Source organism: Corvus hawaiiensis, unplaced genomic scaffold, assembly GCF_020740725.1.
Source record: "Corvus hawaiiensis isolate bCorHaw1 unplaced genomic scaffold, bCorHaw1.pri.cur scaffold_32_ctg1, whole genome shotgun sequence".
Classification (NCBI taxonomy): domain Eukaryota; kingdom Metazoa; phylum Chordata; class Aves; order Passeriformes; family Corvidae; genus Corvus; species Corvus hawaiiensis.
In genome coordinates, this window is record NW_025963366.1 from 3,639,023 (window position 1) to 3,777,290 (window position 138,268).

Below are 138,268 nucleotides of genomic sequence, written 5' to 3' on the forward strand. Positions count from 1 at the left end.
TTGGTTTGATGTTTGCTGGTGGTTGCACCCACTGACAGACACACCAGCCACTCTTTGCCGCCCAACCACAGTAGGAAGATGAAAGCACAGACCCCCAGGAAGTACCTTTCCGAAAGTACATTTCCTTAGGGGTAGCCCTGACCTTGATACGCTACTTGAAAAGCCCCTCTGGAAATGTGCTGAGGTGATCTGGACCTCTCAGCCTCTCCCCAGCAGTGCTGTGGGGATCTCCCTGGGGAAGCTGAGAGCTGCCCCTGGCATGCAGCAGAGTTTCTGCCCTGGCACACAGAGCTTTGGAGCACAGGGACCCTGCTTTGCAGGACAGCCCTGGGCACCCCTGGCTGCACTTCCACCTTCACACTCCACAGCTGTCCCTGGGAGAAGGAGCCACCCTGTCCTGCCCTGTCCCTCTGACAGTGCAACAGAGAAGCCCTGCTCTGGAGCATGTCCTTCTCCACAGTCAGGAGACCCTGTGAGCCTTCCTGCCACATCCTGGCCTTTGCAGCAGGGTGTGCCAGGACACCTGAAGGGGAAATTCTGGTTATAACTGCTCAGCTGTGGTAGTTTAGGACCAAGGAATAACCTGGAATGGAGAAGGCCCAGCTGAGGAAAGGCTTAAACAGGCTATAACTATAAATGCCAGAGACTTGTGCGGAGAAGCCACACTGTGAAAAGCCAGTGTCCACAAAGGAGACAGAGGAGTCCTGCAACTTTGCTCGAATAAAGGGAGAGAGTCCACTGGGGCACACGCCCGTGGGGTCTCTCTCGAGGTTTTGGAGGACGCAGCCTCCTTTTATCCTAAACTCCCGGCCGCATGTTACTCTCTTCCTTTCCCCATCAGCTGAGGTACCAGGAAGGCACAGCCTTCCCGAACCACTGACCCCATATCCCCCCTTGAACATGTGTTGCCGTTTTCCCCAATGTTTGGAAGTCCAGGCTGTCTGGGCTCTGCACAAGATTTTGTGCAGACCCGTTTGTCCTATTACCCTAAAGGTCAGGAGCTCAAACTGTCTGGCTCAAACTGTTTGGGTTCTTTAACAAACTTGTGCAGCTTGATGTTCCTAGAGAAATTAAGACCCGTTTTGAAGACATTAACACCCATTCTGAACCAGAGGGAGGAGGGGGAAGCAGAGGTTAAATGATTTGTTAAGAAGCTGTTTGTTAAAAACAATGCCTACAGCTTGCTCAACACTTATTGTGCCTACCAAAGCAGAATGAGAAGATATGAGACTATTGATAAAGGGAAGGAATCTTGATCTTCTTGACCAAAGATCCTGTTTTCGAACCTAAAACTAACTTAAACCAGCCTTGAAGTTTGGACTTGGGCCAGGGACATAAAGAGCATGCGCAGGGAGGAAAGGTGAAAAGTCCAGCGTGAGGAGACCCTTCACTTCATCCCAGAGCCCCCTGCCCACGACCACCAGACAACACTGCGCAAGCGACACTGCGCAAGCGCAAGCGGATGTAAATGACTTTTGGGCTCATTGTAATACGAAGTGAGGCTAGGCAGGGCTAGGCGATGAATATGTATAGGTGTATTGGGAAACTTAATGACTATGGAGCTTGTAACCCGATAAATACCAAGCTGAATGCAGCTGTCGGCACGCATGGCTTTGGAGGAATTATCCCCCATGCGTCCCAGCGCTGTAACAAACATACCTACTTTACTGCTTATTCCAGTAGTGGAGTCTTTTCCATATATCCATTCCTCCTAAAGACCCTCACCACAGAGTAATTTGTAAGGGTGCCCATCTTTCCTATCAGACTGGAGGACTGTAAGGGAGTGAAGATCCCCTTGGTGATAAGGAACAGCCACAGCACTGTCTGTCCCCTGGATGGGGAGTGCCATCTCAGGTGGCAGAGCTGGGCTGGGGGCTGGGCCCAAGGCTGGGCTCAGCTGCCTTGAGCTGGTGCAGCTGTCTGTGAGAGGTCAGCTCTGGTCACATCTGTGCAGAGTCCTTGGAGAATGGCTTACGGTGGTAGGATACTGCCCAAAGCTCTGTGGGAGACCTTTTTTGGGTTTATATTTAAGCAAAAACATGTGTTCAATTCACCTGAAGCGGTACACTAAAAATTCCCCACAGTTCTGGTCTTTGCTCTATGTTCATACTTCATTAAGAAATGCTTTAATCAGAAGCTCTGGATAATACATATTCTGTAGGCAGAAAAACTAGAAAAATGCTTTCTTGTAATTTAATTTCACAGTTTTTCACTCTGACAGCACTTGTGAAACTGCTCCAATTAACTGCATAAGAACTGGGGAACTGAGGAAATCCCACCTGGAGCTGAGGCTTGTTCAGGCACTTGGCGTGTTCCTGCACCCTGTGGTGCCAAATCCCTGAACTGCACGTTTGGGAAGCTGAAACTCCTGAGAAGTCAAAGTCAGCAACAACCCCCAAGACTCTGAGGGTTTGACTGGCCCCACTCAGGGTCATCACTGAAGAGCCCAATGAGGCCATGACCAGGAAAGGAGACCATCCCTGGGTTCTGGTAAAAGCAGGAGTCAGAGGTACTTGTTACAGCTGGAAAATGTGGGGGTGCCCAGCCCCACCAAGGCCCTTGGTTGTCTCTGCCAAAGACTGTCCTACACTGCCCTATGCTTGTGCTGTTTCTCTGCACACTTTAACCATCTGCTGCTTCCCAAATCTCTCTGACCACAAGTTGTGCCAAGATTTACTGACGTCTCCCTGCCCTGACTGGTTGCTGCTTCAAACCCCAGTCTGTGGTTACCTTACAGTTTGCTGATGCCTCGAAGTTTCCCACAGCCTGGCCTGTTCTCTCAAAGCCCAATTCCTGCTCCTCTATCACCCCACATATCCCAACCTCAAACTCAAATCCCCCCTCCCCATCCCAGCACTGGAATGCACATTCTATTTTCTCTCCCTTGTCCAAGTGAGGAGGGGAGTGACAGAGCGATTTTGGGAGCACCTGGCGTCTGGCTGGGGTCACCCCCCACAAGCCCCCAACCCCCCTCACACCCCTCAGCATGACCCCCAGTCATTCCCAGCTCAACCGCCAGCGTGACCCCCAACTCAATCCCAACACCCGATACAACCCCTGGCATAACCCAACCCAACCCCCCCTACAGCAACAGCCCTTGCTGACCCCCCCAGTGGTGACAGGTAAGTCCTGGCAGCCTGGGGACCCCCAGTTCTGGGTCTCAGATGCCTGCCCCCCCCATTTCTGTCTCCCCCCCGTTTCTGTCTCCCATCCTGTCCCCCCCCGAGCTCTGTCTGCCTGGGGCCCTGGGTTCTGTGTGGGATGTTTTTCACCCATTTGTCACAGGAAATCCGGGGCGTGCAGTGACACCAGAGTGGTGACAGCATGGCGGCTCTGGGGCACATCGTTGGCATCATCATCGGGGCTCTGGTGGCCGGTATGGGGGGACTTGGGGCCCTGACCCCTGGAGGGGGGGAAAGGGGGTTCCTGTCCCACAGCAGGTGGGAGATGAAGGTCCCTGACCAACTGCGGGTGGGGGAGGAGCACTTGCATGCCCAGATCCTTCCCACGCTCGGGGGAGGAAGTAGGGCCCCATATTGGCGCCATGAGAAGCGGATGCTGGGTTCCCCTCACCTTGTGGGGCTCAGAGACCTGGGACCCTTAATTTATGGGTCCCAGACTTGGGTCCCCCCACTCGTGGGTCCTGGACACCTAGGTCCCCTCGCTGTGTCAGTCTGGGGGAACTGTGTGGGGCAAGGGGCTGTCTCTCACCCATCCCCCTCTCTGCCCTATAGAGCTGCCCCACATCGGAGCCTTCAGCATCCACCCGGCCCCACATCAGGTCCTGACCACTGGTGGGAGCCGGAGCTTTGGGCACCAAGTGCTGCCGCTGGACGGGGCCCGGTAGGAGATGGGGACCCTGGACATCTGAGTCACCCCAATTGTGGGGCCCCTCCCAGGGCCCCGGGATATTTCAGCACCTGGGGATCCCGGGGGGCTGAAATAACCCTCTCTCTCCAGGGTGCTGGTGGGGGCCCCATCAGAGGTCAGAGATGGGGGGCGGCTGTTCCAGTGTGTGGTGCAGAGTGGAGAGTGCCGGGAGGTGGAGCTGGAAGGTGGGAATGGCGGGATTAGGAGGGACTGGGGTGGAAGTAGGGGTGGGCATAGGGTGGAATTAGAAGTAGGGATGCAGTAGGATTAGAAGTAGGATTGAAGTGGAATTAGGGTGGATTTGATTGAGATTAGGGTAGGGGTGGGTGGGGGTGCAGGTGTATTTTAAGGGTGGGATTAGGGCAGGATTGGGATGGGATTGGGGTGAAGTGGGAGTGGGGTGGGATTAGGGTGGGATTGGGATGGAATTAGGGTTGGGGTGGAAAGTATTTGGGGATGGGATTAGAATGGAGGTGGGATTAGGGTGAGATGGTGGTAGGGGTGGGTGTGGGTGGAGGGTAGGGTGGTTTTAGGGGTGGGATTAGAGTGAGAGCAGGATTAGAGTGGGAGCAAGATTAGTGTGAGATTAGGGCAGGGTTAGAATGGGTGCTGGAGCTAGGATTGCACGGGGTGTGATTTAAAATGGAGAGGGGTGGGATTAGGGCAGGATCAAGGCAGGGTTAGGGTGCGGTTGGGGTGGGATTAGGATTAAGAGCTGTCCCCAGGGAATAGCACCCGGACACACATCGGAATGGCCTTGGCCCGGGATGGCGACGGCACCATCGTGAGTCCAACAGTCCCCCCGCCCCTTCCCCTCTCAGCCCCACCCTCTGTCCCACCCCACCCCTTCCCCTCTCAGCCCCACCCTCTGTCCCACCCCGCCCCTTCCCCTCTCAGCCCCACCCTCAGCCCCTCCCCGCCCCTTCCCCTCTCAGCCCCACCCTCTGCTCCTTTCTCGCCGCTCCCCAGGCGTGTGGCCCGGGCTTCACCCACGTCTGCGACCGCAACATGTACGTGAGCGGGGTCTGCCTCCTGCTCGACCCTCAGCTGAGACTGCGGCAGGAGCTGATGCCCGGACGTCAAGGTGAGGGGCCACCCCAGAGATGGCCCCCAACCCATGGAGAGTGTGGTGAACCCATGGCTGACCCATGGTGGCCATGATGATTGACCTTGGGGCTTGACCCATGGCTGACCCAGGATTGACACATAGAGACCATGGTTGACCCATGGAGGCCATCATGGACACAGGATGGCCCTGGCTGACTGCTGGGGCCACTGAGCCATTCCCCGTGGCCCTCCCCCCCCCCCCAGTGGTGACGCCCCCAGTGACCCCCCCATGACCCCAGGCTGCCAGCGGGCCCCGGTGGACCTGGTGTTCCTGTTCGACGGCTCCAGCAGCATGAGCCCCTCCCAGTTTGGGGCCATCCGGGACTTCATGGTGGACGTGATGGAGAAGCTAGAGAACACCTCCATCCATGTACGCCCGGGAGGGCTGTGGGGGGTGCAGGGGGGTGGGAGTTCTGGGGGTGTTACAGAGGGGGAAGTGGGGGGAGTACAGGGGCTGTAGGGGCACTATGGGAGATGAGGGCTATAGGGAACACCGTGGGGGATGGGGGCCATGGGGGCACTATAGGGGGCTAGGGGCTATAGGGAACATTATGGGGGAATGGGGACCGTGGGGGGCTATAGGAAACACTATAGGGGTTCAGGGGCAGTAGGAGGCTATCGGGGGCTCTGGGCCCACGGCCCCGGCAGGGTGGGCGCTGACAGTGCTCCACGTGGGCAGTTCGGGGCAGTGCAGTTCTCGGATGGGGTGCAGCCTGTGTTCACGTTGGAGGAATTTGTGGCCAAGCCGCGGCCTCGGGAGCTGCTGCGGGGGCTGAGACAGCGTGGGGGCCTCACTGACACCTTTGCTGCCATCGGCTTCGTTGTGTGAGACACGGCCTGCCCCACTGCACCCCATAGCTGCCCCTCAGCTGCCCCACAGCCACCCCTTATGCCCCACTGCTGCCCCACACCATCCTCTGCTCCTGCTCACCACCCTCCAGCACCCCAGCTGCCCCACTGAATCCCCTGCCACCCTACTGCCACCCTAGTGCCCTCCTAATGCCACCCCTGTGCCCCACTGCCACCCCACAGCAGGGCACCACACTCATAGCACCCCACTCTGTCCCCCGGAACCACCCTTGTGCCCCCTGCACCCCACTGCCACCCTCCAGCACCCACATGTGCCCCACTGTTGACCCTGAGCTGCTCCCCACCAGCACCCAGCACCCCACTGTTCCTCTGCTGCACCCTCTTCACCCCCGCTACCCCCCGGGCTCCCAGAATGACCCCCTGCGCCCGCCGGTGGCCCCCCAGCCCCACGTGCAGCACCCACGGCGCTCTGTGCAGGCAGACGCTGTTCTCAGAGCGGCGGGGGGCGCGGCCGGCGGCGCGGCGGGTGCTGGTGCTGATCACGGACGGCGACGCCACCGACAGCGACACGGAGAGCAGCGTGCGCGCGGCCGAGGAGCGCGGCATCCACCGCTACGTCATCGGGGTGGGCGTGGCCGGGGTGGGCGTGGCCATGAGGGTGTGGTCGTGGCGGACCAGGCAGGGCAGAGCGGGCATGGCGGGCGCGGTCATGGTGGGGCTGGTGGTGGTGCGGGCGTGGCCGTCGTGCGGAGGTGGTCACGGGTGGGCATTACCGTGAGTAGGTGTGGGGGGGGCGGGCTTGGTCACGGGGTGGTCACGGGGTGGTCACGGGGAGCACGACCAGTGGTGGGAGTGGCAATGGGTTGTAACGGTGGGTGTAGGCGGGTGTGGGTTATGGGCGTGGCCATTTGAGGGTTTGGGTGTGGCAGAATGGCTCTTGGGTGGGTGTCATCATGGTGGGCACGGCCCTGGGTGGGCGCGGCCGTGGCTGCTCATCCTGAGGGCGTGGCAGATGGAGGGAATGTGCAATGGCCCCCCTGTCCCAGTAACACCCGGTGTCTCCCCCGGCCAGGTGGGGAATAACTTCAACAGCCCCAACACGCAGCTGTACCTGCAGCAATTTGCCTCCGGGCCTGGCTTCGTGCAGGTGCTCAAGAGCTTCGAGCAGCTCCAGAGCCTCTTCCAGGAGCTGCAGGCGCGGCTCTATGACATCGAGGGTACCCCAACACCACCCCTCCCCCACCCCAACCAGCCAACATTCAGGGTACCTGACACCCCACCCTGCTTCCGCCCCAAATTAATGCCTCCCCCCCCCCCCCCCCCCAGTAACACAGCTGTGACATGGAGGGGACCCAAAACCAGTTGGGGCATGCACCCCACCCCAATTAACCCCTCCCTCACCCTAATTAATACCTCCCCCACATCTATCTCCAACACTCCCAGTCCTCTCTCGCCTCTCCCCCCCAGGTACCACCCAGCTGCACAGCTTTCACCTGGAGATGTGCTCCAGCGGGATCAGTGTTGATGTCATCCAGGTGGGAAGGGGGCGAGGAGGTTGAGTGTCAGGTTGAGGGTGGGGGTGGGGGTTCCTCGTGCTCATGTGGTCCTCCCTCCCCCCAGGGCCGGCGGGTGACGGGGGCGGTGGGGGCCGATAACGGAGCGGGGGGGCTGCTGGAGCTGCAAGAGAATGAGACCTTCGTGCCCAACCCCCACCTGAACAAGAGCGGTTCTGAGGGATACCTAGGTGAGAAGTGTTAATTAGGGGGGAGGGGTTATATGGATGGAGGAGGGATAATAGATGAGGGGCAGAGGAGTTAGTGGGGGGGTAGATCCTGGGGGAGGGGCAGTGTGGGTGGAATCATGGTGGTGGGTCAGGACCCAACCACGGACCAGGTTGACTATGGTGGCATCTCAGGGCTGTGGGGAGACTCAGGTGACCCCAGCTTGAGAACCAGGTCATCATGGTGACCCCAACCCAGGGTGACCATGGTGACTCCATCCCAAAGCACAGAGTGACCAGGTCAGCACACCTTGGTGACCACCTTGACCCTGGTGACCCCAATCCAGGGACATGGGGTGGCCAAGGTGTCCCCCACCTTGGGAACCAGGTTGACCCTGGTGACCCTGGTAACCCCCCCTCCCCCAGGCTACTCGGTGATTGGGCTGCACATCCCTGCCCGGGTACTGGTGGCTGCAGGGGCACCCCGTCACCTCCACGTGGGGGGGATGGTCCTCTTCGAGGTGTCCAGAGCTACTGGGGACTGGCAAGTGCTGCAGACCCTCGTTGGGGAGCAGGTATGGTGGGGACAGGGTTCCTTGAGTGTCCCCACTTCCCCCAGGTGACACAGATGTCCTCGCACAGGTGAGGTCCTAATTCAGGGCAACCCTCTGTGCTGTGGGGGAGGGGTCCCATGGGTGTCCCCACCCTCTCCCAGGCAACACATGTCACCCTGCAGGTGGGGTCCTACTTTGGGGAGGTCCCCATGGATGTGCCTACCCAGTGACACAGATGTCTCCCCACAGGTGGGGTCCTATTTTGGGGCCACCCTCTGCACGCTGGACCAGGGTGGGGTGACAGTGGCATTGCTAGTGGGGGCCCCCAGCCACTATGATGGGCAGCGGGGAGGACGGGTGCACGTGTACACGTGGAAGGAGGTAAGGGGGGCACTGCCCCTGGGGCCACCACCAACCCTGGGAACACTTGGGGGGGGGCACGTTGCTATAGGGGGACGCCAACCCAGGGATATTGGGTGACCATGGTGGCCTCAAGCCAAGGACCATGGGATGGGGCTGACCAGGGTGACACCCTGGTCACCCCAGTCTTAGGGACATGGGACTGGAGTGACCAGTGGTGACACCAACCCAGAGTTACCAGGGTCATGAGGTGGCCAGGGTGACCCCAAACCAAAAGCATGGGGTCAACATGGTGCCACCAGCTTGGGGACAATGGGGTGACCAGAATGACCGAAACTCAAGGTCATAGGGTGACTATGGTGACCCTGACCCAAGGTCCGTGGAACAGGGGTGATGCAGGGTAACCTAAAGGTGGGGGCCAGGTCCAATCTGAGGTCCATGGGACTGGGGTTGACTCCCACAATGTCCTTGTTCCCCCAGGATGCCCTGCATCCCTCTGGGGAGCTTTGGGGTGCCTCAGGTCACCCCTTGGGCCGTTTTGGGGCATCCTTGGCCACTCTGGGAGACCTGGATGGTGACAACCTGCCCGAGGTGGCTGTGGGAGCCCCCCTGGAGGACGAGGAATGTGGGGCTGTCTACATCTTTTCGGGGTGCCCTGGGGGAGTGAAGCCCTTCCCCCGACAGGTAGGAGCTGGGGAATGAGGGGGAGCAGACCTGCCCCCTGCAGGGGAGGGGACATCAGGTGGCTAAGAGTGTCCCCTCCCCCCCAGAGGTTGCAGGGGAAAGTGGTGGCCCTGGGGCGTTTTTTCGGGCAGGCGGTTGCTGGTGGCCTGGACCTCACAGGGGATGGACTGGTAGATATGGCAGTGGGGATGGAGGGACACGTCGTGGTAATGAGGTGACATGGGGGGTCATGGGGGACACAGGGGTGAGGGTGAGGAAATGGGGATATGTGGGTAGGGACAGGGATGGTGATGGGGACATGAGGTTGAAGTTGTGGGAAGAGTGATGGGGGCCCAGGCTTGGGGACAAGAACATGGGAATGGAAAGGGGGACATGGGTGGGGACACAAAGACAGTGATGAGGATGTGAGTATGGAGAAGGAGTCGGGAAGGGACATTGTGGGTGGGGACACAGGTGGTGATGGTTTTATGGAGATGGGAATATGGGGGTGGAGACAAGGGATGGAGTCATGGGGACATGGATGGTGATGATGGGATGGGGACACAGTCAAGGATGAGAACATTGGGGTGGAAACAGGGAAGGTGATGGGAACAGGAACATGGGGATGGGTACATTAGGGGTGGAGATGGGGACATGGAGATGGGGTGGGAACAGGGACATGGGTAGATGGGGCAGAGATGGGGACATGGGAGTGGGGATGAGAACTTGGGGGTGGGTCCAGAGGGAGGGACACCGGGGGACATGGGGGGAGAGGGAGGTGGTGACACAACCAGTGCCACCCCTGATGTATCCCCTCCCTCACGTCTTTTCCCTTGCAGGTCCCGCCCAGTGCTGAGGGTCACCCCCCACCTGACCTTTGAACCCCCTGTGATCCCGACCCGCTGGGTCGACTGTTCCAATGTCACCGCCAGCACTGTGACCTTCCGCCTCTGCCTGCGCCCCCCAGGTCCGGGGAGGGGTGCACGCGAGGGCCTCCAGGAAGTGCTGCGGCAACCGCTGACCTTTTGCCTCGCTCTTGATCTCTAGGTGACCTGGTGACCCCGGTGACGTTCCAGGCGGACGTTGACCCCCAGCGGGCACAAGGTCGGGGGCATTTTGGGGAGGGGCAGCAGAGCTGGGCCGGGGAGATGCAGCCAGGGCAGAGTTGCCAGCAGGAGGCGCTGAGGGTGCTGGTAGGGACCCACATGGGGCAGGACCCACACTTGGGGGGTGGGATCCAATTTTGTGGTGGGGGTAGGACCGACACTTAGGGGGTGGGATCCACCTTTGAGAAGGGGCCAGAACCCACACTTGGGGGGCAGAGGGGAACCAGCACTTGGGGGGTGGGACATACCCTTGGGGGTGGGGGACTGACACTTCTGGGGTGTGGCTGGGGGTGCTGTCCCCCACTTCTGGGGTGCCCTCCAACCTTCTGTCGCTTGTGCTCCAGCCCTGCCTTGAGGACTTCGTCACCCCAATCCGTGTCACTGTCACCATCACCTTGCCCCATAGGGACCCACCAGGGCACATCCTGCACCCCAGCAGTGCCCCCCCCACCTGGGCTGAGGTAACACCACAGTGGGGCTGGGATGTGGGATGCAATGGGAGGGTGGTGGGGTCCCCCAAAATTAACATGTCCCCTTTCTTCCCTGCCCCATAGATCCCTTTTGAGCAGAACTGTGGGGCTGACGAGGTGTGCGAAGCCGACTTGGGGGTCAAGGTGGTGCCAAGGGGTGCAGCTGTTTTGGGGGTCCCTAGTGCCGAACTGGGGGTTCTGTTGATTGTGAAGAACAGGGGGGAAGATGCCTATGGGGTGGCCCTACAAGTGAACCACCTCCTGGGGGTCTCTTTCCGGCGGGCCCGAGCCAGCCAGGTATGTGGGACCCCAAAATATGGGATGGGGAAGGACACAGGTGTTCAGGCCCCTCAGATCCCAGCCCCATATCTCCCCCAGGCCTCGACTCTGGTGCCGATGCCCATCCACTGCTGGGACTCCCAGGGCTTCGAGGGGCAGCCGTGGGGCCTCACTTGCAACCTCAGCTGCCCCGTCCTCCGCTCTGGCTGGCAGGTAAGAGCTGGGGGGCAGCGCTGGGGGGCAGGGGTCGCTATGGGACAGCCCCCCGAGACACCCCAACTCTGCTCCGTGTCAGGTGCTGGTGGAGGTGACCTTTGACCTTCAGCAAAATGCCTCATGGGGACAATCCCTGGGGCTGACCGCAACTGTGAGCAGGTGGGGTCCATGGGGTGGGGAGGGGTCTGTGGGGCACTGTTGGGCAGGGAGGTGATGTCTGTGGATCTCACCTGCCCCACAGCAATAACGAGCCCAACATCACCCTCGGGGACAACACGGACTCCTGGGACATCCCTGTCCACTTTGCCCTTGACCTTGTGGCCTCCTGGTAAGCCCCACACATTCCTGCTCCATGGATTCAGGGGGGACCCAGGCAGCCGGGCCCCACTGATCCCCCCCGCCCCACACACAGGCAAGAAGATTCCACCCACCACTTAAACTTCACCCCTCCCCAGCCCCACAACAAGACGGTGCAGCACCACTATCAGGTGAACCCCCTAAGTGACTCCCCCCCATCCTGCTGCCCCCACAGCCCTGACCCCCAGTTCTGCCCCACAGGTGGAACTTCTCTGGCCACCCCCCCAGGGCAGCCCCAAACCACAGGTGACACCCTTTGTCCTCCTGCCCCATGTGCTGCCCCACGGCGTGGCCATGGCTGCCTCCCAAGTGCGAGTGGTGAGTGGGGACCTCTGCCCAATAGCACTCCCCAGAGTCCTTCCCCCAAATACAGGGGGCAAAACTCCCTTCTGATCCCCACTCTCCCCCCTGCCCCCTGTGACCCCCCCACCCCCTAAATGACCTCCTGCCCCAAAAATACCTCCTGCCCTCAAATGACCCCCTATCCCCTCACTCCCCCCCTGTCCCTAGTGATCCCCTATCCCCAAACTCACCCACTGCCCCATAGGAACCAGGGAGCCCCTGTGTGGCTGTGGAGCTGGAGCTGGGAGACTCTGTGGGTCAGGAGCTGAACAGGAGCATCGCCCAGGTGAGGGGGGAGGCTGGGGACTCTGATCGCAGGGTGCGGGGGGATGCTCAGGGGCAGGGGGATCTAGTGGAGGTGCTCTGGCGGCCCGGCACTTGTGGGGCACTGGCTGGGCTCTGACTCAGGGCCCCACCCCTCCCTCCCCTAGGCCTGCTCCACGCCCCACCTGCAGCTGTTCCGCTGCCCCCCGACCCTCTTGACCCCGGCGAACCCCGCAAGGATCACGGTCAGCGCTGTCCTGCAGCCCCTCCCCCACAGCCAGGTACCCCTCCCCACCCGTCCGTCCTCCTGTAGCCCTTCCCCCACTCCCAGAGCCCCACCCCTCTGACCCCTCCCCCACCGCAGGGACCCGCCCACTCCCAGTTTTGCTCCGCCCTCTGGCTCACGCTGCCCCTGCCCCTTCTGGCGGCCGCGCCCCAACTCCTCCGAGCGCAGGTAATGGGGCGGGGGGCGGGCTCTGGGATGGGCAGGGGGAAGGGGGCCGTGTGGGGAGGCCACGCCCCCCCTCTGGCGTGTGCCGGTAATGGGTGGGGAGCGGCTGCCCTGGAAGTTGGGACAGCCCCTCCCCCAAGCCCGCTCGTTTTAGGGAGTGACCAAGGTGGAGCTGCTGTGGGAAGTCGATCCCCTCCCCGTCTACATGGGAGGAGGGGTGGGGGGGCTCCTCCTCCTCCTCCTCATCTCCCTCGGCCTCGCCAAGGTGGGGGGGGAGTTTTGCGATGGGGGGAGGGGTGAACCCCACTCTTGGGGTCCCTCCCCCATTCTTACCCACCCCTCTTCCACAGTGCGGCTTCTTCAGGAGGAACTACCGGGAGCGGATGGAGCAGGAGGGGGAGCGGGAGGGAGAAGAGGAGGAGGAAGGGGGAGGGCAGTGGGAGGGAGAGGGGAGCCCCCCAAGTGGGGAAACCCCCGAAGGGGGAGACCCACCCTCCTGACCTGCCCCTTCCCTCTCCCAGCCTGGAAAGCGTTCTGGTTCTGGGCCCCTTCCCTCTCCTCCGAAGGGGTTTCAAACCCATCCCCCACCCCAATAAAACGTTCTAAAGCCCCTCCCCCACCATAACGACTCTGCCTGTTTTTCTTCGCTGCTTTTACTGGAAAGCCCTGAGAAAAGCGTGGGGGAGGGGGCAGATCGACCACCCTGACCCTCCGCCTCTCCAAAAGGGACCTGGACGTGGGAGAGGAGCCTCCTGCCCTCTCTTGTGGGCCTCTGGGGGGGAAGGGGTCAGCAGTGGGGGAGGGGCCCAGGGTGTACAGGTAGCAGTGCAGGCCCCACCCCCTCCCAGTAGGGACACGATTAACTCCCCTGGGACAAATTATACCCTACTGGGCTAATTAACGTCCCCAGCTCATTAACCCCCCCAGGGCTAATTAACCCCAACAAGGTGGGGTTACCCCCCTCGGAAGCTGGTTAACCCCTCCAGGGTTAATGAATTGGGGAGGCCCTGCACCGAGGGCTCTTTAAGCACCCGTCCTTCACTTCTGTCTAATTAACCTCTCTACCGAAAAAGACATGGAGGGGCTGGAGTGAGGGATAAGCACTGCCCCACAGCCAGCCCTGGACCCCAATCGACCCCCCAGAGTGACCAGATGACCAGAAGCCCCACCGGGGGGGAGAGGTGGCCACAGGAGGCCAGAGCAGATAAAACCCCTTGCCCCAGAAACCTGTGGTATGTCCCTGTTGTCCTTGAATTTTACAGCAGCTGAGCCCATGCTGGATCCAAGGCAGTAGCTGTATCTTGGTTTTCTCTTTTCCTTTTTCTCTCTTCTTCTCCTTTTCTACTCCCTATTTCCTCTTCTTGAAGCATGGATAATTGAGGTTGGATGGGTAGAGTTTGCCCAGTCAGTGCTCTGTGAAATGCATTATTTGGATTGAATGTGGTTTTAAATGTTGCCAAATTCCTGATCTTCTAAAGTTTGCTAGTAAAGTTGGTTTTTTAAACTCCTGGGAATTTTTGTTGAGTTCTTTGTGCCACCTCAGCAAAAAATAGTACCTTAAATATAAAGTACCTTTAAAATAAACTTGCTGAGCAGGGATCAAGGCTTTCCATGTGCCCAGAACTGGGAATGGAGCTGGGAAGGGTCTGGAGCCCCAGGAGCGGCTGAGGGAGCTGGAAAGGGGCTCAGGCTGGAGCAAAGGAGGCTCAGGGGGGACCTTGTGGCTCTGCACAAGTCCCTGACAGGAGGGGGGCAGCCGGGGGGGGGGGGGGGGGGGGGTCGGGGTCTGCTCGCAGGGAACAGGGACAGGAGGAGAGGAAACAGCCCCAAGCTGTGCCAGGGGAAGTTCAGGCTGGACATCAGGAGGAATTTTTCCATGAAAAGTGTTGTCAGACATTGGAAGGGGCTGCCCAGGAAGGTGTCCCCATCCCTTGGAGGTGTTCAAGGAACAACTTGATGTGGCACTTGGTGGCAAGGGAGGGGTGGGTATCTGGTTGAACTTGGTGGTCCTGGAGGGATTTTCCAGTCTCAGCGATTCCATGATTCTGTGAAATGGGGAGCAAGTGGTAGCTCAGTGGGAGGGCTGGGGAGTAACTGGAAGATGTGGGAGGACAACTGAGATGTTTAGTGTTGAGAATTTTCCTATCATGCCCCCAATCCCCACACCCTTCCCAACTCAGTTTGGGAGGTCCCACTCCCCCTCCTGCTCTGTTAGGGGTCTCAGCTTCCTCTTTTCCCCCTTCTCCCAGCCCTTTCCCATCGTTCCCCCAATCCACAGCCCACTTCCCCCTCTCAATTTGGGGTCCCATCTCACTGGAGAGCTCCTCACCCGCAGTCGGGGAGGCTCCCAGGTCCCCGCAGCACCCCCATCTCCAGCGCCGGGCAGGTGCTGGCACCCCAGGAGCAGCCGGGGGGGGTCCCCGCGGCCCCGCCCAGCAGCGCTCAGCCAATCAGAGCGCGCCACGGGAGGAGTCATCAGTTACCGGGTGGGCTCGCGGGCCCGAGTACCCCAGGGCCCTCAGAGACCCCCCCGGCAGCCCTCAGCCAATCAGAGCGCGTCTCGGCTATGACTCATCAGTTGCCGGGCAGATCCGCATCTCCCAGTGCGGCTCGCCTGAGCCGCCCCGCCCCCAGCGCCCCCCGGAGCGGAATTTGGGGAGGGGGAGGCGGGGGCGGCCAGGCCGGGCCCCCCCACACTGTGCCGGCGGGGGCCGAATGCGGGCGGGAGCCCCGCGGGGCCCGGCCCTGCCCGGGCACGGCTGATGCCGCCCGCCCGCGCTCCGCACTGGTCCGGACTGGTGCTCCCAGTGCCGTGCGGGGCGGCGCCGCTTTGGGGACCTTCCCGCGTCACAGCGCCGCTGCTTTTGGGGTGTCAACACCTGCCCTGGCGTTGGGGCCGTATTGGTGGTGCTGGGAGCCCTTCCGGCTGCGGGTGAGGAGCTCTCGGGTGAGCGGGGAGGGTGGGGGGAGAACTGTTGGAAACTCCTCTCCCGGTGCGGGGTCACCTTCCCCTGCCAGGTGGAGCACGTCAGCCTGGAGCACCCTCTGAGCCGGCACGGTGCCGGGGAGAGAGAGAGGGAGGATCCCTGACCTTCCCGTACTGACTTTCCCCCCGGGATGGAGGGTGCTTGGGGTGGTCCTGGGAAAGCTGTGACACTCAGTGGGGGATTTGAGGGGTGCTGATAGAGGCTGTGAGAGGGTGTGGGGGAAGCTGGGAGGGAGTTTGGCAGGTCCTGGATTGGGCTGTTAGTCTATGAGGAGGGTCCTGAGATGATCTTGGAGGAGCTGGGATGAGGTTTAGGGCTATTCTGGGTGACATATGTGGGGCTTTGGAGAGTCCTTTGGGAGGACTGTGGAATGGTTTGGGGGGTTTTAGGGGGAGGCTGAGAGAATGTTTGGAGGGTCTTGGGGGTAACTGGGAGAGAGTTTAGGGGTCTTACAGGCTTTTATGAGGCTGTGAGGTGGTTTTAAGGGTCCTGGGGTGGGCTGAGAGGTGGTTTGGGGGATCCTGGAGGGTTTGTGAGGGGGACTGTGGAGGTGCTGAACCCCCATCCTGACCCCCTTGCATCCCAGAGATACCTCTGGACATTGCAAGATGCTGGCAGGGGTTGGGGATTTCTTCCTGGCGCTGGGGCTTAGCTTCTACCTGCGGGAGAAGGTGAGGGGGGATTTGGAGTGGGGGTCCTCACGGGGCTCTCTGTTTGAGGGCACCATGTTCACCAGGCTGCAGGTGATGGCCGTGGCCCCTCTGCCCTGTGCGAGGTGAGGTCCCCCCACTGCTGCCAGAGGGGCCACGGCCATGTTGGATGTGCGCCCTCCCCGGGGATGGGACCCCCGCATCCCACTGTCACCCCCTTTTTTCTCCCCATAGGGCTCCTGTGCTCCTGCTGCAACCTCAGCCCCTCACTCTCTGCTCTGGGCCAGACCAGAGCGCCCCATCCCCACTCCCGCTGCGTCCCAGTGACCCCCACCCCAGCCCCGCTGCACCCCATCAGTGCCCTCTGAACCTCCCGCACACCCCCAGCCCAGGGATCTGGCTCCCCGAATTTTGGGGGCGCTTTGGAGCAGCAGTAAAGGAGTTGTAGAGGTCCTGGCACCCCCAACTCTGTGTCATCGGTTCCTCTGCACCCCTGGTGGCACGGGCGGGGCAGAATAGGGTGACTGGGAGGTTTTGAGGGGGTTGGGGTGATCCTGGGCGGGCTGTGAGGGTGTTGGAGGGGGCTGTGGAGGGGGTTGAAATCTTTCTGTTATCTGAGTCTTGATGGGTCTGAGCAGGTCCACCCCCGCCGTGCCCCCAGACCCAGCAGCCCACGATCCACCCAGGACGCCCCGTACCCGCGGCTACAGCCCCCGACAGGCATCAGCCGATCAGGGCGCGCGTCCCTGAAGCCCAGCAACCAGGCGGGCCTGAAATAACCCCCAAAAATCCTCAGTCAACCAGGGCACGCTGACTCATCAGTTGCCAGGAGAACCCTCAGCTCCCTCAGTGCCCACCTGATCCCACCTGCGCCCCCCTCGCCCCCGGCGGCCCCCGGGAGGGGAGCGTGGGCAGGGGGGAGGTGGGGGGCGCCCAGGCCGGGCTCTGCCGCGCTGTCCCGGCCGTGGCGGCTGCGGCGGGGGCCGAGTGCGGGCACGTCCCGGGCTTGTTCCAAACTCCGCCCCACCTGGCCCGGAGCAGCTCCAAGGATGGCGCAGCCACAACCTCTCCAGGCGACTTGTTCCCACCTGTCCTGTTGGGATCAGGGACAAGCCTCGAGATACTTCATGGTGTTGCTGTGTCAGAGACTGAAACATTGTGCTTAATGGCTTAAACTTTGCTCTGAAGGAGTTTTTGCCCATTATGGCAAAACTCTATGAAGATGCTGCGACCACCGAAGCCCACCCCTCCCTGAGGATGCCTCCTCAGGGGAACTTCGGACTGTGAGTTACACCGCCTAAGGGAACCTGAGATAACAGAAAGGTGACACTCTTGTTCAATTATCTCAGGCCTAGAGAGAAGTAAACAAGGCTGAGGGAGAAGAAAGCATCCCCCAGAAAGCCAAACCCAGCAACTGTCCTGAAAATCAGCTCTGGTTGCATTTGGGGTGGGGCAGCCATAGCTCACAGGCTCATCTACTGAGGCCAGGCTTGTACACACCCCCCCAGCCAAGAGGGGAGGTGGAGAATTTTGGGGGTGCGATGTAACCTCTGGTCAGAGGCAGTGAACACCCATCCTCTGTTACACAAAACGGCTCAGTTGTAAAACCCCTCACTCTGAGAAAGCCACACACACAGGACAGTTTTTAAGGCCTTGTACAAGAGCACTGCAATTTTCATAAAATCAGAAATCTTTTATACACTCTGAGTGTGTGTAGAGTTCTCCTCAACGCGGAGATGTCAGTATCGAGTTACTTCCCCTGGGGATTGAGAGGAAAGAGACTTCTGCACCCCACTATCATTTGTTGGTAAGTGACATTGGCTCCTAATCTATACTATTTCTTCACTAGCTATAACATAGGTACCTTTATTATCATGCACTGTCTTATAAACCTACCAGTAGTGTTTCTTTTGTTTATCCTGTGTAGTAAGTAAGCCTGTCAAAGTCTCATGTCTGGTTTTTTCCTTTTGTCTATTCAATAAATAATTCAAGTTGTAATAGGCCTGATCGGTCATTTTTAAGAACTTGTGAGCGAGAGTGGGTTCTGTGGTGCTGGCTGCCTCAATAAAGCTGGTGCCTACTGCCAGAAACCTGGGCAAAGGCAGAGACTTGTCTAAGCTCTCCTGTCTCATTTGTAACAGGCCCAATGGGATGCTATTGGGATCCACAGAGTGGTGATATTTTTTTCTGTCACTCTCTTTCTTTCCACCCACCTCTTTTTCTATTTCTTTCTCTTTCTCCTTCTCTCTCATTTTCTGTTAAATAAAATCCATACTATTAGCTTTGGCACATGGTCTTCTTTGGACCTTAATTCAGAGAGAGGCATCTCTCTAAAACTTTTAATAATGGGATCACAACACAATGTCGAGATCCTTGCAGACCAACTCCAGCCAATGTTCATCTGCTGGAACACATGGCACCAACCCTTGGCATCTGCTCCACCCGCATCAGGGACCAGCCATGGGCTTGTGTTGTGGTGCCTCAGCAGTGGAAATCAACAGAGATGTCAATCAGTTGACTGACATGAGATCTTGAGATTACTGTGACCAAGAGATGACCATGATATGTCCATAACTGTGACCATGAGGTGACCATGAGATGAGCACAACTGACACGATCGTGACCTGCGCTGTCGGTGGGAAGGAGGGAGGGGCTGGGGGGGAAAAGGTGTTTTTAAGGGCGTATTTTATTTGTCATTATCCTCCTCTGAAGGATATTTCTGTTAGCAATAAATTCACTTTGTAACTTTTAAGTTAAGACTGTTTTGCCCTTGAAGTGTTTTCTCCCGGTGCTTATCTCAACTCATGAAGCCTTTGTTCTCTTTTTTTCCGTCTCTCCTCTGCCCAGCTGTGGCAGGGGAGGGTGAGCGAGTGGCTCTTGTGGGTGCCTGGCGTCGGGCCAGTGTCAAACCCCAAGTGGACACCTAGAATTGGGGACACTAGGATGCAAGACCACCGCAAGCAGGGGGACACCAGGAATGAGGGACATTGGTAACAGGGCTCACCAGGAATGGGGAACACCGAGAATGGGGAACTCTGGGAATGGAGAACGCTGGGAAAGAGAGACATCAGGAATGGGGAATAGCAGTATGGGAGACACTGAGAAAGGGGGCACTGGAAATGCAAGGCACAAGGACTGTGGTACACTGTAACTGGGGGTCATGGGAAGAGGCCCAGGAAGATCCAGGGGGGTCCCATGCATTCCCCAGGAGTTTCCCAGGGGGATCCAGGTAAATCCCCAGGGATTCCCTGTGGTGGTGCATTTGCCCCCTGCCTTTTCCAGGCTGCACCATGATCTGAGAAATGCTTGTTAGGCCTCAGCCTTGATGAACCTCACCCGGGCCAAGCTCCTCTTGAACTTCCAGGCAGTGCCGCTGTGTAGGGAGCTCCTGATTGCTTCATGAACACCCTTGGTAACTATTTTTCTTGCCTTAATTAGACAACATCCTTGTTCTCACACTTTGAATGAAAGCTGCCGATCGCAAGTGGGGCCAGGATGAAACCTTGTTGTGACTAAAGGCCACCCCAGGGTGCCAAAGGAACCCCCTGGAGCTGTGCTGGGCCGCAGCAGCGGTGAGCAGCAAAGTCCCTGTGAGTGGGGCCCCTGTGAGCCAGGAACTCTCCCGTTGGCTGCACTCGGGGGATCCCTGAAGGACGACGGCTCCTGGGCTGCCGACGCCCCCACTCCTGGAGGCCTCAGCCTTTTCCCTTTGGTGAGAAGATGCCAAGGCATCTGCAGGGAGTATTTCAGTGCCTTGGAGGGGAATTTTTCACAGGTACCTTGCACTGACTCTTTGTATCTGTGTGCTTTCTTGTGTGCACATGCCATAGCAAATCTGGGAGAAATTATGCTGTCTTAGGTGTTAAAGTACCTTAGATATCTAACTAAGTTAGGCCTGTATGTAAGTTTATTTTAAGTTATATGTTAACAATTTAATAAAGGAATACAACTTGACATCAAATTGTTAAGGTATAAGTACTGTTCAATTTGAGAGCTGTCAAGCTTTTAGGCCATATTCCTTTTTATCCTTGCCCTTTCTATCCTTTGTCACACGCACCTAAACACACACACACACACACACACACATACGGACAGTTAATTTCTGTTTTGATTGACTGGATTTTGTTGTTGTTGTTTTCTTTCTTTTCCCCTCGGTCTCCCTTAACTATCTGTAGCAGTACAGCGAACCTTGCCAACGAGCCTTGTCATCTTGTCGCTTACATTAAATCTGCTTTTCAGCGATGCTCTGGCCGGTGATTTTTTGGCGACCCGCAGCCCTCGCCCCGCCGCGCTCCCGGTGCCGCTCACGCCCCGCCCGAGCCGCCGTGACGTCACTGCAGGCGCGGCCTTCCATTGGCCAGCAGGGCTGTCAATCGCGGCCCGAGGCGCCCTGGGGGCGGGGCCGGGGCGGCAGCGCTGGGTCTGGGGGCGCTCCTGGGGGGGGTGGCGGGGGGTGAGTGGGACCCCCGGTATAGGGACCCCCTGAGCTGCCATTCCCGGGCACTGGGACCCCCCTGAGCTCGCTTTCCCGGTACCCGGACCCCTCTGGCCACTCCTCAACACCGGAAGACGCCTGCACCCCCTTATTTTGTACCAGTAACACCCTGCATCCCCTTTCCCGGCCACCCCGCCGCTCACAGACCCCATATTCCCCTTTTTCCTTCACCTTGGGAGCCCCTCGACCCCCATTCCTGCCTTTCTCATCCCCCATACCCCCTCTTTCCTCAATACCAGGGACCCTCTGGACCTACCTTCCAGTTATCCCTGCTCTCCCCATTTCCTTGACACTGGGAGCCCCTGCGCCCACCTTTCCTTGACCCTGGGATCCCCACATCCCCTTCCTGGCTTTCCCAGCTTTCCCTAATACTGAAATCTGCTGGAAAATAAACTTTCTAACACAATCTGAAGCATTAGAGAGCAGGCATTGTCTGTGCAGGACACATGGAGGATATCTCCTTATTCAGTGTTTGAGGTGAGACTTTAGAACCAGATATTTATGCATCATAATCATACGTATTCATTACAATGTATCTCCTAGCTAATACAGAAACATCACTTTCCTAGAACTCATTTGCATGCATCTGCCTCCTACTGGAAGTTGTTTTATGGTCCTGGAGGGTCATCTAAAGGAGTCTCTGGTGGTCATATTCACTAAATGCTTTGATATTAAAGGTGACCTTTCCTGGAACTTTTTCCTTGGGCATGCATTGTTGCTTCTTGTTATGTAACTTGCCAAAAACCCCACTGTAGTCTTTTATCTGTTTCTTCACTGGTTCCAGACACATTTATCATCCTGTGGTGCACACCTTTACATCCTTTTATCTTTTTTGCCAGTTAGTCTTGAAGTTCTATCCAGCAACTTCAGGGGAACTGAGAATTTCTATTCTCTGTTATTTATTACACCGTTTCCCTTTCCTTGATCCATGAGGCCCCCTGGGACCCCCCAACCTTTGTGTCCCCCCAGTTCTCCACACCCTGTGATTCCTGTCCAGTGTCAGAGCCCAGCCTGGGGTTTCCCCATACGTGGCCATGGGGTACATGGACAGGAACCCTTTTGAGTGAGCAGGGCATGGATGGAGCCAAAGGTGCCGTGGATGATGGAATATTGGGACACCCAGACCTGGATTGCCAAGGGGAACCAGTGTGTGGCTGCTGGCAACCTGGAGATGCTGTGGGCCTGAGATAACCACAGTGGGGGTGAGAGGGTGGAGCAAGGGTCTGGCGGAATCTGTGAGGCTGGGATGCGATCTGTGGGTCTCCATCAGACTCTGGAGCTCCATAGGGCTGGGATGGGGCTCCCTGGGGTTGGGATGCAACTCCGTGGGTCTCCATGGGTCTGATCCACCCCTCCAGGTCTCCACACAGTGCAGTGCAATTGCAGCAGGTTTGCAGCTGCAACCTCCTGTTCAATGGGAACATCCATGGAATCCGTGGAGAAGGCCATGATGGGTGGGTTTTCATCTTCAAGCTGGGATCCAGGAGTTTGGTGGTGGCTGACGGTGCTGCCTGGATCACCTGGGGGTGCTGGGAATCTGAAGGGGTTGTGGCTGACAACAGCATGAATTAGCTAGAGCACATCTATGTGGAATGACTTTAGAAATACATTGGATATTGGTACTGTACAGTACATTAGTACTGGGGTGCAAATGTGGGGGTGGAATTCCCAGGGGAATGTAGAATTTGGGAGGGCAGAATTCAGGAACACGGGAATTCCATGGGAATCCCATGGATGGATCTCACACTCATCCCATTCCTATGGGAATTCTGTGAATGGATTTCACCTCCATCCCATTCCCATTGAAATTCCATAGGTGGATCTCACCATTGTCCCATTCCCATCAGAATTTGATGGATGGATTTCTCCATTATCCCATTCCCAGGACCCCCGACATCCATGTGTACAGAAAAGTGGAACATGGGATCCTGGTGTTGTCCTGCCACATGTACGGATTCTGCCCCAGGACCATCAGGATCAGCTGGATGAAGAGGAAAGGAAATCCAGGATCAGGAGAATGAGGGGGGTGGAATCATTCCCAACAGCAATGGCACCTTCCACACCTGGGCCAGGAGGGAGGCACTGCCAAGGGAGCGGGAGCAGTACCAGTGCCAGGTGGAGCATCCCAGAATGCTGGAGCCTGGGATGTTCATCTGGGGTAAGGCCGGGAATGCAGAATCTGTTAATTGAGAATTTGGGAATGAGGAATTTGGGAATGCAAAGCAGCAGGGTGGGGGTTCCCCTTCCCCTTCTCACCATCTTGCGCTTCCCAGAGCTGGAATCATGCTGGAATCTCATCTCGGTGATGGTCGCTGTGTCCGTCATTGCTGTGTCATGATCCTCATTGGATTCAGCATCTGGAAGGTCCAATTTGGTAACATGTGGGATGTTGGTTGGGGATGAGCACCGATCCGCCCAACAGCATTCTGGGGATCCTGTGCTGTGCCTGCTGATCACGCCTTAATTCCATAGGGAAAAGGGAGAGGAATGGCTACAATGCAGTGGCCAGTGAGTACCAGTGGCAGATCCAACTCTGGATCCCCTCCATGCAGATGAATCCCAGTGTGTGATCCATGCTGGAATCTCATGGATCTTCTCATTCTGCAGAAACAGGCAGAGAAACCAATTGCTTGCTTGACTGCAGGTACACAGCAGCATCTGTGTGGGATTCCAGAAGGAATATAGGGTGGGATTCCAGACCAGGGCATGATTCCAGATTGGGATCAAGCAGAATTCTAGAGTGTATCTGGGCTGGATTCAAGAGGAGGATCAGTTGGGATGGATGGGGCGGCATCGAAGTGGGATTCCAGAACAGGATCGGGGGGATTCCAAAGCAGATTGGGTGGTATTGATGGAGCACAATTGGGGCGGAATGGATACAGTAGGATCTGGTGGGATTCCAGAGTAGTTCCTGCTCTCTATGGGCTCTTCCGCCAGATCCAGCCTGCAGGATGGAGACAGGGACAGGGTGACACCAACCCTCACTCTCATGCCGGCAGGAATCACCACTTGAATGATCCATGCTGCCAGATCCAACCCCTTTCCTCTTGCTGCAGAAAGCCACAAATTGCTGGCAGAGCTCATCCTGCTGCTCCCACCTGTTGGGGTCTCCTCTCCCCGCCGTGTAGCCCTGGGAGAGGGGCCCTGAGGGCACAGACACGAGGTTTCCCTGTCCCTGCTCAGCCTCGTTCCCATTGGTTGGTTTGTGTTCCCTGCGCGGGCAGAAGGACCCTTGGTCCCGTGACTGGAACAGTTCCTCGGCAGAGCCCCGGCCATGCGGCTGGAGAAATAAACATCTCTGAAACAGCTATCAAGAATCTGTCTGTCCATATATATTTCCTTTCCACGGGACTCCTGGTTTGATATATGCGTGTTGCAGTATCCCCACTGCAACATAATGGTGGAGAATTGTGAGCAGAACGATCCCCGATCCCTAAGCGACTGATTTGTGTGAGTAAACCCTGGAAACTTTGGATTCCTCTTCTTGGTTTTGTTTTGCTATTCCATATCTAAACTATGGAGGAACCGTGGGAAGACTCTTGGCTCTCAGAGCCGCATATGAACATTTATCTTAAACTTAAAAAGATTCTTGAACAACAGTTTGTAAATTTTAGCTTGATTCAAGTTCAAAAAGAACTGAAACACTTCCTGGCATGGTTGTTTAAGAACTTTTTCTATGTTTCTTGGGATTTAATTCTTACCAAGGGCTTTTGGAAAACCGTTTGGACACAGTTAATATTGGAGTCAAAATATATGCCGATGGAAGAATATTTTCGTGAATATTATTTAGTTACCGAGACTGTTGAGCAATGTCAGCTGTGTCTTGGCGAAGGGAAGCTTGGCGCAGGGACCGTGCGGCCCAGGCCACGTGCGCCGAGCGCTCTGCGAGCAGCAGCGAGGCAGTTCCCGCGTGCAGGCGGAGCCACGCGAGCCGCAGTGTCGGTGGCGGAGCGAGGCGCGGCGGGAGCGGCGGGAGCCGGCGGTGCCCGCCCGGCCACGCGCAGCGCGTGGTGGAGCGAGCCCCGGGAACGCCCGACTGAGAGGGGTGGCGCGCGGGCGGCGGCTGGCGGCGGTGGCGGTGGAACGGAGCCGTGCCCAGCCGAGACGCGCGCTGGAGCAGGGCGCGGGGGAGTCATCGCTCGGGGGCCCGGCCGAGACGTGGGTGCAGCGCCTGGCAGCGGCAGCGAACTTGTGACCAGAGGCCCGCGCAGCCCCGAACGCGACCCTGGGAAGAGCGCGCAGGCACCAGCAGCCCCAACAATTCCAACACGGGAGCGACCGAAAGAGAGAGCAAAGACGCAGCGAGACAGAAAACAGCAGCTACTCGGAAAAACGAAAAGATCATAGTAACTAAGACCTTAGGGATAGTAAAATGGTATAATGTTAAGCAAAATTATGGTTTTATAACAAGGTGTGACAACCAGCAAGACATATTCGTGCATAGAACTGCTATTAAAAAGAATAACCCTGAAAAATGCATCCCAAGCTTAGGAGATGGAGAGGTGGTGCAATTCAAAATTACACAAGGGAGAAAAGGGTTACAAGCATCGCAGGTCACTGGGCCTGATGGTGTTTCTGTGAAAGGCAGTATATATGCAAAAAATCGTAGTCATGTTAGACAATATCTCCCTTGTAAACCCCCCCTACAGTCTCCCTTTCCTAATCCCACCTTTCCCTTTTACCCTATGTCCTATTACCCCCAGTGTATTCCCAATCCATTTTTTCAACCATGGTTTCCCTCAAAAAACCATGCTTTTGCCAATTGTTTCCCCAAAAATCCCTTTCCAATGCTGAGTGGGGGATGAAAAGGGGAAGGGAAGAAGTTAAACCCTCTCCTGCCTCAGTTTCCCCACAAAGCATGCTCAGAGAGTCCTGTCTCCCTTCTGTCAGCCCTAAGATGTTCCACAGAATCTGTTTGGACATTTAAAGACTCAGGAGGGTGGTTTGTTTTGTTTTGAAACTGTTCTTGTTATGTTTATCCAGTTGTTTTCATTCTCCTTTTATTAAAGTAAAACGGGTGAGGTGTTGGGGTCCCTCCCCCGCCGTGTAGCCCTGGGAGAGGGGCCCTGAGGGCACAGACACGGGGTTTCCTGCCCCTGCTCAGCCTCGTTCCCATTGGTTGGTTTGTGTTCCCTGCGCGGGCAGAAGGACCCTTGGTCCCGTGACTGGAACAGTTCCTCGGCAGAGCTCCGGCCATGCGGCTGGAGAAATAAACATCTCTGAAACAGCTAGCAAGAATCTGTCTGTCCATATATGTTTCCTTTCCACGGGACTCCTGGTGTGATATATGCATGTTGCAGTATCCCCACTGCAACACCCACCCACCACGCAGCAGCTCTTCCCAACAGCTTGACTTCCTGTTTTCCCATGTTTTAAACACAAGAATCACAATTATTCCAAATGTTTTAATTCTGGTGTGAAAATACCCTCGTTTGGGGCAATAAATCCCGGTTCCCTCCTGCAGTGCCCAGCAGTTCCTTTCTGAGAACCAGGAACAGAAAAGGGGACATGGGGGACTGGGATGAAGATGCTGGGGATAGGGAGGGGGACACTGGGAGAGGACTGGGGACACCAGGAACTCGGAGTGGGGACAGCAGGAGTGGGATGAAGATATGACACTGTCAGAAACTGAAATATAGTTTATGGCTTAAACATTTTAATGAAGACTTTCAAAACTGTATTACAAAAGCTGCAGAGAAGAGACTACCACACCCTGAATAAGGCTCTGAGAGGCCCTACACACTGCTCACTGATGAAGGTAAGATAAAATCGACTCAGGTCTGGGCTGGGGAAGAAGAATAAATGCAGAGAGATCAAGCTTAGCACCTTTGGGGTGGAGGCCACAGTCCCAGGGCTATCAACTGCCCGGCTCGCACAGACCCTTGCACCAAAGGGTGGCAGGGAGAGAGGCTCTGGATGTGTGTTGGAAAAGGCTCTGGTCAGAGGCGCAGTGACTGCCCATCCTCCACTGTGCAAAGGAACCCAGCTGAGGGGTCCTCACCCAGGGAGAAGCTGCATCCACATGAAGGACAGAGGGGGTGATATGGCCCATCAAAGGCCCCCCCCAGACCCTGCACCAGAGATGATGCAACACACCCTCAGTGTTGCAAGGGACAGTGTGTCAAGCTAGCCCCTGCAAGGGAGGCACGTGGGCGTTCCCACCTGCCCAAAGTGTGTATTAGTCCACGGGATTCTGCACTCTTTGGTGTGCGGTGGCGTGGCATGGACCCTCACCACCAGCAGACCAGATGGAGGGGAGCAACGAGACAAAGCTGGGACCCTTGGATGGGTGATATGCTTCTACCTAACCCCTGTCACTCTCTCCCTGTCCCCCTAGTGCCCATGCACACTTCTATTTCTTTCAATTTTTTTCTTTTTCTTTTTTCTTTCTTTTTGTCTTTCTTTCTTACTTTCAGTTTGCCTCTTTTACTACTAAATAAAACATACCAATTTTTTGGCACCAACATCTAATCCCGTTTGGTTTTAATCTCATTTTTGGGTATATTTTGAACCTTCAAAGTTTTTTCTGCTTTATACATGGAGACTTAATTTTCTTTGCTCTTCTGGGTTTAAACTGGATCATAACAGACACACACACCCAGACCCATCCTTTGGGATTTATTTCCCACTCGGTGTCCCGTGTCCAGGAGCAGACATGGGGGACATGGGGACCAAGGATCACGGGGACATGGTGGGGCTTGGATAGAGGTAATCTGCACGTGTGGGATACAGGGATGGATACAGGGGACATGAGGAATGGAGATCCAGGAGACACAGAGATCCAGGGAATGTGGGGACCTAGGGGACATGGTGGGGACACAGGGACCAAGGCGACACAGGGAGTTGGGATCCAGAGGACATGGGGATAAGGGATTCACAGGACATTGTGACTGGGGGCACCAGGAGCTGGATGGGGACACAAACACCAGGAATGGGGACACTGGGGCCGATTCCCCTTTATTACCGGCCGGACGCAGCCCCCTTCTCACTGCCCATCCTGGGGGCCTCCGCCAAGGAGGAGGCGGCTGTAGGCCCCACAGCATTCCTGCAGCTCTGCTGGCGTTCCTGTCTCCACCACGGCTCCGCGCTCCAGCACCACGAGGCGATCGGCCGCATCCAGCACTCGTGGCCGGTGGGACACGACCAGCACGGTCTGGGCCAGCCCAGTGCGCAGCCAGTGCTGTGCCTGGGGCTGAAGAACTCTCATCCCATCCCATCCAACTCAGTCCTACCCAGTCCCACCTGGTCCCACCCAATCCCAACCATCCAATCCCACCCCACTGTCCCATTCCTCTCAGTCCCACCCTACCCCCATCATCCTATCTCCCACCTCCCATGCCCATTGTGCCATCCTGTCCACACTATCCCCATCCTGACTGTTCCATCCCACCCCACTCCCACCACCCCAACCCTTCCCATTGCATTCCATGTCTCTGTCCTCATCCCAGCATTCCCATCCCCTCCATTCCTACTCCATCCCATCCCACCCTATCACATCTCTTTGTTTTCATCCCTTCATTCTACTTTCCTGCCATCCTACACCCCTGGTCTCCATCCCATCCTCACCATTCCCATCCTACCATCCTGTCCCATTTCCCCACCTTGTTGACCCATGCCACCCAATCCAATACCTGTCTTCATCACATCATTCCCATTCCACCCCATTATCCCTTATTCGCACCATCCCGTCTCTCCAGTCCCCATCCCACCATCCCATTCCAGCCATCCCACCTCTCCACAGCCATACCATCACACCCCATTTTCACCAATTGCACCCCTATCCCGACCAACCCCCTCCATCCCACCCCACTCACCGCCCCCTCATCTCCATCATCCAGTGCCTCGTCGAGGATGAGGACGGCCGGCCGCCGGAGCAGAGCCCGGGCCAGGGCTACGCGGCGCCGCTCCCCTGCCGCCAGCTGCCCCCCATGCTCCCCCACCTCTGCGGGAGCAATCCCTTGGGATCAGTGGGATCCAGCCCCGGGGTTCCCCCTCTTCTCCTCACCCCCTGTGCTCCTCCACCTCTGGGGGGGATCCTGGGATCAGTGGGATCCCAGCCTGAGAGGGGTCCCCCCATTTTCACGTACCCCCCACACTCCCTCACCACTGTGGGAGCAATCCCATGGCATCAGTGGGATCTGACCTCAGGGATCCCCCCACACCCCACCATCTGCCACCCACCATGCTCTCCCATCTTTGCCAGAGGATCCTGGGATCCCCCTGGCTCTCACCGGTGTCCCAGCCCCGCTCCAGCCCCTGGATGAAGTCCATGGCTCCGGCAGCAGTGGCAGCCTCCCGCAGCTCTGACTCTTCACAGTGCTCCAGCCCCAGCACGACGTTCTCACGGATCGTTCCGGAAAACAGGACGGGATCCTGCTCCACCAGCACCACCTGCCCCAGCCCTGAGCTCTGTGATGCCGTCTTGGCTCCTGGTGTCCCCATCCCTTCCACAGCCCCATCCTACCTTGGTGTCCCCATAGTCTCCATCCCTGATCCCATTGTCCCTATCTGTGTCCCCAGTGTCCCCATCCCTGACTTCCCATTTTCCCCATCCCCATCTCTGTCATCCCCACCCCGCTTCCCAGTGTCCCCATCCCATTTCCTGTTGTGCCCATCCTACTTCAGTGTCCCCATCCCTCTTCCCAGTGTCCCCATTCCTGCTCCTGATGGCCCCACCCATACTTCCCAGGTCCCAATTCCACTTCAGTGTCCCCATCCCTGTCCCCATTCCATTCCCAGTGTTCTCAGTGTCTCTGCTGTCCCTACCTTCCGGTGCAGGTACTGGTGTTCATATTCTGGCAGCGGGATCCCATCCAGCAGCACCCTCCCACTCCCAGGATCCCACAGCCGCTCCAGCAGTGCCACAGCCGTGCTCTTCCCGCTTCCATTGGGCCCCGCCAGCGCTGTCACCTCCCCGGAACGCACCTCAAAGGTTACATCCTGTGGGATGGGGACAGGTGATGCCAGAATTTCCACCCCCTGGAATCCCACCCTCCCTGGGATGTGCTCAAAGTACACATCCTGTGGGATGGACAGGATGATGCTGGAATTCCCACTCTTGGGAATGCCCAATCTTCCACTGGATCTGCCTCAAAGAATGTGTCCTGTGGAATGACATCAGAATTCCCACCCCTGGGAAACCTCACCTCCCCCCAGACCCACCTTCAGCACAGGGTGCTCTGGATTCCCAGGATATGCAAAGGAAACCTTCTGAAAAGTGACGTGGCCCTGAAGCTCAGGGGGCTCCCTCGTCCCCCCGACATCCCCTGTGGGTTTCCGATCCAGGTATTCCCAGATCTTCTGTCCGGCAGCCGCTTTGTTCAGGAATTCATTGAAGCCGTAGAGCAGCACCTAGGGACAATGAAGGGAGTGGCACCAGAATGGACAAAAGCATGGATGGATGGACAGATGTGGATTCCATGGGATCACCTTGATATGGCTGCCAACTGTGTCCTGGTACAGCAAGAAGGTGACGAGGACCCCAGGAGTGATGTATCCGTCACGGAGCTGCTGGTGGCTCCGCAAGAGCACCAGGACCCGGATGGCCAGCTGGAGCATCTGTGGGTGGGAACAGGGATACTGGTGTCCCCATCCCACTCCTGGTGTCCCCATTCCGCTCCTGGTGTCTTTATTCCTCTTCCTGGTGTCCCCATCCCAATCTTGATGTCCCCATTCCTGATTCCAATGTTCCCAACCTTTGTCCCAGTGTCCCCATCCTGCTTCTAATGTCACCATTCCCATTCCTGGCATGCCCATTCCTGATCCCAGTGTCCCTGTTCTGGTGTCCCCATGCCTGGTGTCCCCATTCTGCTCTCAGTGCCCCCATCTCAGCTGCTGGTTTCCCATTCCTGGTCCCAGTGTCACCATTCCTAGTATCCCCATTCCCAGTGTCCTCATCCCTGATCCTGGTGTCCCCATTCCCTGGTGTCCTCATTCCCATTCCCGGTCCCCCCATACCCTCTCGACAAGGGTGAAGAGTGCCAGCTCCAGCTTCATCTGCTCCTTCAGCCTCAGCTCCTTGGCCAGGTTCCATCTGTGCTGCTCCTCCTCTTCCTCTTCCGCCGAAAACATACGGATTGTCTCGATGGTGGCAACAGATTCCTGCACCCCCGAGGCTGTCCGGGCGGATGCTTCCAGCATGGATCGCTGAAGTGCCTGTGGCAGCATTGGGGCATCTCCAACTTTCCCAGGTCACCTTCCTGGCCCACCATCCACATCCCGTCCCGAGCATTCCCATCCCACCACACCCACTGAATCCCCACTATTGCATTCCCACCATCCTACGCCCCTCTCTCCCATCCCCACCATTCCCATCCATCCTTTCAGTCCTAATCCCACCATTCCCATCCCCACTCATTCCCATCCCCACCATTCTCATTCTCAGTATTCCATTCCTCTGGTCCTCATCCCCACTCCCATCTCCCTGGTCCCCATCCAACCACCCCATCCCAACCCCTGTCCTTGTTTTATCACACCATCCCATCCCATCCCATCCTGTCTCTTCCCCACCATCTCGCCTTATCCCATCCTTCTCTTCCCATCCACACCATTCCAATCTCCACCATTCCATTCTATCCCCATGCCAGCATTCCCACCATCCCATTCCCCTGGCCTCCATCCCAACTCCAGCATTCCCACCCACTTATCCCATCTCTGTGTCTCCTTCCCACTGTTTCCCTCCTGTATTCCTGACCTGTTCCCGGGCACTCTGGATGCGGTGGGTGGCGATTTCAAGGGGCAGCTGCAGCAGCGCCAGCAGCGCCAGCCCCGGTGCCAGCCCCACCATGAATGACCCCACCACCAGTGCCATTCCCAGGCTTCGGAACAGCAGGTTGGCTCCACTCGGTGCTGCCATGCACACCCGTGGCACTTCCATGGAAAACTGAGCCACGAGCTCAGCTGCAGGGCAGGAAAAGAGACTGGGACCATGGTGGATGGGGACAGGATGGGAATGATGTGATGGGGACCAGGGGGATGGGATGATGGCAATGGGTATGGGGATGGTCAGGGTAAAGTGGGATGGGACAGTGGAGATGGGATGGTGGGAATGGAGATGGTGGGATGGGATGACGGCGATGGTGAGATGCAGGTGGGAAGATGCAATGGGAGAGAGGCATCGGAATGAAAATAATGGGGATGGGACAGTGGATAGAATGGGAAAGTGGGATTGGGACAGGATGGGACATTGGGGTAGAACGAAGCCAGGAAGATGGGATGGGATGGGATGGGATGGGGATGGGGATGGGGATGGGGATGGGGATGGCATAACAGACAGATGGGATAAGATGGGATGGGGGTAGGATGGTCGGGACAGGATGGAATGCTGGGATGGGGACTGGGGTGACAGGATAGTTGGCATGGGATGGGACAGGTGGGCTGGGCTGGGCCGTGCCCCACTACCTGCCGGGGTTCCCTGGAAGAAGTCCAGGTCTTGGCGCACCAAGTGAGAGAAGAGCCGGAGGCTCAGGCTCTGATGGAGACGCGCTTTCAACAGCATGAAGAGCCCCCCACGGCACCCGGAAAACAGCACACTGGGGGGACATGGAGACATGGTGACATCAGGGATGCTGGGGACATGGGGACAGGCCCCGGGAATGCTGTGACCCACCTGGCAGCTCCGGCAGCCACCACCATCCCGACAGCTCCAGCGGTGAGTCCATCCCCACTCCCGATGGCATCCAGCACCTTCCCAGTGACATATGGTCCCAACGTCTCCCCTGGGTGCCACCAAGGCCATGTCACCATAGGTGTGACCACTGACACAGAGGGACCCTGATTTGGGAGTGGCAGGACCCAATCTGAGGAATCAGGATCTAATTTTGGGGAGGCAAGACACAATTTGGGCAGGAAAAAATTTAGAGAGATCAGGACCCAATTTTGGGGTTTTAGTGCCAAATTTAGGGGTTTGAGACCCAGTTTAGGCGGTCAGTACCAATTTTTGGGGGTTCAGCACACAATTTTAGGGGTCAGAACCTAAGAATGGGAAATCAGGGCCCAATGTCTTGGGGGTCAACATCCATTTTTGGGCATCAGATCCTATGTTTGAGGGTGAGCACCCAATTTTGGGGGATCAATAGTCGCGTTTGCAAGGTCAGAACCCAATTTGGAGGGTCAGCACCCAACTGAAGGGGTCAACTCCCAATTTAGGGGGTCACCAGTCAATTTTAGGGTGGTCATCACCTATTTAGGGGCTCAGCACGAAATTTTTAGGGGCCAGCACCCAATCTGGGGGGAGTTCCCAAATTGGGGGGGGTTCTCAATTTGGGGCTGCAGAACCTAAATTTGGGGTGTTAGCACCTCTCACCACACGTCACCCACCAATGGCTGCCAGCACGAGGCAGAGGAAGGCAGCTCCAAGGACGTTCTGCTCCTCCCAGGTCAATTGCAGAACGCGCCAGACGGTGCCACGAGCCTTGGGAACGTCGCCGAGGGTCTCAGGGACACCGCCGGGGGCCGGGGGCGTGGCCCAGGCCAGCAGCGCCACTGCGGCGGCCGCGTGGGTGACCCCGAGCCAGGCGGGCGCGGCGGCCGCCAACAGCCCCGGGCCAGCCCCGGGCGGCCCCAGGAGGTGCCGGAATGTTCCGAAGGCCGCGGGGGTGGCGGCGACGGTGACGGCGGCCGCGGTGGCTCCGCAGGGACGGCGCGGGGGCAGCAGCCGCGTGGCCGCGGCCAGGACGGGCAGGCGCAGGGCGGCCTCGAGCCACGCGCCCGCCACGCCCAGCGGCGCCAGCAGCGGCACCAGCGGCACCAGCGGCACCAGCGCCACGGCGTCGGCCACCAGCAGAAGGCCGGGCAGGAGAGCTGCGGACGGCAGCGCCATGGCGGGACCAGTGCAGACCAGTGCTCCCTGGGTGGCCCTCGGGGAAGGATCAGCAGCCTGTGAACTCACCAGTTAAAACCAGTTAGGACTGGGGTGCTCCCCTGTCCACGCCAGTGGTCCCAGCCTAGACTACGGTGCTACCAGTCTAGCCCCCTGAGCTCAGCAGTCTACACCAGTGCTCCCAGTCCAGACGGGGCGCTCCCCAGTCCAGACGGGGCGCTTGCCAGTCCACCCCAGTGCTCCCAGTGGAGACTGGGTTGCTCCCCAGTCCACACCAGTGCTCCCAGTCCATCCCTCTCAGCTCCCCAGCCCACATCAGTGTTTCCAGTCCAGCTTGGGCACTCACCAGACCACACCACTGCTCCCAGCTCAGCCCCCCAGTAGCTCCCAGAAAGGTCCGTTGAGGTTTCGCTTTCGAGCCCCGCCCGTTCCGCTCTGGCCCCGCCTCCTCCACCTTCTCCCCGCCCAGACCCCGCCCAGACCCCGCCCAGACCCCGCCCAGACCCCGCCCAGACCCCGCCCCCTCCCGGCACCGCCTCCTCCTGCTCACAACCTGCTCCGGCTCCCTCTGCCCGGCAACCGATGATGTCACCTCCACGCTGACCAATCAGAGACGCCGATCCAAGCGTGGGCGGGTCAAGGCTGGGATTCCAGGGGATTCCCGCCGGCCCCGCCCCGCCCCCTTTTGGCTTTCCGGGAAATCGCGGCGGCTGCCGGGAAGAGACCGGGCCGGAGCGGGGCGGCATCAGTCATAGCAGCACCCTCCGGGACCCAAAAGGACCAGACTGGGACACGCTGGAAGCAGGACTGGGACCTACACGGACCGTCTGGGACCCACTGGAACCAACTGGGATCCCACCAGAACCCAGTGGGAGCAGAACCAGGACCCAGTAGGACCCACTGGTCCCCTACACCCGATGTTGTCTCCCCCCACACGCCGGCTCCTGGCCCTGCTGGGCCCCGAGCGCGGGCGCTGGATGCTGGTGGGGGGGCTGATGTCGGCCTCGGCGCTCGGTACGGGGGGACCCCGACCTGGTGGGGGGCAGGACCCCTTTGAGGGGCTTCGGGATCCGATTGGGTGAAGGGTGGGGACATGACTGGCGGGAGGGGGGGGCAGGACCCGATGGGGGGTTGTAAGGCCAATATGAGGGGTCAGGACCCAATCTGGGGGAGACAGGACCCGATTTGAGGAAGGTCAGAAACTAATATGTGGGTCAGGACCAAATCTGGGGAATCAGGATCCAATTTTGGGACTCAACACACAGTTCTGGGAGTGGTCAGGATCCAATTTTCGGGCCTTAGCCCCCAGTTCTGGGGTCACCACGCAGTTTTGGGGCGTTTCGAGACCCCTACCCTGATGCCATGTCCCCACAGGTGAGGTGGCTGCCCCGTACTTCACAGGCCGTGTCACCGACCGGGTGACACAGGAGGACGCAATGGCAGTCGTGTGGCCCCTGGTGCTGGTGGGGCTCGGCAGGTGGGTGACACCGGAGTCACGGGGACACCCCGAGGTGCCAGTGACCCCGTGCCCCCGTGACCCTGCTGTCCCCGCAGTGCCATCACCGAGCTGGTCTGTGACAGCATGGCAGCTGTGGCGCTGACGCGGGCGCGGGACCGGCTCCAGCGTGGTGCAGTGGCCGCGGTGCTGCGTGGGGACTTGCCCGGTCCGGGGGGCAGCCTGGGGGACACGCCAGGCGCGGTGGCCGAGCGGGTGACAGGGGACGCCGAGGCGGCGCACTCGGCGCTGGGTGACGCGCTGGTGCCGGGGCTGTGGTCGCTGACACGGGCTGTGTCACTGCTGGCCACAGTGGCCTGGCTGTCCCCGGTGCTGGGCCTGCTCACCCTCCTGGCACTGCCCCTCTTCCTGCTGCTGCCACGCATCGTTGGGCGCATCGAACAGGTACTGAGGGGACATGGGGTGTGAGGGGCCCTTGTCACCTCCCCATGTGCCTTGTCACCTCCCTGTCCCCACTGTCACCTCCCTGTCCCCTTGTCATCTTCCTGGGCCCCTTATCACTTACCTGCACCCTGAGTTCTCTCCAAGTCCTTTCTGTCCCCTCCCTGTGCCTGTTGTCACTTCCCCATGCCCACTGTCACCTCCTCCTGTCCCCTGTCCCCTCCCTGTCCCCCCACCCCCCATCCCCATGGTGACCATGAGGTGATTTCCTTGTCCTCTCATGGCCTCATGGTGACCCTGTGCTGACCCCCTGTCCCCTCTGTGACCCCACGGTGACCCTGTGGTGACCCCCTGTCCCCATCCATCCTTGTGGTGGCCCCTCTGTGTGCCCATGGTGACCTCCTTGTTTCCGCTGTGACCCCGAGGTGACCCCCTGTCCCCTGTGTCCCCAGGACCTGGCACGGCAGGTGCGGGCAGCACAAGCCAGCACCACTGCAGTGGCCCTGGAGTCACTGAGGGCCATGAAGACTGTCCGGGCCTTTGGGCACGAGGCCGGTGTCACCGCGCGCGTCCGGCAGCGCCTCGCCCAGGAACACCAGTTGGAGCAGATGGAGGCGCTGGCCTATGCAGCTGGGCGCTGGGCCAGTGGAGTATGGGGACATGGGGACCTTGGGGGCACAGGGGGATAAGGAACAGTGGTGTGGGAATGGGGGATATGTTGGCACACGGCTGGGGGCAAGGGCACATGGTGGCAGAGGGCTGGGAGACATGGGAATGTGGTGGCATTGGAATAGGGGACATGGGGACATGGCAGCAGGAGGTCACATTGGATGTGGTGGCAAGGGGATGAAGACATGGGAACAGGGGACATGGGGATACAGAGATGGTGGCACAGGGATGGGAGACGTGGTGACAGGGGCTGGGGGACACAGGGACACAGTGGAAACGGGCCAGGGGACACAGGGAGACAGTGGCATCGGGGTGGCAGGACATGGGGACCAGCAGTGTGGGAACAGGGGACATGAAAACATGGTGGCCTGGGGCTGAGGGGCATGAGATGGGTGGCCTGGGAAGGGGACATGGTGGCATGGGGCTGGGGGACACAGTGACATAGGACTGGGCTGACACCCTGTGTCCCTGTGTCCCCAGTTCCCTGCACTGGCCCTGAAGCTGGCGCTGCTCCTCTTGGGGGGATACTTGGTGGCCGCAGGGACTGTCACCCGTGGGGAGCTGGTTACTGTCCTCATGTGCCAGCTGCACTTCACGACGGCTGTGGAGGTGATGAGTGTGTCTCCTACATGTCCCCAGTGTGTCCTCTCTTGCCCCCAGCCCCATTTCCCGAGTCACTGTGTGCTATGTCCTCCCACCATGTCCCTATGGCCCCACATCCTCCCAGTGATATCCCCATGTCCTCTTGGCCATGTTCCCATCCCTGTGTCCTGTGTCCCCAGCCCCTCCTTGTTGTGTGCCTTCCATGTCCCCATGTTCCCTCACTTATGTCCCAGTGTGCACCTGCCATGTGCCCACCAGGTCCCTACATCCCCATCCATGTCCCCAGCCTGTCCCAGCCATGTTTCCCCCCAGTCTCCAACATCATGTTGCTGTGTCCCCTCCATGTCCCTAAGCCCCATCCGCACCTGGCTGTGCCTCTCCCTGTCCCCATGTTCCCCCATGCTCCCCTTTGTCCCCAGGCTCTGCCATGTCCCCAATGTCCCCCCATGTCCCGCCATGTCCCACTGTCTTCTTTTTCCCCAATGTCTCTTGCATCCCCCAAGTCCTCCCACGTCTCCAGGCCATGCCATAGCTGCTACGTGTCACCTCATGTCTCCATGTGTCCTCCCCATGTCCCTGTGTCTCTCATGTCCGCAATGTCCCCCATGTTCCCAGGGCGTGCTCTTCTATCTTCCGACTCTGGCCAAGGCCGTTGGCTCCTCTGAGACACTCCTGGAGCTGCTGGAGCAGGCCAAGATGGTGGCACCCACAGGGCCACCATCACTTGTCACCCCCCGGGCCCAGGAGACCACACAGACTCAAGGCCTGTGCCTCAAGGATGTCTGGATGACGTACCCCAGGCAGTCCGAGCCAGTCCTCAAGGTGATGGGTGACATAGGGGCATGGGGGGACATAGGGGTGTTGTGAACATGGAGGAACATGGGACATGGTGGGACGGGGGGTGTTTGGGCTGTGGGGGGCACACGGGGGGATTTGGGCCGGGGTGGTCCAGGGGTGTTGGGGCCGCGGGGGGCACACGGGGGGATTTGGGCCGGGGTGGGCTGGGGTGGGCTGGGGGTGTTGGGGCCGCGGGGGGTACACGGGGGGATTTGGGCCGGGGTGGTCCGGGGGTGTTGGGGCCGTGGGGGGCACACGGGGGGATTTGGGCCGGGGTGGTCCGGGGGTGTTGGGGCCGCGGGGGGCACACGGGGGGATTTGGGCCGGGGTGGGCCGGGGGTGTTGGGGCCGCGGGGGGCACACGGGGGGATTTGGGCCGGGGTGGGCCGGGGGTGTTGGGGCCGCGGGGGGCACACGGGGGGATTTGGGCCGGGGTGGGCCGGGGGTGTCGGTGCCATCCCTGTTCCCGCCGCCAGGGGGTGTCGCTGTCGCTGCGCCCCGGGGAGGTCGTGGCCGTGCTGGCGCCCCCTGGCGGCGGGAAGAGCTCCCTGGCGGCGGCGGCGCTGGGGCTGCGCCCCCTGGCGGGCGGGACGGTGCTGCTGGACGGGACCCCCCTGACCCCCCGCGCAGACCCCGCTCTGCGGCAACAGGTGACACACACGGGCCACCCCTGGGTCACCATCCATCCCCTGCTGCCATCCCCCTGTCACCAAACCTCTCCAATGTGTTCCCATGGCCACCCCGGGCAACTTGTTGTCCCCAATGTGTCCCCAGAGCCACCCCTGGGTCTACACTCGGTCTTCAACAAGTCCCCACTGCTACCCCCAGGTCAATCCTGTGCCTCAAATGAGTCCCTACTGCCACCCCAAGGTCACCAGTGGGTGCATCAGTGCCACCCCCTGGGTCCCCAATTCCACTCCTGTGTCCCCAGTGGGTTACCATGGCCACCCCCAGGTCACCCATTGTCCCAACAGCCATGACTACCATGTCACCCTGTGTCCTCAACACATCCCCACTGCCACCCCTGGGTCACTCCTGTGTCCCCAACAGTTCTCCACAGCGATCCCCATGTCATCAGCCAGCCTCACCATGACCCTGCCACCACCTCATGTCCCCAGATGTCCCCTCCTTGTTCCTTCCAAATCCCTTTGTGGTCCCATGTCCTCCCATGTTCCCTGTCCCTGCAGGTGGCCGGTGTCCTGCAGTGCCCGTCCCTCCTGTCTCGCTCCCTCAGCGCCAACATCACGCTGGGCTGGGGACACAAGGAGTGGACACAGGTGATGGCAGCAGCACAGCGGGTGGGAGTGCACACTTGGGCCACACAGCTGCCTCATGGCTACGACACAGGTACAGCAAGTGCCCCCATGGTCCCCCTGTAGCATCCCCAATGTGTTCCAAAGATGTCCTAAAGGTGTCCCAATAATGTGTCCAAGGTGTCCTCTTGGTCTCCCCAGTTTCTCCAATGTGTCCCCATCGTGACCCCACGATGTTCCCATAGTGTCCCCACAGTGTCCCCTGCTGTTCCCATGATGTTGCCTCACCATCCCCAAGGTGTCTGTAATGTCCCCACAGTCTCCCCACCATGTTCCTTCTGTCCCCTCACTATTCTCTGACTGTCCCCACAGTGTCCCCATGGTCTCCCCATGCTGTCCCGTCCATGTCCTCTCTGTTTTCTCACTGTCCCTTCGCTGTCCTGTCTTTGTTCTCCCTGTGCACCCCAGAGCTAAGGGTGCAGGGGGTGTAGCTTCCTAACATATCCCTAGTGTCTCCCCTTTGTGTCCCAAATGTGTCTCCATGGTGTCCCCTCAGTGTCCCCATGCTGTCACCACTGTGTCCCGTTGTTGTCCTCTCACTGTCTGCTCTCTGCCTGCTCCCAATTCCCCTTGGTGTCGCCTCGGTATCCCCTCTCTGCATCCTCCCTGTCCCCCAAAACGTGGGTGCACAGTGGGTGCGGCTCCCCAATGTGTCCACATGATGTCCCCGTGGTGTCCCCACCGTGTCCTTGTGGCGTTCCCATGGTGTTCCCTTTGTCCCCAGAGGTGGGCCCGCGGGGGATGCAGCTTTCAGGGGGGCAGGCGCAAGGGGTGGCGCTGGCCCGGGCCCTGCTCAGGACCCCCCGAGTGCTGGTGCTGGATGAGCCCACGCGGGCACTCGACCCTGTGACCCGGCACCAGGTGGGTCACAGCCCTGTCCGTGTTACATGGCCCCATCCCCCATGTCCTCTGGGTCCCCACTCCCTGTGTCCCCTGGGTCCCCAATCCTTATGTCCTCCATATGCCCCGTGTCCCCTGGGTCTCCATGTGCCCTGGGTCCCCACTCCGCATGTCCCCTTGGTTGCTGTCCCCCATGTCCCCTGGGGTCTCCTAGGTCACCAAATTCCCTGGATCCCTGCCCCTGTGTCCCTTTGGTCCCTGTGTATCCCCTGGGTCCCTTCCTTGCCCCCATGTCCTCTGGGTTCCTGCTCCCCATGTCCTTTGGGTCCTCAATCCTTTTGTCTCCCCTGTGCCCCATGTCCCCTCTGTTCTCACTCCCTGTGTCCCCTTGATTGCTGTCCCCCATGTCTCCTGGAGTCCCCTGGGTCACCAAATTCCCTGGACCCTGCCCCTGTGTCCCCTTGGTCCCAATGTCGCCAAATACATCCTCGTATCACTTGGGTCCCACATGACCCCAAAGCCAGAGTCCCCTTGGACCCGATGTCCTCTGGGTCCACATGTCCCCACTCCCCAGGTCCCTCACTTGTGCTCCCCACCCTGGGGTCCCCTGACACCCCCATGTGCCCCATCTCCACCACATCCCCCCGTGTCCCCATGTGCCCTGACCCTGCCGTGTCCCCGCAGGTGGAGCAGGAGCTGCTGTGTCCCGGCGGTCCCGGGACAGGGGAGGGGCCGGCAGTGCTGCTGGTGACAGGGCGGCTGGCCCTGGCCCAACGGGCGCCGAGGGTGGCCCTGCTGGAGGGGGGCCGGCTGCGGGAGCTGGGGACCCCCGGGGAGCTAAGGACCCTCCCGTGGGGGACAGCGGGGGACACCGGGGATGGGGAGGGGGACGACCAGGGCTAGGAGGGGGACACTGGGGATGGAGACAATGGGAACAGGGATGGGGGCGCTGGAGGAGGAGGGGCAGTGGAGACATGGGGAACAAGGATGGGGACACCGTGGGGGAGAGGGTGACTTCGGGGCCAGGGCTGTGGCAGCGACCGAGTGTGAAATCAATCAATAAATCTACAAACCTGTACATCAACAAATCGATAAATCAAATAATAAGCGTGGCGGGAGTGGGGCTGGGGCCGGCACCCCCCCGGCGGGGCCCCGCCGCCCCTCCCCCCCCCATGAGCTCATCGTGTTTTTGGAGAAAATTCCTTGGCGGGGGCGGGGGGGACACGCGGGGGGGGGGGGGGGGGGGAAACGCGGAGGGGAGAAAAGGGGGAGGACTCGGGGGGACATCGGGTGGACACGGGGTGCTCCCCCCACTCTGCTCCCACCCACGTCCGTCCCCCAGCCCGGCCTTTTGGGGGGTCCCAGGAGCCCCCCCCGCTGTTGTTGTTGCTGCCGGGGCAGTGAGTCACGGCCACGCCCGGACTGGGAGCACTGGGAGGGGTTGTGCTGGGGCACTGGGCGCACTGGGACGAGCCATTCTGGTGTTACTGGGAGCTATGGGTTGGGCTGTGCCCCATTACTGGTGTTACTGAGAGCGTTTGGACAGACTATACTGGTGTAACTGGGAGGACTAGGGTGGACTGTGCCGTGTTACTGGTGTCACTGGGAGCATCAGGATGGGCCATATTGGTGTTACTGGGAGTCGTGGGTTAGGCTTACTGGGGGTTTTGGGGTTACTGATGTCACTGGAATGGGCCATACTGGTGTTACTGGGAGGACTGGGGTAGGCTGTGCCATGTTACTGGTGTCACTGGGAGCACTAGGACAGGCCATACTGGTGTCACTGGGAGCACTGGGAGACGCGAGGCAAGTGGCACTTGGGTTGCTGGTGTTACTGAAACTGGGAGGGGCTGTGCTGCATTACTGGTGTTACTGGGAGCTGTGAGAAAAACGATACTGATGTTGGTACGAGAAAACGATACTGATACCGGGAGCACGAGGATAGGTTGTAATGGTGTTACTGGGTGCACTGGGACCGACTATACTGGGGTTCCTGGGATGGGCTCTCCCATGTTACTGGTGTCACTGGGATGGGCCTTACTGGTGGTGCTGGGAGCCATGGGTCATGCTATGCCATATTACTGGGAGCACTGGGGCTGGACGGCAGGTGGCACCGGGGTTATTGCTGCTGTTGGGAGCACTGGGCTGAACTGTGCTGTGTTACTGGTGTTAGTGGGAGCACTGGGATGAGGTGTCCCGTGTTACTGGCAGGACTGGGATGAGCTGTGCTACGCTAGTGGGAGCACTGGGATGTGCTGTCCTGTGTTAGTGGTGTCACTGGGAACACGGGGATGGACTATATTGGGGTTCCTGTGAGCTGGGGGTCAGTCTGAGGCACGTTACTGGTGTCACTGGGAGCACTGGGAGTCCTTCCCGCTTGGTTGTTTGGTTGCCACGGCGACGCCCCAAACACGGGCGGGGGCGGCTCCCCTGGGGGTGGCGGGGAGGGAGGGGCCCAGGCCCCGCCCCGGCCCCGCCCCCGATGTCCACCCCGCCCGACCCAGAGCGAGAACGCAGCGGGACCGGCCGGAGGTACTGGGGCAACTGGGGGGACTGGGAGGGTCACTGGGGGGCACAGGAGGGACTGGGGGAACGAGGGGGTGACTGGGCGGGGCTTGGGAGAACTGGGCAGGACTGGGGGGCACTGAGAGAACTGGAAGAAACTGGGGAGAATTGAGGGCACTGGGAGGGACTGGGGAGTATTGGGAGAACTGAGAGGGACTGGGAGGGACGGAGGGGGAACTGGAGGCACTGTGGGAACATGAGGGACTGGGGGATGTGGGGCGGAGTGGGAAGGTACTGGGGGGACCTAGGGGGCACTGTGGGAGACTGGAGGAATTGGAGTGCACTGGGGGGAACGGGGGGCACTAGCACTTCTGGGGGAACGGGGGAGATTGGGGGACTGAGGGGGACTGGGGGCCACTGGGAGTCACTGGTGGTTACTGAAGAGTCGCTGGGGGTTACTGGGAGGTGCTGTGGTTTGGGGTGTCTGTGTGTCTCCAGGAATGTCCCCCATGTGTCCCCCATGTCCCCACAACTGTCCCTGTGTCTGCCTGTGCCGTGGGTCTCTCTGTGCCCCCCCCCCCCCCCCCCCCCGTGTGTGTCCCTCATGTCCCCAGAGATGTTCCTATGTGCCCTACTGGTGCACATGTATCCTTGGAGATGCCCCCAGTGGTGTCCCATGAGTCTGTGTGTTCCCTGTGTCCCCTGGGTGTCCCCTATGGGTGTTCCTCTTCCTCCTCTGTGTCACTGTGGGTGTCCCCCACGATGTCACTGTCTCCCTGCGTCCCTTCCATGGGTGTTTCCTGTGCTTCATGTGTGTCCCTTGTGTGACCCCAGGGTGTCTCCACATCCCCCCCGTGGGTTGTTTCCCTTGAACGTCCCCACATGTCCCTATGTCCTTTATTGGTGCCTGTGTGTCCCCATGGGTGTCCCCATGGATGTCCCTGCATCCCCATGCCATGTGCCTGTGTGCCCTAGCTGTCCCCATAGGTGTCCTTGTGTCCCCGCCACATGTGCTGGTGTCCCCACAGTTGTGCCTGTGCCTCTCCACGATGTCCCTGTTCCCCCGTGGGTGCCTCTGGGTATCCCCATGTCCCCCTGTCTTCCCCCAGGACGATGCCGGTGACCCTGGAACTGCGGCTTCTGCTGCTGGCACTGGCGCTGCGGGGGGAGGCAGCGTCCCCCTCAGTGTCCCCCTCAGTGTCCCCTGCCATGTCCCCCCCTGAGTCCCCCTCCGATACGTGTGGGGCAGCGCTGGCGGATGTGCTGAGGCGGCTGCAGGAGCTCGAGGGACACGTGCAGGCACTGAGGGGACACTGTGGGGACACGGGGGGACCCCAGGCCGGGACAGGTAACAGGGGACAAGGAGGGGGAACACAGAGAGCCCCAGGCTGGGACAGGAGAACACAGGGAGGGCAGGGGGACATAGAGGACATGGGGGAGCATGGGGCTCACAGGCACAGTGAGGGAACATGGGGGAACCCTAGACTGGGACAGGTAACAGAGATTGGTGACATGGAGGGATCACAGGGGACAGGGGAGAATGGAGACGGGGAGACATAGAGGGGCACTGGGGGGTCACTGGGGAGTCATTGAAGGGTCATTGGGGGGGTCACTGAGGTGGTTATTTGTGGCGACATTGGGGTCATGATGGTCCTTTTGGTCATTGGGGGGGGGGGGTCACTGGGGGCTCAGTGGGGAGATAGCTGGGGGGTCACTGGGGGGTCACTGGGGGTCAGTAGGGAGATAGCCGGGGGTCACTAGGGGGTCACTGGGGGTCAGTAGGGAGATAGCCGGGGGGTCACTGGGGGCTCAGTGGGGAGATAGCCGGGGGGTCACTGGGGGGTCAGTGGGGAGATAGCCGGGGGGTCACTGGGGGGTCACTGGGGGTCAGTAGGGAGATAGCCGGGGGGTCACTGGGGGGTCAGTGGGGAGATAGCCGGGGGGTCACTGGGGGTCACGCCGGTGTCCGTGTCCCCCCAGGCCGGTCGGTGCAGCTCTGTGCGCCCCCTGCCGGCGGCGGCTGCGCCTGCCCCGCCCCCTCGGGCGCGGCCCCGCCCCCGGCCCCGCCCCCCGCGTGCCCGCGCGGCTGCAGTGACCAGGGCCGCTGCGAGCGCGGCCGCTGCCGCTGCTTCCCGGGCTGGGGCGGCCCCGACTGCGCCACGCCCGCCTGCGCCCCGGGCTGGGGCGGGGCCCGCTGCGACATCGGTACGTCCCAATGCCCCCGGTGACCTGCCGGCTTTCCCCCCTCGGTGCCCCTCGGCGCTCCCGCTGCGGCACCCCCGCGTGTACCCCTGGATGGGAGGGAAATCTGCTGCGACGTCGGTGGTTCCCCAGTGCTCCCGGTGGCCCCCAGTGTTTCCCCGGTGACTTCCCAGTGTCCCCACCTCAGCGCTCCCTATACCCCCCTTCCTTCCCTCCCATCCTGGGGGGGCCCTACTGTGACACCATTGCATACCCAGCTGTTCCCCTGTGCCCCTCAGTTCCTCCAGTGCTCCCATCCCAGTGCTCCCGGTACACCCCCACTTCTCTCTCCATCTATGGGGGTTCTCACGCCACCTCAGTGGGTCTCCAAGGGTCCCCATCTGCCACTCCCAGTGCCCCTCAGTGCCTCCCATTCCTGAGTGTCCCCATCCCATTGTGTTCCCAGTGTGTCCCCAGCATGTCTTAGAGTGCTCTCATGGTGTCCCCATCCCCTTGATGCCCCATCCCAGAGTATCCCTGTGGTGTCCCCAGGGTTTCCCCATCCCAGGGCATCCCCATTCCATGGGTGTCCCCTGATGTCCCCATGGTGGCCCTGCACTCTCCCCTCAGAGGTGCCCTGGGTAACACCACGGTTGGCCTCCCGCACCCCAACGTCCCTGCGCATCACCTGGCCCCAGCCCCTCGTTCCCCCTGATGGCTACCGGGTGACACTCGTGCCCCTGGTGAGTGGGGAGACAGGGGACATGGGAGGTGGGGGCATGGGGAGGGGACAGGGACAGGAGGGGACACAGAGGGGAACAGGGACATGGAAGGGGCAAGACTCCAGTGCCACCCAGGTGGCCACAATGGGATGGCCCCAATATGTCCCCAGATCATCCCCATGTATCCCCATAATGTCCTCAATGGTATCCCCTATATGTCCTAAATATGTCTCCCATGAGCCCCCCCAATGTGTCCCAAACAAGTACCCCCAGTGCATCCCCCCAGCATGTCCCCATGGTGTCCTCAACCTGTGTCCAGTGTGTCCCCAGTGTTCCCTATTGTGTCCTCACCATGTTCCCAATGTGTCCCCATGGTGTCCCCAATGTATCCCCCAGCACATCCCCAGTGAGTCGCCACACTGTGTTCTCAATATGCCCCTGAAGTTCCCAACATGTTCCTAAGGTGTCCCCAGTATGTCCTCAATGTGTCCCCAGTGTCTCCCTATGGTTTCCCCCGCACCCCCTCACACTGCCCCCATCCCCAGGATGACCCTGTGGCCATGACAACGCACGAACTGCCCAGCTCTGCTGTCGCCTTCTCAGTGACAGGGCTATCCCCAGGCCGCCCCTTTGAGCTGCTGGTCCAAGCCCGGCGGGGGCCGCATCTGGGGGCACCCGGAGTCCTGCGTCTGCGCACAGGTGAGGACACTTGGGGACACCACAGGGACACCTGGAAACAGCGTGGGAACAGGGAAGGGGGTGGAGCAACAGGGACAGGGGTGAAGGTGGGAATGGCATGAGGATGAGGATGGAGAGGGCTTGGGGTCCTGCACCTGTGCACAGGTGGGGACACCTGGGGACAAGGCAGGGGGGCACAGAGGTGGAGTTGGGGACACAGCAGGGACAGGACTGAGGGTGGGGATGGAGGGAGAGGAGTGGGGACAGAGGGTGGCATAGGGACAGGGTAGTATTGGGACAGGGATGGGAATGGGGATGGCACAGGGATGGGTACAGGGTGATACCAGCAGAAGGATGGGGACAAGGATGGGAGATGGCCCAGGCATGGGGACAACACAGGCAGGGCAGCAGGGTTGACACAGGGATGGGGACAGTGATGACATGGGGTCACCATGGGGACAGGGATAGCAAGGGGACAAGGATGGGGTTGGGGCTGGCATAAGCATGGGGATAGGGACGAGAGGGATGGGAACAGTGATGGTACAGTGTCACAGTTAAGGGGCAGCCCAGACACATGGTCAGGAATGGCACAGGGATGGGGACAGCATGGTGACAGTGTGGCACTGAATAGAGATGGGATGGCACAAGGATGGGGTTTGGGACAGCGACAGCATGGCCAAAGGGGTGGGGACAAGGGATGCCAGGGGAACAGGAGTAGGGGTAGCATGGGCATGGGTACAGGGGTGGGGATGGCCCAGGGATGGGGACAGGGCTGGGACAGGGATGTCCCCCACAGACTCTCTGGGACAGACTGGTGACATGGGTCCCCTTTGCTCTGCAGCGCTCATCTCGGCTGTGCCCCACCATGAAGTGTCCCCGGAATCGCCTCAAGGCTCCCTGGGGTCCCCAGCAGTGGCACCATCAGCCCGAGGGTCCCCAGAGTCCACAGGATCCTCAGGGTCACTGGGGTCCCCAGGGTCACTGGTGTCACCCATATCACCAGACGTGTTCTTGGGGTCACCCGGGTCTTTGGGGTCACCAGCATCCCCCAAGGTTCCAGCATCCCCTGTGGCTCGAGGGTCCCTGGGATCCCCAGCACCCCCAAGGTCATCAGTGTCACCAGAATCCCCAGAGTCACCAGCATCACCAGAATTCCCAGGGTCATCAGTGTCACCAGATTTCTCAGTGTCACCAGTGTCCCCAGAGTCCCCAGTGTCTCCAGAGTTCCCAGAATTGCCAGGATCCCCAGAGTCCCCAGTGTTCCCAGGGTCCCCTCCACCCCCGTGGTCCCCACTGTCCCCGTGGGCCCCACTGTCCCCAGGCATCCCCTCCCTGCAGGACCTGGTGGCCCGGCTGTCCCCGTACAGTGGATCCCTGCTCCAGCGTCTTGAGAGCCACCTTCGGGCTACCAACTTCCCTCTCCGTGGCAATCAGACAGTGCCAGGGGTGGCCCATGCCATCCTGGCCTACATCCTGCGCCGGCACCCAGCCCTGGGGAGAGGACAGGGACCCACAGGTGGATGTCACGGCGGGGCCGTTGGGGAGGGGCTATGGGGGAAAAGTGTGCATCAGGGATGGGGTGTACAAGAGGAGGGACATCCTGGAGAGCCGAACAGGGGGGATGGTGGGAAAGGAATATCACAGTGGCGGGAATGCAGGGAGGGGGTGGGGGAATGGCAGGAGTGGGGAGTGGGACAGGACAGGGAAGGGACATTCCAGAGAGTGTGGGATGGAGGGGATGAGGGAAGGGGAACAGGGAGGATAGGGAGGATGGGTGGAAGGGACATCCTGAGAAGGAGTAAGGTGACTGGGAGCAAGGGGAGGAACATCCTGGGTAGGGGAATGAGGGAGATGGTGTGGAAGGGATGTCCTGTAACACATGCTCTGGGGGCAGGGGAGGGTGGAAACCAGGAGCCGGTGCTGGAATGGGGGGACATGGATGGGATGGAGCCGATGGAGCCATGGAAGAACATGGGGAAAACAGGTACTGATGGGGGGGTGAGGGATGGGATTAGCTCAGGTGTTGGACTTGATGACCTTTCTGGGTCCCTTCCAATTCAGAAGATTCTGTGATTCTGTGATACCTAGGATGGAGAGAGCAGGGATAGATGGATGCTGTGATGGATGGCACATGGGTAGAGGGATGGAGAGATTTATGAATGGAGACATGAATGGAGGAGGGGATGGATGGAGAGATGGAGGGAGGGCTGGAGACGTGGATGGCCATTTGAATGGACACATAAATGCCTGTGCCCACACTGTTGCCACTCCACCGCAGTCAAAGCCGAGCCAGAGGAGCTGCGTCCATCCCGGCCAGTCCTGGGTGACCTCAGTGTCACCAGTGTCACCCCCAGCTCCATGCGGCTGCAGTGGAGTGTCCCCAAGGACTCCTTTGACTCCTTCATGCTGCAGTACCGGGATGCCCAGGGCCAGCCCCAGGCCCTGCCCATTGATGGTGGGTCTCGCTCAGTGACGGTGCTGGGGCTGTCCCCATCTCGCCGGTACCGCTTCCACCTCTATGGGTTGCGGGGTGGGAAGAGGATCGACCGCGTCTCCATTGATGTCATCACAGGTGAGGGTGGATGGAAGGATCAACATATCCCATCCCCACTCACTATCAAGCACTCGCTCACCCTAGCATCATCTGGTCAACCAACACTTCCACTGACCTGTTGATCTGCCTGCTGTCATCCACCATCATCATCACCTATCATCATTGTTACCATCATCATCCATCACCCTTTCCCCATCCCCTATCCTTCCACCCAAGCTGTCTCTAGTTTACCCCAGTCCCAAGTTCCCCAGCTCAGGGGTGGAAGATGGGTAAGAGCATGGGATGGTGGGTGGATGGATGGATGGATGGATGGGTGAATGGATAGATGGATGGATGGATGATGCATGACTATTGTTGGGGACATTTTGTTGGTGGTTTGACAAATCAGATCAGTGGTTGGGTGGTTGGATGACCCAGTGCAAGGTGAGATTAAAGAAGGAGTTGAAGGAAGAGGGGCATGGTATACCCCATGAATGAATGGATGAGTTGGTTGGTAGGTGGTGGGATGGATGTTTGGATGGACACAGGCATTTCCACGCCCATCACCATCCCCTCTCCACCACAGCTGCAACACAGCCAGAGGAGCTCCTCCTGCCCTCAGAGGAACCTCAAGATGAGAAACGCCAAACTGAGTCCCCCACATCCGAGGCACCCCTGGTGTGGGCAGTGCTGGAGGAGCTGAGGGTCTCCAGTGTCACACCCAACTCTGTGCAGCTTCAGTGGAGTGTCCCTGAGGGCTCCTTTGAGTCCTTCATGTTGCAGTACCGGGATGCCCAAGGCCAGCCCCAGGCCCTGCCCATCGATGGCGGGTCCCACTCGGTGACGGTGCCGGGGCTGTCCCCATCCCATCGGTACCGCTTCCACCTCTATGGGCTGCAGGGCAGGAAGAAGATTGACCATGTCTCCACTGAGGCTGTGACAGGTGAGGGGGAAGGTTAGGGGGGTGAGGGTGCGTGGATAGAGGGAGAGAGGGAGGGATTAAGGGATGAGGGAATGGTGGGTGAAGGAAGGGATACAGAGGTGCAGGAGCAGAAAGATGGATGGATGGATGGATGGATGGGTGGATGGATGGATGGATGGATGGATGGATGATGATGACTGGAGGGTTGCATGAATAGATGGATACATGCACGGTTAAGGTGAGAGATGGATGCATTGATGGATAGATCAATGGATGGACAGAGGAAGAGATGAGGAATGGATGAATGATTGAAAATGGATGACGGCTCCTGGGTGGGTTAGTTGGTTGGGTAGATTGAAGGATGGGGGGATGGAGGAGAATGCATGAATGGTGATGGATGATGTATCAATGGAGGGAGGCCTCCTGTGTGGGTTGGATGGATGAATGCTGGATGGACACGTGTCTGCACAGCTAACGTGTGGCTGAGCCTGTGGCTGGATTTTGCTCTGAGTGAGGGGGTGAGTGTAGGGGAATAGGGGTAGGAGAGTGGATGGAGGATTGTATTCAAGGACTGACTGAAGGAAACTGGATGGATGGATGGATGGATGGAAGAAGATGGATGAATGGATGAAGATGGATAATGGGTGATTGCTGTTGGGGCAGTTTGTCAGTGGTTTGATATGTCAGATCAATGACTCAATGCAGGGTGAGATTAAAGAAGGAGCTGAAAGAAAAGGTGCATAGTATGATCTGTAGTTAGATGGATGGGTAGATGATGGGTGCTGGAATGAACAGTCATGCAGATGAAAGTGTAAATGGAAGGATGTATGCATTGATTGGTGGGTGGTGGGATGAATGATTGGATGGACACAGGCATTCCCATGCCATCATCCATTGCAGGCACAGAAGAGCAAGAGGAGCTGCCCCTGCCCTCAGAGGAGCAAAAACATGAGAAACTCCAAACTGAGGCCCCTCCATCTGATGCTCCCCCAGTGCGGGCAATGCTGGGAGAGCTGAGGGTCTCCAGTGTCACACCCAACTCTGTGCAGCTACAGTGGAGTGTCCTTGAGGGCTCCTTTGACTCCTTCAAGCTGCAGTACCGGGATGCCCAAGGCCAGCCCCAGGCCCTGCCCATTGATGGAAGGTCCCACTTGGTGACAGTGCCGGGGCTGTCCCCATCCCACCGTTACCACTTCCACCTCTACGGGTTGCAGGGCAGGAAGAAGACTGACCATGTCTCTATTGGTATTAGCACAGGTGAGATGGAAGGTCAGAGGTATGGAGGGATGGATGGATGGATGGATGCATGGATGGATGGATGGATGGAGAGGTGGATGGATCAAGAGATCCCACCCCCGTTCCATCCCCATCCACCAGTCAGCACCCACTGACTTGAGCACCACCCAATCAACCATTGACCTTTCCACTGACCTGGTCACCAGCATCTGCCATCCAGAATCATCATCATAATCCATCTATTATCCATCATTATCATCCATCATATACATCTACCATGTATCACCATCATCATCATCATCATTCATCAATCACCTTCCATCCATTCTTCCATACACCCATTCATCACCCTTCATCCATCAAGGATGGATGGATGAATTGAAGATTGTCTATGGGAAATGGGGTTGGGAGGCACAGAGGCCTGGAGGGATGTGGGAAGAAAGAACCAGAGATGGATATGGAACTGGGTGGGGGTTGTCTTGGATGGATGGATGGACGGATGTACATGTGTGGATGGATGATTAGAGACATGGATGGATGGAAAGATGACAGATGGATGATGCATGATTGTTGTTGGGGGTTTTTTGTTGGTGGTTTGACATGTCAGATCAGTGGTTGGGTAGTTGGATGACCCAATGCAAGGTGAGATTAAAGGAGTTGAATGGTAAGGCGTGTGGTATGACCCATGGTTAGATAGATGAGTAGATAATGGGTGCTGGAATGAATGGTCCAGGAGATGATGGAGGGATGGATGGAGAGATGGGTGGATGGATGGATGGATGGATGGATGGATTGGTTGCTAAGTGGTGGGATGAATGATTGGATGGAAACAGGCATTTCCAAACCCGTCACCATCCCCTCTCCGTCACACCTGCAGCACAGCAAGAGGAGCTGCCCCTGCCAACAGAGGAGCACCAACAGGAGAAGCCTGAAACGAAATCCCACCCATCTGAGGGACCCCTGGTGAGGGCGGTGCTGGAGGAGCTGAGGGTCTCCACCATCACCCCCAGCTCCGTGGGGCTGCAGTGGACTGTCCCCAAGGGCTCCTTCGACTCCTTTATGCTGCAATATCGGGATGCCCAAGGCCAGCCCCAGGCCCTGCCCATCGATGGCGGGTCTCGCTCGGTGACAGTGCCGGGGCTGTCCCCATCCCATCGGTACCGCTTCCACCTCTATGGGCTGCGGGGCAGTAAAAGGATTGACCGTGTCTCCACCGACGTCGTCACAGGTAAGGCAGAAGGTGGAAGGGATGAAAAGATCAAGAAATGGAGGCATCAGCGGGTCCCATGCTCATCCCATATGCACCCACCAATGAGCAGCCATTGACTTGGCACCATCTGATGAACCATCACCCCTTCCACGGACCTATTGACTAACACCTTCAATCATCCATCATCTACCATCAGCAGCAGCAACCATCAATTATCCATCATCATCCATTGTCTTCATCTACCGTGTATCACCATCATCGTCATCATCATCCATCAATCTTCATGCATCCATTTATCCTTCCATGCTTCCCTCATCCTCTATCCATCAAGGATGGATTAAGTGATGGATGAATGGAAGATTTTCCATGGGAAATGGCGGTGGGAGGGGTTAAGGCCTGAAGAGATGTTTAAGAGAGAGCCAGCGAGATGGATGTAGAATTGCCTAGGGGGTTGTGTTGCATGTTGGGTGTGTGATGGGAAGGATGGATGGAAGGATGGATGGATGGATGGATGGATGGATGGAGACATGGATGGATGGATAGATGGGTTGGTGGGTGGTGGGATGGACATTTGGAGGGACAGGTAGAAGCCCATGGCCATCACCATTTTCCCCTCCAATGCAGCCAACAAAGAACCCTTACCCACTGAGGAGCCCCAACAGGAGAAGCTGGTAACTGAGTTCCCAACATCTGAGGCACTCCCAGCACGAGCGGTGCTGGGAGAACTGAGGGTCTCCAGTGTCACACCCAACTCTGTGCAGCTGCAGTGGAGTGTCCCTGAGGGCTCCTTTGAGTCCTTCATGCTGCAGTACCGGGATGCCCAGGGCCAGCCCCAGGCCCTGCCCATCGATGGCGGGTCCCACTCAGTGACGGTGCCGGGGCTGTCCCCGTCTCGCCGGTACCGCTTCCACCTCTATGGGTTGCGGGGCAGGAAGAAGATTGACCACGTCTCCACCGAGGTCCTGACAGGTAAGGGGGAAGGTCAGGGGGAGGAAGGGTGGGTGGATGTCTGGATAAAGAATGATGGATATATGGAGAGGTGGAGGCATCAAGGGATGGAGGAAATGGAGAGTGGAGGAAGGGATGGAGTGGTGGAGGAATGTATGAATGCATGGATGGATGAAGGCATGGATGGATGACTTGAACTATAAATGAATGGATGAATGGATGGGTGGGTAGAAAATGGGTGCAAAAATGAATTGTCTAGGAGATGAAAAGATGGATGGATGGATGGATGGATGGAGTTGGTGGTGGGTTGGATGTTTGGATGGACACAGGCGTTCCCATGCCCATCACCATCCCCTCTCCATCGCAGCTGCAGAAGAGCCAGAGGAGCTGCCCCTGCCCTCAGAGGAACCGCAGCATGAGAAACCCCAAACTGAGGCCCCTGCAACTGAGGCCACTCCAGCACGGGCAGTGCTGGAGGAGCTGAGGGTCTCCACCATCACCCCCAGCTCCGTGGGGCTGCAGTGGACTGTCCCCAAGGGCTCCTTCGACTCCTTTATGCTGCAATATCGGGATGCCCAAGGCCAGCCCCAGGCCCTGCCCATCGATGGCGGGTCTCGCTCGGTGACAGTGCCGGGGCTGTCCCCATCCCATCGGTACCGCTTCCACCTCTATGGGCTGCGGGGCAGTAAAAGGATTGACCGTGTCTCCACTGACGTCGTCACAGGTAAGGCAGAAGGTGGAAGGGAGAGAGAGATCAAGAAATGGAGGCATCAGCAGGTCCCATACCCATCCCATATGCACCCACCAATGAGCAGCCATTGAGTTGGCACCATCTGATGAACCATCACCCCTTCCACGGACCTATTGACTAACACCTTCCATCATCCATCATCTACCATCAGCAGCAGCAGCAACCATCAATTATCCATCATCATCCATTGTCTTCATCTACCGTGTATCACCATCATCGTCATCATCATCCGTCAATCCTCATGCATCCATCTATCCTTCCATGCTTCCCTCATCCTCTATCCCTCAAGGATGGATTAAGTGATGGATGAATGGAAGATTTTCCATGGGAAATGGGGGTGAGAGGGATAAGGCCTGAAGGGATGTTTAAGAGAGAGCCAGTGTGATGGATGTGGAATTGCCTAGGGGGTTGTGTTGGATGTTGGGTGTGTGAGGGGAAGAATGGATGGATGGATTGGTTGGTGGGTGGTAGGATGGACATTTGAAATGAGAGTTGGATGCCATTGGCCATCACCATTTTCCCCTCCAATGCAGCCAGCAAAGAACCCTTACCCACTGAGGAGCCCCAACAGGAGAAGCTGGTAACTGAGTTCCCAACATCTGTGGCACTCCCAGCACGAGCGGTGCTGGGAGAACTGAGGGTCTCCAGTGTCACACCCAACTCTGTGCAGCTGCAGTGGAATGTCCCTGAGGGCTCCTTTGAGTCCTTCATGCTGCAGTACCGGGATGCCCAGGGCCAGCCCCAGGCCCTGCCCATCGATGGCGAGTCCCACTCGGTGACGGTGCCGGGGCTGTCCCCGTCTCGCCGGTACCGCTTCCACCTCTATGGGTTGCGGGGCAGGAAGAAGATTGACCACGTCTCCACCGAGGTCCTGACAGGTAAGGGGGAAGGTCAGGGGGAGGAAGGGTGGGTGGATGTCTGGATAAAGAATGATGGATATATGGAGAAATAGGGGGATCAAGGGATGGAGTGATGGAGGAATGGATGAATGCATGGATGGATGGATGATGGTTGCCAGAATGAATGATGCAGAATATGGAAATGTGGATGGATGCTTGGATGGACGGACCCATCACCATCCCCTCTCCATCGCAGCTGCAGAAGAGCCAGAGGAGCTGCCCCTGCCCTCAGAGGAACCGCAGCATGAGAAACTCCAAACTGAGGCCCCTGCAACTGAGGCCACTCCAGCACGGGCAGTGCTGGAGGAGCTGAGGGTCTCCACCATCACCCCCAGCTCCGTGGGGCTGCAGTGGACTGTCCCCAAGGGCTCCTTCGACTCCTTTATGCTGCAATATCGGGATGCCCAAGGCCAGCCCCAGGCCCTGCCCATCGATGGCGGGTCTCGCTCGGTGACAGTGCCGGGGCTGTCCCCATCCCATCGGTACCGCTTCCACCTCTATGGGCTGCGGGGCAGTAAAAGGATTGACCGTGTCTCCACTGACGTCGTCACAGGTAAGGCAGAAGGTGGAAGGGATGAAAAGATCAAGAAATGAAGGCATCAGCGGGTCCCATGCTCATCCCATATGCACCCACCAATGAGCAGCCATTGACTTGGCACCATCTGATGAACCATCAGCCCTTCCACGGACCTATTGACTAACACCTTCCATCATCCATCGTCCACCATCAGCAGCAGCAACCATCAATTATCCATCGTCATCCATTGTCTTCATCTACCGTGTATCACCATCATCGTCATCATCATCCATCAATCCTCATGCATCCATCTATCCTTCCATGCTTCCCTCATCCTCTCTCCATTAAGGATGGATTAAGTGATGGATGAATGGAAGATTTTCCATGGGAAATGGCGGTGGGAGGGGTGAAGTCCTGAAGAGATGTGTAAGAGAGAGCCAGTGTGATGGATGTGGAATTGCCTAGGGGGTTGTGTCGGATTTTGGGTGTGTGATGGGAAGAATTGATGGATGGATGGATGGATGGATGGATGGATGGATGGATAGATTGGTTGGTGGGTGGTGGGATGGGCATTTGGAGGGACAGGTAGAAGCCCACGGCCATCACCATTCCCCCTCCAATGCAGCCAGCAAAGAACCCTTGCCCTCAGAAGATCCCCAACAGGAGAAGCTGGTAACTGAGTTCCCAACATCTGAGGCACTCCCAGCACGAGCGGTGCTGGGAGAACTGAGGGTCTCCAGTGTCACACCCAACTCTGTGCAGCTGCAGTGGAGTGTCCCTGAGGGCTCCTTTGAGTCCTTCATGCTGCAGTACCGGGATGCCCAGGGCCAGCCCCAGGCCCTGCCCATCGATGGCGGGTCCCACTCGGTGATGGTGCCGGGGCTGTCCCCGTCTCGCCGGTACCGCTTCCACCTCTATGGGTTGCGGGGCAGGAAGAAGATTGACCACGTCTCCACCGAGGTCCTGACAGGTAAGGGGGAAGGTCAGGGGGAGGAAGGGTGGGTGGATGTCTGGATAAAGAATGATGGATATATGGAGAGGTGGAGGCATGAAGGGATGGAGGAATGGGGAAGTGGAGGATGGGATGGAGTGGTGGAGGAATGGATGAATGCATGGATGGATGAATGCATGGATGGATGACTTGAACTATAAATGAATGGATGAATGGATGGGTGGGTAGAAAATGGGTGCAAAAATGAATTGTCTAGGAGATGAAAAGATGGATGGATGGACGGATGGATGGATGGATGGATGGACGGATGGGTGGAGTTGGTGGTGGGTTGGATGTTTGGATGGACACAGGCGTTCCCATGCCCATCACCATCCCCTCTCCATCGCAGCTGCAGAAGAGCCAGAGGAGCTGCCCCTGCCCTCAGAGGAACCGCAGCATGAGAAACTCCAAACTGAGGCCCCTGCAACTGAGGCCACTCCAGCACGGGCAGTGCTGGAGGAGCTGAGGGTCTCCACCATCACCCCCAGCTCTGTGGGGCTGCAGTGGACTGTCCCCAAGGGCTCCTTCGACTCCTTTATGCTGCAATATCGGGATGCCCAAGGCCAGCCCCAGGCCCTGCCCATCGATGGCGGGTCTCGCTCGGTGACAGTGCCGGGGCTGTCCCCATCCCATCGGTACCGCTTCCACCTCTATGGGCTGCGGGGCAGTAAAAGGATTGACCGTGTCTCCACCGACGTCGTCACAGGTAAGGCAGAAGGTGGAAGGGAGAGAGAGATCAAGAAATGGAGGCATCAGCAGGTCCCATACCCATCCCATATGCACCCACCAATGAGCAGCCATTGACTTGGCACCCTCTGATGAACCATCACCCCTTCCATGGACCTATTGACTAACACCTTCCATCATCCATCATCTACCATCAGCAGCAGCAGCAACCATCAATTATCCATCATCATCCATTGTCTTCATCTACCGTGTATCACCATCATCGTCATCATCATCCATCAATCTTCATGCATCCATCTATCCTTCCATGCTTCCCTCATCCTCTATCCATCAAGGATGGATTAAGTGATGGATGAATGGAAGATTTTCCATGGGAAATGGCGGTGGGAGGGATAAGGCCTGAAGGGATGTTTAAGAGAGAGCCAGTGTGATGCATGTGGAATTGCCTAGGGGGTTGTGTTGGATGTTGGGTGTGTGATGGGAAGAATGGATGGATGGATTGGTTGGTGGGTGGTAGGATGGACATTTGAAATGAGAGTTGGATGCCATTGGCCATCACCATTCCCCCTCCAATGCAGCCAGCAAAGAACCCTTGCCCTCAGAAGAGCCCCAACAGGAGAAGCTGGTAACTGAGTTCCCAACATCTGAGGCACTCCCAGCACGAGCGGTGCTGGGAGAACTGAGGGTCTCCAGTGTCACACCCAACTCTGTGCAGCTGCAGTGGAGTGTCCCTGAGGGCTCCTTTGAGTCCTTCATGCTGCAGTACCGGGATGCCCAGGGCCAGCCCCAGGCCCTGCCCATCGATGGCGGGTCCCACTCGGTGACGGTGCCGGGGCTGTCCCCATCTCGCTGGTACCGCTTCCACCTCTGTGGGTTGCGGGGCAGGAAGAAGATTGACCACGTCTCCACCGAGGTCCTGACAGGTAAGCGGGAAGGTCAGGGGGAGGAAGGGTGGGTGGATGTCTGGATAAAAAATGATGGATATATGGAGAAATAGGGGGATCAAGGGATGGAGGAATGGAGGAATGGATGAATGCATGGATGGATGGATGATGGTTGCCAGAATGAATGATGCAGAATATGGAAGTGTGGATGGATGGGTTGGTTGGTAGGTGGTGGATGGATGCTTGGATGGACGGACCCATCACCATCCCCTCTCCATCGCAGCTGCAGAAGAGCCAGAGGAGCTGCCCCTGCCCTCAGAGGAACCGCAGCATGAGAAACTCCAAACTGAGGCCCCTGCAACTGAGGTCACTCCAGCACGGGCAGTGCTGGAGGAGCTGAGGGTCTCCACCATCACCCCCAGCTCCGTGGGGCTGCAGTGGACTGTCCCCAAGGGCTCCTTCGACTCCTTTATGCTGCAATATCGGGATGCCCAAGGCCAGCCCCAGGCCCTGCCCATCGATGGCGGGTCTCGCTCGGTGACAGTGCCGGGGCTGTCCCCATCCCATCGGTACCGCTTCCACCTCTATGGGCTGCGGGGCAGTAAAAGGATTGACCGTGTCTCCACCGACGTCGTCACAGGTAAGGCAGAAGGTGGAAGGGAGAGAGAGATCAAGAAATGGAGGCATCAGCAGGTCCCATGCTCATCCCATATGCACCCACCAATGAGCAGCCATCGACTTGGCACCATCTGATGAACCATCACCCCTTCCATGGACCTATTGACTAACACCTTCCATCATCCATCATCTACCATCAGCAGCAGCAGCAACCATCAATTATCCATCATCATCCATTGTCTTCATCTACCGTGTATCACCATCATCGTCATCATCATCCATCAATCTTCATGCATCCATCTATCCTTCCATGCTTCCCTCATCCTCTATCCATCAAGGATGGATTAAGTGATGGATGAATGGAAGATTTTCCATGGGAAATGGCGGTGGGAGGGGTTAAGGCCTGAAGAGATGTTTAAGAGAGAGCCAGTGTGATGGATGTGGAATTGCCTAGGGGGTTGTGTTGGATTTTGGGTGTGTGATGGGAAGAATGGATGGATGGATGGATAGATTGGTTGGTGGGTGGTGGGATGGGCATTTGGAGGGACAGGTAGAAGCCCACGGCCATCACCATTCCCCCTCCAATGCAGCCAGCAAAGAACCCTTGCCCTCAGAAGATCCCCAACAGGAGAAGCTGGTAACTGAGTTCCCAACATCTGAGGCACTCCCAGCACGAGCGGTGCTGGGAGAACTGAGGGTCTCCAGTGTCACACCCAACTCTGTGCAGCTGCAGTGGAGTGTCCCTGAGGGCTCCTTTGAGTCCTTCATGCTGCAGTACCGGGATGCCCAGGGCCAGCCCCAGGCCCTGCCCATCGATGGCGGGTCCCACTCGGTGACAGTGCCGGGGCTGTCCCCGTCTCGCCGGTACCGCTTCCACCTCTATGGGTTGCGGGGCAGGAAGAAGATTGACCACATCTCCTCTGAGGTCCTGACAGGTAAGGGGGAAGGTCAGGGGGAGGAAGGGTGGGTGGATGTCTGGATAAAGAATGATGGATATATGGAGAGGTGGAGGCATGAAGGGATGGAGGAATGGGGGAGTGGAGGAAGGGATGGAGTGGTGGAGGAATGGATGAATGCATGGATGGATGAATGCATGGATGGATGACTTGAACTATAAATGAATGGATGAATGGATGGGTGGGTAGAAAATGGGTGCAAAAATGAATTGTCTAGGAGATGAAAAGATGGATGGATGGATGGATGGATGGATGGGTGGAGTTGGTGGTGGGTTGGATGTTTGGATGGACACAGGCATTCCCATGCCCATCTCCATCCCCTCTCTATCGCAGCTGCAGAAGAGCCAGAGGAGGTGCCCCTGCCCTCAGAGGAACCGCAGCATGAGAAACTCCAAACTGAGGCCCCTGCAACTGAGGCCACTCCAGCACGGGCAGTGCTGGAGGAGCTGAGGGTCTCCACCATCACCCCCAGCTCCGTGGGGCTGCAGTGGACTGTCCCCAAGGGCTCCTTCGACTCCTTTATGCTGCAATATCGGGATGCCCAAGGCCAGCCCCAGGCCCTGCCCATCGATGGCGGGTCTCGCTCGGTGACAGTGCCGGGGCTGTCCCCATCCCATCGGTACCGCTTCCACCTCTATGGGCTGCGGGGCAGTAAAAGGATTGACCGTGTCTCCACTGACGTCGTCACAGGTAAGGCAGAAGGTGGAAGGGATGGAAAGATCAAGAAATGGAGGCATCAGCGGGTCCCATGCTCATCCCATATGCACCCACCAATGAGCAGCCATTGACTTGGCACCATCTGATGAACCATCAGCCCTTCCACGGACCTATTGACTAACACCTTCCATCATCCATCGTCCACCATCAGCAGCAGCAACCATCAGTTATCCATCGTCATCCATTGCCTTCATCTACCGTGTATCACCATCATCGTCATCATCATCCATCAATCTTCATGCATCCATCTATCCTTCCATGCTTCCCTCATCCTCTATCCATCAAGGATGGATTAAGTGATGGATGAATGGAAGATTTTCCATGGGAAATGGGGGTGGAGGGCAATAAGGCCTGAAGAAATGTGTAAGAGAGAGCCAGTGTGATGGATGTGGAATTGCCTAGGGGGTTGTGTTGGATGTTGGGTGTGTGATGGGAAGAATGGATGGATGGATGGATGGATTGGTTGGTGGGTGGTAGGATGGACATTTGAAATGAGAGTTGGATGCCATTGGCCATCACCATTTTCCCCTCCAATGCAGCCAGCAAAGAACCCTTACCCACTGAGGAGCCCCAACAGGAGAAGCTGGTAACTGAGTTCCCAACATCTGAGGCACTCCCAGCACGAGCAGTGCTGGGAGAACTGAGGGTCTCCAGTGTCACACCCAACTCTGTGCAGCTGCAGTGGAGTGTCCCTGAGGGCTCCTTTGAGTCCTTCATGCTGCAGTACCGGGATGCCCAGGGCCAGCCCCAGGCCCTGCCCATCGATGGCGGGTCCCACTCGGTGACGGTGCCGGGGCTGTCCCCGTCTCGCCGGTACCGCTTCCACCTCTATGGGTTGCGGGGCAGGAAGAAGATTGACCACGTCTCCACCGAGGTCCTGACAGGTAAGGGGGACGGTCAGGGGGAGGAAGGGTGGGTGGATGTCTGGATAAAGAATGATGGATATATGGAGAAATAGGGGGATCAAGGGATGGAGGAATGGAGGAATGAATGAATGCATGGATGGATGGATGATGGTTGCCAGAATGAATGATGCAGAATATGGAAGTGTGGATGGATGGGTTGGTTGGTAGGTGGTGGATGGATGCTTGGATGGACGGACCCATCACCATCCCCTCTCTATCGCAGCTGCAGAAGAGCCAGAGGAGGTGCCCCTGCCCTCAGAGGAACCGCAGCATGAGAAACCCCAAACTGAGGCCCCTGCAACTGAGGCCACTCCAGCACGGGCAGTGCTGGAGGAGCTGAGGGTCTCCACCATTACCCCCAGCTCCGTGGGGCTGCAGTGGACTGTCCCCAAGGGCTCCTTCGACTCCTTTATGCTGCAATATCGGGATGCCCAAGGCCAGCCCCAGGCGCTGCCCATCGATGGCGGGTCTCGCTCGGTGACAGTGCCGGGGCTGTCCCCATCCCATCGGTACCGCTTCCACCTCTATGGGCTGCGGGGCAGTAAAAGGATTGACCGTGTCTCCACCGACGTCGTCACAGGTAAGGCAGAAGGTGGAAGGGATGAAAAGATCAAGAAATGGAGGCATCAGCGGGTCCCATGCTCATCCCATATGCACCCACCAATGAGCAGCCATTGACTTGGCACCATCTGATGAACCATCAGCCCTTCCACGGACCTATTGACTAACACCTTCCATCATCCATCGTCCACCATCAGCAGCAACAACCATCAATTATCCATCGTCATCCATTGCCTTCATCTACCGTGTATCACCATCATCGTCATCATCATCCATCAATCTTCATGCATCCATCTATCCTTCCATGCTTCCCTCATCCTCTATCCATCAAGGATGGATTAAATGATGGATGAATGGAAGATTTTCCATGGGAAATGGCGGTGGGAGGGGTGAAGTCCTGAAGAGATGTGTAAGAGAGAGCCAGTGTGATGGATGTGGAATTGCCTAGGGGGTTGTGTTGGATTTTGGGTGTGTGATGGGAAGAATTGATGGGTGGATGGATGGATGGATGGATGGATAGGTTGTTTGCTGGGTAGTGGGATGAACATTTGGAGTGAGAGTTGCACTCTCATGGCCATCACCATTTTCCCCTCCAATGCAGCCAGCAAAGAACCCCTGTCCTCTGAAGAGTCCCAACAGGTGAAGCCGGAAATTGAGGTCCCAGCATCTGAGGCAATCCCGGCACGAGCGGTGCTGGGAGAACTGAGGGTCTCCAGTGTCACACCCAACTCTGTGCAGCTGCAGTGGAGTGTCCCTGAGGGCTCCTTTGAGTCTTTCATGCTGCAGTACCGGGATGCCCAGGGCCAGCCCCAGGCCCTGCCCATCGGTGGCAGGTCCCACTCGGTGACAGTGCCAGAGCTGTCCCCGTCCCATCGGTACCGCTTCCACCTCTACGGGATGCAGGGCAGGAAGAAGGTTGACCACGTCTCCACCGAGGTCCTGACAGGTAAGGGGGAAGGTCAGGGGAAGAAGGGTGGGTGGATGTCTGGATAAAGAATGATGGATATATGGAGAGGTGGAGGCATCAAGGGATGGAGGAATGGGGGAGTGGAGGATGGGATGGAGTGGTGGAGGAATGAATGAATGCATGGATGGATGAATGCATGGATGGATGGATGATGGTTGCCAGAATGAATGATGCAGAATATGGAAGTGTGGATGGATGGGTTGGTTGGTAGGTGGTGGTTGAATGTTTGGATGGACGGACCCATCACCATCCCCTCTCCATCGCAGCTGCAGAAGAGCCAGAGGAGCTGCCCCTGCCCTCAGAGGAACTGCAGCATGAGAAACTCCAAACTGAGGCCCCTGCAACTGAGGCCACTCCAGCACGGGCAGTGCTGGAGGAGCTGAGGGTCTCCACCATCACCCCCAGCTCCGTGGGGCTGCAGTGGACTGTCCCCAAGGGCTCCTTCGACTCCTTTATGCTGCAATATCGGGATGCCCAAGGCCAGCCCCAGGCCCTGCCCATCGATGGCGGGTCTCGCTCGGTGACAGTGCCGGGGCTGTCCCCATCCCATCGGTACCGCTTCCACCTCTATGGGCTGCGGGGCAGTAAAAGGATTGACCGTGTCTCCACCGACGTCGTCACAGGTAAGGCAGAAGGTGGAAGGGATGGAAAGATCAAGAAATGGAGGCATCAGCGGGTCCCATGCCCATCCCATATGCACCCACCAATGAGCAGCCATTGACTTGGCACCATCTGATGAACCATCAACCCTTCCTATTGACTAACACCTTCCATCATCCCTCATCTACCATCATCAGCGGCAACCATCAATTATCCATCATCATCCATTGTCTTCATCTACCGTGTATCACTATCATCATCATCATCATCCATCAATCTTCATGCATCCATCTATCCTTCCATGCTTCCCTCATCCTCTCTCCATTAAGGATGGATTAAGTGATGGATGAATGGAAGATTTTCCATGGGAAATGGGGGTGGGAGGGGATAAGGCCTGGAGAGATGTTTAAGAGAGAGCCAGTGTGATGGATGTGGAATTGCCTAGGGGGTTGTGTTGGATGTTGGGTGTGTGATGGGAAGAATGGATGAACGGATGGATGGATGGATGGATTGGTTGCTGGGTGGTGGGATAGACATTTGGAGTGAGAGTTGGATGCTCATGGCCATCACCATTTTCCCCTCCAATGCAGCCAGCAAAGAACCCTTGCCCTCAGAAGAGCCCCAACAGGAGAAGCCGGAAATTGAGTTCCCAACATCTGAGGCACTCCCAGCACGAGCGGTGCTGGGAGAACTGAGGGTCTCCAGTGTCACACCCAACTCTGTGCAGCTGCAGTGGAGTGTCTCTGAGGGCTCCTTTGAGTCCTTCATGCTGCAGTACCGGGATGCCCAGGGCCAGCCCCAGGCCCTGCCCATCGATGGCGGGTCCCACTCGGTGACGGTGCCGGGGCTGTCCCCGTCTCGCCGGTACCGCTTCCACCTCTATGGGTTGCGGGGCAGGAAGAAGATTGACCACGTCTCCACCGAGGTCCTGACAGGTAAGGGGGAAGGTCAGGGGGAGGAAGGGTGGGTGGATGTCTGGATAAAGAATGATGGATATATGGAGAGGTGGAGGCATCAAGGGATGGAGGAATGGGGAGTGGAGGAAGGGATGGAGGAAATGGAGAGTGGAGGAAGGGATGGAGTGGAGGAGGAATGGATGAATGCATGGATGGATGACTTGAACTATAAATGAATGGATGAATGGATGGGTGGGAAGCTGATGGGTGCAAAAATGAATTGTCTAGGAGATGAAAGGACAGATGGATGGATGGATGGATGGAGTTGGTGGTCGGTTGGATGTTTGGATGGACACAGGCATTCCCATGCCCATCTCCATCCCCTCTCTATCGCAGCTGCAGAAGAGCCAGAGGAGCTGCCCCTGCCCTCAGAGGAACCGCAGCATGAGAAACCCCAAACTGAGGCCCCTGCAACTGAGGCCACTCCAGCACAGGCAGTGCTGGAGGAGCTGAGGGTCTCCACCATCACCCCCAGCTCCGTGGGGCTGCAGTGGACTGTCCCCAAGGGCTCCTTCGACTCCTTTATGCTGCAATATCGGGATGCCCAAGGCCAGCCCCAGGCGCTGCCCATCGATGGCGGGTCTCGCTCGGTGACGGTGCCGGGGCTGTCCCCATCCCATCAGTACCGCTTCCACCTCTATGGGCTGCGGGGCAGTAAAAGGATTGACCGTGTCTCCACCGACGTCATCACAGGTAAGGAGAAATCTTAGAGGGGAGAAGGGTTGGAGACATGGTTGTAGAAGGGGAGAGATTGACATGGGGCTGGATGGAGAGATGGATGATGGATGCATTCACGTAGGGTTTTGTGGCGTCATTGGTAGAAGGATGAACAAATCAACATGAAGATTATTGGAAGCCTGAAGAACTGGATCATGGTGTGATGAATGGAGGGTTGGGTGCATGGCTGGCTGGCTGGCTGGATGGATGGCAACTGAACAAACACACTGATGAATGGGTGGGTGGTTGAAGAAATCTGGATGGATGGACTGTGAGATTCCACTATGAACTCTGGGTTTGAGAGCGATGGATGCATGGATGGATACATGGCTGATGGGGGTTGTTGGTCAATAGGCAGGCAGGAAGTATCAATCATTGAGTGGATGTTTTCTGGGATTTGTGACTGCTCACAATGGTGGATGGTGATGTGAAGGGGAAGGAGAGATGGGTGGAATTGGGCAGGGAAACTGGAGACAGCTTGGAGGTGGAGACATGGCTGGGACCATGGGAGGGTAGAGTGATGGATGGATGGATGGATGGATGGATGGATGGATGGATGGAGGGTTCCTGCTGTCCAGATGCCTGTCTTAATAGACAGAAGATTGTCCATGGGAAATGGGGGCTGGGAGGTGTGGAGGTAATGGGGGAATGTGGAGGGAAAGAGACAGATGAATATGGTGTTGGGTGGGGGGTTGGGTTGGTTGTTGGGTGGGTGGTGGGATGGATGGGTGATGGATGGATGGCAGTGATGGACAGTGGGTAGGGGGATGGCTGGGTAGGTGATGGATGGGTGTATGGATGAACACATGGACAGCCACACCCATTACTGTCCCCTGTGCATTGCAGCCACAGACAAGCCAGAGGAGCCACCCTTGCCCTCAGAGGATCCCAAAACTGAAACCCTGCCAACTGAGGACAATCAACCTGAGCACCCCCAAACTGAGGTCCCCCCAGCACGAGCAGTGCTGGGAGAGCTGAGGGTCTCCAGTGTCACACCCAACTCTGTGCAGCTGCAGTGGAGTGTCCCTGAGAGCCCCTTTGAGTCCTTCATGCTGCAGTACCGGGATGCCCAAGGCCAGCCCCAGGCCCTGCCCATCGATGGCGGGTCCCGCTCAGTGACAGTGCTGGAGCTGTCCCCATCCCATCGGTACCGCTTCCACCTCTACGGGTTGCAGGGTGGAAAAAGGATTGACCACATGTCCACCAATGTTGCCACAGGTGAAGGGGGGCTCAGACCCCATCCGCACCTGTGGTGCTTCTGAGCCCTTAGATGGCCCTTCAAGCCTGGGGAGTCTGGGAAGTGTTTCTGGGGCTTGAGATGGGGGTGGGACTGTGGAGGCCAGAGGGATGGAGAGTAGAGGGATGTGTGGACCCATGGATGGATGATGGTTGATGATGGATGATGGATGATAGATGATGGTGCGTTGTTGGTGGATAGGTTGGTGGAAAGATCAATGGCTGAACAGATGCTCCATCCATCCATCCATCCATCCATCCATCCATCCATCCATCCATTTATTTTTTCTCCCCAGACATTCCTCTGTCCATCCATTTATCACCCTTTCAGGTGTTCAACCATCACCCAAAGCAACCATCTCCTTCCGGTCCCTATTTGGACATCCCTCCCTCCCTTTCCCTCCCTTTCCCTCCCTTTCCCTCCCTCTCTCTCCCTCTCTCTCCCTCTCTCTCCCTCTTTCCCTCCCTTTTCCTCCCTTTCCCTCCCTTTCCCTCCCTTTCTCTCCCTTTCCCTCCTTTTCCCTCCCTCCCTCCCTCCTTTCCTCCTTTCCTCCTTTCCTCCCTCCCTCCCTCCCTCCCTCCCTCCCTCCCTCCCTTCCTCCCTTCCTCCCTTCCTTCCTTCCTCCCTTCCTCCCTTCCCCCATCCCTGTCCTTCTCATTCCCTGCATCCACACACACTATCTACATCCCACCTTTGGTCCTCCCTCCATCTCAGCTCCATCCATACATCCCCACATTTCCCTGCATGATTGCACCAATTGCTCCTTCCCACCATCCCATTCCAACCTGCTATTGAGTAAACACTGACACTGGCATCATCAAAGCAACCACTGACCTTTGTAAATGACATAGTGACTCTGTCATCCTCCATTATCATCATCATCCATCATGGCTCCGCCATCCATCTGACATCCATCATCCATCTGACATCCATCATCCATCTCTCCTCCCTCCGACACTCCCACCCATCCTCCACTCCAGAGGTGGAGAATTGGAAGCAGCTCAGGGTTGGAGTGATGGAAATGGGTGATGGATGATGAGGATGGAGCGGTAATGGATCAGTGGATGGGAGCTCCTGGGTGGCTTGGATGGATTGATGATGAATGCACAGGTGGCCAGATGGACACGTGTGGTTAAGCCTGTGGCTGGTTTGTGCCCTGGGTAAGGGTGGGGGTTTTGGGGTGGAGGTTGGGAGGTAAGGGCAGTTAAGGGGGATGGAGGAACATATTTAAGGACTGACTGAAGGAAAAAGGATGGGTGAAGGATGGAAGAATAATGGATGGAGGATGGATGGATGAGATTATGATGATGACAGGTGATGGGGCAGGTGGTTTGACAGATCCAATCAATGGTCTGATTACTGAATGATGCAATGGAGGGAGAAGCTAAAGAATCAGTTGTGGGAAAAGCCACATTGAAAGCCATGTGGTTGGATTGGATGGGTGGATGATGAATGCTGGAATGAATGGTCCAGGAGATGAAAGTGTGGATGGATGGAGTGATGGATGGATGGTGTGATGGATGGTGTGATGGATGGTTCAATGGACACGTGGATTCTCACATCCATCATCATCCCCTCTCCATCACAGATGCAGCAGTGCCAGAGGAGCTGCCCTTACCGTCAGAGGAGCCCCAACCTGAAGACCACAAACCTGAGCAGCCGCAAACTGAGCATCCCCAAACCGGGGCCGACCTGGAACAGGTGGCGCTGGGGGAGCTGAGAATCTCCAGTGTCACACCCAACTCTGTGGGGCTGCAGTGGAGTGTCCCTAAGGGCTCCTTCGACTCCTTCACGCTGCAGTACCGGGATACCCAAGGCCAGCCCCAGGCCCTGGCTGTTGACGGTGGGTCTCGCTCAGTGACGGTGCCAGGGCTGGCCCCATCACGCCGGTACCCGCTTCCACCTCTACGGGCTGCAGGGCAGGAAGAGGACTGATCGCGTCTCCATCGATGTTGTCACAGGTGAGGAGGAAGTTCAGTGGGTGTAAGGGTTGGGGAGATGGAAGTAGGGATAGAGAGACTGATGGAAAGATGGAGTAAAAGGTGGATTATGTATGGATGCCTGGAGGATTGGATGGACTCACGAGCAGAAGGATGGACATGAACATCCTTGGATGCCTGAAGAAATGGATAGTGAAAGGATGGACGGAGGGCTGGGTACATGGGTGATAAATGATGGGGGTTGTTTGTCAATAGGCAGGCAGGAAGTATCAATCATTGAGCGGATGTTTTCTGGGATTTGTGACTGCTCAATGGTGGATGGTGATGTGGAGGGGAAGGAGAGATGGGTGGAATTGGGCAGGGAAACTGGAGACAGCTTGGAGGTGGAGACATGGCTGGGACCATGGGAGGGTAGAGTGATGGATGGATGGATGGATGGATGGATGGATGGATGGATGGATGGATGATGGTAGATATTGGATAAATCAAGATGATGGATGACGTTGATTGTGACGATGATGAAGATGGTGGATGATGGCAGATGCTGGTCAGTAAGTCCATGGAAGAGTCACTGGTTGATTGGATGGGGCTGGGGTCAATGGGTGCTCAGTGACAGGTGAGGAGGGAATAGTGAGAAGGGACTGGGAGGAAATGGTGCATGATGGATAATGGATAGTTGGGTGGATGATGGATGGACATATGGATGGACAAACCGATGCCCATACCCGTCATTGTCCCTTCTCTGTCGTTGCTGCAGCTGACCCAGAGGATTTGCCCTCACCCTCAATGGACTCCACAACTGAGGCCTCCACAACTGAGGATCACCAAATTGCACATCCCCAAGCCAAGGGCCCCCCATCTGAGGCCCCCTCAGCACAGGCAGTGCTGGGAGAGCTGAAGGTCTCCAGTGTCACACCCAACTCTGTGCAGCTGCAGTGGAGTGTCCCTGAGGGCTCCTTTGAGTCCTTCATGCTGCAGTACCGGGATGCCCAGGGCCAGCCCCAGGCCCTGCCCATCGATGGCGGGTCCCACTCGGTGATGGTGCCGGGGCTGTCCCCGTCTCGCCGGTACCGCTTCCACCTCTATGGGTTGCGGGGCAGGAAGAAGATTGACCGTGTCTCCACTGACATTGTCACAGCTGACAGGGAAGGTCAGAGGGTTGAGGGTGGATGGATGGATGGGTAGATGAAAATGGATGGATGGATGGATGGATGGATGGATGGATGGATGGATGGATGGATGTTTGGATGCCCATGCCCATCACCATCCGCTCTCCACTGCAGCTACAGCAGTGCCAGAGGAGCTGCCTCTGCCATCAGAGGAACCCCAAGATGAGAAACACCAAACTGAGGCCCCCCCATCTGCAACCCCCCCGGCGTGGGCAGTGCTGAAGGAGCTGAGAGTCTCCAGCATCACCCCTGACTCTGTGGGACTGCAGTGGAGCGTCCCTGAGGGCCCTTTTGAGTCCTTCATGCTGCAGTACCGGGATGCCCAGGGCCAGCCCCAGGCCCTGCCCATCGATGGTGGGTCCCGCTCAGTGACAGTGCCAGGGCTGTCCCCGTCTCACCGGTACCGCTTCCACCTCTATGGGCTGCGGGGCAGGAAGAGGGTCTACCATACCTCCACTGAAGCTGTTACAGGTGAGGGGGATGGTCAGAGGAACAGATGAACATTCATGGTATGAATAGATTGAGGGATCATGACCATCTCATCTCTACCTGCCATCGATTACCCACAGACCCCAGCACCATTCAATCAATCATCAATGCTTCTACCAACCTATTGACCAGCAGCACCTGCCATCCTCCACTATCATTGTCATCATCCTCTTTATCTGTCATCCATCATCATCACCATCATTATTATCATCTTCCATCATGAAGAACTGAATGGTTGAATGGATTCTGGATTGCACTGTGAGTGGATTTCTTCCCAGGTTGATGGAAGAAGGTGGAGAGGTGAATGAGTGGTTGGATGGAATTTGGGGAAATAGAAATGGATGGTGCATTCCTTGTAGCAGGTTGGATGTCCTGAAGGATGGAAGATTGTCCATGGAAAATGGGGGGTGGGAGAGGTGAAGGCTTAAGTGGATGTAGAGAGAAAGAGTCGGAGAGATGACTGTGGGATTGGTTGGGGCATTGGGTTGCATGTTGGGTGGGTGGTGAGATGGATGGAGACATAGATAGATGAGTGGATGGATGGATGGATGGATGGATGGATGGATGGATGGATGGATGGATGGATGATGAATGATTGCTCATTTTGTGGATGATGAATGCACATTTGGATGGACATGTGGATGCCCATCACTCTTCATTGCAGCTGCAGCCAACTTGGATGAGCCAGCCATACCTTCAGAGGAGCTCCAACCTGAGGACCCCCAACCTAAAGATCCCCCAGTTGAGTCCCCCTCAACTGACACTCCCTTGGCACGGGCAGTGTTGCGGGAGCTGAGAATCTCCAGTGTCACGCCCAGCTCTGTGGGGCTGCAGTGGACTGTCCCCAAGGGCTCCTTCGACTCCTTTATGCTGCAGTATCGGGATGCCCAAGGCCAGCCCCAGGTCCTGCCTGTCGATGGCGGGTCCCGCTCAGTGACGGTGCCAGGGCTGTCCCCATCCCATCGGTACCGCTTCCACCTCTATGGGCTGCGTGGAGGCAAAAGGATTGACCACGTCTCCACTGACATCATCACAGGTGTGGGGGAAGGTCAGAGGGGTGAGGGTAGGTGAATGAAGGGATGAAGGATGATGGATGGAGGGATCAAGTGGTGGAGGAACATGTGGGTGAAGGAAGGTATAGAGAGGTACAGGAGTGAGTGGATGGAGGATGGATCAATTGACGAATGGATGATGCATGGAGGGCTCTTGAACTGTTTGGTTGGTTGGTCAGTGGATGGTGGAGGGCTAGATGGATGGATGGATGGATGGAGGCTCTGGAGTGGTAGGGAGGGAGGGATGATGCATGGATGGTGAGGTATGATGGATTGATGGATGAGGAGCTCCTGGGTGGGACGGAAGGTTGGATGTTGGATGGACATGTGGCTGGACAGGTACATGTGTGGCTGAGCCCATGGCTGGTTTGTTCCTTGGGTGAGGGAGGAGCTGAGTGTAGGGATGTGGGAGTGAGGGGGTAGATGGAGGTTTGGTTTCAAGGACTTTAGTGAAAGGAAGAAGGATGGATGAATGGATGGATGATGAATGGATGATGGATAATGAGTAGATGATGAATGGATGAAGATGGATGATGGATGAATAATGGATGGATGAAGATGGATGATGCAAGATGTTTGTTGGGGCAGTTGGTGGTTTGGTGGATCAGGTTAGTGGTTGGGTGGTTGGATGATCCAATGGAGGGAGAGTTTAAAGAACCCATTGAAGGAAAAGTTGCATGGGAGAAATGTGATTGGATGGATGGATGGATGGATGGACATTTGGATAGACACATGGATTCTCACACCTGTCATCATTCCCTCTCCATTGCAGCCACAGCCAAGCCAGAGGAGCTGCCCCTGCCCTCAGAGGAGCCCCAACCTGACGACCCCAAAGCAAAAGACCCCCAAACTGAGGTCCCCGCATCTGAGGCACGGGCAGTGCTGAGAGAGCTGAGAGTCTCCAGTGTCACACCCAACTCTGTGCAGCTTCAGTGGAGTGTCCCTGAGGGCTCCTTTGAGTCCTTCATGCTGCAGTACCGGGATGCCCAGGGCCAGCCCCAGGCCCTGCCCATCGATGGCGGGTCCCACTCGGTGACGGTGCCGGGGCTGTCCCCATCCCACCGGTACCGCTTCCACCTCTACGGGCTGCAGGGTGGGAAGAGGATTGACCGTGTCTCCACTGAAGCCATCACTGGTGAGGGGCTGCAGGGACTCCCCCAGGGCCTCTCAGGGAACAGAGCTGGAGTGGGGACAGGGCTGGGAGTGGGGCCCAGGGGGAGCTGGGAAGAACTGGGGAACTGGGCTGTACTGGGGGAGCCAGAGAAATGGGGGGGAACTAGGAAGCTCAGGGGGCCGGGGGCACTGAAGACTGGGGAATTCAGGGGAAAGTGGGAGCTGGAGGCAACCACGGATTGGAGGGGACTGGAGATTAGGAAGAGTGCAACACCTGGAGTGACGGATCAGCTGAGGACTGGGAGGAACTGGGAACAAGTAGGGGGACTGGCTAGAACTGGGGTAATGGGGGTCTGGGGTAATCTGGGGCCTGGGCGAAACAGGGCAGAACTGGGGAATGGGGGGAACTGGGGCGAACTGGGGCTGGGGTGGAGCTGAGGACTAGCAAAGACTGGGGGAAACTGGGCACTGGAGAGAATTTGGGGGGTACTCGGGATAGCTGTGGGGATCTGTGAACTGGGAAGGACTGGGGACTTGGGGGAACTGGAGGAACATGGGGATTAGTGATTGGGATGACTGGGGGCAATTTGGGAGCTGGGGGGATTGGGACAGCTCAGTCGGGGCTAGGGAGAACAGTGGGGAACTGGGACTAGAGGGGGAGTGGGAGCAACTGGGGGCTGAGGGTAATGGGGAGAAATGGGGGAAACTGGGAGCTGGGGGTAGCCAGAGGACTGTGGGGGACTGGAGATAAGGGGCAATGTAGCACTGAGAGCAACTGTCAGGAGAACTGGGGACTCAGGGAACTGGTGGAACTGGGGACAACTTGGGACAACTAAGGGGTGTGGGGAACTGGGGGAAACAGAAGACTGGGGTGAACTGAGGGCAACTGGGGACTCAGAGGCCTGGGGGCAACTGGGAGGGGACTGTGAGGCACTGGGGGAACTGGGTCTGGGAGGAGCTGGAGGGAACTGGGGACTGAAGGGACAGGGGGAAACAGATCTGGGGGAGATTGAGAACTGGGAATAGGGGTGATGGGGGGAAATTGGAGAATGGGGGGAAACTGGGTCCGGGGGGTGGGATTGGGGACTAGGGTGGAGCTAGGGACTGGCGAGAACTGGGGGAAACTGGGGGGATCTGGGGATTGGGAGGGACTGGAGGAAGCAGGTCTGGCAGGCATTGGGGGAAACGGGGGACTGAGGGGGACTGGGGGGACAGAGTCTTAGGAATCTGGGGAAAACGGGGGAGCTGGGACATCTCCATTGGGCACAACGTGTGGGCGGGGCCGAGGGGCCCGCGGGAGGGTTTGGGGTGGCAGTGGGCAGGGGGTTGGGGTGGCAGCAGTGGCTTTTGGGGTATCAGTGGGGGATTTTGGGGTGTCAGCTGGGCCGCTTGGGGTGTCAGCAGTGTGTCCTTTCCCAGGCGCCCCAGGGACCCTCTGGGTGGGCTCTGTGTGGCCCCGCAGTGCCTGGCTGCACTGGGACCCCCCCCACGCCCCCCCTGATGGCTATGAGCTGGAGTACGGCCCCCCCGGGGGGCCCCAGCAGGTAACAGCCTCCCAAAGAAGCCTAAAAACCCGAGGAACACCCGGGGTGTCCCCCCAGTATCTCCTTGGGGGATCCCAGTACCTCCCTGGGAACCCCAATACTCCCTCAGGTATCCCAGTAACACCCCTGGGGACCCCAATAACACCTCAGGGTATTCCATTACCCTCCTTTGGGCACCCCAGTACATTTCCGGGGGACCCCAGTAATGCCTTTGGGCACATCAATACCTCCCCGGGGACTCCACTATCCCTCTGGGGTACCCCAATATCCCTCGTGTCCCCAGACCCTGTGGCTGCCTCCCGAGGCTACATCACAGCAGCTGTGGGGGCTAGAGCCAGCGGGACGCTATGGGGTGCGCCTGTGGGGCCGAGGGGGAGACCCCCAAACCGCCCCCCTCGAGGCCACGTTCGACACTCGTGAGTGGGGGGAGCTGGGGGGGCTGGGGAGGGATCATTGGGGGGGTGCACTTGGAACCCCGGGTCCTTGTGTGGGGCGTGGGGTTATTGGCAGGGGAAGCTGAGTCCCTTGGAGGGAGGGCTGGAGCTTTGAGGGGCACCTGGACCCCCGGGTGCTTTTGGGGGGAACGGGTGGTTCCGTGAGAGGGGCACACCCGGGGGCAGGGTTGGGTTATGTGGGAGGGGCACCCAAGCGCCTGAGTCCTTTTGGAGGAGGGGGGGTTATTTGGGGGGGTACACAACCGGACACTTGGGTCTTTTGGATATTGGTGTCCTGGAGTGAGGGGGCACCTGGATATCTGGGTCCTTTGAGGGGGTTACCTGGGGGGGTGCCCGGGTCCTTTGGGTGGGGGGTTGGGTTGATGGGCAGGGGTGGGTCCTTGAGAGAGGCACGCGGTTACCTGGGTCCGTTTGCGGGGGCTGGGTCCTTGGGGAAGGGGATGTCATTTGGGGGGGGGCTGAGACACGGACATCTGGGTCACTGAGGAGGGGGAAACTCATTGTGGGGACTCAGGGACTCACCTGTACTCCTGGGTTCTTTTTTGGGGGGAACTGTGTCCTTTGGGGGGACAGCTGGACCCCTGGATCATCTGGGGGCAGCTGAGATCCTGGGGGGGTGGCACCAAGACACCTGAGTTTCGAAGGGAGACATTGGAGGGTGCCTGTGTCCTTTTGTGAGGGTTGGGTCCTTTGTGGGGGGTGAACACTGGGGGTGCGGGCTGGGTCCTGGCGGGGTGGTTACTGGGTGGGGAACACCCGACCCCTGGGTGCTTTTGGGGGGAGGCTGGGTCTTTGGGTGGGACACCCGGCCCCCTGGGTCCCTGGATAGGGGTGGAGCTGTTACTGAGTCGGGGGTTCTGGGTCCTTTCGGGGAGGGGGCACCGGCACCCCGAATCCCCAGAAGCCTCTGGAGTGTCTGAGGGGTCCCCCCGTGCCCCCCCAGCCCCTCTCCCGCACCCGCACCCCCGGGACTGCACCGAGGAGCAGCTGAACGGGCCGGGCCCCTCGCGGGAGACCCTCATCTTCCTCCGCGGGGACCCGGCCCGGCCCCTCAGGGTCTTCTGTGACATGGAGACGGACGGCGGCGGCTGGCTGGTGGGACTGGGAGCACCGGGGGCTCTGGGGGGAGGAGCTTCTACAGGGAGTTATAGGAGGCTATAGGGAGTTCTGGGGGGGAAATGAGGGGCTTTGGGGGCAATAGGGGGTCCTGCAGGAGAACCAGGGGGTGTTGGGGGGCATTGGGAAGGTTGAGGGGTGATGGGGAGGCACTGGGAGGGGCTGGGGGCCTTCTATAGGGTTTATGGGAGGGAAATGGGGGTATGGGGGCGTCAGGGGCATTTTGGGGTGCCCCTGACTTCCCCTCAGGTGTTCCAGCGCCGCCAGGACGGAGGAACCGACTTTTGGCGGGGGTGGGAGTCGTATGCCCGCGGCTTCGGCAACGTCAGCGGCGAGTTCTGGCTCGGTGAGGGAGGGCCTGGGGAACCCTGGGTGATTGGGGGGACACTGGGGCTCAAGGGACATCCATAAAAATTCGAGGGGACGTGGGGCCAGCGGAGGCACTCCGAGGGTTTTAGGGGATGGAGAGAACTTTGAGAAAAGCCAGCTCCTGGGGGGAGCACCAGGGGGGACTCGGTGGGCCCCCAGAACATGGGGGCTCCCCAGGAATCCGAGGGGGGGACTCGTAGGACCCCGGGGAGGTCCAGGCAGTTGGGAAGCAGGTTTTGGAGTGCAGGGAACGAGGCACTGACTCAGGAATCCGGGGGGGTTCGCCCAGGGGTCTGGAAGGACTCGGGGGGAGGTCATTCAGGGGGGTCCCAGGAGGTTCTGGGGCCCAAAGGGTCCTGGAAGGACTTGGAGAGTCTCCAGGAGTTTCGGGAGGGGAGGGGCGTCCAGGAGCTCCGGGGGGGGCTCGAGGGGTCCGGGGGGCACTTGAGGGGTCCCCAGGCGTTCTCGGGGTGCCGGACGATTTTGGGGCGCAGGGAACGAGGCGCTGCACGAGCTGACGGCCGCGGGCCCCACGGAGCTGCGCGTTGACCTGCGCACCGCCCGCGACTCCGCCTTCGCGCTCTATCGCGACTTCGCTGTCGGCGGCGCCGAGGAGCGATATCGGCTCAGAGTGGGGGCGTTCAGCGGCACCGCCGGTGCGCGGGGCGGGGCTCGGGGGTCCCTGGGACGTTGGAGGGGTCTGTGGGTCCTGGTGGGATTTTGGATCCCTGGGGGTTTTGGGGCCCACTGGTTGGCAGGGGTCTGTGGAGTCCCTGGCGGATTTGGGGGTCCCTGGTGGGGGTCTCTGGGGTGTTTTGGAGTCCCTGGGGGTCTCGGGGCTTCTGGTGGGTTTTGGTGGTTCCTGGTGGGTTTGGGGGTCCCTGAGGGCGCTGACAGCGCCCCCCGCAGGGGACGCCCTCTCCTACCACTCGGGCAGCCCCTTCTCGACAAGGGACCGGGACTCTCGGGACCCTCGGGACCGCCGCGACCCCTTGGGGCGCCCCCGGCCACCCCCCTGCGCCGTGGCCTACGGGGGCGCCTGGTGGTACCGCAACTGCCACTACGCCAACCTGAACGGGCGCTACGGGACCCCCCGAGACCACCAGGTACCGGGGGAGGGGGTGCCATGGAGTAGGGGATTGGGGGTATGGAGGGTCTGGGGGGCCTTTGCAAGGTGCTATTGGGCGTTTTTAGGGGGCTGTAGGAGTCTTGGGGGGCTATGGGAGTGGATAGGGAGGTCTAGGGGGCCTTTGGGGGGGCAGGGGGTATATGAGGGCACCTGTGGGGGGTCTGTGGGGGTTCTATGGAGGTCTCTAAGGGTCCATAGGTGCCTGTGGGGGTCTATGGGAGTCTGTAGGGTTTCATAAGGCTCTGTGGGATACAGGGTCCGTGGGGATCTATATGGTCTCTGGGGGTCTGTGGAGATCTGTGAGGGTTCATGAGTGCCCATAGGAGTCTATGAAGGTCTGTGGGGTTCTATAGTGTCTGTAGGGTCTATAGGGATGCATAGGGTTTGTAGAGGTCTGTGGGGCCTTACCGGAGTCTCTGGAAGTCTTACAGGGGTCCTGACCCCCCTCCCCACAGGGCATCCACTGGTTCCCTTGGAAAGGCTTCGACGTCTCCATCCCCTTCACCGAGATGAAGCTGCGGCCACAGCGTGGTTGAGGGGGTCCCCTGAGTACTAGGGGGTCCCAGGGTCTAGGGGGGACCCCTGGGTGCTGGGGGGTCCCAGGGTCTGGGGGGCTCTCTGGGTGCTGGGGGGTCCCAGATGGGACTTGGGGAGGCTCAAAGGTGAAACTTTTATTGGGGGGTAATAAAAGCTGATGTGACTCCCCTGTCCTGTGGTGAACTGGGGTGGGAGAGAGAAGGGAGTCAGGCCAAGGTCATTCCAGGGTCAAGGTCATTCCCAGGGCGACTAGGGGCAAGGCAGCTCCAAACGGTCCTTGTGGTTCTGGTCCCAGTGTCCACTGAAGTGCTGGACCTGATCTCCCCACTGGCCCTGGAGATGGCGAGATGTCCCAGCCTGGGCAACATGAACTTGTGGGCAAGGATGGGGTGGGGTGGCTCATCCAGGGAAGCCAAAAATAGAGGTCATTGAGTCAGGCAAAGCAAGTCCCTGGAACTGGAGCACCCTGGGTGTCCTCCCAAGACTCAGAGATGGATTCGGATCGTGGTCATGCCATGCTCGTCTCCTGGTCATGGTCATGTTGTGGTCATCTCATTGTCACAGGCATCTCATGGTTGTGTCGTAGTCATCTCATGTCACGATCCCATAGTCATCACTATCATGTCACACTCATTTAATGGTCATGGTCTTCTCATAGTCATCTCAAGGTCATTCAGCTCCTGACCTGGTGAGGGAATTCAATCCCTGACCTAGGTGTGGGGGTTCTGTCCATGCACAGCCACTTTCTGTCCCAGGGTCATGGATCCCTTCCAGCACCTCAGGATTTCTGGGGTCTTTTATCCCAGATGAAGAGACATGCCCTCAACTCTTGTGACATCAGGAAAGGCTCCAGCAGTTGGGGCTCCGTAAGCAGCCAAATCTCACTGGAGTGCATAGCCTGGGGTCCCACCAGCACTGTTCCAGAGGCAGGGACGGGATTTGCTTGGAAAGGTGCTGGCACAGGTCCCAGGCAGCCACAGCTGCATCTGTGCCCAACCCTTATAGGGACCCCATGTCCTGATGGGTTCCTGCTCCAGGAGGGATCTTGAACTGGGCTCCAGCCTGGCCCCAGCCTGAGGGTCACACCCTGCTCAGTGCCGGTGCTGGGCCGAGGGCAGGACAGGGCCATCCCTGGTGCCAGGGCGCTGCGGGAGCTGTGTCCCAGTGCCAGCCCAGTCTGGAGCCAGAGCCCTGCTGGGGGCAGAGCCCCTGGGACCCCCGTGTGGGACAGCTCAGCAGAGCGGGATGGGGGGGATCCAGCAGGACACGGTGGCCCTGGGTGGGACGGGGGGGCCAGGCAGGGGATCTTCCCCTGGGGGCCTGGAGCAGTTTGGGGCTGCAGTGCCGGGAACGGGCTGGAGCCGGGCACTGTGGCCACCCCAGCACTGCCCCAAGCCCAGCCCTGGTGTCCCAGTGCCACCATTCCCCAGCGCTCCCCAGAGCCTCCAGAGACTGCAGATCCCAGCCACCGGGCTGTTCCCACTGCCTGTGACCCCGCTGTCCTCCCACCTCCCCCTTTGCCCTGATCCTGGGCTCCTGGTGCCCCAGGCAGAGGGGTCAGTCCAGCCCCCTGTTCAGCCAAAGGATCTGACAGGAGTCAAGAGCGACACCTGTAGATACTGGGTTTGAGGCTGGGGTCAGCTCCAGGGGAATTCTGGAGTGGAAGGCTGCACTGGGAGCTGAGGGGGCTTGGAGATGGGGGGATCTGCCTCTGGGAGCTGTTGGAGCTGTGGGCTCACCAGCGCAGCTTGGCCTGTGCTCAGGGCTGGTCTCCTCAACCCAAGACACCTCCAGAGCCTCATCCCTTCCAGGAAAAGCTGCTCCATGCAGAAGGTGGTTGAATTTGGGAAGGGTCCATGGGGGTCCTGCCTGGTGGTGTCAACACTTCTGAAAGGATTCACATGCACCCGGGAATAGAGGGAACACATGGTACCTCTGTTAGCAGGGACACGCCCATATTTAGATGGGAATATTTTGGATCTAGAGGCTCAGGAGCCCCTATTTTGCCTTGCCTGCCTCATTATCACAAGAGATACAAAACCACAAAGCCACACAGTGTGTCAGGGTCCCTCTTGTGATCTGTCACTGGCTGGATGCCAGGTACCCAGCAAAACTGCTTTAGTACTGCTCTTCTCAACATGGAGAGAAAATATAACGAAAGGCTCATGCCTTTTGGGGATGGGGAGAAATCCCTCACTGATACCTGGGAAAACAGACTCGACTTGGGAAAGTTAACTGAAGTTATTGCCAACAAAGTCAGAGGATACTGAGAAGTAAAACAAGTCTTACAAGCACCTTCTCCCTCCACCTCCATCCTTCTCGAGCTCTCCCTCCTCCCCACATGATGATCATTCTGCCGTCCCGGAAGAGAGAAATGAAACAAAAAAGAGTTTTAATAAAAATAAAGGAACGCTCAATTTCCGGCAGAAAATACAGCAACAAAACAAAAACCTGGATTTTTGAGACACAAAAGGTCACAAACTAACAACAGCCCCACGCATCAATGCCTCTGCAGCTGACAGGAGCCCAGGACAGCCACAGGGAGCCTGAGCACACACCCAGCAACACCTTCCCAGGGGCTGCAGATCTGACCGCACATCCAAAGCCCTGGGAACAGGGACCTCGCCAGCACCTGGCTCACCCCAAACCTCACCTGTCACACCCCACGGGGACCTGCAGCCCTGGGGACACTCCAAAATGCTGGATCACACCTCTGGGCTGGCCGGAACGTCCCGGGCTCAAGCGGAGACCTGCGAGAAGCACACAACATTCCAGGTTTAGGGCCAGCCTGGCCAGAGGTGCCAGTTCCCTCCTGCGCACTCCCACCCGGAGCTGCAGCAGCCCAGCTGCGCAGGCGGAACGTGCACAGCTCAGCCGGCACACGGGGGCTCAGGGACGCCCCCAGTCAACGCTCCCACGCGCACCTGGCCACCAACTGCCAAACCACGGCTTTCGGGCGAGGTGAGAGCCCCTCGTGGACACAAAACGCACGACTCGGCCCACAACTGCACCTGCCCCACGCGGCGATGGGGCAGATCCCAACCCGGGCCCCCCTCTCCTCAAGCTGGGTCCAGGTCTGGCACGGGGACTCGATCCCACAATGGGAAAAAGCTCCACTGCCGGAGGGATCGGGAGCTTCCCGGGCCTCAGAGTAATTCTAGAGCTAAAGCGGTGAGAGACATCAGCTCCGCTCAGATAATACATGCCAGCGCTCATCCCGGGCCCGGGAAGTGCCTCCTCCGGCCCGGCCCGGCCCGGCCCGGCCCGGCCCTCCCAGCCGAGCGCCGCTGTTCGCAGCGCGGGCCGCTCCCTCCGGCCGCAGCCGTGCCCCGGCAGCGCAGCCCTTGGCACGGCGCTGGAGCCAGCGCCGCCGGCCGCAGCCAAAACGCCCCCGCCGCCGCCCCGGCACGGCCCTTCCCGCGGCCCCGGCTCGGCGGCGCCGGCAGCGGCCTCACGATCCTCCCGCCGCCGCCTCCCCGGCCCGGCCGCTCCGCTCTGGGCCGCGCCGTTCCGGCGGCGCCGCGCTCGGGGCAGCGGCTGCGGCACCGCGCCCTTGGAGCGGCCCCTTCCACAGCCCCGGCACCGGCACCCGCGGGGGCTCTGCCCGGGGGGCTCCGTGCCCGGGGGGCTCCGTGCCCGCGGGCCCCGCCGCTCCCCGCCCACGGCCCCTGCCAGCAACGAGACGCCCCGCGACCCCTCCCGGCCTCCCCACCTGCCCCCGGGCCCGTCCCGCACCACGCGGCCGCTCCCGCCGCCGCTTCCGCTGCAAGGGACACCCGCCCGCGGCGGGCCGGGAGGAGCTGCCGCCGCGATCCGCCCACATCCGCCGCCATCTCCTCATCCCCGTCCCGTCCCATCCCATCCCCCCCCACCCCACCTCCCTTCCCCTCCGTCGATGGAGGGCGGCACCTTCGACAGTCGCGGCATGGGCCGTGCCCGGTGGGTCCATGTCCAAGCACTCCGTGAGATGTTTAATTTTCATCCCTTTCTTCCACCTGCAGCTCTCCAGGCCCGTGCTGAAGATCCCCTTTTAGCACCAAGCCTCTTCCATGTGCCTTACTCACCTGGCCGTGGTCTCCCTGTTCCTCAGCACTCCTGTCACCAAACCATCGGGGAAAACTTTCTAACACTATAATTTCTATATTAAAAGCATGTGTAGCTTTATTTTGGCGCTGGGATCACCCACCCCCAGCTATCTCACACAACCAGTTGGTATCTATGTCACTAATACGTATTCATCCCACTTCCCGAACTCAACATGTATTTGCTAAACATTCCCACAAATTCATGTACATATTTAATCACTTCTGAAAATTCGCTTACATCAGAGTAGGGGGTCTCTCAGTGGTGTCTGGTGGTTGTTTAGGGAACATCCCATTCCTCAAATTATCCTTTTATGGTCAAGAGCCCCCTAAACCCAGTTTGTTCCCTTTGAATACATCCCAGCTCTGTGGTGTGGCCCAGACACACCTTTATCCCAGCATTGCTCAGATCCACAGTCTGTATTCTTATGGCTCAGGTACAATGGTGCTGGCCAGACACACTCCAGCTGCTCCTTCCCTCACTCTTCTCAAAGGGATGGGGGCACAGGAGAAGGAACTGTTGCTTCTTATTACATAACTTTGCCAAAAACCCCACTGTGTTCCTCATTATCTATTTCTCCACTGGTTCCATCCACGTTTATTATCCTGTGTGCACACCTTTACCTCCTTTTATCTTTTTTGCTAGTTAGTCTTTAAGCTCTATCCAGCAACTTCAGGAGAACTGAAAATTTCTATTCTGTGTTATATAACACCCCCTCTCTCAGGACCTGAGAGGCTGTCCCTTCCCGCAGCACCATGGACGTGCCCCTACCCTGGGATGGGGCCGTGCTCTGGGCAGTGCCAGGGGAGATGTGCTGGTCAGTCCAAAATGGGATTGTGCTCCTGGCAGTGTGGGGGTGGGGATGTGCTGGCCCATGGTCTGGGTCTGTTCCAGCTGAGCACCTGGTGGGAAGAGAGCCACAGCTGGATGCCATGGATCTCCTGGAGCACAGCTTAAGAGGATGGACACTCAGCCCTGCTGCCCTGCACACGTGGGATCCAACACCATCCTCTGCAGCCACTCCCCACCCTCTGCTTCAAAAGCCATGGAGAAGGAGTCAGTGGGAGCAGTGGGGATCTTGCATTCCCTGCCCCTGCAGATGGGCATCTCCAAGCCCGTTCTCATGGCTGGGGAGACAATGACCACACTGGGATGGATGTGCCCGGCACCAGCTCAGTCACAGCCAAAGTCACTTCCAGTGGCCTCCCCAGGGTCTACTGGAGGCTGGGGTGTGTGTCTGGGACTTTGGCCAGTCTGAGCACATGCCTTGGCCTGAGGAATCTCTGGGGAGGGAGAGAGGGATGCCCTGGGCCACTGCTGTGGTTGAGCTCCTGGTGGGAGAGCCACGGTCACATGCAGGAGGATCCAGAGGAGGACCCTGCTCATATCCATGGGAACAGGACTGTGGATACAAATATGCTGCTAGCAAGAATTTTTCTTGCTTCTTTTAAGTCCCGTGAGAGACTTTTCTCTCTCACGGAAGATATTTGTAGAGTTCTATAAACTATGAACACCTGCGACCTTGCAAAGCTTTGTTTATGGTACAGTAGAAAAATATTTTGACAATGGATGTTTTAGGATTTTAGCCAATCACCCCCAAGGGGTGGCTGATCCTTTGACCAATTAGACTGAAGAAAAAAGTCTATAAGAGAGTTGTAAAATAATTAAAGAAATCAATGTTGCTGCACAATTCCTGCCTGCTGGATCTTCTCTCCTCCTCCTCCCTACAGCTGTGGGACATGGTGATATTTGGTGAGCCCCAACGTGTCCTGCACGCTGTGAGCCAAGCCACATTTCTCTAGAGGTACGCTGTTGTTCCCCCACCCCGGACCGGGATGTCTGATGGGACTGAGAGAATGGCGAACAGCAGCTTAAAAACCAACACTGTGGTAAGGGTCTGGAGAGGTGTTTTCAGTTTAATGGACACTTCCATTTCTGAGAACTCACTCTGTGAGTTATTAGACTGGGCTGCCCTACATGGCATCTCCCCAAACAGAGACACGGCCCTGGATTTCGGGCTGTGGCAAGAACTCGGCTCTGCACTCTGGTGCAAGTTCTCATCTGGGGACCCACTGGTGCTAGAATTACTACGCACGTGGCGGGGTTTGTTTAATCTGCTGATAGACTTTAACTGTGGCAGCAGAGCTGGCTCGCCTGTTTTGGTGGCAAGTGACGGAGAGATATCTGAAGAAGACCCCACACACCTGGCTCTACGGGCGTGTGGTGGCAGATCCAAAAACCCCCCCCGGTTTCACGGGTAGAGAATGTCCCGGAGCCTGCGCCGGGTCACCCTGCGCTGCCGCAGGACCCCACGCCCCCGAGGACCCAGTGCCAGCAGAGCAACTGGAGGGGGTGTGTGGGCAGCGGGGGGCGTGCAGCCCGCCCTTCCTTTCGGCTCAGCGGCGGTCGCTGCTTTCTCAGTGCTGCGCTTCAGTGGGCTTGCGTCCTGGGCCCCCATGGCGGCTCCTAGCCTGTCTGCACAGGCGTTTCTGCGCTGAGAATGCCCGGATGCGGCTCGTCTCCCTCCGTAGCAACAGACTGTTCCGCGCAAAAGCAGAACCAAGCAGTCAACCTTTTAATACGGCATCTGCCTTTGTTGACAGAGCTGCCGAACATATCACGGCAGCTGGCGGAGCTGCTCAGCTTGCAAAAGCAGCTGTTGCAGCTGCCAGCGGCGCCCCGCCGCGCAGGGCCTGCGCCGCCTGCGCTGCCCGCGAGAGACGCTCCCAACCCGCAACCAGCGGCGGCGGTCGTGGTGCCAGCGACCGGCACTGCACCAGCGTCCCAGCCGCCAGCGGAGCCGAGACCGGCGAAAGAAGTGGCGGTCACGGCGGCTGTGCCCCGGCCGGCAGCGGCTCTGGGCACTACCGTAGCACAGGAGAGAGCAGCGGCTCTGGGCGTGGCCGCAGCCTTGCAGACGGCTGCAGCAGCCCCAGCGCTGGATCGGTTGAAACCGCCCGAGATCGCATCCCCGACAGTGGCTGCGGTTCGAACCCCTGCACAGCCGACTGCAGCCTCTGCTGTCAGTTCCTCTTCTGGTCAGGCGATTTCTCCCCGCCCGCCTCTGTTCGTTCACAGCTCCTCAAAGCTGCTCATACCCAACGATTCATCGTCGGGCAGTGAGGCAGAGGAGGCTTTGGCCCCAGATCGTGAAGCGGTTGTAGCCCAAGCGGCAAAAGAAAAGGCTGCTCCAGTCTCGTCCCTGGACCTTCCCGGACTGCACTGTGACAGTGCATCCGAGACACTACAACCATTTCTGGGAGTCGCTTAAGATGCAGGCTCTGGAGGAGGGTGATTGGGATTTATTAGAAACACTTGCAATGCCAAGCAGATTTGAGGATTCTGAGAGTAATCGGGAAACTGTTACACTGCATCCAAAGGCTGTGCCAGAAGTTCAGGATGATAGTGACACCCCGAAAGGGGAGATCCGAGCTTTCCCAGTGTATAAGGCTCTCCCAAATTCAGGCCAGCATGATATGCATGAGATAATTGCCTGGAAGATTGCACAGGATCTGCAATCCAAGGTGGAACAACATGGGCTCAGTTCTGCTGAGGTTATGCAGATAATAAGGGTGATAAATACAGTGCTTGCTCCATTTGGTATCAGACACTTAGGTCAAATTCTATTTCAGCCTGTACAATTTACAGTTTTTGAGACTACCTGGAGAAAGCTGGCTGACAAGGCTGCATTAGGGAATATGCAGCTCCCTGCTGCTGATCCTAGACAGACAGCAGGAATGGATGCTTTGATGGGGACTGGCCCCTTCTCTGATCCCAGCCTAACAGGGTACCTTGTCCTCTAGCGTCCTGCAGCAAGCTCAACAGGTCGGCATGGCTGCCCTGTTGAAAACCATAGAGTTGTCAGCACCCAGAAAGCGATATACTGAAATAGTTCAAGGGAAATCAGAGCCATTCCTCTCTTTTGTAGAGAAAGTCGCTGCTTCTCTCGAGAAGCAGGTTGAAGATGACGTGTTAAGACAGTTGTTGTTAAGGCAGTTAGTGAGAGAGAACGCCAACGAGGAGTGCAGAAAAATCATAGATGCCTTACCAGGGGATCCTGAGGTAACAGACATGGTCGAAGCCTGCGCTAAGGTGGGTGGGATCTGGGAACCAGAGAAGGTCTGCTTTGGCTGCATTCCTGCAGCCTGTTCGCGCATCTTCTGGTCGTGAACCAAAGCAACCAAAACAGGCGAAAAAACGGAAGCGGCCTAAGCCGAGCCAAAAAGAGAACACACCGATCCCTCAGTGCAAGAGGTGTGGCAGACCAGGGCATTGCTCGGACTATTGTAGATCCCAGACTCATGCCGATGGTCGGCCGTTGTCGGGAAACTTCCGCCGGGGTGCCAGGAGGGGGAATTGCTCTCCGATGCAGTCGCTCCCCCAGAGAGTGGCACAGGTACAGGCACAGGCCTACTCAGCCACCCTAGAGACGGCACCCAGAGATCAGACGGCACCCACGGATCAGACGGGTTTGACATCCACACCGCAGCCGCAGTCGTCTTAGACTCTAGCGGTATTTATAAGGTTCCCTTGGATGCATATGGACCCTTAGCCCAGGGATCCAGTGCGATGCTGGTGGGAAAACCTGATGTTGCCCATCAGGGAATCTTAGTGCACTCAGGAGTTATTGACACTGACTTTAAAGGTCAGATTTGTGCTTTGGTCTCCATGCAAAAACCCCCTGTAACTATTCCTGAAAAGACGTGCCTTGCTAAATTAGTGCCTTTTAAGTCTTGTGTCCCCAGGATAGAACAACCAACTCACGAAGATAACGGCAGTGGATCTACGGGACTTCCGCAGGCCTTCTGGACTGCAGACATCTCTGACCAAAGGCCACAGATGACATGTACCCTGATCCTGCCGAACGCCCGTCCACCCTGGACTCAGCTTCGAGGTTTGATTGATACTGGTGCTGATGTAACTATCATCTCCTTCTCTGCGTGGCCTCCCTCATGGCCTTTAGCCCCGGTGGGATCGGCCATTGCAGGATTAGGAGGATCCACACAGAGCTATTGAAGCGAACGGCCTGTGATGGTGAAGGATTCAGAGGGGCACACAGCTACAATTAGGCCTTATGTTGCTACCACTTCCCTTAACCTTTGGGGACAGGATGTGTTGGCAGCTTGGGGAGTATGGATTGGGACAAATTTTTGTACAGGGAAAGCCATCTTTACCTGGAAGGAGGGATCAGAATGGCAGGTGCTGAAGGAACACGAGTCAGACTCTGCTCAGTTAGTTGTATTAAGGGCTGTTACCGTGGCTTTTCAATGATTCTCACAGGAACCTTTGAATTTGGTTACTGACTCTGCTTATGTAGCAGATATCACCCAACGCTTAGATTGTTCACTTCTGAAGGAGGTGAACAATGCGGCTCTGTTTTCACTGTTGCAAACCTTGTGGTCTGCGATCCAGGCTCGAGTGCATCCGTATTACATTCTGCACATTCGAAGCCACACCAATTTACCAGGGTTTCTAACAGAAGGCAATGCCAGGGCTGACATGCTGGCCAACCCTGCAGGGGTAGGGCCTCAGCCTGACAAAATTGCACAAGCCAAGGCATCGCACGGTTTCTTCCATCAAAGTGCACATACCCTGCAGAAGCAGTTTCATTTAATGCCAACCGAGGCGCGCGACATTGTCAGCGCTTGTGCTGACTGTCACGGACTCGCTGCGCCTTTGCCAGCGGGGGTAAACCCCAGAGGGCTAAAAGCCTTGCAGATTTGGCAAACGGATGTAACTCACATCCCAGAATTTGGTCGGCTGAAATATGTGCACGTGTCTATTGACACTTTCTCCTCGGCTATGTGGGCTACTGCTCACACTGGAGAGAAGGGCCGTGATGTCATTGCCCATTGGAAATTGGCTTTCTCAGTCCTGGGCGTGCCAGCTTCTGTGAAAACCGATAATGGTCCTGCCTACGCCTCGGAGAAGACGCGGCAGTTTTTACACCTATGGGGTGTAGACCATACCTTTGGTATCCCACATTCTCCTACTGGCCAAGCCATTGTCGAACGCGCTCATGGTACCTTGAAGCGTGTTTTGGACAAACAGAAAAGGGGAATGCATGGAGAAACCCCACAGAGCCGACTAGCAAAAGCTTTGTATACAATTAATCACCTTACAGTACCACAAAATTCAAATAATCCTGTTATTCTGAATCATTTTCTCTCATTGCAGTCTGCAGGCGACAGACAGCTGCCCCGGGCAAAGGTCTGGGTACGGAATTTACTCACTAACCAGTGGGAAGGCCCACATGAGCTTATCGTTTGGGGTCGTGGGTATGCTTGCGTTTCCACAGATACTGGGATACGGTGGCTACCTTCAATGCGTTTGCCCTGACCTGCGGCACCAGAGGCAGAACAGGCAACCTCCAAATGATGACCAGAACGCCAACCATCCAAATGGCGACCAGAATGTAGATCATCAACCTAGTGACTCTTCTGATGATGACCAGGATGTCAACTATCAGGTGGATGGTCCTTCTACAAGCAGAGACTGGGATGGTCCTTCCACAAGCAGAGACTGAGCTTTAAATTTCTTGTTATGGAGTCAGATAGTTAAAGCCTTAAGGACATTTTTAGAATTAATAACTGATGTAAATTTCTATTTAGGATTAATACCTAGTAGAATTGTTATCTTATAAAACAGAAAGGGGGAATTGTAGATATAAAAATGCTGCTAGCAAGAATTTTTCTTGCTTCTTTTAAGTCCCGTGAGAGACTTTTCTCTCTCATGGAAGATATTAGCAGAGTTCTATAAACTATGAACACCTGTGACCTTGCAAAGCTTTGTTTATGGTACAGTAGAAAAATATTTTGACAATGGATGTTTTAGGATTTTAGCCAATCACCCCCAAGGGATGGCTGATCCTTTGACCAATTAGACTGAAGAAAAAAGTCTATAAGAGAGTTGTAAAATAATTAAATAAATCAATGTTGCTGCACAATTCCTGCCTGTTGGATCTCTCTTCTCCTCCCTACCACTGCGGGACACTGTGACACAGGACATTTTCCAGCTGTGCAGGAACAAGGAGATCCAAGGGGCTGTGGCTGGGGCAGGTGGTGCAGGCTGGGGGGGCTCAGTTATGGCTTTGGGAAGGACCCAAGGAACCCTTAGTCCACTACGGAGGGGACAGAGGACTCAGAAGGACAGTCTGGGCATGATGTGTGGGAAGGTAAATTTGGAGAGGAAATATGATGGTCAGTCTCTGCATGGGGACTGCTCTGGGGTCATGGGATCACAGCCCATCACTGTCCCCTCCAAACTCCAGGAGTCACAGCTACCACCTCTGAGCCACCTCTGTGCCACCTCAGCTGCTTCAGAGAGAAGAAGCAGACACTGCAGAGGGCCATTCCCTGTGGAATGCTCTGCCTGGGCTGTTTTTCTCTCTGGATGCCTGGAGAAGAGTATCAGTGTTCCATCCAATGTGGGATTGGGGAGCAGAACCACTGAAAAACTGCTCAGCAAAGCCAGAACTAATCACAGGTGAGCAGGGGAGATGATCCTGCCCCACAGGAGCTGGGTCCAGGCACCCGGGTGGGGGTGAGGGAGCTGCAGAGTGGGTGTCCGGAGCTGCCAGCAAATCCAGCCCAGTATGGCTGCAGCCTCTCCCCCAGCAGGTTCAACCTGCTGTGGTGAGCAGGTGTCTCAGAGCCACGCAGACACGCAGACAGGCACAGGACAGACAGATACTCACCTGCCACCAGCAAGGCAGTCACCCACAGCTCCCCTGCACAGGACCCCCATCCCACATCAGTGTCTACCCCATGATGGCAATGCCCTATGCCAGGATCAGCACCCACCCTGTGGATGTGATGCCTGATCCTGGGACCAGCCTCCATCCTGTGACCATGATCCCTTATCCACCCTGGGACTAGCGCCCAAGAGTGTGATCCCCTATTGCAGGACCAGCATCGACCCTGTCAGTGTGATCCCTTATCCACACTGGGACCTGCATTCCTGCTTCCAGCTACACTAATGCCTTCTGCACCTGGAGTGCCTTGAAACCCCCCTGTACCAGCTCGTATCTGGGTCACAAATCTCAGGAGCTCGTTCCTTCCAGAAGGCTATTGATACCGGTCTTGAAGGCACCTGGAAATAGCATCTCAATTCTGCCCATGTTGTCCAGAAATTCCTCCCTGCATCAGGAACATCCTGGGTGGGGGTGTCCCTACATTGTTCAGGCACCTGAAGCAGCTGCAGCTGTTTGTGACCCAGGAGAGAAGATATTACCTGTGCCCCCCTTTCCATAGGGATACAGAAGCTCCCTACCTGCCTCTGTGATTCTGGGGAGTGTGATCCTGGTTCGTGAACTCCAGTGAAACCCACCCTGCTCATCAGAAAACCCATCTGAACCTTTCTCTTTAATGCGATGGAGAAATGTCTCTGCATCCCGGGGCTGTTGTGATGACAAATCACCTGAGGAGCACTGAGGAACCGTAGGAGTGTGCAGGAATTGTACAAGTAAGGGATAAATAATCCATGGAGAGAAGTTGGGCTGCTCCGGATCTCCCAATTGCAGTCAGGAATGTGACCTGTGGATCAGAACCTGTGGTGCTGGATAGGGGGTGTTTAACAGCCCCAAATCCACACATCCTGTGGGCTTGAGACTGGATTTAAAACAGAAAGAACACGTTAAAATCTTCATTAAACATTGGAATAACATAAAATTACAAATTAACTTTTACTTAACTACAGGGAGAAAAAGTCACAGAATCTTCAGATCACTAAGGCTGGAAAAGACCTCCAAGATCAGTGAGTCCAGCCTTTGACCAAACACCACCTTGTCACTCAGCCAGAGCACTGAGTGCCATGCCCTCGAACACCTCCAGGGATGGGGACTCCACCACCTCCCTGGACAGCCGCTTCCAAGGCCTGACAATCCTTTCCATGAAGGAATTCTTCCTGATGTCCAACCTAAAACTCCCCTGACACAGCTTGAGGACGTTTCCCCTTGTTCTGTCCCTTGTCTCCTGGGAGCAGAGCCCTATCCCCCCGGCTGCCCCCTCCTGTCAGAGAGTTGTGCAGAGCCACAAGGTCCCCCCGAGTCTCCTTTTCTCCAGGCTGAGCCCCTTTCCCAGCTCCCTCAGCCGCTCCTGGTGCTCCAGCCGCTGCCTCGGCTCCGTTCCCGTCTCTGAACACGCCATTCCACCGATACCGGAGTGAAAAGCCAGCCGCGGTCGGAGCAAAGCCTGTGTGAGACCACGATCAGTTTTTTTTAACCTGCTGGTTTAACCCAAGAAGTGTCTGCCCAAGGCAGGGACCCGGGCCCGTTTCTGCCGCGTTAACCCAAACTCTCCGTGAGAAACCCGCGAGCGGGACCCGAACCCATCTCGGGGGAAATTTCACAATTTCACAAAGCAAAAGGGAAATAAAAGCAGCCGATTCTCTGTCATCGACAAAACGGGGCAGAGGCGGGGAAGGGGCGAGGAGGAGACCCCGCACCGCCCTGTTCGGGGAGCACCGCCCTGTTCGGGGGCGGGGATGGTGCGGCCGCCCCGCAGCGCTGCAGCCGCCGCAGCGATGTCCGCGCTCAGCGCCGGCCGGGTGAGCGGGGCACGGGGGGGCACGGGGGGAGCCAGGAGAGGAGGGACGGGGCCGGGGTCGTGCTGGGGCTGAGGCGGTGCTGCCAACCTCAATCCCGGGGGTCCCGAATCGGGATCGGTGCGCGCTGCTCCTCCCGCGCCGCTCCGTTCCTCTCCCCGGGGTCGGTGCCCTCTGCGCCCCCGAGGTCGGTGCCCGCCCCGTTGGGAATTGGGAACATTACTTATATCGGGATCTATCGGTCGCCCTCCCCGGGAACTGCGTCGGCACTTCCAGTTCTCCCCGTCATTCCTGAATTAGGGGAAAGGTGAAGGTCGCCGGCTCTGCCGTGTCCATCCAGTGTCCCTCCAGTGTCCCCCGGTGGGATGTGGCCACCTGCCCCAAGTGTCACGGTGACAGCGGGAGCGACGGGGGCGACTGTGCCCGAGGGCAGGGGATCTCATGGATGATATTCCTGGCACCGGGATTTGAGGTTCAGTGGGGGCAGAGCAGGTGGAAGGCACGAGGAGCTGGGTCTCAGCGTGGAGAGGATAGCGAGGCTGATGGAATAGGCAGGTGCTTGCCCAGATCCTTACACAGAATCTCAGACTGGTTTGGGTGGGAAGGGATCTAAGAGACCACCCAGTCCCACCCCACTGCCAACTTGGAGCAGCTAGATCAGGTTGCTCCCTGGTGCTATCCCTCCTGACTGGGAACATTCCCAGCGATGGGGCACCCCCATGGCTCCAGTGCCTCATCCCTGTGTGAGAACTTTGGTCTCTTGTCACTCTGTGTTTCCCTGGGGAGATTCCCCTGCCCATCCCTCACCTTCAGCCGTCCAGGGGTGTTGATGTGTCCAGAGTCACCTCAGTGATGCCCTTGACCTTGCCCAGCCCCAGGAGCAAGAGAACCATGAGACTGTGAGACTGAACATCTCAAACACAAACTTGGCAGCTCCTTCGGTGGGGGGTGTGTGTGTGTGTGTGTGTGTGTGTGTGTGTGTCACCTTCAGCCTTGTTGAGAATTCTAGGCTTTTCCTAGTTTTGTCTAAATGTTTTGGTGGAGATGCTGCGTAGGGCTGGATCATCCTTAAGAGAAAAACCAGCAAAACCAAAACTAAACCAAAGCCCAAACAAATAAACCCCCCATGACTACAATACCCTGTCTTTTTTTATACCTTTTTTTTTTTTTTTGTCAGTTATACTTCAAACAGGGTCTAAAACACTTGGGAGGGTTGTTTCCTGGTGTTGTTTTGTTTTCCTTGCACACCTGTGGCAGCAGTTTGGTAAGAAAGCTCAGGCAAGAAGGGAAAACCTGGGTGAGAAAGGACAGTTTTGCAAAACTTGTGTCTTGCAAAAACCCCACAGATAAAACTTTACCTTGGAGACACCCCCAAGCTGTGCATAACCACTGTCTCAGCAGCTCAGCATTCCATGCTTGATCCCAGCTCTCCCCACAGTTCACCTTTTGGCTTTACAGATATTTTCAGTATTCTCTGACAGTACCTTTTTTCCCTGTGTGCCACCTGTCACAGCCCCTGTCCCTTGCTGTGCTGTGGGGCTGCGCTGGCACCTTTAGGACAGGCCCCTCATTCTGGTCCAGGATATTCCCTCATTCTCATGGTCCTTTCCTGCTGCAGCTGCTCCGAACCCTGGTTTGGCCTGGCTGGAGGTTGCACTCCAGCAAACCTGCCCAAAATGTGCACCTGAGCAAACCTGGGAATGGGTTCAGCTTCGGTGAGTGCAGCAGGTGTGGGAAGGGAGGGAACAGGGAGGGACAAAAGGCAGTGCGGGGGGAAAAGAAGCAAAAAAAGGACCAAAAAAACCAGACAAATCCCAACCCAAACCCCAACAAAACAACTGACCAAAAAACCAAACAACAGTACTGCAGTTCAGGAGGAATTTCCCAGACAGGTGTTTATTTGGAATAGATTTCTATTCTTTTTATAAAAACTATTGGAAAACCAAAAGCCCTTTTTCTGTCCAGTTCAGGACAGCCAGGGCAGGGGGTGATATCTCAGAGACTTTCTTCTTTTTTGTAACCATCTTGAGCTTTTTTTATTGCCCAAATAGCCTCAGCATTGAGCGATGATCCCCCATTGGCTTTTAAACAGTACATTAACCATGAGCAGCACCAGGGGAACATGGTGCGTCCAGGGATGTGACACAGAAATTTCTCCATACCTGGGCTATTACAGCAAATTCTCCGGGACAGCAGCATGTGCTTGACAGATGTTTTTGGTAAAAACATTTTGTTACCTGGCACTTTCTGCTCCATTTCCAGTTGTTTTTGAATAATTTTGTAACTAATGGTGTTGTGGGCATTGCTCAGAGCTCAGGGCAGTTCAGACGGAAGGAGGAAGTTGATCTTCTTTATGACTTTTTGCCTTATTTTTTCAACAGAACTGACAGATGAACAGAAGGAATTCCAAGCTACTGCCCGGAAATTTGCTCTGGAGGAGATTATTCCTGTTGCTGCACAGTACGACAGGACTGGGGAGGTAAATCCACCCCACAGGAGGGAAAAAACAGATTTTTCTCTTTACGCAAAATTTGAAATGTTACCTCTGATAATCAACCGTGATTTTCCCTGTTTCAGTATCCTGTGCCACTCATCAAACGGGCCTGGGAGCTTGGGCTGATGAATTCCCACATCCCAGAGAGCTGCGGTGAGTGTGATCCCTTTTAATCCCTAAAATAAACCAAAGAAAAGGCCTTGGAGGAGACTGAGGTGTGAAATTATGGATTACATAAAAAATTACCTGTTGCACACCGGAGTAATCCCAAAGCAATTTGTGGACAGGTTGACCCACATGGGTGTGATGAGGTTGGATGGGATCAGGCGAGGAATTAGATCCTGATGTAGTAACTTATGGCTGGATTTTCTCCCACGATCCCCGTTCCCATGATTCCCATGTCAAGAATTCAAGGATTTACTTTGATCCTGCCTCAGGCTGGAGCGATTTAAGGGCTCATTCCTGAGGATCAGTTACCAGTTTAGCCGAGGTGCAGCAGGTGCGTAGCCATGGATAAAAATGTTACATTTCAGATTCCCCGTTCTACATGAAAGTGGAGTTGGGAAGTGTCCAGAGCAGGCCCTGATGGGGTTTTTTTGACTGATTTGGTGTATCTGGTATCAAAAATTGAGTTTCTGCAGCAAAGGCTGAGAATCATAGGAAGGTTTGAATCAAGAGTGGCCTTTAGAGGTCCCCTTGTCCGACCCCCAGTAGCGAGAGTGAGGGGCCAGGTGGGTGCAAAACACTCAAAATTCAGGAATGAATTTGAAAAGCCATCAAGTTTCATAGTGGGAAATCATCAGCACAATTTGCTGGATATCCTTATATAGCCTGAAAAATGAGGTATTGATGAGACTAATGGTGGGTGTGGAAAAGCTGAGGCTGGTGTGAAGAGCTGTGGGAGAAGGTCATGGAACTGAATGTTCAAATGAAATTTAAAATCGGAAAAGAGATGGACACAGGAAAGGCACAAAGTGATTCAAACTTCCCAGGTAAAATGGTGTCTGCCTGCCTCTGGAAAAAGGGATTTGAGGGATATAATTGATAGTTTTGTGAGACATCAGAGCCTATGTGGCCCTTTTCTGCCTCCCAAGAGCCAGGGAATGCTCAGATGTAAAGCAGTGACAGATCCTGGTGGCACCTTTTGGCCATTTTGTGCCACTTGTCCCACCTTGAGCACAAAATTAACCCCCCTGAGAGTGGTGAAATGGGATTTTTAAATCATCTGATTGCAATGAAAAGAAACAAATAACAAAATTATCAATCTGGCAGCATGCTATTTCCCAAGGCGTTCCCAAGGGAGAACATCTGATGGAACTCGGTGCCCATGGGGGACGTTTGGCATAATAAATGCTTGTAAATCATTAATATTCTGCACTTGAGACCCCTCTGAGTCTCCTCCTGTCCCCCCACAGGTGGGCTGGGGCTGGGCACCTTCGAGGCATGTCTGATCACGGAGGAGCTGGCGTACGGATGCACCGGGGTGCAGACGGCCATCGAGGCCAATTCCCTGGGGGTGAGTCCTGCGCCTGTCTGGAACTGGGGCTAGGGCCCTCAAACTGGGCTCTGGGTCCTCCAGGATGGCCTCTGGGTCCTCCAAACTGGGCTCTGGGCCCTTGAGGTGATGGGTTAATGCTCTGAACATTCCCTTCCAGCAAATGCCTGTGATCATCGCTGGGAACGAGCAGCAACAGAAAAAATACTTGGGCAGAATGACAGAGGAGCCCCTGATGTGTGTGAGTGTGACCAGGGAATCTCATTGATTAATTAATTAATGACAGAGGAGCCCCTGATGTGTGTTTGATTGGGGAATCCCATTACTTGCGTAGTTAATTAATGACAGAGGAGCCTCTGACGTTTGTGTGACCGAGGTCGGTCATTGCCCACAATTCCCAATGATTTTGTGGTTTCCCAAACCCAGAATGTAAATTCCTTGGGATCTGGGGGCTGTTCTTCCAGGCTTACTGTGTGACGGAGCCAGGCGCGGGCTCGGATGTGGCCGGGATCAGAACTCGGGCGGAGCGGAAGGGGGATGAGTACGTCATCAATGGACAGAAGATGTGGATCACCAATGGTGGGAAGGCCAACTGGTGCGTTCCCTCTGTGGGCATACTGGTCTATACTGGGGTTTCTTTAAGGGCCTGTCACAAGCCAGGGTGTTCCAGTGTGCCACCAGTTCATCAGGAAGAGGCACCAGTGGCCCCAGTGCTGCGGGGTGCCCGAAGAGGGAACGGGCTAATGACCTCAGAGCTCGATGCTGTCACAGCTTTGCTCAGAATGCCGCTCATTTGGGCTTAAACCAGACACAGTTCCCTCTGCTTTCCCTTTGGGACAGTGAGTTACTCAGGGTCAGCTCCAAAATGCTCAGGTTACCGAGCCCTGACCTGGCTCCCAGACAGGGATCAGCTGCTTCTGACTCAGCCAGGAATGCCTTCCACTCACCGGGAAAACAGAAAAACTCTGGGATTTAATTGCCTTAAGGTAATACATTTCCAAGGAGTCCCAGAGCCCAGGCTGTGGTGCAGGATCTGGGGAGGGCAGTACAGACCCTTCCTCGGGGCTTACACTCTCCCCACCCCAACACACAAACTCTTCTCAGTTCAAGAGGAAAAACTTTATACATTTATCTATGAAAGTTGGGATTTCTCACTGTTTTATTTCTTGCCCGAGGCAGAACCATCACAGAGACTTTCCCAGCACATTCCTGACCCCCCTAAATGGGATTTACAGCAATTGCTGATACAAAAACCTCATTTGCAAATGATAGTGGGAAGAGTAAAATGGAAATATTTGCAATCAAGAGGAAAAGGCCTTGCACACAATGCCACATTCCCTGTACAATAATGCTTAGAGTTGTGCTGGGAATTGGCTTATTTTGGGCTATTTGGGAGGCTGAGTGGGATATTGAGACTTACAGACACATGGAAAAGGTGGAGAAGCTTTGCAGGTTTACCTGAGGGAATTTCATTAAATCTTGATTTTGCGGGAAGAGATGTTTAGACAACACTGACATTCCTCGCACTCCCTCCCCCTCATTTGGGTTTTTTTTGGAAGGGCCAATTAAAAAGGGTTGTTACCTTCTCATTCTATTTCCTGTACAGTACAAATATGGACAAAACCACTTGGCATTTTTGCCATGAAGTATCTGATTGTTGGGGATGAGCTGAGCCCCCATCTCTGTCCTCCCCAGGTACTTCCTGCTTGCCCGCACCGATCCTGACCACCGGGCCCCAGCCAGCAAAGCCTTCACAGGCTTCATCGTGGAGGCCGACAGCCCTGGGATCCAGATTGGCAGGAAGGTGATCATCAGGAATTACTGCTCCTTCCTGAACCAATAACACAATGAATTGCCATGAAAGGGAAATGGCTGAGCCTTGTCAGGGCTCATAGACAGGGATATTGGAATTCTCACAGTGCCCAGAAACTGTTCATAAGACACATTTAATAATTATATTTATGTAGATATATTTTTAATGGAATTATATATGCATAATGTATGTAAGATAATTATATAATATACAATTATATGTAATATATATAATTAGATACAATGATGATAGAATTATAACTGTATGAATTCAGATAAAGAATTACTCAGAAGAGCCTAAAGCAGATAATTTTGCCCAGCTGCAAAAGAACCTTTAAGAACATGGAATTGCCAAGAACCAGTTAATGTCCAGGGGGAGTGAAGGTGTTGGCAGAACTTTCCCCAAAACCAGCCGTCTGCTGCAATTTCAGCTCCTCCTGCCCAAGTAAGGCACCGTGGAGGTCCTGATTTTCTCACTCTGCTTACATTTGGAACCTGAAAACCTGATTTACTTATGAATTTGTCTTTTGGCAGCACAGCTGTGTCTCGCAGCTGCTCCAAGTGGGTTCTTGACTGTTTTCTCTCCCATATGAGAGGATAGATTTGAATTATATGTCGAATTGAATCCTCCAGAGGATAAATTGAACCAGAAAAAGCCAAAGGAGGGATTCCAGCCTCAGAACTGATCTCCCACATGGAGGCAGTAACCTGCTCAGGTGTGACAGGTCAGGGACTCACTGGGCTGGGGAGGCCAAACTAGTATTTCTTGTCTCTGGTGGGTTTTAGTTAAAACTGAAGTGGCTTTTTAAGGGAAAAAAGCTTCCTTTATTGTTTAAGTGAACTAAAGGATGGAACTGGTTGTACCTGGGAAGAAGCTGATTCAGTGGCACCTCCCTTTTCCAGGAGCTCAACATGGGCCAGCGCTGCTCGGACACGCGTGGGATCGTCTTTGAGGATGTGCGAGTCCCCAAAGAGAACGTGCTGATCGCGGAGGGCGCCGGCTTCAAGATCGCCATGGGCGCCTTTGACAAGACCAGGCCCCCGGTGAGTGGCAGGAATGGGCTGTTCACAAAACTAACAGGAATTTCTGCTGCTCATCCTGCACTGTGCCTCCCCAGGTGGCAGCGGGGGCTGTGGGGCTGGCGAGGCGAGCACTTGACGAGGCCACGAGGTACGCGCTGGAGAGGAAAACCTTCGGGAAACCCATTGTGGAGGTGCGTCCAAGAGCTTTAGAGTTACCCATGGGAAAGTCTGATCCAACACAGATCCCAGTTCCATAAAACTCCTTGAGCACAACTTCCCAAGTGTGTTGAATTTGCAAATGAAGAAATGAAGATAAAATTATATATTAGGGAAGCTTTATTCCCAGAAAGGCCTGGCTGTGGTGGAGTCCCCATCTTTGTGGCACCTGGGGACACAGTTTAGTGATGACCATGTTGGTGCCGGGGCGAGGCTTGGCCTTGATGATCTTAACAGTCGTGTCCAACCCCAACAATTCCATGATCCCAAGCAGAAGGCTCCTTGCCCTGTGGTGTCGCAGCCCCTCTGAGGCTCACGTGGTGGATCTCCACTCTCCCAGCACCAGGCCGTGGCATTCCTGCTGGCAGAGATGGCCATGAAGGTGGAGCTGGCCCGGCTGGGGTACCAGCGTGCAGCCTGGGAGGTGGATGCTGGCCGCCGCAACACCTTCTACGCCTCCATTGCCAAGGCCTTCGCTGGGGACGTCGCCAACCAGGTGGCCACTGATGCTGTGCAGATTTTTGGGGGCAATGGCTTCAACACAGAATATCCTGTGGAGAAGCTCATGAGGGATGCCAAAATCTATCAGGTGAGTGCAACAGAGTGAGGGGTCTCCATGGCAATGCGGGCACTCAGTACAAAGTAATTAATTGTGATTAATTGCAATCAGGATGGACACAGGCTAAAAATATTTGGAGACTGAAAGGCGTTAAATCAGGGAAGTTCTCAAGTTACCACTCGCTGGGCAGGTACTTTGGCTGAGATGTCACCAGCACTGAGGTCCATGAAATAACTAATTAGCATTAATTACCCTCTGTGTGCTGCAGAAACAGCCATGAGGCGCAGCCCATGGTGATTCACTTCTTCAGATATTTATTTATTGGTTTCTTTTCCAAAAGAACAAAACACAGTCATATTTCCTCATTTTCAGCCCACAGACATCCCTAATCCCCAGTGCTTTTTCTGCAATGTTATTGCCAAGAAATTATTCCATGCCAGAATTCCTCTGTTGGTTCCAGTTTGTTATTCAGCAGGAATGAATTAATTTCATTAGGAAACCCAGCGACCTTCACCTTTTCCCTCTTTCCAACATTAACCATGATTGACTGGAACTGATCCAAACAGGTCTCAGGGAACATATATGGCCCTGACCTGTCACCAAGTGACCACAGCTGCTGAGATTCCAGGTGGTTGACATTCCATTTACAGCTGACTTTAAAATTCCAACTGTTCTCACCAGCCAGGAATTTTTCCTTCTCCAAGGACAGAAAGCAGATGTTTGGAACTGAGAAGTTCTCAGTCCTGATTTCAGTCCTGCCAGGAAGGGACTGAACAAGCTATGAGACTTTGTCAGAATCGGGCTCTTCTCCTGTTCTGGGGTTGTTTTCCACCAAGATCCTCCATCACACAGTTCCATCATCAATGCATGGCCAAGCATGCTGAGGTTTTGAAATTGTTCAAATTACTCTGATTTAGTGTGAAATTTGGGGTGTTTTTCCTGTTCCACTCCATCCCTGCAAGAACCTGGGAAAGGGGCTGGACCTTACAATTCCAGCAGCTCTACTTGGAGAAGCTTTGTGCAGTTTGGGGAGTATTATCCTGATTTTGTGACTGCAGAGAAAGTGGATTTGCAGGTGTGGGAGTGATTTGCCAAAGCAACTTTGGGCAGGATTGGGAGCTGAAACACTGAAATGCCCAAATTCTACTGTCCTGAAGCTGCCCTGGGCTGTAACTGGGGAATCCCTGGATCTCTCCTGTGCCGGGCACACATGGGTGTTTGGATACCTGGGGAGCCCCTGGATCCCTCCTGCACTGAACACACACACCTGTATGTGCTTATTGCCTGCTATGGGTCATTGTCACACTAATTTTTCCCAGTTTTCCCTCCTCCTGCCCCCGGCTTAGTGCAGGGAGGGGTCACAGGTGTGCAGACTCTGGTCAAACACCTTTCCCAGCTCCTGGCTCACCCGTCTCTGGTTCTCCCCACAGATCTACGAGGGCACGGCACAGATCCAGCGGGTGATCATCGCCCGTGAGCATCTGGGCAGGTACAAGGCCTGAGGGATGCAACAGCTCCAGGCCTGGTATTCCAGGGAAAGGGACTGTGCTGCATTTCTCCATTAGAAAAACATGGGAAAACCCCTTTTCGGTCAAACTCCTGTTCTGGTGCCTGATCCAGCACAGGCTCTGGGACCCCACCCATCCCCTGAGCCCATCCCACTGATTGAACATCTCAAATATCCCTAAATCCCATAGGGATCATATCGCTCTCCCCAAATCAACCTTTGGCTTTCAGCAGCAAAGGAGACAAAACCTTTCCCCAGCAAACCTGGATGAGCAAAGAGTGAAACAAATTCTCATTTTTTAAAATTTATTTTTAACAGTGAGAGCAAAAATACAGCACATCCCAGGGGTCGGATTTGGGGTGTTTCCATGTTTTTAATGGCATGGATAGGCTCTCTTTGTTTATCCCCGGGGCTTGGGTGATAGCAACTGGATCAACCTCAGGGAACTTAAAAAACCTGACTTTTCCTCCTGTGGAGGGGCCCAGCTGGCTTTGGCACTTAGGCTCCAGGGCCCCAGTTCCCAACATCCATAGGAAACACTGTGGGTTTGGAGCCTTTCAACAGCCAGATCTAAATAAAAACTAAAGTGAGTCCATGTTTCTCATGCCTTGAGCCAGAATTCCTTGTTATGGGTGAGTGGTAATGATGGTGTGTGAGAGGGGATGCATGTGTCCTGTGAGGAAAGGAGTGGGATGAGGCAATGGGAACCTGAATGAACTGATCTAGTGGAAAAGTGTGCAGGAAATGGGCTGGGTTTGGGCATCGCATTGTGGGCTGAGCTGGGCCTCGCCCTGATGCCCTGATGCAGGCCAGGAACAAGACTTGTGCAGCACAGAGGATTTCCCTGGAAAAGGCCTGTTCTGGAATGATTGCCAGGCCCCAACAAAAGCTGTCGGTGTTGACAGGGCAGGGGCGGCTGATCCCGCACTCCTCGCACACTGGTGGGATCCACTGCCATGTGCCAGTCTCAGCGTGGGACAGGCTGGTGGGTGGGACTGGGGTGGGCTGGGAATGGACAGGGAAGGATGGAATGGGGATGGAAGTGGATGGGCGCTGTGCCGAAAAGCCACACTGTGAAAAGCCAGTGTCCACAAAGGAGACAGAGGAGTCCTGCAACTTTGCTCGAATAAAGGGAGAGAGTCCACTGGGGCACACGCCTGTGGGGTTTCTCTCGAGGTTTTGGAGGACGCAGCCTCCTTTTATCCTAAACTCCCGGCCGCATGTTACTCTCTTCCTTTCCCCATCAGCTGAGGTACCAGGAAGGCACAGCCTTCCCAAACCACTGACCCCATATCCCCCCTTGAACATGTGCCGCCGTTTTCCCCTGAAGTTCAGACCATCTGCAAGAGACTTTGTGCAGACCCATTTGTCCTATTACCCTAAAGTTCAGGAGCTCAAACTGTCAAACCACCTGAGTGCTGTAACAAACTTAAGCAAGTGGATGTTCATAGGGATATTAAGACCCATTTCAAAGACATTAATGCTCGTTTCTAAGACAGTAGCTGTTGTGATAAGAAGTGATGCAGAGTCCCCAGGCAGGTGCAAAGGAGAGCCACTTTATTGCAAAAACCTGGTGTTTTTAAGCAGTTAGCCAGTTATCAGTTTACATAGTTTTAAAGCTCAACAAACATAATTCAACCAACCACCATACACCACGATGTGAACACGTGATGGTCAATGTCCTGGGATGACTTTATGATGTGTATCCCATTGAATCATGCCACAACCGGGCTAGGAGACACTTGAGAGACAGAGTCAGAGAAGTGGGTATTTGCTTTATTCAGCGCGCCGGGTGTGTGGGGATCGCTCCTCCAAACACACACACCCGGTGCTCTCTACAACACAGTATTATGGGCTAAATTATGAATATTCATCACATTCTTTGGGACAGGTGTGGTTATACAAATTATTTATCGGCAGTCATTAGCATATGGGCCACACATGCGCTGTGTGTCCTGGTGGTCACGCTGAGGAAGACCTCTCCTCTTCCTCGGGGGTCTTTTCTGATGAAGGCCAGTAGTCATCCTCTCATGAACTTTTCACCTTTCTCCCTGGGCATGCGTAGTCCTTTGAGGAATGATTCAGCAGTCTCTGAGATGATCCTTGTCCCCTCTATCTTGACAAGATTAGGGTGAATTCGCCTTCTCAGGCTTTGTAATTAACATCTTCTGTCTGAACTAACATTTGCTGTCTCCTAATAGTTAGCTTGTGCTTACATGAGTTAGTTATTGACTGCTCCTTCTTCACCGTATCGCTGCTCTATGCCCAGAAATTAATTCTGTGCCGTTCTGTGCCTTTAAACTGAGCCCGAGAGAGGGAAGAGAAAAAACCGAATGAACTTTTCAAAACAGTTGTTCAAGAACACAGATACGCACTCCTCTATGTTCTCCTGTTGTGGTAACAAGAGCAGAGGAAGCGCCCTTCTTGCTTTTCAGCCAGCTTTCGTCTCCTTTTCTCCAGAGGGAGACAGAGAGTTGAACTTTGTTTTCCTGGGATTTCAGTTTTTCCCTTCTCTTCTGGACTGTTTCAACATCAGAACACATCGGAGAATTTTCCACCGAGGCCCCGGAGGTGAGCCCACACCGAGCCAGCTCCTAGGAGGAGGAAAGAGACCACACCTACAGAAGGACTCTGAAATATTCCGAGGTTTCTCTCCACAGTGAGAGGTTTTATTATTTAGCATTATTGTCCTTTTCCTGTGTGTTGGTTAAATAGTTTTTTATCTCTTTCACTTTCCCTGGAGGAAAAAAATTTTTTTTCCTGAACCTGGTGGGGGAGGGATGGTTGTAGCCTGCCTTCTATCAAAAGATATTTTCCTCCAAATTTGTCCAAATTGGCACATGTTTTTCTACCCTTAATTCAGCTGTGTCTCCTTCCTAGAGTCGTTTTCTATTTAGCGGAAGTAACAGGCATGATCCATGATTTCACAAAGGCAACAAAGCCTTCATTGTATAAGGTTTTACCTACGTGCAAAAAGTAGTGAAGAACCCTGCACCCATTCTTCCACACCGAGTCTTTCCTAAGGACATTAGCACCCATTTCTCCTATCAGGAGGAAAGCAATTGGGATGGGGATGGAGGCAGCGTGAAACGAGCTGGCTAGGGTGGAGAAGGTTGCGATGGGAATGGAGGTGGATGGGGATAGAGGCGGTTGAGATGGGGATGGAGGCGGATGAAGGGGGATGGTATGGGCATGGAGGGCGATAAAGGGGGAACGAGGCCGATGGGATGGGGATGGATGACCAGAGGTGGATGGGAGCAGATGGAGGTGGTTGAGATGGGAATGCAGGCCAGTGGGGGCACATGGAAGAGGATCGCGGCGGCAGCTCCTCCCGGCCCGCCGCGGGCGGGTGTCCCTTGCAGCGGAAGCGGCGGCGGGAGCGGCCGCGTGGTGCGGGACGGGCCCGGGGGCAGGTGGGGAGGCCGGGAGGGGTCGCGGGGCGTCTCGTTGCTGGCAGGGGCCGTGGGCGGGGAGCGGCGGGGCCCGCGGGCACGGAGCCCCCCGGGCACGGAGCCCCCCGGGCACGGAGCCCCCCGGGCAGAGCCCCCGCGGGTGCCGGTGCCGGGGCTGTGGAAGGGGCCGCTCCAAGGGCGCGGTGCCGCAGCCGCTGCCCCGAGCGCGGCGCCGCCGGAACGGCGCGGCCCAGAGCGGAGCGGCCGGGCCGGGGAGGCGGCGGCGGGAGGATCGTGAGGCCGCTGCCGGCGCCGCCGAGCCGGGGCCGCGGGAAGGGCCGTGCCGGGGCGGCGGCGGGGGCGTTTTGGCTGCGGCCGGCGGCGCTGGCTCCAGCGCCGTGCCAAGGGCTGCGCTGCCGGGGCACGGCTGCGGCCGGAGGGAGCGGCCCGCGCTGCGAACAGCGGCGCTCGGCTGGGAGGGCCGGGCCGGGCCGGGCCGGGCCGGGCCGGAGGAGGCACTTCCCGGGCCCGGGATGAGCGCTGGCATGTATTATCTGAGCGGAGCTGATGTCTCTCACCGCTTTAGCTCTAGAATTACTCTGAGGCCCGGGAAGCTCCCGATCCCTCCGGCAGTGGAGCTTTTTCCCATTGTGGGATCGAGTCCCCGTGCCAGACCTGGACCCAGCTTGAGGAGAGGGGGGCCCGGGTTGGGATCTGCCCCATCGCCGCGTGGGGCAGGTGCAGTTGTGGGCCGAGTCGTGCGTTTTGTGTCCACGAGGGGCTCTCACCTCGCCCGAAAGCCGTGGTTTGGCAGTTGGTGGCCAGGTGCGCGTGGGAGCGTTGACTGGGGGCGTCCCTGAGCCCCCGTGTGCCGGCTGAGCTGTGCACGTTCCGCCTGCGCAGCTGGGCTGCTGCAGCTCCGGGTGGGAGTGCGCAGGAGGGAACTGGCACCTCTGGCCAGGCTGGCCCTAAACCTGGAATGTTGTGTGCTTCTCGCAGGTCTCCGCTTGAGCCCGGGACGTTCCGGCCAGCCCAGAGGTGTGATCCGGACACACCACCTGATCCTGTCTGGGGCTGGGGTTGGATCCAGCTGCTCCCAGCCTCCCATCAGGCATTTGGAAAACCGGGGCATCCCTCCTGCACTCCCTGACCCAATGGAAGGGGCTTCCCCATAAACCTTGTCCACAACTTCCTGGGGAGCTGGGCATGCACAGCACGGGGTGGCACCCACTCCTGGGGAGCTGCCAGCTGAGTCCCTGGGGCAGAACTGGGAACAGCTCTTGCTCCAGGGACAAGCTGTGGGATGGCTCACATCCCACTGATCCTGGGAGCTCTTGGATCTACCCTGCACCCCTGGAAAGCTTTCCTTTGCAGTCAGCCCCGCTTGATTTTGGGTGTTTGTGCTTCATGTGCACTCCACCCACACCCTGGGGTGCCTTGGGATCCACCTACACTCTGAGGGGCTCTGGGGTGCCCTGGCTTGTGCTGGGGATGCGAGGGAAGCAGAGGGTCCTTGGGGAAAGTGCCCCCGGTGAGAAATGGGGAACAGGAGCTTGTGTGGCTGTGCCCAGAAAGCTGGGAGGGGTCTTGGGAAAGGGGTGATGGTACCAAGAGACCAGTAGAACCCTTCCAGGGAGGAAACAGGTTGGACATTCCATAGGGAAGCTGGGCCCTGGCACCAGCGCATCAGGTGCGGAGGGTGAAGGAAGCAGGCAGAGCTGCTCTTCTATGGATCCTGCTGCATGGGATGTCACAGTGGCCATCCCATGGGATCAGCACTGGGGAATAGCAGCTGGGGAGAGGAGTCAGGGCCAGTGCTGCTCCTTTGGGCTTCCCTTGTCTCCCTCCTGGGACAGGAGTAGGATCTGGAAGGGATGTGGAGCTCCAGCTCTGCTCCATGCCTTGCACAGCTGGGAATTGCAGTACAGGTGCTTCACTGCCCTTGGAATCACCTTCTCTTGTTACCACATGAGCCACATGGCTCCTCCTCCAGCCCCTCTCTGTCCCTTGCCAGCTGCTCCTCTTTGGCTTTCAGCATGTGGCACTGGAATTTCAGCTCTGCCTTTCCCAGGGATGGGCTGGGAAACCCAGTTATGTCCCCTGCCCTGTCCTGGACACTCTCGTGACATCCCAGGGTTTGGGATCCTCAAACTGAGATCTTGCCCCCCCCCCCACCTGGGGTTTTGGCCTCTCAAACTGAAGGTTGGGATCCTCAGACTGGGGGTTGGGACCGTCAACCTCTTGTCTTGAGAGCTCATTCCCCAGGCACCAGTTTCCACCCTAAACTGAGGGATTTCTGTTTTTCATTCCAGGTTCTCAGGGAGGAGCTGGGGGTGTCTGCAAAAGGCCGATCCTGGTCCCCACCAGCAGAACTGGCGCTGGTTTGGAGTAGGGGGGTCAATGGGTCGGTGATCACAACCCCCCGTTTTGTTGGTTATAAAGCGGCTGGTTTTGCGCTCGATGGTGGATTTTGGGGGGGTGACACCCCGATAAAACTGGGGGGATGTGTAGGGGAGGGCTTTATTTGAGGGCACAGAGAGAAAAGGGGTGTGGGGCACCCCAGGGTGGGTTTGGGATCTCCCTTCGGTGGGGGAGGGGGTTGGAGGGAGCCCAGCTCGAGCTTTGGCGTCTTCAGGGGGGGTTTGGCATCTGAGGGGGTGGCGCCACCTGGCGGCTGCAGGGACCCACTGCCAGATTGGGGGTCGGCAGGGGCTTGGGGGGTCCCTCCCAAGTGGGGGATGTGCTGGGAGAACCTTGGGGGCCCCAGGATGCAGATTTGGGGTTCCCAGGATGGGGGTGGGCCGCTGGGAGTGGGGTCTCTCAGGCACTGGGGCCTCCTGGTGACTGGGAGGACCCAGCGCTGGGGTTCCCAGTCCTCCTCACCGGGGCTGTGGCTGGGGACTCCCAGCCTGGGGTTTGAGGCTTCCAAGGGTGGATTTTGAGGATGCCCAGGACATATTTGGGGGTTCCAGGGTGGGTTCTGGGGGTCCTGGGATGGATTTTAGGGTTCCAGCACCCTCAGTGCGAAGTCCAGAGCTGGGGCGCTGTGGGTCAGACACCCCATGGACACCACGTCGATGTGGGGCCCCAAGAACTGGGGGAGGGTCCCCAAAACGATCCCCCCGCTGGCCTCCACGGTCACCCCGGGATGAGCGGCCTTGACCTGCGCCGCCGCCGCGTGCAGCTCCTGGGGAGAACACCCTGTTAGCAGGGAGCACCCCCTCCCCAAAACTGCAGGGGGTGCAGGGGAGAATCCCCCACCAAATTGGGATTTCTCTGCCCAAATCTGCCTGATTTGGGTCCCCCCCATAAGAAACTACCAATTCAGGGATTACTCCACCCCTTGACCTCCAAAATTGGGGGGTCCACCCCCAAACTCTCCAAATCGAGGGTTATCCCCCTTAAACCAGAAACCCCACAAAACTGGGGGTTTGCCACCCAACATCTGCGCAGTCGGGCGCCCCAGCCACCCACTGACCTCCAGAACAACCCCAAATTTGGGCTCTCCAACCCACTGACCACCCAAATTGGGGTCTCCCCAACCCAGAACTCTGGAAAATTGCAGTCCCCCCACCTAAACGCCTCAAGTCAAGGGTCCCTCCACCCAACCCCCCCCCCCCCCCCCCCCCCCAAATTGGGATTACCCAACCCTTTGACCCCCCAAAACTGGCATTCTGGCACTTATCTTTGGGGCTGTCCCACATTTACAGCAGATTCCCATTTTACTAGTCCAGCCTCACACCTGGGGGGTCCTCCCATTCTTAGGGGCCCCTCCCAGATTTTGGGAGCTCACTTGGTAGGGGCAGAGGTCAAATCTATGGCATTACCCACCTTTTTTGGGAGATCTGTGCCCCATTTTTGGGGTTTATCCCCATTTTGAAAATCCAACCTCCCATTTTTGGGGTCCAGCCCCACATCTGGGGTCTCCCCATTGTTGCCCACCCCCCTCCCCCCCCCCCCCCCCCCGATTTTGGGGCTCACCTGCGGGGCCAGGTTGTCCAGCAGGACGATGTCAGCCCCCGCCCCCGCAGCCGTCAGCGCCTCAGCCGCGCTCGAACACTCGACCCCCAAGCGGCGGGTGAAGCCCCCGGCCCGGCGCACCCCCCAGATCATCTGGGGAAGAGGGGGTCAGGGGGAACCCCAGAGCGACGCCCAATCCCTCAGACCCAATACGGGGTGGGGTAAAATGGGGGGGGGGGGGGGAGGGGCACAAATTGACTTAAAATTGGGGTCCCCCCCATCGCCCCCCCACACTGATCCCTCAAATTGGGGTCCTCTCCCCAGATCCCCCCAATTCAAGGGCGTCCCCCGACCCCAAAGCTGGGGTTGCCCCACCTACAAACACCCAAATTTAGGGTTCTCCAACATAGGGCCCACCCCCATTCAGGGGTTACCCCCCAACTTCCCTCCCAAACAGGGACCCCCCCCATGCATCCCAGACTGGGTCCTCCCACATCAGCCCACCCCCAGAATACCCCAATCCAAGGGTCTGTCCCAAAATTGGTAGCCCCTTCAAGTATTGGTGCTTCCCCATTCACCCTTGAAATTCGGGCTACCCCAAGCCATCACTCCCCCCAAAATCGAGCCCCCTCCACCAAAACCCCCCATTTCCTCCAAACCTCGTGTTCCCCCCCCCAAGACCCCCAAATTTCGGGTTGTCACGCCTGCCGCCCAGAACCCGCCAATTCAAGGGTGCCCCCCCACCCATCTCCCCCGCAAACTGGGGCCCTGCCCCCCCAATCTCGGGGTTCCCCCGCCTCGCACCCCACACTCCAGGGGTCCTGCCGCCATGACCGCCCAAATTCTGGAGTCCCCCCACACCCAGAAGCCCCCAACTCAAGGCCCCCCCCCGCCACCGCCCCCCCAATTTCGGCGTCCCCACCTGCTCGAGCCCCCCCGCTGCCGCCGCCAGCGCTCGGTGATTGTCCTTGAGCAGGAGGAGTCCCCCCAGACCTCCCCGGTGGGGGTCGGCGCCCCCCACCCCCAGCGCGTATTTCTCCGCCAAGCGGAAGCCGGGCGTGGTTTTCCGGGTGCCCGCCACGACCCCCGCCCAGCCCTGTGCCCGGGCCACCCCCACGGCCCTCGCGGCCATCGAGGCCACCCCGCTGCAGCGCCCCAAAATATTGAGGGCGACCCTCTCCCCGCCCAGCACCCCCGCGGCCGGACCCTCCACCTCGGCCACCAGCGCCCGCCCGGGGGGCAGCGCCGCCCCCTCGGGCACCCGCCAGGTGACCCGGCACCCCGACACCCCGAAAACGGCCTCGGCGAAGGGGGCCCCCGCCAGGACGCCCCCCGAGCCCCCCCCGCCCTTGCTGAGCAGCTGCGCGCGGGTCGCGGCGTCCCCCGCGGCCGCCACGGCGGCGTCCGGCCAGGGCGCGTCCTCGTCCAGCCACGCGCGCGCCAGGGAGCGCAGGCGGTGCGGGGGCGGCGGGGGGGCCCAGCCCCGGCCGGGGGGCGCGGAGCGGGGCGGGGGCGGGCGGGCCATGCTCCGGGGGGCCTGGGCAGAGCGACAGGGGCGTCACTGGGGGCCTGCGGAGGGGGATTTGGGGCCCTGGGGAGGGGTCTTGGGGGGCTTATTGGGGTCCTAGGCGCCTCCCTGAGAGGATACTGGGGTCCGCGGGGGGGGGGGGGGGGGGGGGTTCAGGGATATATTTGGGTCTGGAGGGGATCTGGGGAGTTACTGGGGTGTTGAGGGGGAAATTTGGGTTGGTCCTGGGGGGGGGGGGGGGAGTTGGGGGATGCGGGGATCCTTGTGGGGAATTTTGAGGGGATGCTGGGGTGTTTGAGGGTCCCAGGAGGGTCCTTGAGGGGAGACGGCTCCGGGGAGGACTTTCAGGGAGATACTTGGGTCGGGAGGGATTTAGGGGTTATTGAGGTGCTGAAGGGGAAATCTGGGGCGGTCTTGAGGGGCTGTGGGGGATATTGGGGTCCCTGGGGGAATTTTGGGAGGGGTCCTTGTGGCTCCTTAGTAAGATTTTGGGGGGGATCTTCAGGGGTTTTGAGGGTCCCAGGAAGGTCCTTGAGGAGATATGGGGGTCCTGGGGAGGGGTTCTTGGGGCCGTTTGGGAGGTTATTGGATCCTGGGAAGGGGATTTTGGGCGAGTCCTGGGGGAAGCCGGGAGGTCCTAGGAAGGTCCTGGAGGGGATATTGGGGTCCTAAGGGGGTTTTGGAGAAGAGTTTTGGGTGCAGGGGGGATTTTGGGGGTTACTGGGGTCCTGGGGTGGATTTGGGAGCCCAGGAAGGAGATCAAATGTGGGTCCCCCTGCCCCCGAATGTGGGTCCCCCCTGCCCCCCTCGTGCCCCTTCCCCCCAGCTCAGGGGGTCCAAAGTCCGGCCCGGACGGGCCACATCACCCGCCCCTCCCCCCTTCCCTTTCCGAGACCCCCAAGTGGGGGAGGGGCGCTCCACTGACCTGTCGAGAGTTGGAGGCGACTGAGGCCGGTCTTGGGGGTCGGGGGGGTTCTTACCTGGGGGGGCGTGGCCCGCCTCGCCCCAACACCTCCTCCGGGCTGTGATTGGCTGCCCCAGGGGCGCCCACCCCCCCCAAAAATCCCCCAGGCGGTTTGGGGTGGGGGAGGGGAAATTCCCTTTATTGACAATAACTGAGCGAGGCCGGGGGGCACGGGGGGGCTTTGGGGGACACTTGGAGAGGCGCCCCATGACCGGAGGGCACTGGGGGGGGGGTCACATCAGGTGACACCGGGTGACAGCCTGGCCCCCCCATTCAGCCCCTCCCCCACCCCATCGATGTCACGCGGGGGGGTTACGGTGGCGTCGGGGGGTGCCTGACACATGGGGGTGACAGGAGGTGACAGTGGCAGGGGTGTTCCTGTGGGCGGGGCCGGGGCCGAGGGGCGGGACAAGGTTGGGCTGAGGAGAGAAGATGGAGATGGGGGGGGAGAGGGGACCAAAGGGATACGGGGTGGGGGGGACAGGGAGGAGATGGAGGTGACCAGGCTGTGGTGGAGGGGGCAGCAGAGGGGACATGGAGATGACAGTGGCGACAGGGACAAGATGGGACCCGGACATGGAGCTGGGGACATGGAGAGGACATGGAGATGGTGGTGGGGTCATGGGGATGGGGGTGGTAACCAGCAGGAGATGGTCACGGTGACAGCAGGTCATGGAGGTGACACAGAGGTGGTCAATGTCACCTGGAGGTGGTGGTGGGGACATGGGGACAGTGGTGGGATGAGGGATCAGATGGTTGAGGGGACCAGGAAATGATGAGGGGAGCAGGGACGGAGGAGACAGGGTCAAGGACACCTGGAGATTGTGGAGGTGACCAGGACATGGTGATGGCACATGTGGAGGGGACAGGGAGGAGGTGGAGGAGACAGGAAGATGGAACTGAGGACGTGGAGATGGTCAGTGTCATGTGCAGAGGGTGGTGGGGACGTGGGAAGGACGTGAAGGGGGGATATGGGGATGTTCAAGGTGAACAGGACATGGTGGTGGGACATGAGGAGGGGACAGGGAGATGGTGGTGGGGACAGGGAGATGGTCAAGACCAGCTGGAGGTGATCAAAGGGACACAGGAAGGGAGTGAGAGAGGACAGGGAGGAGATGGAGGTGACCATGGACCCTAAAGGTGACCATGGAGGTGACCCATGAGCAGAAGGCAGGGTTCGGGTGGGACACAGGGCCATGGGAATGGGGGGATTGGGGATGGTGGGACATGGGGCTGTGGGGACATGGGGACACGTCCTGCCCCTCCCCTCCCCTTCCAGGTAGTTCCTGGCGATGAACTTGAGGGTCTTGCCCAGGAGGATGATGGCGAACGAGATCTTGAGCACCATCAGCCAATGTGGCATCAGCGACAGCGGCGTCAGCTTGAGCGTCATCTGGGGGGACATCGGGGGACAAAGGGTGGAACCCCTTGGCCAGCAACCCAAACCCCATGGCCACCAAACCCAATGGCCACCACCCCAATATCCATGGCCACAGACTCCACACTCATGGCCACTAGACCCATGTTCAGCACCCCTGTGGCCACCAACCCCCACCCCTTCCCTGGCCAGCAGACACCATGGCCACCAGCCTTATGGCCACAAACTCCACAGCCACCAACTCTGATGGTAACCAGCCCCTCCATGGCCACCGCCACAATCCCTATAGCCACCAACTCCCCATGGCCACCAGACCCACATCTTGATGCCCACCAGCCCCATGATGACCTCCCCGAAGGCCGTCAACCGTCTCTCCATGGCCACCATCTTGGTGGCCACCAACCCCTATGACCATAATATTGATGGCCACCAGCCCCCCCAAGGCCATCAATCTCCCCATGACCGCCCTCTTGATGACCACCAACCCCATGGCCACCAGCCCCACAGCCACCGTCCTGGTGGCCATCCTGCCCCGTGTCCCTCCTGTGTCTCCCTCTGACACGCAGGGGGTCAACGGAGAGGACGAGGAAGGGCAGGGACATGGAGAGGCAGATGGAGCCCATCAGCCAGATGTTCACCCAGCGTGGCATCCAGGCCAGTGACTGGTTCTCTGACAGGCTGTGGGGGACATGGGGACATTGGGGGATCACCATGGGGGGAGCGATTGGGAGGTCATCATGGGGAGGGACATGGGGGGACACGGTGGGAACAGAGGACGGATGGAGCCCATCAGCCGGATGTTTACCCAGGGCAGCATCTGGTTCTCTGACAGGTTGGGAGGGACATTAAGCGGTCGGTCACCCTGGGGGGGAACAGGGGGATGAGGGACACCACCAGGACACAGGGGGACATGGTGGTGGGAGACATCTGGACCGGGGATTGGTTCTCCCAAGAGGCTGGGGGGTACATCAGGGACATCTGGGGGTCACCATGGGGGTGGGGCACACAGCGGGACATGGACAGGGGATGGAAGGTGGGAGAGAGGGGTGGGTCACCATGGGGGAGGACATGGGGGGACACATTGAGGGAACACAGGGGCATCATGGAAGGGATGGTGGTGATGGTGATGATGGTGGTGGTGGTAGTCGTGTGATGATAACGATGGAGTTGGGTGATGAAGATGGTGGTGGTGGTGGTGATCATGGTGTTGAGTGATGAAATGTTGATGAAGATGATGATGGGTGATGATAATGGAGGTGATGGTGGCGTGTGGATGATAGTAATGACGATGATGGTGACAGTGGTGGTGATGATGATGGTGTTGTCAGTGTCACGGTGATGGTGTTTATTGTGTTGAGTGGTGATGGTTGTGTTGGAGCTGACGGTGGTGATGATGGTGTTGGTGATGGAGTTCACCATAGTGTGGCTGACAGCATGAGTGATGAAGATGAGGTACGTGGTGGTGATGATGGCCATGATGATGGTGTGAGTAGTGTCATGGTGATGGTGTCAATGGTGTGGGTGATGAAGAGGAAGGTGATGATGAAGAAGACGACAGTGATGATGGTGCTGTTGGTGTTGTGGTGATGGTGTTGATGGTGTTGGGTGATGATGATGGAGGTGTGGGTGATGATGCTGCTGATGATGTGGGGGATGAGGGTGATGGCGTGGGTGGCTGTGGTGATGAAGATGATGGTGATGATGAAGGCCTCCCCCGCTACTTGTTGAGGGCATTGCACATCTCGATGGGGACCAGCACCGACAGCGCCGTCGGCACCGGAGCCTCAAAGATGTCGCAGTCCAGACCCTCAAAGACCACGTTGTGCCCTGGGACCTGCATGAAGTGGGGCTGGGGGGTCGCCAGGGGGCCCCTGGGGGGAGGAAGCCTTGGGGACACCCAGAGGGCTGGGGAGGCTCCACTGGTGTCGGGATTAAGGAGCAGCAGCTGCCCCTCCCAAACACTGTCACCGCAGGAGGACTTTGCCATGAGACGAGTGCAGGACGGAGCACAGGAAGGCGCTGACTCCAGGCCTGGCAGAGGTGAGATCTGGTCGGCACATCCTGGGAAATACATCCCCACAAAAATTCCCACTGTGGCACAGCACGTAAAGAAGCAGCTGCTCGTGCGCGTCAGCGGCCACACAAAGCTCACCTGAGTTATGGCACAGGCGCTGCTGCCACCACCGAAGCCCCCCGCAACCCTGCCTCGGCCCACAGCTGGACCTTGGGCGGGAAGTTCAGCCCCCGGGGTGGGAAGCTAAGATAAGATCAAGGTAGGACAATTGTCCGGGGGTTATCCCAGACCTCGGTGGAGGTAAACAAAGCTGCGGGAGCAGAATGGATCCCTGGTGGTGGGCAAGGAAAGCCAACCCAGCACTCGTGCTGGAATCATCTCCAGCTGGGTCAAAGGGAATTCCAGAGGGGCAGGTGGCGACCACCAACTCCCGGCCACCGGCCCCAGAAACCTCCGGCTGAAGAGAAGAGACAGCCTGAGCTGGGACTAATTAGCACCCGAGGCCATTGTTTAACCAATGGCATTAAAGAGCTGTGTAGCCCATGAGCACTCATTCCTCAGTTTGCCGAAATGGATAAACAGGGAGAAGTTCAGAATGACCTCAGGACCCCCCAGTACCGAGAAGCGCCGGGGGAAGAAGGACCAACAATGCCTCTGGATCCACGGGTGGTGCTGACCTTGTGACTGATCTCTCTCCCTCCCTTCTCCCTCTCTGCCCACCCTTCCTCCTTTCTCTCCCTCACATTTTATTTTTCGGTAAATTCCATACTATTGACTTTGGCACATGGGCCCATTTGCCCCTAAATTTGGGCAGAGGCACCTCAATAATGGGATCTGAACAGCCGGGGATCCTTTAAGTGGCCTTAACCCCCTCATTCCCAAAGCCATGTGCCCAGGAGTGCTGACCCTTGGGCAGGGGAGCGCTGTCGCTCCCAGACGGACCAGAGGACCCAGGGCTCCAGGCCCCTGTCCGTGATCCACTCCTGCCCTGACCCCAACCTGTGCTTCCTGGGGATTGGGCTCCCAGAGCCCTGGGCAGAACCTGTTTCCTGCTGTGCCCCAAACCTTGGGGGCTCCAGAGGCTGCCCTGGCTGCCCCTTGTCCCTCCCAGCTCCAGGGGGACATTCCGGGGTGTCCCACCCTGCTCTGCCCAGGGCACATGGCGGGGGCAAGGGGATCTCCTGTGCAGAGACCCCTGGGAGCCCCCGGAGTCACTCTGTTCATGGCAGGGGAGGGACCGGAGACTCCCAGGTTGAGAGAGGGACACGGGAACACACACAGGGACACGGGAACACGCACATGGACACGGGAACACGCATAGGGACACGGGAACACACACATAGGGACACGGGAACATGCACATGGATACGGGAACACGCACATGGACACAGGAACACGCATAGGGACACGGGAACACACACATAGGGACACGGGAACACACACATAGGGACACGGGAACACACACATGGACACGGGAACACGCAGGGACACGGGAACACACACATGGACACGGGAACACACAGGGACACAGGGACACGGGAACACGCACATGAACACGGGAACACACACAGGGACACGGGAACACACACAGGGACACGGGAACACACAGGGACACAGGAACACACACAGGGACACGGGAACACGCACATGAACACGGGAACACGCACATGAACACGGGAACACACACATGGGCACAGGAACACACACAGGGACACGGGAACACGCACATGAACACGGGAACACACAGGGACACGGGAACACACACAGGGACACGGGAACACACACATGGACACGGGAACACACAGGGACACGGGAACACACACAGGGACACGGGAACACACACATGGATACGGGAGCACGTACAGGGATACAGGAACACACACAGGGACACACAGAGTTGCTTTGCTGTAGGGGTTTATTGATTACTCCAGGGAAATTCCCAGGGCTCCCAGGGGATCAGGGGGGTTATCCAGGGATGATCATCTCCTCATGCTGCTGGAGGGGGACAGGACGCGAGTGTCACCACCAGTTCCAGTCCTGAAAGACAGAGCCCAAATCATGACCCCCAGTGTCCACTGGGACACAAGAGGGGCCTTGTCCCCACCCCTCTCTCTGCAGGGACCTGCGGCAGGAGAAGGGATTTGGAGCCCCGGATATACCTGGGACAGGACTTGGCTCCTGAGATCCTTGTGGCTCCCAGAGCCCCTCACCCTGGAATTCCCCAAAACCTCCCAGAGCCCTCCCTGCTCCCACAGGGACACTGGGTGTCCCCAGAGCCCCCCAGTGCAAGGAAGCCTTGGGGACAGCTCTGTCCACCTAACCCAGGGACACGGATCAGGGACAGCCCCTGCCACGCCCCTCTGCCATCCTCAAGCTCTGCCCACCCCAGAGGGCTCAGGGATCCGCCCTGGCCCCCGAGGATCTTTTGTGGGGCTGGAGACCCCCCGAGACTTCTCACCAGGGCATCCAGAGGGGCAGCCGGGCATCACTCCCGCAGAAGCTCCACCTGCTCAGCCACGGGGGGCTGGGGAGAAAGACGGGGTTAGAGCAGCACCGGAGGATACTGGGGCATGTTGGGAGATACTGGCGCATGCCGGGGTGTACTGAGGCACAGTGGGGTGTACTGGCGTGCACTGGGATGCCCTGGAGGGTCATGACCATGACAGGGGAGGCTCTGGGCCCAGCAGAACTCTGGGTACCCACCTCAGACCGCTTCACTCGCTGGGTGCCTTTCTTTACCTGTAGAGATGAGGAGATGTCACTGGTCACTGGAGTGTCCCTGGTCCCAGCAAGGCATGGGGGGACCCAACTGGCCCCCAGTTCCCACACTGGTGCCCCAGTTCCAGGACTTACCTCAATGCATCCACCTTGGCCTCCTACTACGCTTATCTGCAGAAGCAGAGCAAAGGTTTCGTCTGGATTGGCCCTTGTGGGGCTCGGGGGGTCACAGGTCACCACTGTCATGGACAAAGAGAAAGGGAAAGAGCACTGGAGGGAAAGAGGAGAGGAAATGGGCTGGGCATGATGCTCTTTGGGGTTGACTGGGGTGCACTGAGAAGGGTGGGAATGCAATGGGCACCCTGGGGAAGGTGCAGCCTTGGGAAGCTCTGTGGTGTACTGGCATGCACTGGGGTGCACTGGGATGCCCATGGCCATGAGGGGGGAGGGCCTGGGCCCAGCAGAAGAACTCAGGGTACCCACCTTTCCATTGCTAAAGCCACCAGCTTCCTGTGGAGAGACCATGAGATGTCACCGGTCACTGGGTTGTCCCCAGTCCTAGTAAAGGCTGGGGGTGACCAAACTGCCCCCCAGTTCCCACACTGGTGCACCCAGCTCCAGCACTTACCCCGGCACATAGAGTTCCACCACTGCCATCAAAGGTGGCCTGGGGAAGGAGAGCAAAACGTTGGTCAGGATTGGCCCTTGTGGGGCTGGGGAGGGACACAGGTGTCCCCAGCCCCCCCCGGTGCATGGCTGTCCCCTGCTCTGAGCAGGGGTTGCCAGGGGATTTGGGGACACACTGCAGGGTGAAAGGCAGTGGACTGAGGGGAAACACTGGATAGAAGACCCTGGGAATCATCCGGGGTGGGGTGGGGAAGAATTTCCCAGTTGGTGCCAGTTCAGCCTGGCTTGGGACTGGACCAGTCCAGCCCAGTTTGGCCAAGTTCAGCCTATTCTGTGCTTTAATGAGTTTGGACCTCTTGGTCCCACTTCAGCCTAGTTTGGGGTTGGCCTTTGTCCTTGGGCGGGAAACAGAGGAGATGCTGGGGAGATGCCCGAGGGGACCGAGAGGATGGGATGGGATGGGATGGGGGACACGGAACGGGATTTGGGGGGAGCCGGCCGGGAAAGCAGTGGGGCCGTCCCAGGGAGGAGCCGAGTCCGACCATCCCGTGGGGAAGCCGGGCTCTGGCACCAGGAGTTTACTTGCGGGAAGGGGAAGGACAGAGGGAATCGTGGGAAGGAGAAAGCGGCACCGCCCGGGGCCGGGGAGCCCGGCGGAGCCCCTGGATTGGGAAGAGCCCCCAGCCCCGAGCCCACCCCGTGGCCTTGGAGCCTCACCTCGGTCTGTGCCGGGAGGCACAGCAGGATGGAGAGGAGCAGGGCCACGCTGAGCACAGCCACCTTCATCTTCCTCTCGCACTGGCCAGCGCTGGCTGAGGCTGCACCGGGCCAGGAGCACCTTTATCCCTGCCGGGACTCCTCCCTGCGCCCTCCCCGACAGCCCCCAGGCCAAAGCCCGGCTTGGCACAGCCCCCAGCCCTGGCCACAAGCCCGGCCCTGGCACAGAGTCCATCCCACCTGTGGCACGCATCCAGCCCCCTTGCCCGGCATCCCTCCAGCTTCCTGCACGGGGCAGCTGCCCCGGGAAGGGCCCAGGCACCTGCAGGGGCCAAGGCGGGCGGGCTGGGAGCCAAAGGCAGCTGGGGACCCTGTGGGGACAACCCCCACTCCAACACCATCCATCCTCCTGCAGCCCCCACAGCCAGAACCCCCGCTGCCCCTTCCCTCCCAGAGCTTTCCCTGTGGGACAGCCCAGAGCTGAGCCCAGCCCCAGACCCGGCACGTGGCAGAGCAGAATTGTCCCTGTTCCCACTCCAGCCCCTTGGCTGAACGGGGGGCTGGACTGACCCCTCTGCCTGGGGCACCAGGAGCCCGGGATCAGGGCAAAGGGGGAGGTGGGAGGACAGCGGGGTCACAGGCAATGGGAACAGCCCGGTGGCTGGGATCTGCAGTCTCTGGAGGCTCTGGGGAGCGCTGGGGAATGGTGGCACTGGGACACCAGGGCTGGGCTTGGGGCAGTGCTGGGGTGGCCGCAGTGCCCGGCTCCAGCCCGTTCCCGGCACTGCAGCCCCAAACTGCTCCAGGCCCCCAGGGGAAGATCCCCTGCCTGGCCCCCCCGTCCCACCCAGGGCCACCGTGTCCTGCTGGATCCCCCCATCCCGCTCTGCTGAGCTGTCCCACACGGGGGTCCCAGGGGCTCTGCCCCCAGCAGGGCTCTGGCTCCAGACTGGGCTGGCACTGGGACACAGCTCCCGCAGCGCCCTGGCACCAGGGATGGCCCTGTCCTGCCCTCGGCCCAGCGCCGGCCCTGAGCTGGGGCTGACCTTCCCAGCCGAGGGTCCCTCGCTCCTGTCCCTGCTCAGAGGCCCCTGTCAGGGTCACCCCCGAGGACACAGAGCAGGGACAGTCCCTCCCCGGGGCTCCCGGGAGCTGCCAGGGCCTCCATTCTCCACTGACACCCGTGACATTTGCAGGAGATGTTCCCTCCTCACGGGACACTGACCACACAGAAGGGACCTGTTGTGAGGCACCTGGGAAAACACTTCAGGCACCTGCCCTGACTGTTTGCGTTGGATTTTCCCAAGGAGCCAGCAGTGACCTGGAAGATTTTCCTTTTGCCTGTTTGTGCTTTGTGCCTCCTTTGTTGGGGAATTGAGGAGCGTTGACCCTGGAGAGGCCCCGGGACATTTCCAGCCCCTGGACACCAAAGGTGCTGTTCCAGATGACCCCAGCCATGGTTTCATGGGCTCTGCACAGATGTGCTCCTGTTTCCAGATCAGCAGCCTGTTGGCACATGGATATGTTCCTGGTTTGGTGTCTGACAGAGAGATGGGTTCGAGAAGTGACCAGGGGGGTCTGAGGTGCAGCTGATCCGTCCTGGACTGTGCCCCTTCCTCTCCCTGAGCTGGACTGCACGGACCTTGGGAACTTTCTGGTTTTCCTGTCATCCTTTCCATGGGATTTTTTCCACACTTGGGTTCCAAATCAATTTCTGGCCTGGCCATTCTCCTCAGGCTGTGACCACAGGGAGGTGCGTCACAGGGGGAAAAGAGGACCCTGTTCTCCCCACATTTTACATCTCCTTTCCAAATTTCCCAGAGCCCTCCAGTTCCCAGAGTCCCTCAGTAGCTGCAGTGTGGGGGAGAGGGGAGGAGACAGGACAGGAGCAGGGGGTCTCAGTCCTGTTGCACTGCTTTGGCTGGGATAACTGGCTGGTGAACAGTTGCTGGCCCTAGCAGTGCCTTGCCAGGTCTCCCCACCAGTTTCTATGGTTGTGCCATGTTCCTGTTCCTGCTGGAATCGTGAAGGTTGGGTTTGGGCTGCAGTGGCTGTGCTCAGTGGGGGCTTCTGGGAAGTGCTGTAAAATCCTGTCCTTGATCTTCCTCAGGAGTTGGAGCTCTGTGCTGGGCCATCCCTCTGCTTTGGGGATGGAGACAATTCCCAATTTCACTTTTTGCCTTTTGTTCTCCAAGATGTTTTCAGCAGAGGACACAGAGAATGGCACTGGCCCCACCTGTGCCTCCATCGTAGGTGTGCTCTCCCTGATTCCAACAATTCTTCAGTGTCTTGAACGTCCTTGTGAAACTACAATCCTCCTGGTGTTGCTTCTCAAGATGAGTTTCGCAGCTTTTCCTAAGTTTCACCAACTCTTTAGGAAGATCCCCCAGGGATTTGCCCCACCCCAAAGCAGTGTAGTCGTGGCTGGCAAGGTGGGGAAACACAGGCAGGTCCCTCTGAAGGTTGTCACTTCCAACAGCCTGGGACTTCAACCTGAGCGAGTTCAGGAGGGAGGGAGTGTCATGAGGTTTGAACCAAGGGAGCTCCAGCCCCAGCTCTGCCCATCCTGTCCCTGCTCCACATCCAGGGAGGGGAGGAGGGCAGCTTTGCATCTCCAGACACACAAACACCAGACCATGCACTGGCTGCCCTGGAGCCAGGAAGGATCCATGGAAACACAGGCTAACTTGGGAGAGATGCAAAAGGATTTCAGCCACTCTCTAGGAGAGAAAACCTCAGCTGGTTACTCCAATGCTGGATACTGGGGCCATAGGTAAGGAATTTGAGGGTATGGAGCCCAGCTGGGGATTCCTTGCTGGGGATATGGGTACTGACGGTGGGATTGGGAATGGGGCAGCAGTCCTCAGCCTCTGGAAGCAGCTCCTGCTCACTGGGAAGGACAAGAATCTCTGAGGAAGATTTTGCAAGCTCCTGGTGAGGGATGTACCCAGGATCCAAGGGAATCACCTATGGGGGAGGCAATTTACAGCAACCTGGAGAACAATCAGCCATCCCAATACCTGGATGGAATCCAGCAGATGCTGTCCATGCAGAGAGAGTTTGTGCAAAGTGCACTGATGTTGTTCACCAGGAGAGTGGGGATAATGAGCTGGACAGGCCACCCAGCTCCAGGAACTGGGAATGTCACTGCCTCCCTCGGGAATGTGTCTCATCTGTGGAGAAATTGTCCCTACAGTTATCCCAGCTTTTAAGGAAGGATTTTTTTCCTGCTCCTATTGACTGCTGTCTCATCTATGAAGAGTTTCCGTTCAAGGGAGGGGCACCGGTGGCACAGCCCGTGTGTCACCCCGTGGTTCGTCTGTGGGACAGGGGGTTGGACATGAGGCAGTGGGATGGGGAACCTCCCTGGGGACTGGAAGCTTGAGTACAGAACCTCAAAGGGGAAAAAAAGTCAAAAAGCATTTTTCCAGGACAGTCCCAGAATCCCAGGATTGCTGCAGTTGGAAAAGCACTCCAAGACCATCAAGTCCAAGTTGTGCCCGATCTCCATCTTGTAACCAGCCCAGAGCCCTGCGTGCCACATCCAGACCTTCCTTGGACACCTCCAGGGATGGGTACTCCAAACCTCCCTGGGCAGCTCTTGCAAAGGCCTGACCACCCTTTTCAGGAAGAAATCCATCCCGATGTCCAACCTAAAACTGCCCTGGCCCAGCCTGAGGCCATTCCCTCTTCTCCTGTCCCTGTTCCCTGGGAGCAGAGCCTGACCCACCACCTCCCCCCCCCAGCTGCCCCCTCCTGTCAGAGAGTTGTGCAGAGCCACAAGGTCCCCCCTGAGCCTCCTTTGCTCCAGGCTGAGCCCCTTTCCAGCTCCCTCAGCCGCTCCTGGGGCTCCAGACCCTTCCCAGGCCATGCTCCAGCCCCTCAAGGCCTCTCTGGCCATGAGGACCCAGAATGGCATACAGCCATCAAAGGGCCTCAGCAGTACCAGCACAGGGACTGTCACTGCCCTGGTCCTGCTGCCACCCCATGGCTGGGACAGCGCAGGTGCCCTTGGCCTCTTGCCCACCTGGGCACACCTGTGCTCATGTTCAGCCACTGTCACCAGCACCCACAGGGTCTTTTCCAGTTTTCCAGCCCATCTGCCCCAGTCTGGAGCATTCCATAGAGTTGTTGTGACCCCAGTGGGAGACCCAGCACCTTGCTGTTTTGACCATCACACCTTTGGCCTCAGCCCATCAATGCATCTGGCCCAGATCCATCTGAGGAGCCTTTGTGCCCTGCAGCAGATCCACAGTCCCACCCAGCTTGGTGTTTTCCATGAATTTGGTACTGGTAGACTATATCAGCCTAAACCCTGTTCCAATGTAGAGCAGATTTGGAAACAGGAGCCCATGAACTCATGGCTGGGGTCATCTGGAACAGCACCTTTGGTGTCCAGGGGCTGGAAATGCCTCTGCTGAGCAGCTTCACCTCCCTTTGGCCTCTCCAGGGTCCACACTCCTCAATTCCCCAACAAAGGAGGCACAAAGCACAAACAGGCAAAAGGAAAATCTTCCAGGTCACTGCTGGCTCCTTGGGAAAATCCAACGCAGTCAGGGCAGGTGCCTGAAGTGTTTTCCCAGGTGCCTCACAACAGGTCCCTTCTGTGTGGTCAGTGTCCCGTGAGGAGGGAACATCTCCTGCAAATGTCACGGGTGTCAGTGGAGAATGGAGGCCCTGGCAGCTCCCGGGAGCCCCGGGGAGGGACTGTCCCTGCTCTGTGTCCTCGGGGGTGACCCTGACAGGGGCCTCTGAGCAGGGACAGGAGCGAGGGACCCTCGGCTGGGAAGGTCAGCCCCAGCTCAGGGCCGGCGCTGGGCTGAGGGCAGGACAGGGCCATCCCTGGTGCCAGGGCGCTGCGGGAGCTGTGTCCCAGTGCCAGCCCAGTCTGGAGCCAGAGCCCTGCTGGGGGCAGAGCCCCTGGGACCCCCGTGTGGGACAGCTCAGCAGAGCGGGATGGGGGGGATCCAGCAGGACACGGTGGCCCTGGGTGGGACGGGGGGGCCAGGCAGGGGATCTTCCCCTGGGGGCCTGGAGCAGTTTGGGGCTGCAGTGCCGGGAACGGGCTGGAGCCGGGCACTGCGGCCACCCCAGCACTGCCCCAAGCCCAGCCCTGGTGTCCCAGTGCCACCATTCCCCAGCGCTCCCCAGAGCCTCCAGAGACTGCAGATCCCAGCCACCGGGCTGTTCCCATTGCCTGTGACCCCGCTGTCCTCCCACCTCCCCCTTTGCCCTGATCCCGGGCTCCTGGTGCCCCAGGCAGAGGGGTCAGTCCAGCCCCCCGTTCAGCCAAGGGGCTGGAGTGGGAACAGGGACAATTCTGCTCTGCCACGTGCCGGGTCTGGGGCTGGGCTCAGCTCTGGGCTGTCCCACAGGGAAAGCTCTGGGAGGGAAGGGGCAGCGGGGGTTCTGGCTGTGGGGGCTGCAGGAGGATGGATGGTGTTGGAGTGGGGGTTGTCCCCACAGGGTCCCCAGCTGCCTTTGGCTCCCAGCCCGCCCGCCTTGGCCCCTGCAGGTGCCTGGGCCCTTCCCGGGGCAGCTGCCCCGTGCAGGAAGCTGGAGGGATGCCGGGCAAGGGGGCTGGATGCGTGCCACAGGTGGGATGGACTCTGTGCCAGGGCCGGGCTTGTGGCCAGGGCTGGGGGCTGTGCCAAGCCGGGCTTTGGCCTGGGGGCTGTCGGGGAGGGCGCAGGGAGGAGTCCCGGCAGGGATAAAGGTGCTCCTGGCCCGGTGCAGCCTCAGCCAGCGCTGGCCAGTGCGAGAGGAAGATGAAGGTGGCTGTGCTCAGCGTGGCCCTGCTCCTCTCCATCCTGCTGTGCCTCCCGGCACAGACCGAGGTGAGGCTCCAAGGCCACGGGGTGGGCTCGGGGCTGGGGGCTCTTCCCAATCCAGGGGCTCCGCCGGGCTCCCCGGCCCCGGGCGGTGCCGCTTTCTCCTTCCCACGATTCCCTCTGTCCTTCCCCTTCCCGCAAGTAAACTCCTGGTGCCAGAGCCCGGCTTCCCCACGGGATGGTCGGACTCGGCTCCTCCCTGGGACGGCCCCACTGCTTTCCCGGCCGGCTCCCCCCAAATCCCGTTCCGTGTCCCCCATCCCATCCCATCCCATCCTCTCGGTCCCCTCGGGCATCTCCCCAGCATCTCCTCTGTTTCCCGCCCAAGGACAAAGGCCAACCCCAAACTAGGCTGAAGTGGGACCAAGAGGTCCAAACTCATTAAAGCACAGAATAGGCTGAACTTGGCCAAACTGGGCTGGACTGGTCCAGTCCCAAGCCAGGCTGAACTGGCACCAACTGGGAAATTCTTCCCCACCCCACCCCGGATGATTCCCAGGGTCTTCTATCCAGTGTTTCCCCTCAGTCCACTGCCTTTCACCCTGCAGTGTGTCCCCAAATCCCCTGGCAACCCCTGCTCAGAGCAGGGGACAGCCATGCACCGGGGGGGGCTGGGGACACCTGTGTCCCTCCCCAGCCCCACAAGGGCCAATCCTGACCAACGTTTTGCTCTCCTTCCCCAGGCCACCTTTGATGGCAGTGGTGGAACTCTATGTGCCGGGGTAAGTGCTGGAGCTGGGTGCACCAGTGTGGGAACTGGGGGGCAGTTTGGTCACCCCCAGCCTTTACTAGGACTGGGGACAACCCAGTGACCGGTGACATCTCATGGTCTCTCCACAGGAAGCTGGTGGCTTTAGCAATGGAAAGGTGGGTACCCTGAGTTCTTCTGCTGGGCCCAGGCCCTCCCCCCTCATGGCCATGGGCATCCCAGTGCACCCCAGTGCATGCCAGTACACCACAGAGCTTCCCAAGGCTGCACCTTCCCCAGGGTGCCCATTGCATTCCCACCCTTCTCAGTGCACCCCAGTCAACCCCAAAGAGCATCATGCCCAGCCCATTTCCTCTCCTCTTTCCCTCCAGTGCTCTTTCCCTTTCTCTTTGTCCATGACAGTGGTGACCTGTGACCCCCCGAGCCCCACAAGGGCCAATCCAGACGAAACCTTTGCTCTGCTTCTGCAGATAAGCGTAGTAGGAGGCCAAGGTGGATGCATTGAGGTAAGTCCTGGAACTGGGGCACCAGTGTGGGAACTGGGGGCCAGTTGGGTCCCCCCATGCCTTGCTGGGACCAGGGACACTCCAGTGACCAGTGACATCTCCTCATCTCTACAGGTAAAGAAAGGCACCCAGCGAGTGAAGCGGTCTGAGGTGGGTACCCAGAGTTCTGCTGGGCCCAGAGCCTCCCCTGTCATGGTCATGACCCTCCAGGGCATCCCAGTGCACGCCAGTACACCCCACTGTGCCTCAGTACACCCCGGCATGCGCCAGTATCTCCCAACATGCCCCAGTATCCTCCGGTGCTGCTCTAACCCCGTCTTTCTCCCCAGCCCCCCGTGGCTGAGCAGGTGGAGCTTCTGCGGGAGTGATGCCCGGCTGCCCCTCTGGATGCCCTGGTGAGAAGTCTCGGGGGGTCTCCAGCCCCACAAAAGATCCTCGGGGGCCAGGGCGGATCCCTGAGCCCTCTGGGGTGGGCAGAGCTTGAGGATGGCAGAGGGGCGTGGCAGGGGCTGTCCCTGATCCGTGTCCCTGGGTTAGGTGGACAGAGCTGTCCCCAAGGCTTCCTTGCACTGGGGGGCTCTGGGGACACCCAGTGTCCCTGTGGGAGCAGGGAGGGCTCTGGGAGGTTTTGGGGAATTCCAGGGTGAGGGGCTCTGGGAGCCACAAGGATCTCAGGAGCCAAGTCCTGTCCCAGGTATATCCGGGGCTCCAAATCCCTTCTCCTGCCGCAGGTCCCTGCAGAGAGAGGGGTGGGGACAAGGCCCCTCTTGTGTCCCAGTGGACACTGGGGGTCATGATTTGGGCTCTGTCTTTCAGGACTGGAACTGGTGGTGACACTCGCGTCCTGTCCCCCTCCAGCAGCATGAGGAGATGATCATCCCTGGATAACCCCCCTGATCCCCTGGGAGCCCTGGGAATTTCCCTGGAGTAATCAATAAACCCCTACAGCAAAGCAACTCTGTGTGTCCCTGTGTGTGTTCCTGTATCCCTGTACGTGCTCCCGTATCCATGTGTGTGTTCCCGTGTCCCTGTGTGTGTTCCCGTGTCCCTGTGTGTTCCCGTGTCCATGTGTGTGTTCCCGTGTCCCTGTGTGTGTTCCCGTGTCCCTGTGTGTTCCCGTGTTCATGTGCGTGTTCCCGTGTCCCTGTGTGTGTTCCTGTGCCCATGTGTGTGTTCCCGTGTTCATGTGCGTGTTCCCGTGTTCATGTGCGTGTTCCCGTGTCCCTGTGTGTGTTCCTGTGTCCCTGTGTGTTCCCGTGTCCCTGTGTGTGTTCCCGTGTCCCTGTGTGTGTTCCCGTGTTCATGTGCGTGTTCCCGTGTCCCTGTGTCCCTGTGTGTTCCCGTGTCCATGTGTGTGTTCCCGTGTCCCTGCGTGTTCCCGTGTCCATGTGTGTGTTCCCGTGTCCCTATGTGTGTGTTCCCGTGTCCCTATGTGTGTGTTCCCGTGTCCCTATGCGTGTTCCTGTGTCCATGTGCGTGTTCCCGTATCCATGTGCATGTTCCCGTGTCCCTATGTGTGTGTTCCCGTGTCCCTATGCGTGTTCCCGTGTCCATGTGCGTGTTCCCGTGTCCCTGTGTGTGTTCCCGTGTCCCTCTCTCAACCTGGGAGTCTCCGGTCCCTCCCCTGCCATGAACAGAGTGACTCCGGGGGCTCCCAGGGGTCTCTGCACAGGAGATCCCCTTGCCCCCGCCATGTGCCCTGGGCAGAGCAGGGTGGGACACCCCGGAATGTCCCCCTGGAGCTGGGAGGGACAAGGGGCAGCCAGGGCAGCCTCTGGAGCCCCCAAGGTTTGGGGCACAGCAGGAAACAGGTTCTGCCCAGGGCTCTGGGAGCCCAATCCCCAGGAAGCACAGGTTGGGGTCAGGGCAGGAGTGGATCACGGACAGGGGCCTGGAGCCCTGGGTCCTCTGGTCCGTCTGGGAGCGACAGCGCTCCCCTGCCCAAGGGTCAGCACTCCTGGGCACATGGCTTTGGGAATGAGGGGGTTAAGGCCACTTAAAGGATCCCCGGCTGTTCAGATCCCATTATTGAGGTGCCTCTGCCCAAATTTAGGGGCAAATGGGCCCATGTGCCAAAGTCAATAGTATGGAATTTACCGAAAAATAAAATGTGAGGGAGAGAAAGGAGGAAGGGTGGGCAGAGAGGGAGAAGGGAGGGAGAGAGATCAGTCACAAGGTCAGCACCACCCGTGGATCCAGAGGCATTGTTGGTCCTTCTTCCCCCGGCGCTTCTCGGTACTGGGGGGTCCTGAGGTCATTCTGAACTTCTCCCTGTTTATCCATTTCGGCAAACTGAGGAATGAGTGCTCATGGGCTACACAGCTCTTTAATGCCATTGGTTAAACAATGGCCTCGGGTGCTAATTAGTCCCAGCTCAGGCTGTCTCTTCTCTTCAGCCGGAGGTTTCTGGGGCCGGTGGCCGGGAGTTGGTGGTCGCCACCTGCCCCTCTGGAATTCCCTTTGACCCAGCTGGAGATGATTCCAGCACGAGTGCTGGGTTGGCTTTCCTTGCCCACCACCAGGGATCCATTCTGCTCCCGCAGCTTTGTTTACCTCCACCGAGGTCTGGGATAACCCCCGGACAATTGTCCTACCTTGATCTTATCTTAGCTTCCCACCCCGGGGGCTGAACTTCCCGCCCAAGGTCCAGCTGTGGGCCGAGGCAGGGTTGCGGGGGGCTTCGGTGGTGGCAGCAGCGCCTGTGCCATAACTCAGGTGAGCTTTGTGTGGCCGCTGACGCGCACGAGCAGCTGCTTCTTTACGTGCTGTGCCACAGTGGGAATTTTTGTGGGGATGTATTTCCCAGGATGTGCCGACCAGATCTCACCTCTGCCAGGCCTGGAGTCAGCGCCTTCCTGTGCTCCGTCCTGCACTCGTCTCATGGCAAAGTCCTCCTGCGGTGACAGTGTTTGGGAGGGGCAGCTGCTGCTCCTTAATCCCGACACCAGTGGAGCCTCCCCAGCCCTCTGGGTGTCCCCAAGGCTTCCTCCCCCCAGGGGCCCCCTGGCGACCCCCCAGCCCCACTTCATGCAGGTCCCAGGGCACAACGTGGTCTTTGAGGGTCTGGACTGCGACATCTTTGAGGCTCCGGTGCCGACGGCGCTGTCGGTGCTGGTCCCCATCGAGATGTGCAATGCCCTCAACAAGTAGCGGGGGAGGCCTTCATCATCACCATCATCTTCATCACCACAGCCACCCACGCCATCACCCTCATCCCCCACATCATCAGCAGCATCATCACCCACACCTCCATCATCATCACCCAACACCATCAACACCATCACCACAACACCAACAGCACCATCATCACTGTCGTCTTCTTCATCATCACCTTCCTCTTCATCACCCACACCATTGACACCATCACCATGACACTACTCACACCATCATCATGGCCATCATCACCACCACGTACCTCATCTTCATCACTCATGCTGTCAGCCACACTATGGTGAACTCCATCACCAACACCATCATCACCACCGTCAGCTCCAACACAACCATCACCACTCAACACAATAAACACCATCACCGTGACACTGACAACACCATCATCATCACCACCACTGTCACCATCATCGTCATTACTATCATCCACACGCCACCATCACCTCCATTATCATCACCCATCATCATCTTCATCAACATTTCATCACTCAACACCATGATCACCACCACCACCACCATCTTCATCACCCAACTCCATCGTTATCATCACACGACTACCACCACCACCATCATCACCATCACCACCATCCCTTCCATGATGCCCCTGTGTTCCCTCAATGTGTCCCCCCATGTCCTCCCCCATGGTGACCCACCCCTCTCTCCCACCTTCCATCCCCTGTCCATGTCCCGCTGTGTGCCCCACCCCCATGGTGACCCCCAGATGTCCCTGATGTACCCCCCAGCCTCTTGGGAGAACCAATCCCCGGTCCAGATGTCTCCCACCACCATGTCCCCCTGTGTCCTGGTGGTGTCCCTCATCCCCCTGTTCCCCCCCAGGGTGACCGACCGCTTAATGTCCCTCCCAACCTGTCAGAGAACCAGATGCTGCCCTGGGTAAACATCCGGCTGATGGGCTCCATCCGTCCTCTGTTCCCACCGTGTCCCCCCATGTCCCTCCCCATGATGACCTCCCAATCGCTCCCCCCATGGTGATCCCCCAATGTCCCCATGTCCCCCACAGCCTGTCAGAGAACCAGTCACTGGCCTGGATGCCACGCTGGGTGAACATCTGGCTGATGGGCTCCATCTGCCTCTCCATGTCCCTGCCCTTCCTCGTCCTCTCCGTTGACCCCCTGCGTGTCAGAGGGAGACACAGGAGGGACACGGGGCAGGATGGCCACCAGGACGGTGGCTGTGGGGCTGGTGGCCATGGGGTTGGTGGTCATCAAGAGGGCGGTCATGGGGAGATTGATGGCCTTGGGGGGGCTGGTGGCCATCAATATTATGGTCATAGGGGTTGGTGGCCACCAAGATGGTGGCCATGGAGAGACGGTTGACGGCCTTCGGGGAGGTCATCATGGGGCTGGTGGGCATCAAGATGTGGGTCTGGTGGCCATGGGGAGTTGGTGGCTATAGGGATTGTGGCGGTGGCCATGGAGGGGCTGGTTACCATCAGAGTTGGTGGCTGTGGAGTTTGTGGCCATAAGGCTGGTGGCCATGGTGTCTGCTGGCCAGGGAAGGGGTGGGGGTTGGTGGCCACAGGGGTGCTGAACATGGGTCTAGTGGCCATGAGTGTGGAGTCTGTGGCCATGGATATTGGGGTGGTGGCCATTGGGTTTGGTGGCCATGGGGTTTGGGTTGCTGGCCAAGGGGTTCCACCCTTTGTCCCCCGATGTCCCCCCAGATGACGCTCAAGCTGACGCCGCTGTCGCTGATGCCACATTGGCTGATGGTGCTCAAGATCTCGTTCGCCATCATCCTCCTGGGCAAGACCCTCAAGTTCATCGCCAGGAACTACCTGGAAGGGGAGGGGAGGGGCAGGACGTGTCCCCATGTCCCCACAGCCCCATGTCCCACCATCCCCAATCCCCCCATTCCCATGGCCCTGTGTCCCACCCGAACCCTGCCTTCTGCTCATGGGTCACCTCCATGGTCACCTTTAGGGTCCATGGTCACCTCCATCTCCTCCCTGTCCTCTCTCACTCCCTTCCTGTGTCCCTTTGATCACCTCCAGCTGGTCTTGACCATCTCCCTGTCCCCACCACCATCTCCCTGTCCCCTCCTCATGTCCCACCACCATGTCCTGTTCACCTTGAACATCCCCATATCCCCCCTTCACGTCCTTCCCACGTCCCCACCACCCTCTGCACATGACACTGACCATCTCCACGTCCTCAGTTCCATCTTCCTGTCTCCTCCACCTCCTCCCTGTCCCCTCCACATGTGCCATCACCATGTCCTGGTCACCTCCACAATCTCCAGGTGTCCTTGACCCTGTCTCCTCCGTCCCTGCTCCCCTCATCATTTCCTGGTCCCCTCAACCATCTGATCCCTCATCCCACCACTGTCCCCATGTCCCCACCACCACCTCCAGGTGACATTGACCACCTCTGTGTCACCTCCATGACCTGCTGTCACCGTGACCATCTCCTGCTGGTTACCACCCCCATCCCCATGACCCCACCACCATCTCCATGTCCTCTCCATGTCCCCAGCTCCATGTCCGGGTCCCATCTTGTCCCTGTCGCCACTGTCATCTCCATGTCCCCTCTGCTGCCCCCTCCACCACAGCCTGGTCACCTCCATCTCCTCCCTGTCCCCCCCACCCCGTATCCCTTTGGTCCCCTCTCCCCCCCCATCTCCATCTTCTCTCCTCAGCCCAACCTTGTCCCGCCCCTCGGCCCCGGCCCCGCCCACAGGAACACCCCTGCCACTGTCACCTCCTGTCACCCCCATGTGTCAGGCACCCCCCGACGCCACCGTAACCCCCCCGCGTGACATCGATGGGGTGGGGGAGGGGCTGAATGGGGGGGCCAGGCTGTCACCCGGTGTCACCTGATGTGACCCCCCCCCCAGTGCCCTCCGGTCATGGGGCGCCTCTCCAAGTGTCCCCCAAAGCCCCCCCGTGCCCCCCGGCCTCGCTCAGTTATTGTCAATAAAGGGAATTTCCCCTCCCCCACCCCAAACCGCCTGGGGGATTTTTGGGGGGGGTGGGCGCCCCTGGGGCAGCCAATCACAGCCCGGAGGAGGTGTTGGGGCGAGGCGGGCCACGCCCCCCCAGGTAAGAACCCCCCCGACCCCCAAGACCGGCCTCAGTCGCCTCCAACTCTCGACAGGTCAGTGGAGCGCCCCTCCCCCACTTGGGGGTCTCGGAAAGGGAAGGGGGGAGGGGCGGGTGATGTGGCCCGTCCGGGCCGGACTTTGGACCCCCTGAGCTGGGGGGAAGGGGCACGAGGGGGGCAGGGGGGACCCACATTCGGGGGCAGGGGGACCCACATTTGATCTCCTTCCTGGGCTCCCAAATCCACCCCAGGACCCCAGTAACCCCCAAAATCCCCCCTGCACCCAAAACTCTTCTCCAAAACCCCCTTAGGACCCCAATATCCCCTCCAGGACCTTCCTAGGACCTCCCGGCTTCCCCCAGGACTCGCCCAAAATCCCCTTCCCAGGATCCAATAACCTCCCAAACGGCCCCAAGAACCCCTCCCCAGGACCCCCATATCTCCTCAAGGACCTTCCTGGGACCCTCAAAACCCCTGAAGATCCCCCCCAAAATCTTACTAAGGAGCCACAAGGACCCCTCCCAAAATTCCCCCAGGGACCCCAATATCCCCCACAGCCCCTCAAGACCGCCCCAGATTTCCCCTTCAGCACCTCAATAACCCCTAAATCCCTCCCGACCCAAGTATCTCCCTGAAAGTCCTCCCCGGAGCCGTCTCCCCTCAAGGACCCTCCTGGGACCCTCAAACACCCCAGCATCCCCTCAAAATTCCCCACAAGGATCCCCGCATCCCCCAACTCCCCCCCCCCCCCCCAGGACCAACCCAAATTTCCCCCTCAACACCCCAGTAACTCCCCAGATCCCCTCCAGACCCAAATATATCCCTGAACCCCCCCCCCCCCCCCCCCCGCGGACCCCAGTATCCTCTCAGGGAGGCGCCTAGGACCCCAATAAGCCCCCCAAGACCCCTCCCCAGGGCCCCAAATCCCCCTCCGCAGGCCCCCAGTGACGCCCCTGTCGCTCTGCCCAGGCCCCCCGGAGCATGGCCCGCCCGCCCCCGCCCCGCTCCGCGCCCCCCGGCCGGGGCTGGGCCCCCCCGCCGCCCCCGCACCGCCTGCGCTCCCTGGCGCGCGCGTGGCTGGACGAGGACGCGCCCTGGCCGGACGCCGCCGTGGCGGCCGCGGGGGACGCCGCGACCCGCGCGCAGCTGCTCAGCAAGGGCGGGGGGGGCTCGGGGGGCGTCCTGGCGGGGGCCCCCTTCGCCGAGGCCGTTTTCGGGGTGTCGGGGTGCCGGGTCACCTGGCGGGTGCCCGAGGGGGCGGCGCTGCCCCCCGGGCGGGCGCTGGTGGCCGAGGTGGAGGGTCCGGCCGCGGGGGTGCTGGGCGGGGAGAGGGTCGCCCTCAATATTTTGGGGCGCTGCAGCGGGGTGGCCTCGATGGCCGCGAGGGCCGTGGGGGTGGCCCGGGCACAGGGCTGGGCGGGGGTCGTGGCGGGCACCCGGAAAACCACGCCCGGCTTCCGCTTGGCGGAGAAATACGCGCTGGGGGTGGGGGGCGCCGACCCCCACCGGGGAGGTCTGGGGGGACTCCTCCTGCTCAAGGACAATCACCGAGCGCTGGCGGCGGCAGCGGGGGGGCTCGAGCAGGTGGGGACGCCGAAATTGGGGGGGCGGTGGCGGGGGGGGGCCTTGAGTTGGGGGCTTCTGGGTGTGGGGGGACTCCAGAATTTGGGCGGTCATGGCGGCAGGACCCCTGGAGTGTGGGGTGCGAGGCGGGGGAACCCCGAGATTGGGGGGGCAGGGCCCCAGTTTGCGGGGGAGATGGGTGGGGGGGCACCCTTGAATTGGCGGGTTCTGGGCGGCAGGCGTGACAACCCGAAATTTGGGGGTCTTGGGGGGGGGAACACGAGGTTTGGAGGAAATGGGGGGTTTTGGTGGAGGGGGCTCGATTTTGGGGGGAGTGATGGCTTGGGGTAGCCCGAATTTCAAGGGTGAATGGGGAAGCACCAATACTTGAAGGGGCTACCAATTTTGGGACAGACCCTTGGATTGGGGTATTCTGGGGGTGGGCTGATGTGGGAGGACCCAGTCTGGGATGCATGGGGGGGGTCCCTGTTTGGGAGGGAAGTTGGGGGGTAACCCCTGAATGGGGGTGGGCCCTATGTTGGAGAACCCTAAATTTGGGTGTTTGTAGGTGGGGCAACCCCAGCTTTGGGGTCGGGGGACGCCCTTGAATTGGGGGGATCTGGGGAGAGGACCCCAATTTGAGGGATCAGTGTGGGGGGGCGATGGGGGGGACCCCAATTTTAAGTCAATTTGTGCCCCTCCCCCCCCCCCCCCCCATTTTACCCCACCCCGTATTGGGTCTGAGGGATTGGGCGTCGCTCTGGGGTTCCCCCTGACCCCCTCTTCCCCAGATGATCTGGGGGGTGCGCCGGGCCGGGGGCTTCACCCGCCGCTTGGGGGTCGAGTGTTCGAGCGCGGCTGAGGCGCTGGCGGCTGCGGGGGCGGGGGCTGACATCGTCCTGCTGGACAACCTGGCCCCGCAGGTGAGCCCCAAAATCGGGGGGGGGGGGGGGGGGGAGGGGGGTGGGCAACAATGGGGAGACCCCAGATGTGGGGCTGGACCCCAAAAATGGGAGGTTGGATTTTCAAAATGGGGATAAACCCCAAAAATGGGGCACAGATCTCCCAAAAAAGGTGGGTAATGCCATAGATTTGACCTCTGCCCCTACCAAGTGAGCTCCCAAAATCTGGGAGGGGCCCCTAAGAATGGGAGGACCCCCCAGGTGTGAGGCTGGACTAGTAAAATGGGAATCTGCTGTAAATGTGGGACAGCCCCAAAGATAAGTGCCAGAATGCCAGTTTTGGGGGGTCAAAGGGTTGGGTAATCCCAATTTGGGGGGGGGGGGGGGGGGGGGGGTTGGGTGGAGGGACCCTTGACTTGAGGCGTTTAGGTGGGGGGACTGCAATTTTCCAGAGTTCTGGGTTGGGGAGACCCCAATTTGGGTGGTCAGTGGGTTGGAGAGCCCAAATTTGGGGTTGTTCTGGAGGTCAGTGGGTGGCTGGGGCGCCCGACTGCGCAGATGTTGGGTGGCAAACCCCCAGTTTTGTGGGGTTTCTGGTTTAAGGGGGATAACCCTCGATTTGGAGAGTTTGGGGGTGGACCCCCCAATTTTGGAGGTCAAGGGGTGGAGTAATCCCTGAATTGGTAGTTTCTTATGGGGGGGACCCAAATCAGGCAGATTTGGGCAGAGAAATCCCAATTTGGTGGGGGATTCTCCCCTGCACCCCCTGCAGTTTTGGGGAGGGGGTGCTCCCTGCTAACAGGGTGTTCTCCCCAGGAGCTGCACGCGGCGGCGGCGCAGGTCAAGGCCGCTCATCCCGGGGTGACCGTGGAGGCCAGCGGGGGGATCGTTTTGGGGACCCTCCCCCAGTTCTTGGGGCCCCACATCGACGTGGTGTCCATGGGGTGTCTGACCCACAGCGCCCCAGCTCTGGACTTCGCACTGAGGGTGCTGGAACCCTAAAATCCATCCCAGGACCCCCAGAACCCACCCTGGAACCCCCAAATATGTCCTGGGCATCCTCAAAATCCACCCTTGGAAGCCTCAAACCCCAGGCTGGGAGTCCCCAGCCACAGCCCCGGTGAGGAGGACTGGGAACCCCAGCGCTGGGTCCTCCCAGTCACCAGGAGGCCCCAGTGCCTGAGAGACCCCACTCCCAGCGGCCCACCCCCATCCTGGGAACCCCAAATCTGCATCCTGGGGCCCCCAAGGTTCTCCCAGCACATCCCCCACTTGGGAGGGACCCCCCAAGCCCCTGCCGACCCCCAATCTGGCAGTGGGTCCCTGCAGCCGCCAGGTGGCGCCACCCCCTCAGATGCCAAACCCCCCCTGAAGACGCCAAAGCTCGAGCTGGGCTCCCTCCAACCCCCTCCCCCACCGAAGGGAGATCCCAAACCCACCCTGGGGTGCCCCACACCCCTTTTCTCTCTGTGCCCTCAAATAAAGCCCTCCCCTACACATCCCCCCAGTTTTATCGGGGTGTCACCCCCCCAAAATCCACCATCGAGCGCAAAACCAGCCGCTTTATAACCAACAAAACGGGGGGTTGTGATCACCGACCCATTGACCCCCCTACTCCAAACCAGCGCCAGTTCTGCTGGTGGGGACCAGGATCGGCCTTTTGCAGACACCCCCAGCTCCTCCCTGAGAACCTGGAATGAAAAACAGAAATCCCTCAGTTTAGGGTGGAAACTGGTGCCTGGGGAATGAGCTCTCAAGACAAGAGGTTGACGGTCCCAACCCCCAGTCTGAGGATCCCAACCTTCAGTTTGAGAGGCCAAAACCCCAGGTGGGGGGGGGGGCAAGATCTCAGTTTGAGGATCCCAAACCCTGGGATGTCACGAGAGTGTCCAGGACAGGGCAGGGGACATAACTGGGTTTCCCAGCCCATCCCTGGGAAAGGCAGAGCTGAAATTCCAGTGCCACATGCTGAAAGCCAAAGAGGAGCAGCTGGCAAGGGACAGAGAGGGGCTGGAGGAGGAGCCATGTGGCTCATGTGGTAACAAGAGAAGGTGATTCCAAGGGCAGTGAAGCACCTGTACTGCAATTCCCAGCTGTGCAAGGCATGGAGCAGAGCTGGAGCTCCACATCCCTTCCAGATCCTACTCCTGTCCCAGGAGGGAGACAAGGGAAGCCCAAAGGAGCAGCACTGGCCCTGACTCCTCTCCCCAGCTGCTATTCCCCAGTGCTGATCCCATGGGATGGCCACTGTGACATCCCATGCAGCAGGATCCATAGAAGAGCAGCTCTGCCTGCTTCCTTCACCCTCCGCACCTGATGCGCTGGTGCCAGGGCCCAGCTTCCCTATGGAATGTCCAACCTGTTTCCTCCCTGGAAGGGTTCTACTGGTCTCTTGGTACCATCACCCCTTTCCCAAGACCCCTCCCAGCTTTCTGGGCACAGCCACACAAGCTCCTGTTCCCCATTTCTCACCGGGGGCACTTTCCCCAAGGACCCTCTGCTTCCCTCGCATCCCCAGCACAAGCCAGGGCACCCCAGAGCCCCTCAGAGTGTAGGTGGATCCCAAGGCACCCCAGGGTGTGGGTGGAGTGCACATGAAGCACAAACACCCAAAATCAAGCGGGGCTGACTGCAAAGGAAAGCTTTCCAGGGGTGCAGGGTAGATCCAAGAGCTCCCAGGATCAGTGGGATGTGAGCCATCCCACAGCTTGTCCCTGGAGCAAGAGCTGTTCCCAGTTCTGCCCCAGGGACTCAGCTGGCAGCTCCCCAGGAGTGGGTGCCACCCCGTGCTGTGCATGCCCAGCTCCCCAGGAAGTTGTGGACAAGGTTTATGGGGAAGCCCCTTCCATTGGGTCAGGGAGTGCAGGAGGGATGCCCCGGTTTTCCAAATGCCTGATGGGAGGCTGGGAGCAGCTGGATCCAACCCCAGCCCCAGACAGGATCAGGTGGTGTGTCCGGATCACACCTCTGGGCTGGCCGGAACGTCCCGGGCTCAAGCGGAGACCTGCGAGAAGCACACAACATTCCAGGTTTAGGGCCAGCCTGGCCAGAGGTGCCAGTTCCCTCCTGCGCACTCCCACCCGGAGCTGCAGCAGCCCAGCTGCGCAGGCGGAACGTGCACAGCTCAGCCGGCACACGGGGGCTCAGGGACGCCCCCAGTCAACGCTCCCACGCGCACCTGGCCACCAACTGCCAAACCACGGCTTTCGGGCGAGGTGAGAGCCCCTCGTGGACACAAAACGCACGACTCGGCCCACAACTGCACCTGCCCCACGCGGCGATGGGGCAGATCCCAACCCGGGCCCCCCTCTCCTCAAGCTGGGTCCAGGTCTGGCACGGGGACTCGATCCCACAATGGGAAAAAGCTCCACTGCCGGAGGGATCGGGAGCTTCCCGGGCCTCAGAGTAATTCTAGAGCTAAAGCGGTGAGAGACATCAGCTCCGCTCAGATAATACATGCCAGCGCTCATCCCGGGCCCGAGAAGTGCCTCCTCCGGCCCGGCCCGGCCCGGCCCGGCCCTCCCAGCCGAGCGCCGCTGTTCGCAGCGCGGGCCGCTCCCTCCGGCCGCAGCCGTGCCCCGGCAGCGCAGCCCTTGGCACGGCGCTGGAGCCAGCGCCGCCGGCCGCAGCCAAAACGCCCCCGCCGCCGCCCCGGCACGGCCCTTCCCGCGGCCCCGGCTCGGCGGCGCCGGCAGCGGCCTCACGATCCTCCCGCCGCCGCCTCCCCGGCCCGGCCGCTCCGCTCTGGGCCGCGCCGTTCCGGCGGCGCCGCGCTCGGGGCAGCGGCTGCGGCACCGCGCCCTTGGAGCGGCCCCTTCCACAGCCCCGGCACCGGCACCCGCGGGGGCTCTGCCCGGGGGGCTCCGTGCCCGGGGGGCTCCGTGCCCGGGGGGCTCCGTGCCCGCGGGCCCCGCCGCTCCCCGCCCACGGCCCCTGCCAGCAACGAGACGCCCCGCGACCCCTCCCGGCCTCCCCACCTGCCCCCGGGCCCGTCCCGCACCACGCGGCCGCTCCCGCCGCCGCTTCCGCTGCAAGGGACACCCGCCCGCGGCGGGCCGGGAGGAGCTGCCGCCGCGATCCGCCCACATCCGCCGCCAACGCCTTGCACCCCCACCGCCCTCCGTTCCCACCCGTGAGAGACTGAAACATTGTGCTTAATGGCTTAAACTTTGCTCTGAAGGAGTTTTTGCCCATTACGGCAAAACTCTATGAAGATGCTGCGACCACCGAAGCCCACCCCTCCCTGAGGATGCCTCCTCAGGGGAACTTCGGACTGTGAGTTACACCACCTAAGGGAACCTGAGATAACAGAAAGGTGACACTCTTGTTCAATTATCTCAGGCCTAGAGAGAAGTAAACAAGGCTGAGGGAGAAGAAAGCATCCCCCAGAAAGCCAAACCCAGCAACTGTCCTGAAAATCAGCTCTGGCTGCATTTGGGGTGGCAGAGGCCACGACCCACAGACCCACTTTGCTGAGGTTTGCACACGCTCCCCCCCAGCCAAAGGGTTGGAGGAGAGGTTTTCGGTGTCTGCCACAACTTCTGGTCAGAGGCAGTGAACACCCATCCTCCCTTACACAAAACGGCTCACTTGTAAAAACCCCCACCTCAGGAAGGCCACACACATGGGACATTCACGTGAGGAGCAGCTGAAGAGGGGTCAGAAACCATCAAAGACCCCCAGAGCTCCTCAGACTCATTTCCTGAGGCCTTCCACCAGAGCACTGCATGTGATGCAACAGATCCAGAGCCTGTTGCGAGAGACGGCGTCAAACTTGCTGCCCCCGCCCTCACTCCCCCGGGAGGTACCTGGGCATTCCCACATGGCCAAAACGTATATTAATCCACTGAACTCATGGGGGCACCCTCACCACCCAGATGACCAGATGGAAAGGAGCAACGGGATGCCCTTGGGATCTATGGAGTGGTGAGATTTTTTACTTAATCTGCCTCTTGTCACTCACTTTTCCTCCTCCATCTCACTTTCTATTCCTCCCCCGCTGTCTCTCTCTCTCTCTCTCTCATTTACTGTTAAATAAAATCCATACTACTGACTTTGGCTTATGGTCTCAATTGTACCTCAGTTCAGGCATCTCTCCAAAAATTTTAATAAGCGGATCGTAGCACCATCCTCTCCTGCTGCTGCCAGGGAGAGCAGTCGGGAGTCCTTGCCCTGCCCCAGCCTGGGATCCCTCCCACGGCAGACAGTTCTCCACCAACTTCTCCAGAGTGGGTCCCTTTCCTCAGGCTGCTCCGAGTGCAGAGGGACCTCCTCAGCACCTCTGATAGGAAACAGCTTTGCCAGCTTCCCAAAGAACAGAACCTTTTCCTGATATCCAACATAACCCTCGCTGGCACAGCTCCAGCCATTCCCTTGGGTCCTGTCCCTGGTCCCAGAGAGCAGAGATCAGAGCTGCCCCTCAGGAGGAAGTTGCCAGGGCACTGCTGACTCAGATCCAACTGGCCGTGGTCCAGGATGGCTGAGCTTTCCACAGTCTGTCTGTACATCCTGGCTTGCCCCGTCCCAGGGGCAGAATCCATCACTTGTGTTTGTTGGGCTCCACATGGTTGGTGATTGTCCATTTCTCTCCCCTATGTCCAGGTCTCTCCAAGGGCTTTCAGACCTTCCAGGGAGGCAACAGCTCTTCCCACTTTGTATTGGCTGTGAATTGCTCAGTATCTCTTTCAGTCCTGTGTCCAAGTCATTTATGGAGAGGTTGAGCAGCACAGGGCCAAGGATGGAGCCCTGCAGAACCCCACTAGTGACCAGTGCCAGCCCGATTCTACCCTAGTCACTGTCACCCCTTGTGCCCGACCCATGAGCCCATTGTCACCCATCACAAGGCGTTTATCCAGCTGGGGCCGGACAGTTTGTCCTGAAGGATCCTGGGAGAGATAGTCTGGAAAGCTTTGCTGGAATCCTAAAAGATTCCATCAACTGGCTTCCCTTGATGAATCAGGAGGGTCCCCTTGTCTTAAAAGGAAATTGACAAGCTATTATTTAAAC

The 138,268-nt window shown here is 58.2% G+C and overlaps 4 protein-coding genes, 5 long non-coding RNA genes and 3 other non-coding genes across 18 annotated transcripts; 6 read left to right on the forward strand and 6 right to left on the reverse strand.

Annotated features, from left to right (window-relative positions):
• Positions 1 to 3,278: 3,278 nt before the first annotated feature.
• LOC125320983 (integrin alpha-L-like) lies at positions 3,279 to 12,982 on the forward strand (the record flags this gene model as incomplete). Its single annotated transcript, XM_048293410.1, has 29 exons — positions 3,279 to 3,376; positions 3,735 to 3,843; positions 3,961 to 4,055; positions 4,596 to 4,654; positions 4,840 to 4,954; positions 5,217 to 5,347; positions 5,657 to 5,802; positions 6,265 to 6,412; positions 6,860 to 7,004; positions 7,255 to 7,322; positions 7,408 to 7,531; positions 7,934 to 8,082; positions 8,311 to 8,442; positions 8,902 to 9,105; positions 9,192 to 9,319; positions 9,924 to 10,051; positions 10,132 to 10,277; positions 10,535 to 10,651; positions 10,745 to 10,957; positions 11,039 to 11,152; positions 11,235 to 11,314; positions 11,397 to 11,483; positions 11,568 to 11,643; positions 11,714 to 11,830; positions 12,060 to 12,140; positions 12,286 to 12,399; positions 12,483 to 12,572; positions 12,724 to 12,834; positions 12,920 to 12,982. Coding segments are annotated over exons 1-29 (3,342 nt in total), but the record flags the coding sequence as incomplete, so codon positions are not given.
• Positions 12,983 to 27,302: 14,320 nt separating this feature from the next.
• On the reverse strand, positions 27,303 to 91,628 carry LOC125320985 (antigen peptide transporter 2-like). 5 transcript variants are annotated; one of them, XM_048293418.1, is made up of 14 exons: positions 91,622 to 91,628; positions 79,145 to 79,241; positions 78,787 to 78,844; positions 33,020 to 33,578; positions 32,310 to 32,418; positions 32,102 to 32,232; positions 31,395 to 31,600; positions 30,659 to 30,856; positions 30,131 to 30,259; positions 29,864 to 30,052; positions 29,468 to 29,641; positions 28,933 to 29,092; positions 28,516 to 28,643; positions 27,303 to 27,893 (listed from the first exon to the last, which is right to left on the reverse strand). In XM_048293418.1, the coding sequence occupies exons 3-14, from the start codon at positions 78,841 to 78,843 to the stop codon at positions 27,687 to 27,689; spliced, it is 2,247 nt and encodes a 748-aa protein (XP_048149375.1). In that variant the 5' UTR covers position 78,844; positions 79,145 to 79,241; positions 91,622 to 91,628; the 3' UTR covers positions 27,303 to 27,686. The 5 variants fall into 5 exon arrangements, with proteins under 5 accessions (XP_048149375.1, XP_048149374.1, XP_048149373.1 ...); XM_048293417.1 differs by lacking the exon at positions 91,622 to 91,628 and adding an exon at positions 80,227 to 80,325; XM_048293416.1 differs by lacking the exon at positions 91,622 to 91,628 and adding an exon at positions 80,204 to 80,325.
• LOC125320982 (tenascin-X-like) lies at positions 42,171 to 77,327 on the forward strand. Its single transcript, XM_048293409.1, has 39 exons — positions 42,171 to 42,212; positions 43,295 to 43,533; positions 44,166 to 44,390; positions 44,997 to 45,109; positions 45,634 to 45,787; positions 46,608 to 47,282; positions 47,661 to 47,750; positions 48,045 to 48,338; positions 48,886 to 49,242; positions 50,122 to 50,478; positions 51,335 to 51,685; positions 52,292 to 52,636; positions 52,983 to 53,339; positions 53,900 to 54,244; positions 54,462 to 54,818; positions 55,408 to 55,752; positions 56,123 to 56,479; positions 57,039 to 57,383; positions 57,628 to 57,984; positions 58,553 to 58,897; positions 59,252 to 59,608; positions 60,175 to 60,519; positions 60,764 to 61,120; positions 61,703 to 62,047; positions 62,335 to 62,691; positions 63,259 to 63,603; positions 63,961 to 64,317; positions 65,188 to 65,559; positions 68,363 to 68,668; positions 68,802 to 69,158; positions 69,919 to 70,212; positions 71,001 to 71,363; positions 72,761 to 72,885; positions 73,169 to 73,301; positions 74,284 to 74,435; positions 74,706 to 74,802; positions 75,320 to 75,481; positions 75,735 to 75,931; positions 76,410 to 77,327. Exons 2-39 carry the CDS (start codon positions 43,299 to 43,301, stop codon positions 76,488 to 76,490), a joined length of 11,106 nt encoding a protein of 3,701 aa, XP_048149366.1. The 5' UTR covers positions 42,171 to 42,212; positions 43,295 to 43,298; the 3' UTR covers positions 76,491 to 77,327.
• Positions 79,632 to 79,715, reverse strand: LOC125321040. The gene has a single exon (XR_007201414.1). It is a non-coding gene; the product is annotated as a small nucleolar RNA SNORD45 (small nucleolar RNA).
• Positions 90,014 to 99,818, forward strand: LOC125320988 (medium-chain specific acyl-CoA dehydrogenase, mitochondrial-like). Of its 3 annotated transcripts, none has more exons than XM_048293424.1 (12): positions 90,014 to 90,120; positions 91,736 to 91,832; positions 92,499 to 92,596; positions 92,695 to 92,764; positions 94,027 to 94,127; positions 94,267 to 94,347; positions 94,571 to 94,701; positions 95,802 to 95,910; positions 96,822 to 96,962; positions 97,037 to 97,132; positions 97,498 to 97,746; positions 98,089 to 99,818. In XM_048293424.1, exons 1-12 carry the CDS (start codon positions 90,058 to 90,060, stop codon positions 98,200 to 98,202), a joined length of 1,350 nt encoding a protein of 449 aa, XP_048149381.1. In that variant the 5' UTR covers positions 90,014 to 90,057; the 3' UTR covers positions 98,203 to 99,818. The 3 variants fall into 3 exon arrangements, with proteins under 3 accessions (XP_048149381.1, XP_048149383.1, XP_048149382.1); XM_048293426.1 differs by having other exon boundaries at positions 98,398 to 99,818; XM_048293425.1 differs by having other exon boundaries at positions 90,015 to 90,120; positions 99,147 to 99,818.
• A 3,322-nt stretch (positions 99,819 to 103,140) lies between these two features.
• LOC125321041 lies at positions 103,141 to 103,224 on the forward strand. The gene has a single exon (XR_007201415.1). It is a non-coding gene; the product is annotated as a small nucleolar RNA SNORD45 (small nucleolar RNA).
• Positions 103,225 to 112,335: 9,111 nt separating this feature from the next.
• On the forward strand, positions 112,336 to 113,242 carry LOC125321003. The gene is made up of 2 exons (XR_007201384.1): positions 112,336 to 112,485; positions 112,614 to 113,242. It is a non-coding gene; the product is annotated as an uncharacterized LOC125321003 (long non-coding RNA).
• Positions 113,243 to 114,356: 1,114 nt separating this feature from the next.
• Positions 114,357 to 116,560, reverse strand: LOC125320998. The gene is made up of 7 exons (XR_007201377.1): positions 116,522 to 116,560; positions 115,806 to 115,844; positions 115,661 to 115,687; positions 115,313 to 115,348; positions 115,163 to 115,198; positions 114,918 to 114,983; positions 114,357 to 114,496 (listed from the first exon to the last, which is right to left on the reverse strand). It is a non-coding gene; the product is annotated as an uncharacterized LOC125320998 (long non-coding RNA).
• A 5,759-nt stretch (positions 116,561 to 122,319) lies between these two features.
• Positions 122,320 to 124,523, forward strand: LOC125320999. The gene is made up of 7 exons (XR_007201378.1): positions 122,320 to 122,358; positions 123,036 to 123,074; positions 123,193 to 123,219; positions 123,532 to 123,567; positions 123,682 to 123,717; positions 123,897 to 123,962; positions 124,384 to 124,523. It is a non-coding gene; the product is annotated as an uncharacterized LOC125320999 (long non-coding RNA).
• A 1,114-nt stretch (positions 124,524 to 125,637) lies between these two features.
• LOC125321002 lies at positions 125,638 to 126,544 on the reverse strand. The gene is made up of 2 exons (XR_007201383.1): positions 126,395 to 126,544; positions 125,638 to 126,266 (listed from the first exon to the last, which is right to left on the reverse strand). It is a non-coding gene; the product is annotated as an uncharacterized LOC125321002 (long non-coding RNA).
• A 7,260-nt stretch (positions 126,545 to 133,804) lies between these two features.
• Positions 133,805 to 136,362, reverse strand: LOC125321000. The gene is made up of 2 exons (XR_007201379.1): positions 136,240 to 136,362; positions 133,805 to 135,266 (listed from the first exon to the last, which is right to left on the reverse strand). It is a non-coding gene; the product is annotated as an uncharacterized LOC125321000 (long non-coding RNA).
• On the reverse strand, positions 135,657 to 135,740 carry LOC125321042. Its single transcript, XR_007201416.1, has one exon. It is a non-coding gene; the product is annotated as a small nucleolar RNA SNORD45 (small nucleolar RNA).
• Positions 136,363 to 138,268: the final 1,906 nt, after the last annotated feature.

Bases quoted from the DNA above. Each gene is read 5' to 3' on its own strand.
- LOC125320982 (XM_048293409.1), top strand. From the start codon at position 43,299: ATGCCGGTGACCCTGGAACTGCGGCTTCTGCTGCTGGCACTGGCGCTG. The intron at 55,753-56,122 runs GTAAGGGGGAAG...TCTCCATCGCAG, and splicing joins CTCCACCGAGGTCCTGACAG to CTGCAGAAGAGCCAGAGGAG. The intron at 69,159-69,918 runs GTGAGGGGGATG...AAGATCCCCCAG, and splicing joins CTCCACTGAAGCTGTTACAG to TTGAGTCCCCCTCAACTGAC.
- LOC125320988 (XM_048293424.1), top strand. From the start codon at position 90,058: ATGGTGCGGCCGCCCCGCAGCGCTGCAGCCGCCGCAGCGATGTCCGCG. The intron at 94,128-94,266 runs GTGAGTCCTGCG...ATTCCCTTCCAG, and splicing joins TCGAGGCCAATTCCCTGGGG to CAAATGCCTGTGATCATCGC. The intron at 95,911-96,821 runs GTGATCATCAGG...TCCCTTTTCCAG, and splicing joins GGATCCAGATTGGCAGGAAG to GAGCTCAACATGGGCCAGCG.
- LOC125320985 (XM_048293416.1), bottom strand. From the start codon at position 80,324: ATGGCGGCGGATGTGGGCGGATCGCGGCGGCAGCTCCTCCCGGCCCGC. The intron at 78,845-79,144 runs GTGAGGTTTGGG...CCGGGACGGCAG, and splicing joins GTCCCCGTGGGGTGTGACAG to AATGATCATCATGTGGGGAG. The intron at 33,579-78,786 runs GTGCTTGTAAGA...GTGAGTTCACAG, and splicing joins GATGGAGGTGGAGGGAGAAG to GCTGCTGATCCTTCCCCGAG.